General features: G+C 39.2%; 1 protein-coding gene across 1 annotated transcript; it reads right to left on the bottom strand.

Annotated features, from left to right (window-relative positions):
• Nucleotides 1-68785: 68785 nt before the first annotated feature.
• Nucleotides 68786-69225, bottom strand: LOC139353414 (uncharacterized). Its single transcript, XM_070997596.1, has 2 exons — nucleotides 69000-69225; nucleotides 68786-68901 (listed from the first exon to the last, which is right to left on the bottom strand). Exons 1-2 carry the CDS (start codon nucleotides 69223-69225, stop codon nucleotides 68786-68788), a joined length of 342 nt encoding a protein of 113 aa, XP_070853697.1.
• Nucleotides 69226-144179: the final 74954 nt, after the last annotated feature.

The raw sequence follows: 144179 nt of genomic DNA, 5'->3' as shown, positions 1-144179 counted from the left end.
CCGGAGAGCGCCAGTTTTCTTTCCTGGAGACCTGTATCGCTCTGGCCTCCGGCGGGAAGTCATCAGCCCGGGCTATCATCGCCTCCAGGCCCGGCCCAACAGTGGCTGAAATTTAGGAAAATTTAAATACACGTGTCGTTTGCAGACGATTTGGTCCTTTTTGCGGAAACTCGAATGGGGCTTCAACTACTGTTTGACAAGGCAGTTAGCTAGCTGGCTACTGTTGGACTCACCCTTAATGCTAATGTTATACAAGTGTTTCACTATCGGTATTAAGGGTCAGCCGAAACAGAAGTGTACTGTGTTCGATCCAGATACCTTCCGCGTAGGCTTGAACGGGTGTCCGGCATTGAAGCGAACTAACGAGTGGAAGTACTTAGGCATAATTTTCAATGCTAACGGGAGAGTGAAATGCAACCCAGCCGAGGACATTGGTAAAAAGCTACGAAGGTTGTTACAAGCTCCCCTTAAGCCACAACAAAAGATATCGCTTCGAACCGTCCCTATCCCACAACTCTATCACAAGCTAACCCTTGGGAGTGTGGCGATAGGTGTGTTACGAAAATCTGACACATTAATACGATTTTATGTGAGTAAATGGCTAGATTTAGTTGCAAGTCTAAACATACGGCACCGCCCTAGTAATAGTAAGCAAAACCCCCAAGTATCAACGTCTGAAACATCTGCAATCACACCATTAAAACAGTCGAACAGTGGAATCTTGTTGGCGCTACGTGGGTATAGCCCCGTAGTTTGTCCTTCCAAGTGGAGAGCTCAAGAACTGCAAACTATCATTAATAGGGCGCAGATCGAGGGGAAGGAGACCATTCTCCAATGTTTATCCGCTTATCTCCAGGGAATTGTTTGGAATAGAAGAGAAAGCAGAAGGCAGCAGTACGCTGTCGTCCAGCGAAACTGGGGTAAATATAAAGGATGGTGCATTAAGTCATTGCTTGACGAAACTGATGAGTCGGTAATGCCAAACTGAGCATACATGGAACCCTATTGGAGAGAGATAATGACTCAGCCTAGCCCAAGCTCTTTCGAAAATATTAAACTCCAGTTCAATAAGAAAAATGTTGGGTTTTTAAAAGTTTTTCTGCTAACTTGATGCAACTAAGATAAAGTTAATTTACATTTGTATGTCGCCTTTTATTTTAATATAAAAATAACTTTATGTTCATTTATTTATGTTTCGTTTTGATTTAATTTAATTTCTATTATATTATTTTACACAGTCAATAATATCAAAGCAGGTACATATTTTTAAATTCTTTAAATTTGCGTTTGGCTAATAGTTAATGTGTTTTGTCTGTCTTTATTATACCCGTTACGCGTAGAGTCAAAGGGTATACTAGATTCGCTGCTTGATAACCCAGTCAGAACGCCAGAAGACACCACAACAGAACGATGAGCGCTCACTTCTTCCCACTTCCCTAGCGACATTCGGGAAATGACCGATCGCCTGACCTAGCAAAGGCGCGAAAGGAGAGCCCTACCCGACCGAAGAATGGGCACGCCAACAGGCAGAAGCGCTGCAGGATGAAGAAGAGCAACAGTATTAAGAGGAACTCCCCCTAATAGACGCGCTGAGGACCACTGCGTTCCAGCTCCGGGGGGTTCTAGCGAATCGTCCGGTAAACCAGGATAGGATCCTCGCGCTGGTAGATCGCCAGGAGCAAAATGAGAAATGAGAAATAGAAAATGAGGAAAGAGGCGGACTGGTATGCCACCGTGTACCAGGGCCTGTTCCGGAACCCAGTTTTCCAGGCCTTTCCCATCGCCAGGCGAAGGAGCATCCGCCCAGGTCTGGCCTTATTCCCGACCGAGGAGCGGAGACAACAGACGGCCGACAGAGAGGCGGAGGAGCCGCTCTTCCCGGGAGAGGTCGCAGTTCGGCGACTTTTGATCCTCGGAGATAAAGTACCTGCCCGATTCTACGTTTTGTCTTTTCCTGGTTGACAAAACCTATAACAGTACAAAATTTGAATCGAAAGACAAAATATGACTGAAATCAACAACCAAATCAAGCACTGTGACTTTAAAATAAATAAAGATTTGTTGATTGAGATAGGAATCTTTAAGAAAATTTTAAAGGTTTCCAAAGAGTCGCGACGGGAATTCGGTAATATCTATTATGATACTATAGAAGAGTTGGACATCCTGAAATGGCTCTTGGTGGATTTGGAGAGCGATAACAACATCGGCTCCCATCTCTTTGATATTGAAAACGTGGAAAATCGATTCACCGAGCTGATGATGGAGATAACAAAGTTTCAACACCAAATTGATCTTCTAGAGGGGAAATCACAAATAATTCACTGCTACTGGAAGTTAAGGAGATAATTTTTCGAGTAAGGGACTCAATTTCAGACTTAGAATGTCTTAAATTTAATGGTGAGGCAGATCAATGTGAGTTGGTCAGCGGTATGTCCCGCGAGGACGATCCTAGCTTATTATTTAATCTTAAAAATTGATATGACGCAATATCATTTAATATTAATAATACGGAAACTCTATTGGTAAATCTAAAAAAATGTAAAATATATTATGAAAATTATTTGAATGCGATTAATGAATAATTTTCTGAAATAAATAATTTTGAAAATATGCAAATAAGAATTATGTATTATTTTTGGGATATTATCACAAATCAAAATAATAATGTATTTCTCTCTGTTGGCTTATTGATTTTTCCAAATTTAATTAAAAGAATAAAATTAACTCAAAACCCAGTTTTGGAAATTTTTCAACATTGATTAGAAGGAAAGAGACGGAAATATATTGTGCATTACAGATAAATTGAAAGTCAGTTCTATGACGTTGTACACCAGTTTTGAATTTAGGAGAAAATGTGTCTGAATGGGATGGAGTTGGCAGCCATCTTGTTAAACCGTCGGGAATCTGTGAAATCAATATATTAGAAAATCAAACTGCAAATATTAAACGGTTCTCCTGAAAATGCAGACGGGATATTAAATTTTAGGTAAATCTTGTCTTTAGGAGTCTGATATCTTTGATTATATTTTGCTAGCTACATGTTATGAGTTAGAGTCTGGGATTTGGGGTGCTCAATAATCCCATTAAATTAAAAGTATGCTGTGCCTGCTTTAAATTTAACACGCAGGCGAGAAAATGTATATTTTATTTAAGGTATCTTTACCATGTCTGCACTTACATAAAAAACATGACTTGGTAAAAAGGCTAGGACTAACAATTTAAATACAGAAATAGTAGCAAATATTATACATGATATATTATTATATATATAAAAAAAAGACCAACAAAGAACCAGGAGCCGAACCACAAAGCGATTCCGATCAAAATAATATGAGGTAAAAATTAGAAAAAGTAAGGAAAAATTATGAAATTGAAATTACCCATCGGAACATGCGGCAGTACTTGCCAGGGCGAATGTTCGACATTAATGCTAGAGAACTTGATCAATATAAATTAAAATAAATAACTTTTGGACAGAGGTTGTGCCAACTTGCACGGTATCGCCTTCAAAGGGGCTTAGTTTTAGCTAATTTCTGAATTAAACCCAGTTTTCGAGAAATTTAAGTATTTTCAATTATGACTTTTCCCACGCGGTCACACTGTCCAGACCACCAAGAAAACGAACTCGGCCCAGAAATATATCGCCAAGTGCCAGATTACGACCTACAACACTTTATTGAGCCAATCGACAACGCTTGTATTTTGCGGGAAGTCACAAGTTCAGTTTAACGCAGGAATAAATCAAGGATGGCACGCCAAATTTCTATGATAATATGTGTTGGCATATTTTTTGATTTTATTTATTTATTATATTAACAATAACAATTTCTTCTTCAATCACCAATTTTTATCTGGGGAATTCCTAGGAGGAGCCGGAACGTCGCCGCCAGCAGGAGCGCTTTAATTATTTCAGAATTTCAAATACAAGTTGAAAGAAAACGTGACGACTTTTCCATAAAGCTTCCATAATTAATGTCAACATAATACAAAAGCCGTTATATTTCATTTTCGGTACACATATACGGTTGTAATATGAAATGGAAGATTATCTTGAAATTTCTATAATTAATTTTAGTTTTCTAAGAATCGGAAAGCTCTGTACATGCAATGCTCCCACGGGAACAACCTGCAAGGGTATAGGAACTTCGACTTGCAGAAGTTAGTTTAGTATGGAAAAAGTTACAATAAACGGTTCTCAAAAACCAAAGGCCGCAGAACATTGTCCAATTTTTTGAAGTCTGTAGTAATGAAAAATAAACACATTAGTTTATAAAAAATTTCATAAATTTTTCCCCAGAATTGTTTTTATATTTTAAATGACACCACTGGTCCGGTCAGCAAGGAAATACTGGTCAGGGATCTGGAAATTATTTATCTGCTGGCCACTCCGGATCCGGTCATCCCTTCGACTTGTGTGACCTGGAAGACTTGGAAGAAACGATGCAACGTGCCGTGAATGTAACCCCTTCAATTGAGAACATGACACGGGAAAGATCCGATTCCGACTGCGCAGATGAAATCAGGTCAAAAGGAGTGGCCATTCACCAATGAAAATACTTTCGCCTTGCCTATCGAAAAATTCCTAAAATACCAAATAATGGAACTGTAAAGTGAAACCAGATTTTCATTAATCGGTATTTAGTGTACAGTAGTCCGATTTCCATTACTCGATAGTTTTGGTATTTTTAACATGATACTGAAGCGGTTATTCCACGGCATTGTTCGGCACATTCATTAGAGCGTTCGAGAGAGACAAATATATATGACATTTACTGGGACTTACTTGGTTAAGAGGGCACGGTCACTTTAGCTTTTGAATATTAACTTCAAACGATATAGCTTGAACAACTTTTTTTAAATGTTCGAAGCTATTAAAATAACTTATAAATGGGTATACAATTGTGGGCAATTAATAGTGAATTTGGCCGTAAAATCAGACACTTTAAATACGACTTCAAAGTATTTTGGTACTGAAAAAAATCTGGTAAATGATATTAACTTTATCGAGCTTCTTTCTGAATGCTAGCATATGGTTTTGTCTTTATTTATTAGTTGCAGCGTTATTTCTTGGTCGCAACGGACTAGTTAAGGCTCTAAAATATTACTTCTTTGTTTTTATTTATTTTAAGCACTAAATTGGCCGCATGGAGCTGAAAAAATCAAGCAAAAAGTGCTAAATAAGTTTTTTTACTGGATCCCATTTTTACTGAAACTAATGCTAGAGCTGCTTACAAAAATACATATCCATGAAACGAGCCCAAGTCGATGGCAAATTCTGTTAGTGATGGACCCCTGGATCACGAAAATGCCACTAACATTATTTTCAATGCCACTTTTTTTTTTAAAGTTAAAACTGTTACATTTCTGGCCTTCCGAATTTCTTCTTTCACTTCGAGCCTTATCCACCCAATTAAGCCAGTTTTTGATGCATTTTAAGTCAATAGATCAGGTAGTCCCGCCGGCAAAATATAGTCCGTTAACGATACTCGCAATACGTGCAGGGGAAAGGGATAGCAATATCGATGAAACACGTCAACGGACTGAAGGCCGAACGATTAGGAAACCTACGGGACCTACCTTATGTAATTGTACCATGATCAGAGCTAAACTTTGCCATACATCCATATGATTGGATAATTCTAATTTGAAGTTTACAACCCAGCGAATAAAACAAGCCGAATGTGTCGAAAATTCATGGAAAATTGATTTTATAGTGGACTAAATACCTAAATCATATATTTAAAAGGTAAATAATTATAAAAAGAGTAATCTATTGAAATCAGATTTTTATAAATTCTTTAAAAGTTATAAAATAATAATTACCTTATCTCTTTCTCTATCGTCCAAAAAACGGAACTTTTAAAGTACACTATATATTAAATTTTCCGTTAACGCTTTTTCAATGGATTTTTTTCGAGTTTTTACAGTATGTACAGCCGCCGACTTACGTCAGCCAATATTCACATAATTCGTCTTTGTCTAGCTCCTGCGCTGTCATTACCCTTACCCAATTACATTTATGTGTAGTTTAGCTCTGATCTATTGACTTTAAGATCGAACAAAAACACCTTTTAACGATGTAAAAAAAATTGAAACGGCCGCACATACAAAAGTTCTGATATCATAATTTGTGACGAAAAATAATTTTACATTCGGAAAAATAAAAACCCTTTCTAAAAATTACCCATTCGGACCGCTATAGAAAAATATTTTAGATTTTACACACACAGACATTTTCTATTGTAGCGTGTATTTTTGAATACCTTTTAAGCGTGGATCTTAACAATAACGTGTTATATACAAAAATGTAAGGAATCTCAAGAGCTGTAAAGATAAAAGTTTTAAAGACAACGTCGTTAGAGACGTTTTTTAGTAAATTAAAAAAAAATTTTAAATTTTTAATTTTTCTTTTTATAATTTTGAAAATATTTTATTTAGACAAATTTCGTTTAAGCGGCGTTTATAAAATTTTGAAATACCTTTACAACGTGGTACAGCCCAAGCCTGTTGCTTTAGTAGTACAGAAGATAGGGCCTTCCAAAATTTCGCTATTTATAGCTAACTAATGTTTCTTATATCGAGCTGTTTGGGACAAACTGACAAAACAATGTTAATTTTTCATTTTCACTAGTCCCCCAAAATCTAGTTTTGGGCATAACTTTTGAACGGATTGTCAGATTTTATCATATGTCCCCTCCATCGACGCGTATTTTCAATAAAAAAAAACAAGGAAGAACGCTTTAGTCCAGTACCTCGACTATCAGGTACCCGTTACTCAGCTAAAGGGACCAACAGGAAATGGAGATATGCAAGCAGCCAAGCGAGATCGAAATGCGCCACCTACCCGCGATTTCAATATATGGTTATGTGGGCGGTAGACAGATTTAAGCGTTATGGGCGTTTGAGTTGGCATGACAAACGTTTTTTATTAATCAATCGATAAGTATTGACGAGACCAATACATTTCAGTTAAGATTTTTAACCTAGCATGGAAATTGTGGGCGCCACAGGTGTGGGCGGCTTGTGGGCGTGGCATATTCGCGTAACAAAATTGCCCTGCGCACAAAGCTACGGAATCTAAATCTGAAATACCAATTCTCTATCTTTGAAAGTTTTCGAGATATCTGCGTTCATATTTAAGATTTTTTGAAGTTTGTGGGCGTTAAAGTGGGCGTGGCACCCTGCTGAAACAAACTTGCGCTGCGCAGGAAGCTCAGGAATCTACATACCACTTTCTAGCTTTTGTAGTTTCTGAGATCTCAGAGTATACCCGGACGGGCAGACAGACGGACATGGCTAGATCGACTAGGCTAGTGATCTTGATCAAGAATATATGTACTTTATGGGGTCGGAAACGCTTCCTTCTACCTGTTACTCTACGAGTAACGGGTATAAAAACTGGTTAAAAAATCAAATATCGCTGCTGCCTAAATTTACAACAGACATGTTGAAAAGAGTAATTCCCTCAAAAGGAAGCAAACAAGTATTGATTTAATATTTAGTCGACAACTCATCGGTAGGAACTGCATAGTTTTTTAAAAACTGAAACATTTTACTTCTCTATTGATATGCCTCACAATATTTGTAATGTCAATGAAACTCTTTTCCTTATTAACAAAATTAAAAAGAAAGAAAATGTTTAATTTTTTGAAGGGAAAATTATTATAAACTTACAACCACTTTTCAATCAACCTTATAATCTGACAAATTGAAATTTTTAAAGTAGTGAAATTGTAACTGATAATTATTATTAGCTTTAACCTTAGCGATATAAAAAACAACGCAATAATATTAAAAAACACACAAAACACTATCGCTATTTTTCCGTTCGTGTATAAAATAAAAACATGGATTTTAACACCGGTGCAGGTAAGTATTAACTGTATCATTAAATTTTTATTTATATTATAAAACTAACTTTTTCATAAAGAACTAACAAAGTGTAATTTGCATGGAAACTAAAAAAATTACATGCTCTCTAAAAACTATTCGGCATGAATTTAAATTTTTTTTGCAGATTTCTAAAATTTTGTGGCAAATAGTTTTTTGAGTGTATACATTTTACACAATAATAACTTTTATTTTCTAGGAAATTCTTATCCGTCTCAGTTCGACGCAATTTCACCCCATAGCAAGTGTATATTTCTATAAAAATATATTTCCAGTCTTAATAATTATTGACAAATTTTCAGATTACCTCTTTGAAAGGATTTTGAAGGAACTGGAAATGCGTCGACTCAGGGAAGAGCAAACATTAAAACAATTGGAGAAAAGTAGGCGCAGGGAGGAAGGAACACAAAAGCTGTTAAAAACGCTTACGGAGTACGTCTTTATGCTCTGTGGCGAAGAAAGGCAACTAAAGTCCCTACCTGTTCTGGAGCCTTCAAGCTTCAAATTCTGCCCTTCGAAACCCTTCCCGATTTTCAGGATTTCGAACAAAAACTTTTAAATGATTATGAAATGCGGAGAGAACTGGTAATTTACTAATATTGTATGTCGTTTACGGTTACCTGATAAATAATATGTTTGCCTTTTTCTATAAATAAAAACTAAAAATGGTTGGAGGACACGATGTTCCCACTTTTACAAGGCTGGATATTAAAGCCGTTATTTCGGACAAGCTAGCTGTGAACATAACGTGCCGGAATCTCTGTATAAACCTAGCATCCAAATATTCTCCACATATGTGATTATTAAAGGTAATGCCCGCAAGTTAATTTTTATTTTTACTGAATAAAAACCCATTTTTTCTGTTTCTTTTGGACATGAAAATAAAGATATGGTACCTACTTCCAGGGTTAAAATAATCATTGAAGGTGCACAAATTCCGGCGGCAATTATCTTCCTATATACTAAAGTTAAAGTCGAACTGTTTGTGCCTTTAAGCCAGTGCTTCAGGTGTTTAATGTTTGGTCATTTTCCCCCACACTGCAAGCAAACTCATGGAATTTGTCGCGAATGTTTCTTCTTACATCCAAGAGAGGAAAAATGTATTGTTCTAAAGTGTGCAAATTGCAAACAGCCTCATTCTGCTACAGAGCTTGAATTCCCGGCAAGAAAAAGAGCTTTTGCCATACAAAAATGCATGACAGTTGAGAATCTATCTAGAGTAGAAGTTAAAGCTAAATTACCAGCTTTATTTGAGAAGCAATCCCCAAACTCTTTTCAAATTTTTAATTCTTCTGATTTCCCTCTGCTACAGACTCAGAAAAAGTCAGCTATACCAGTGATGCAAACAATACGAAAGCAGCTGCAGAAAGCATTCACAATTTCATCCCCTACAATCATTTATTTTAGTACTGGTAGAAAAAACATCGTAAATGTCACTATTTCGCCAACGTTTCAACTATTTTCCCCAGCGGTTTAGATCCTAACATGAAAATCGTACAAACGAACATGTTAAACAGTTGACTAATTTTTGAATAATCTCATAGTAAATCCAACGGTTTTTAATTTCGATCAAATATGTTAAAATAGAACAAAATAATTAAATGAAATATATAAATATAAATATATTTAGTTCCAGTAAATGGAATATTTGATTTGAATGCTTTTTATAGTTAAAATAAGTATAGTCTGCCTTAAAACTCAGCATACTTTTATTTGGATTAAATAATTCTCATATTTAAAACAGACTGGGATGAACTTTAATATAAATACAAATTGTATTTAAATTGAATATAGTCCCCGTTAAAAGATCTGTACTTAATGTTTGATTTAAACATAACCTGGTTTAAATACTATTATGGTGCATATTCAATTTAAACCGATCTGTATATTTAAAACAAGCGTGATTTATATTTAAAAAAGCCCCAAATTAGTATGCAATGTGTTTTTATTGGCAATAAACTTAAACATATCATCCAAACAATTGTTCAATGTGCTTGTGTTTAGCTGTATAAATTTCATAAAGCGTACCTAATTTAAAAAAATTAAGAAAATGTATTTCTTACGTAGATTGTATAATACATTTTCGGCACAAAAGTTGATATCAAAACTTTTTTTTTCTGTAGGTGCGATCGTCACTATATTTTAACCTCGTTAAGAGGTGTTTTTGTTTGATATGTTTTATAGCTGCAATAGCAACGATCTGCAAGAGTGTACAAACTTCGTCTTCCCGAAGTTAGCTGCCCTTCATATTTAAGGTAATTTTGTAACATATTTCTTCCCTTTTTTTGAGAAAAATGAATTTCCACTTGCACGAAATGCAAAATGTGCCAACGCCAATTGAGGAGAGTAAGTCTGGTAGGCTGGGTGGACGGATCCAACGCCTGGAGGTCAGCAAAATGGCGGACTGATATAGTGGAGTTGAAAGCCGTGAACTCTGCCGTTCTCGACTCTACGGCGCAAATGTTGGCTCTCTGGAGGAAAATGGCACCAGTTGAGCCGATTCTAAAGGCCGACTTCCTCATCCGGTCGCTAGTGGGCCCAAACATAAATATGGACTCGCCAATTTCCATAACTTAAATTTAGTCCTACGTCCATTTTTATGATTAAAAACTTTGTGACGTTTACTTTGTAATAAACAGTAGCCAATACTAGAAATAATTATATTACATTATAACTATTAACCAAAGCTAATAATTTTAAATGTGTTTATATCTTTGCAGAGTCACAAAAAAGGGAAGGGTATGGCTTATTGGACTATGTAAAAGACATCCGGTTGGCCTTCGTGAGGCAAAATAATAAAATTTATAAAGGAAAAAGCGCCCTAAGGAAGGCCAACCCGGAACCAGGAGCCGAGCCAGAGGGCGATTCTGATTGAAAATAAATAAATAAAAATTTTAAATTTAAATCCAGTTTTAGTATTCCTGGGGAAAACTTCCAGATATTAGATTTTTGAATGTTTCTCATACGCAGCCGGTCCAGGATGTGGACACCTCCGTGGGACCGGATGAGTTCATGATGGAGCTGAAGAAGAAAAACTTCGACGAGATGACGCTCAAGGAGTTCCAGAAGGCGGTAGTCCTGGAGACCAAGCCCTGATTAGCTGCAGATGGCACCGCAGTAAATGTGACTCTGGAGGTAGATGACCAGGCGCTAGCCGTTCTCGACGGCGGGAGGGTTTACATAAAGTGGTTTTCCTACCGCTGCCCCTCTCAGGTGCGCACCTATGCGTGCCACCGATGCCTTGGGTTTGAACATAAGGTCAGCGAGTGTCGGTACGCCCGAGAGAAGCAGGTCTGCCGCCAGTGTGGGCAGTACGACCACGTCGCGTCGCAGTGCAGAAATGCGGTGGACTGCCGTATATCTTTTCATAATTATAATTTAGTTATAGTTTTAAATAAAAATCAGGGATTTAAGTACAAAAAACCATAATCGGATGCCATTTCAGTTATAAGCCCTCCAATGTAGAACATGCCTCGCGAATGGTCCGATTGCGACTGCGCAGATGGAAGCAGGTTGAATAGAGTGGCTTTTCACCAATGAAAAACATTGGCGTTACCTGTCGCAAAATCTCTAAAATACCGAATTGTGGGATTCGGTATATTTGGTTTTTAAAAAAGAGTAAGACCGATTTCAATTCTTTGGTATTTATTATATTTGGTATTAAGTATGTAATAGACCGTTTTTTGGGTTAAATTTTTTTTATCGGAAATGTTTTTACATGTATAAGTACTACTACTAAGCAATTATTTATATTATTAAAAATTATATCCGTTGTTAAACATCTGTTTTTCCGGTAGTTCGATTGACTTTATTTATTTTGTATTTATATATCTGAAACATCTTCCCAATATTTTTCGGAGGAGGTTTTATTTAAAAAAAAAACACCAAGCAAAAGATATAAGAATTTTTTGGAAAGTTTCAGCCCGATAGCTTTAAAACTGAGAGACTAGATTGCGTAGAAACGGACGTCAGACGGACATGACTAGATCGTCTCTTCTAGTCATGCTGATCAAGAATATATATACTTTATGGGGTCGGAAACGTCTCCTTCACTGCGTTGCAAACTTCTCACTGAAATCAATATACCCTCTGCAAAGGTATAAAAAATGTGGCATCGAAAAAAATGTTAGTGCCATTTTTGTGATCCAGGGGCAACACTAACAGAAATTGCCATCAATCGCTTGGGCTCGTTGCATGGATATGTATTTTTGTAAACAGCATTAGTTGAATTAAGAATGGGATCCAGTAAAAAAACTTATTTAACGCTTTTTGCTTGAATTTTTCAGCTCCATGCGGCCAATTTAATGCTGGAAATTAACAAAAACAAAAAAGTTATATTTTAGAACCTTAATTAGTCCGTTGCGACTTATAAATAAACATGATAGCATTTAGAAAAAAACTCAAATGGCACATCAAGAAATGACTGCCGGAGATTATAAAATTAAAATCAATTACGAAAAACCATGTTTGGGTCGCGGGAAGGAGACTTATAGTTCTTTGCATTACCCCTCTCCATTCAGGCCTGCAGTGCATTCACATAAGCGAAAAAAAGAGACGGAAGATCGTTCATCCAGTGTTGAAAATCACTAAAATACAGTAAAAGGACCGACAATTTGTGCACGTAACAGTGCCGTGTCCGTGTGCCTAATGCGATTTTTTTCGAATCTTCGAAGCGTATTCCAATTTTAAAGGGGCCATCTTAATATTTTAATTTAACTTTTATCAATTCTCCATTTAAAAGCTTAGTAACGAGTACATGAAAGTAGATAGTCTTGTTTTTTAAATTGCTTTGAAAGGCCATTGTGCAAATTGGAACCGCCCTCTATTTGCATTATATCTGGCCTAACATGTACATCTTATTCATTTAAAATTTCGATTAAATCTTTCGCACAACTACTAATAGGTTTGTGGCATTTAAAACATTTCTTTAACTTATAATTTAAGTCTCCCTGATCTATCACTATGCCTCCCAAATCTTCCTGATTAACAGGGCTTACTTCTACTTCTACTTCTTTCTGATCAGCTTATATTTCCTCTTGATCCGTAAAGTAAATTCAAAAAATATTTGAAAGAAGATGTTTCAAATAAATAAATACACAATAACTAAAATCAATCGAAGTACTACAGCCTGAGAAACTGATGTTGAACAAAGGATATAATTTTTAATAAAATATATAATTACTTAGCAGTAGTACTTGTACATGTAAAAACATTTTCGCCAAATAAGAAATGTAACCCAAAAACCGGTCTATTACATACTAAATATCAAATATAATAAGTACCAAAGAATGGAAATCGGTCTTACTCTTTTTTAAAAACCAAATATACCGAATCCCACTATTCGGTATTTTAGGGATTTTGCGATAGGTAACGCGAGGGTCTTTCATTGGTGAATAGCCACTCTAATCAACCTGCTTCCATCTGCGCAGTCGCAATCGGACCATTCGCGAGGCATGTTCTTCATTGGAGGGGCTAAAGCCAAAAATGCGACGACGGAACTGAAATCGCTTCCGATCATTGTTTTTTGTACCTAAATCGCTGATTTTTATTTAAAACTAAAACTAAAATACAATTGTGTAAGAAAAGACTTTAGGGAATATCCAAAAGTTATTTATTTGAACTTTTGTTTATAAAGACTGATTAATATGTAGCATTCAACCTTGCAAGCAGTGCTGCATGTCCCGATGAGCAGTTCTTAAAACGACAATTCCGGCAGTTCACCGCATTCTGACTGTCTCGTGCACCGTGTCTGGTCTATCCGCACTGTCGGCAGATATTTTTGTACCTGCAGTCCTTAATCTTAGGGTCGAAACTAAGGCCCTCTCATCAGTTTTCCTGTGGCACTTTATATGTAATATTTATGCCAAATTGCCATCCGGTACCACTTCCTTCAGCCGATACACCATAATTCCCTCCAGCACATTTCCGAACACTAGTAGACATATGCCACAATAAGAGGCAGGATTACATCAGTTGTTCATGTCGAACAAGGAAGAGTGCAATATCGCTGGTAGATGTATCCGAACTGGTTAAAGAACGCTCTATCTGTTCCTAGTATACCCGGTAGACTAAGCTCACACCAGTTAGTTCATTCGAGAATAAAAAGTGAAATACGAAGCAAGTATGCGAGTCTGAGGGTGGCGGTAACCATTTTTTTTCCTCCGCGGCTTCCCGAATGGGAAAACACAACCCAATAATCGTTTAGCTGATATTTCAGTAGGTTTTAATTATTAGGTGGTGGTTTGCGCGGACGAAATTTAACTTTTGGACTTTTGGCTACTTCTTATTCTGGCCCCCCTTCAAGTTGTGGGACAGAACAAGTTCCTCCGAAAGCCCGTATGGAATGAAACAGCTCAGCCTTCCATTGTTAAGAAGCGTTACCATCAGCTTGTCTAAAAATATAAGAAAATATTAAAAAAGATGGAGAAGTAAAGCTAAGAACGAAAGCCTCGACTACGAAATAAATAAAATTAAAAAACAGGAACATAGTTCTCCGAATTTCCGTCCACTAGTTTAGTGTCGATCCCTTGGAGATCCTCAGCTGTGCATAGAGGGAATGAGCGCTCCATGGTCTCGACAATTTTTGTATCCACTTTGGCCGACTGCCTAACGTAGGCGGTTACGGAGCTCACTGCCTCTGTAAGGGCATTGAGGCCTTGGTGGATACCTTTCACTTCCGCCAGAAGCTCCTCTATGTTTTTTTCCATCTCTAAATAACATGTAAAGAAAAATACAAAACATTACTATTATTATCCAAACTGAAAAAAAAAAACTTACCGTCCAGCCGGGCGCTCTGGGAATCCTCTAAAAAAAATTTAAATGGTTACTAACTAGAAAAATTAAGAAAAATATTATACATACCGCTCGTGGTAAGGCAAAAACGTTTTGGGGCACTCATTTTTAAAACTTTCAAAAAATAATATATAAAGAAAAAATAAAAAAATAAAATAAAAAATAATAAAACAAATAAGAAATAAATAAAAATAAAACAAACAATAAAATAATAAAAATAAAATATAATTAAAATAAAAAGTAAATAACGTTTTTTTTCGGTTTTCGAACCGGGTAGGTGAATCTTCAAAAGATATAAAGAGCGCCGTCGCTGTTACATGCCCGATTCGCTTTATAAAACGCCTACGGACTAAACACCTCCCATTTTAAAAGATATAAAAGCATAAGACCTAATAAAAATGCAACATGGGAATTAATACTATACTGTTTTTGGGAGGAATTCCTACGGCTTTCCTACTTAACTCTGAAACTGGAAACTTTTCTAAAATTGAATCCTCTTCAAAAATTCCTTCACATATACCCACATCAAATGAACTACTAGGCTCATCATAAAATCTAAAAAGCTCTACAAATTGTATACCTAAAATAAATATTTCTCCTTCCTCTTCTATAAAGGATTCCACTTTAATTGGAACTATTTCCTGTACAAAACAAAGATTATCGGGTCTATTCCCGCTCAGTATGCAATTTTTCATTTCTAACATATTTTGTTCTATTTTAATCTGCTGTTCTTTTTTTATTTGTAGGGCATCTTCGCTAATTTTTCTATATATTTGGGCCAGAATTTGTGTGGGTTTTCGGACAAAACGCTTAAGAGTTTGCAAATAATTTTCAAATGCGTTGGAAAAACCACTTATCGGATATCCGACTACTGTGATCGTTTCGCATATATGTAGCAAACCGTGAACATTGTACGAAATACTGTTTTCGCCAAAAACAGATGGAAAATTTTCAACGAAAACATTCAACACTTCTTGGCTAATGTCGTTGTTTTTCAGAGAAAAGAAATGTATGTGAACAATGTAATAACAAAAATCCATAATATTACCCTTTCCTGACTGTATCTTTAAGAGTTACAATCCCAGTATACAATAAAAACTGTCTGTACTCTGTGGCTTTCCAGTTTGGGAGCTCTAACAATGTTCTCGGTTTGCGTGCAAACTCTTTTGGAATATACTTACTCATTGATGTTAACGTTTTCGAAATAGTTTCCTTTTCAATTTTTGTCAATTTTTGTAAATTTTTCTACGACTTTGTTATTATAAAGTCTTTGTAAAAACTTTCGCATGACACCCAGTTCTACCAGATGCATGCAATCAAGGGGAACTTGTGTTACCATTAAAACTCCAAGCTTTTCAAAAGCGGACTGAACATTGAAATATTTTGAAGTGTGATGGCTGGGATACTTTCTAGCACGAAAATTTTCGTCTGAAATGGGATCCTCACACTTTGTACTGTACGTTAAAACATAACTAGCACTTTGTATATCCATGGCCGGATGTATGACCAGGCGTGCCTGTCACGTAAGCTCTTGCAGGTGCATCAAAAATAATTGCTCTAAACCCTACAAAAACTTTTTTATTTAATATAGTGACCCCGTTTTTTAATGTGTCGGACAACTCTTTAGTAAACTTATCTAAAAACTCATCAGAATCAAGGGGTTTATTATACCCCATAAAACTCCTATTGGCAAAACAAAGAAATTTTTAATAATATTTAATCTAATTAAAATGGGTCACAATTGTGTACGGGACTATTAAATAACGGGAGTCGGTCAATATTTACATCAATGCTTAAGAAATCCGGAATATCTTTTAAGACAGTTATTTTATTTAGTTGCTTTGTTAAGCCGATAAGCAAATAAGAGCTCCCATTTACTTGCATTATATAGGGCTTATTAGAGCACTAAAATTTATAAAATGGCTTTATTTTTAAACTATACTTATTAAGAATTGTAATCAAATCAATTGCACAATTTCTTGTTGGCTTATGCTTTAAATACCATCATGGTCACTACCAACATCTGCCATTTCCCTATCTAACATTTCCTGCGAATGTAAATGATTTACCTCTTCAACTAAAATATTATCAAGCCTGTATTCGAATCACCTACTTCCATTGCAATTCCTACTTCTACTCTTTCTACACTATTCTCATTTCTTGTAACTCCTGTAGAAATTCTCATCTGCTGTTTTAATTTTTCCTGCATTATTTTAGCTAACCTACGCATTTGCCTATCTCCAACCATTTTACCCTTGCAGAGAGTAAAATGATTTCAGTCAGAAGTTTTCAACGCAGTGAAGGAGACGATTCCGACCCCATAAAGTATATACATTCTTGCCATGCTTTTCCGCATTGGTTCTCGATAAAAAAAACTTTCAAACTCTCTAACTTAGACAAGGAAGAACCCTATAGTCAAGTACCTCGACTATCAGTTACCCGTTACTCGGCTAATGGGACCAAAGGGAAATGGAGATATGCAAGCAGCAAAGCGAGATTAAAATGCGCCACCTACCCGTGATCTCAATATATGGTTATGTGGGCGGTAGAAAGATTTACGCGTAATGCGCGTTAGAGTGGGCGTGGAAATCTTTTTTTTTAAACAATCGATAGGTACTGAGGAGACTAATACATTTCAGTTAACATTTTTTATCTAGCACGAAAATTGTGGGCGCCACTGGTTTGGGCGGTTTGTGGGCGTTAGGGTGGGCGTGGCATATTCGCGTAACAAACGTGCGCTGCGTACAAGGCTACAAAATTTAAATCTGAGATCCCAATTCTCTATCTTTGATAATTTCCGAGATATCCGCGTTCATATCTACGATTTTTTTTTAGTTTGTGGTCGTTAAAGTGGGCGTGGCACATTGCTGAAACAAACTTGCGCTGCACAGGAATCTCAGGAATCTGCATGTTTAATCCCAGTATCCCGCACTACCTTACTGAACAGAGGATTTTGAAATGCGGAAGTCACAGCGTATTTCTTACAAAAACTTTTAAAATTGTATTCTTGTATGTTCGGAACAAGAAGTATGATTACAAGAAATTTGCTCAAATTTGTCCTTTTTCAATACTTTGTGGACGAACTCTTTCAAGACGTCTAATATGGTCCCCACAAGAATAAAATTGCGAAACCCTTAAGAAAATAATTTGTCTAATCAGAGGCCTGGTAGGAAATTATAAAATTAAATTGGTTCAGTTTTTAAACTTAAAATATTTTAAATTATAAAGCAAACAAAAACCCCTCCTAACGAAGTAAAGCAAAAGCGACGATTGCACCCTATTTTTGATAAAGAGTGATCAATATATAGCATTCAACCTTGCAAGCACTGCTGAGTGTCCCGATGAGTAGTTCTTAAAACCACAATTCCGGCAGTTCACCTGATTCAGTTTTCCTGTGGCACTCTCTATGTAATATTTATTCAAAATTGCCATCTAGTAGCACATCCTTCAGCCAACTGGCAAAAGACATTTGCCACGACAAGAGGCAGGCCCCTTAAGGTATCCTTCCAAGAGGCACCGAGAGTACATCGATGTCAGGTGCTAAGGGATGGCACGCCATTCTTCCTTGACAGTCCCGCCCGTGATACCATCCATACCCGGAGATCGCCGGCTTCTCAGCCTCGCGACATGGTATGTCAGCTTGAGCAGTCGACTCCGCAACAGGGAAGAAGTTGCGGAAGATGCGCCACAGATTTGGGCGGTATGTGGACGTTAGAGTGGGCGTGGCAAACATTTTTTGGATCAATCGATAGGTATTGACGAGACTAATACATTTCAGTTAAGAATTTTTTTCTAGCATAAAAACTGTAGGCACCACAGTATTGGGCGGCTTGTGGGCGTTAAAGTGGGAGTGGCACCCTGCTGAAATAAACTTGCGCTGCGCAAGAAGCTCAGGAATCTTCATACCAAATCCCAATAGCCTAGCTCTTATAGTTTTCGAGATCTCAGCGTTAATCCGGACGGACAAGGCTAGATCGCCTTGGCTAGTGATCCTAATCAAGAGTATATATACTTTATGGGGTCGGAAACGCTTCCTTCTACCTTTTACGTACTTTACGACGAATCTAGTTTACCCTTTTACTCTACGAGTAACGGGTATAAAAATAAGAAATCGACCCATTTACATTTGATATTTATTTATTTCTTTACACATATTTATTGGCCATCAGCCTGATCATCGTCAACCTTATCTCTCCCACGACGAACTTGCCTATATTCTGTGAATGGGAAGAATAAATTATTAATAGTTTATATTAATTAATACATATAAACAACTTACGCATTTGACCAGCAGCACCTTCGACATTTTGTTCTCCTTTCATGCGAAATAAAAAGTTCCGCGAATCGGGAGTGATGCCACACTTTCAGCTTGCCTTTATCGAAGTATCGATATAGGGTATCGATATAAGGTTAATGTGTTCCATGTTACAATTTTGGAACAAATTAAGTGCCTACAACGCACTATGTTTTTTTCTCAAAAACTGACGGCTTTTCGTTTGCCGTACCGCATTAGTTAATTAGTAAAATGAGGTTCTTTTCCAAGGAGGTACCGTGCATGTGGGTAAATCGTCTGTGAAAGTCAAATTAATTGAAAATAGAGATAGCGTCGAAACATAATTTTTTTCCCACATGGTTAGTGTCTTGGGTGCGTTGAACAGGGTGGAACTGCGAAAAATATCGTAACATATGAGATGCCCACAACGCAGTATGCCTTTTTTTTCAAAAACTGACGGCTTTTCGTTTGCCGTACCACATTAGTTAATTAGTAAAATGAATTTCCTTTCCAACGAGGTACCGTGCATGTTGTTACAACGTCTGTGAAAGTCAAATTAATTAAAAATAAAGATAGCGTCGAAACATAATTTCTTTCCCATATGGTTAGTGTCTTGGGAGCTTAGAGAAGGGAGGAACTGGGTGGAACAAATGAGATGCTCGCAACGCACTATTCGTTTTTCTCAAAAACTGACGGCTTTTCGTTTGCCGTACCACATTAGTTAATTAGTACCGTGAGTGTTGGTACAACGTCTGTGAATGTAGAAAATGTAGAAAAGTTGTTTCTTTGGTGTTTTTTAACATATAACCTCCTAAGCTTGGACATAACATTTTTTAATTAGTTCTGAATTTCGAATTTAATCCAACCTTGGAATTTTCCCGAATTTTTCTTTGAATTTATATACATATTTATTTTTAAAGTGGTAGCCATGCGTCATTCTAAGCTCGTCATAAATCTTCTTTGAGAAGATTTCTGCTTATTTTTGGGGTTGGAGAACATTAATGCACCTTTATTGTCCATATATATGCGAAACGTTCCCACAATTCACTTTTCCAACTCCGATTTAGTGAACGTAAGTACAAAATTGATCACTTGGCTTTCTTTTTTCGTGGGCTGCGTCGGATTCGTTGGAATCCGCCGAATACTCCAGTTCGCTTGACAGTCGCTTACTCGGAACTAGAACTTTTCCTGTTAATTGAGTTTTTAGCCCGAATCTACATATGAGTAGAGTGTTGCTGGCTGAACTTTTTTCAAGATTCTAGTAAGGTTTTAGCTGAACATTTGGAGAAGGAATCGACCCTATTCTACAGGGCCAAAAAAGCTTCTGAGCTAATGGGATCGGATGATGATTTGGAGCCACCTCACCTGTATTCTGCTTCAGTATGCAGAAATGCCAAGTAGGAGGTAGGGAAAAAGCAATACAGGAAGGCAGATCTGCTGGACGCCATCTCTGACCTAAAGGGAAGCCAAATAGATCAAAATGTTATACGCGAGGTAGGGAAGGACCCAGTTAAAATTCTTACCACATCAGGTTCGCGCTTATAGCAAATTAAGAAAACAGAGTTCCCTGTGTATCGCCGCCTCTGGTGGTAGGTATATGGAATATGTTCACATAGATGGACAAAAGTCTCAACATATATTCCTTCACATTGGTGTTCTCCACTCTCCGTTTGGTCTGCTGGTGGTATAATCTATGCTCACGGAGAAACAAGACATGGTTACCATTACAACATGGCTATTAAGATGGCTACAAACAAGAGCTCAGAATCCAAAAGAAGTGGTATTTTGAAAAGTTCATACTTCTACGAGCAACATATTTATATTAATTTCGATTTACTGCAGGTGTGCGATTCTTCAAGGGCTTTGCTGTCGGCCTGTTGTTTAGCATTTGCGAGCTTAAGCACCGTTGAAGCGTATGCAGATGCTTGTAAGTCAACCAATGTGCCAAGAAAAATTGGGCTGATTTTTTTGAGAACGAAAAAAAACTTGTAAAATGTTTTTATTTACTTGGAATTGGACAGCTCATATTGGCAACTAGTCCCGAAGATGCGCGGACTATGGGGCTTCGTGCTTGAAAGAAACGGTAAAATTAATAGAAAGTCGAGCAAAGGAAGATAGTCAGCTAAATGCTTTTGTCGACGCAGCTGAAGATTTACAAACAACAACGGTCGACGACCCGGTAAACCCGGTAAATATTAGTTCAGAAATTACTATTTAATCTTAACCCATTTAATCTTAACTTTATACAAACATGTTCTTTATATATCTCGGAAGATCCGACTGAAAGCACTTTCGATGCTGAGTATTTGCAGAGCACAACAAGCTACCTCGCACAATGGGCTTCGTGCATAAAAAGAGAAGTGGATGAAATTGTGGAAAAGGAGGAAGGCGACGATCTTAATCCTCGTGAGTGCGACCAGTATTCGAAACGGCTCCTAAAACAGATCAGGACGATTCCACTGAGGTCTAGTATAGCTAGGAACAGATTTGGATATGACAGGATCCCAGCTAGTAACGCACCAGTCGAAATCGGGTTTAACTCAATTAAAATCAAAGTGGAAAGATCCAAATGCCGCATAGACACAGCTGTGGATAAGCTGATTACATATTTCAACGGAAGTACTAAGTTTATTGATTGCTCTGCAATAAACAAGGAAAATTTTGAGCATTGAAGCTCTTGGGTGTTCCGAAAGTAATGAGGAAAATCAAATAGAGAACCACAATCAAACAGAGAACCACTTTTGGATATCAGCAATGTATCCGATTTAGCTGTGGCTGGTACTTCAGATACTTGCTTTCTTTGGAATGGATGGAATAAAGATCCAGGTCTGCAAAGACTGTTTCGACTGGTCACATAATTCACCCAGATTCACATAATTCACCATTGAATGAGGTAGAAAACTGAAGAGGATTGGGGCAACCAACTACAAAAAACGCAACCTTTACCTTAATAAGGAGAACTGCGATTTTAATGATAATTTTCGACTATATTGAAAAATGGCAACGATTCCAACTTAGGCCTAGTCAATGTAGAAGGCTCAACATTTTCTTTTCACAACACTTGTGCCTTTGAAAGTCTGTTTCAGGTACTTTTGGCTGGAGTTTCAGACTCAAGTCTTTCAAAGCATGTCTTAATGTCTTAATGAGTCGGGATCTGAAATTGACGCTATAAACCTACATATAAACAAGGAAGAACGCTGTAGTTGAGTACCTCGACTATGAGATACCCGTTACTCAGCTAAAGGAACCAAAGATAAATGGAGATATGCAAGCAGCAAAGCGAGATTGAAATGCGCCACCTACCCGCGATCTGATACAAAGTTATTTGGACGGTAGAGTGGGCGTGGCAAACTTTTGTTGGGTCAATCGGTAGATATTGACGAGACTAATACACTTCTGTTAAAATTTTGTATCTAGCTTGAAAATTGTGGGCGCCACAGGTTTGGGCGTTATGGGCGTTAAAGTGGGCGTGGCACCCTGCTCTAACAAACTTGCGCTGCGCAGGAAGCGCAGGAATCTACATGCCAAGTCCCATGTCAGCGTTCATACGGACAGACGGCCATGGCTAGATCGACTCGGCTGGTGATCCTGATCAAGAATATATTACCTTTATGGGGTCGGAAACGCTTTCTTCTGCCTCTTACATACTTTCCGACGAATCTAGTAAAGCCTTTTACTCTAAGCAAGGGGTATCAAAATGTTGAAGACCAGGGACGCGAGCTTTACCTTTGCAGTTGACATGGCGATGTGCATTGCCGGAAGAGAGCAGGAGTAGACCGAAAAAAGGGCACAGAAGCGGAAGTATTGGGTGAGCCCGTATCTCAAGGAAATATCCTTTAAAGGCCGCCACGCTTCTGACGTAAGTAATATTGTTTAAAAATAAAGTAATAGTTTTGCACCTATGAGTATTTTCTTCTATATTAAAGTTTCAGAACTTGGTTAACACCCCCCACCCATGTTCTTCGAAAACTTCCATATGACGGAGAGCAGCGTCAACGCGCTCTTTGGAATGGTGGAGCAGTATCTTGTCCCGAAACGGAACACCCGGCCCGATACCGCACCGCCAAAAGCGAAGTTGATCATCGTTTTGAAGTAAATAGAATATATTATTATTAATAGAAGTACATACATATAAACATTAGAAATAATATTTTAATAAAACTTACAATTCACAACCGTCTTCTCGCGGACTCGAACCTGTGATACCATGTGTCGAAGGCGGACGCTCTAGCAGCTGGACCACCGAGCGAATTTTTCGATAGCGGAAAATCGGGACACTAGACCGACATATTGTTGCAATAAACAAACATCAACCATGTGGCGAAAAATTATCGATTTCGATAGACTTTAACGCGTCTATCGCAGCTTTTTCATGAACGGCGTTCGATATCTGAGAACATTTTTCGAAATTTGGAACCAAGTTGTTCTTCGGTAGAGATTGTTACCAACACCGTTCGATTTTCGTGAACTAAAAACTAACTACTGACTAAAAATGGAGAACGGATTGTTCGCATTTCATGAAAAATGTTCTTGATTTTCTTCGTTCTTTTTTTTTGTATGTATAGGCGATCAGAGGTGAACGTTTTTCCATAAGTGTCCAATCCGCAAAGTCTAGCGCGAGCGGTCAGCCTGTTCTACTTTTTGGGCCACCGGAAAAGAAGGAAATATAATCAAGAAATTAACTGCGGATTAGGGTGAGTTGTAGCAGAGATCAGAGCTGCTGGAAAAACTGGGTCGAGAAGCAGAAGAAAATCTCAGCTCAGGGCCTTGCTAACAGCGTTGCCTTGGGCGATGGAATAAATCATAATTCTAAATCAAAAGCTTTTGCTTGGGGACCGCTCTTCGGTTGAGCGAGAGCGAAAGGGCAGTTACTTGATCGCGCTGTGAGACGTCGGTCCGTCGCGGGACCGCGGCGGAGTTTTGTCATAGAGCCGTGAATTGGCCGTAAAAATGCCGGAAAATTAAGCTAAGATTTAAAAGGGGAAAGAAAGGGAAATCGGAAAATTTAACCCCCCATCAGTTTTTGTGACCCCTCCCGGTTAAACACGGTGATGAGAAATTTTGTGACCGGTTACATTCGGGCATAACCTTCAGGACGGATGAGAAAAGTGTTAAAGACATACGAAAGGGAGATAATTATGCAAGACGAGTTAGTTTAAGTGAAATTTTTGATTGATGGCGAAGCAGTTTAAAGTCATGCAAGGAGGCAGAGTCGTCTTCCAGTTTTTTTAGGAAGTGCATTTCGGTCGTGGATTTTTAAATGGTTTTGAGTTTTGGTTCGCATTTTTTTTTAATTATATATATTTTTCGCACATAACCGCAATCGTCTCGGCGAAAGCGCTTTCATCGATGGATGTTCCTGCAAGCGGCGAATTTGCATTTAAAAGATGAGAAGAAAACTCAAGGCGGCTTAAAAAAAAAAAAAAAGTCACACCAAATGGCTTTAATTTCATTTCGAAATCGTGCAATAGGAAATCCGGATTGATATACAATTGATTGATACGTTGCAATTGGGTTTTTGGAATTCTTTGTCTCAAACAGAAATACTACATTTTGAGAAATGTGTTGTTTAGCATAAATAAGTATTCCGTTCTCCCCAATACCATTCAAACGATTGCTATTTATTCTTCTTATAATGTCGATAAAGTGTACTGTTCTAGTGGAAGAGTCCAGGTTTCAACATAACATAAAAAGTTGGCATAAAAAATAATGTTGTCGTTGGCAACATTGTGGTAATATAGAGAGATATCCTCATTTTCATTGATCAAGCCTTTTCCCCTCCTAAACTTGCCATTTCTACTTGGACATTTGTTGCTCCAAATCTAGTTGGAGGGACAAAGTCTCCTAAAAGGAAAAGACCCAATACGCTAGTTGCTCTGCTGCAACCTAAATAAAACGAAGCTCGCTTAACGCCTCTTTTAAGATGCACTGCCTCAGCAGGAACAATTGGAAATTGTTTTCGATCAATAGAAGAATGCCCAGAATTTCCGCATTGGAATACTCGGGCTGTTTTATAAATTGGAGTCCAGTCTGCGTGATCCTCGAACTTTTGACCTAGCTATAGTCCAGTAACTAAAAATGAGCCGTTAACCATACAGTTGTCAATTCGCTTTAATTGACCAGTTGACCCATTTACAAGTCCATAATTTGTGTCAATATTGACGGTAACCATATATTTTGCAGTTGTCTTCAGGTGTAAAATATATGGTAGACCCTGAGTTTCAGAGGTCTTCATGTTTTGGGCATGCCTAAGAGTTGTTTCTCGACTTCTTTATGACATATTAGCTGATTTAACTGAATCTACTGCAGTTGACACAAATTCTTCAGTTCTGATTTGGGCAAGCTTTAGGGAGTTGTAATGGTCGGTGGAAATGTGAAATTACCTACGGCTCCACTCCTAGAGGTTGTGCCAACATGCATGGTGTCCGCGTCAAGGAGGTGCTACTGTGAATGTTAGTGGTTAACAGACGAGAGCAGTTAAGTCTCTCATCTCGCTCTCGGACTGTTAACAGTCTCCACCCCCGCTCTCCTAAAATTAGAGTTAAGTAGAAGCTGTTAGTTCTAATTTACCAGTGAAAGAAAGCCCACGCAGTGGCCAATAAAGTGAAATATTCTTTGAAAGCCTAAAAAGTGACTTCTCAATTCGATACGGGAACAAAACCGACAGCCAGAACCCAGGAAAGCCGCCACCCTCCACTTCATGGTCCTTCGAGCCGGATATGAACCAGCGACCTATAGATACGTGTGTTTGTGGGAACTTGGAAATATATGTGTGTAAATTGTCCTTTTTATATTTGGAAATTATAAATAATGTGGACTGTATTGTAAATGTCGCTTTCGAAATGTTTGTAGGGTGTACCGAGAAAGAAGGTACGTGGGTTACCGTGCTTACGTTGCCTTACGTTGCGCTACGTGACTTTTTCCCTTATGTACATATGTTGAGATGGCCGGGCATATGGTGTAAATTGTAATTTAAATTTGTAATTTGTAATAATTTCGGAAATTGGAAATATTGTGGACTGTATTCTAGTATATCGCTGTAGAAATGTTCGCAGGGTGCAACGCGAATGGAAGTATGTGTATATGAATACGAATATGTATGGAAATGGCAAATACGAAAAAGAAGCCGGAATATGGCGATCGTATGCACAATGGAAATGGCCGATCAGACAGATATATGAGAAAATTGGGTTCTTGGGAAATATCTGGCTGGTCGGCAATGGAAATATGGAATATTCGTACTTATTTTGGATTTTTTGAAGAACTCGGAAAACTCCGCTGGTAGAATTCGACATTTTATTGATTTAAAAAAAATATTAAAAATTCTTAGTTGCTATTGTAGAGTTGCCATACTGCCGAAAACAATCCCCGTTACTATGAAAGAGAAACGGGAAGTTCAAAGATGGCACGCCAAATTTCGATGGTAAAATATGCAAGTCTATTTTTTGATTTTATTTATTTATTATATTAGCAATACAAATTTATTTTTCAATCACTAATTTTTATCTGGGGGATTCCCAGGAGGAGCCGCAACGTCGGCGCCAGCAGGAGCGCTACGCCGATGGAGAGGAGCCGGTAAGTCGGGGCCGACGTCGTCCTGGTGACCAGGAGCGGGGTGGCGATGGCGAGGATTAAAAAAATATATATAAAAAATTTCTTTGATAGAAGTTTTGAGAAAGTCGGGAGTCCCAACTTGCAGACCGTCCCAACTTACCGACCTCTCCCCTAAAGATTCAAAAAATTACATGAATATTTTCTTGTTGTTTTCAGAAATAAAGTTTAAAACGTGACCAAGGCCAAGACCAAGGAAGCCGCTTTAGAGCTAGGACTAATAGGGAATTTTTACGTCTTTTGCGTAAATATTGTTGTGTTGCCAATAGTGGCTATTTTAAGCAAAAAGTTGCTCCAAAAATATGGCAGAAACAAATTTTCTTTAATTACAAAAGAGTTTTAGAAAAGTTGACTTTAAAAAAAAAAGACTTTAGTTTGAAAATAAATCAGAGAAATAATAAAAAAAAATAATTTTTCCTGAAGTTAATATCCCAAATTCCAATGGCGATAAAGGCGGAGTCCAATTAAATATAGATCTTAATATTACTTTAAGTCATTCTTCGATTCCCATGCCGTTTGACGAAAGTCATATCAAAGCTACATTAAAATGTCTTCGAAAAACTTGTCGGCTTCGCAACAAAAGTTTAAATGTTGATGTGAATTTAGATCCAAGTCAAATTAGCTTACCACAGCCGGTTAAAATTTTAATAGCTGAAATGCAAATTCAGAATTTTATGGAAATAGTGTTGAAATGCAGCAAAAAGGTTTTAAATAAAAAGCGTGCTATACGTGATAAGAGAACATTTTTTCTCTGTTAATAATGCGTGTTCAATTAATTTTAAAAGTTTGCGATTGAATAAGGAATCGATTTGTGCTTATGCATGTTGTCAAGATCCCGCTTGCAACTTTTACAAGTTTCAGGGATCTCTTAATGGAAATGTAAAAATGTTTTTGAATTGAATCGGATATAGGCATTCCATAAACTTTAAAAAATCTACTCAGTGCAGGGCCGTTAACAGTTTTCTTTTCAAAATAGAAATTATAGGCAGCATTGCATTTGAATTTAGAAATAAATTGATAAATTTGGCCAACACAAACAGGGCGCTAATTGGTAATGATCAAATGATCAATAAGCATTGGTCCTATTACCGGAATTTTATATCAGAGGAAAACACAAGAAAGGATTTTAATAAAGATCCCTTTAAGGACGCCTTTGATATGAAATGTAGGAATTTTTCGCACTTCATTCATTTTCTATTTGTGGAACAGAGAACATATAAGTCTTTTGGTGAACAATATCAAGAAGGATACATTGCATTTAGATGCAACGGGATGTGTTGTGCAGCGAATGAAATATGTGGAGAAAAGAATTCTCCTGTACTCATTGGTTGCACATATTCCAGAATATATTATGGTATATCCAATGGCGCATGCCATTTTGTCAAATCACTTTACATATGACATTGTTCGCTTTTTAAGCGAGCAAAATAGGTATTGTGGCATACTATACTATGTGCTTTCTCTTCTTTAATGGCGAAAGTGACATATTTCCTAGTATATGCGGTCAATTTTGCATAAGTCACTATGCCTGTGCTGATATCGCCAGAACCGTTGCATTGGCTAGTATTGAGTTAAGAGATTTAGTCAGAAATGCTCTTGGTTTAGCATATAATATTATTACAATTAAGGAGTTAGAGGAGTGGTTTTGCAATGTAATACTCATTATTTTATCTCCATTTGTAAATAATACTGTTATCGATGCTTTTTCTAATTTATCAGGTGATAGCTTTCATTCGTTCGATTTATTTATTATTATGTATTCATTTATTAGATTTAATATAAAAATAATTGATATAAATACAGTAAGCATTAATTGGATTTAATTTCAGATTCGATGCCAGTTGTGCCGTGGAGGTAACCCCTTCAATTGAGAACATACCACGGGAGAGATCCGATTCCGATTGCGCAGATGGAAGCAGGTCGAATGGAGTGGCCATTCACCAATGAAAATACCTTCGCCTTGCATATGTAAAAAACTTTTAAAATACCGAATTGTGGGATTATAGAGTAAAGCCAGATCTTCTTTTTTCGGTATTTCTGATTTCCATTATTCGATAATTTTGGTATTTTTCAGACAAATAAATTACTGGGATTTGCTTGGTTAAGAAGGAGTGGTCACACTAGGATTTTAACGTTAACTTTAAACGTTATAACTCAAAAAGCTTCATTTAGCTCTTAAAATTAACTTATAAATGGGTATACAATTTTGGGCAATTAATAGTGAATTTGCCCGTAAAATCAGAAACTTTTAATACAACTGCATAATATTTTGTTGCTGAATGATTTTAATTTTATAATTTCCGGCAGTCATTTCTTCATATGCGTAATGGGCGTTTGGGTCGTGGCACCCATGCCGAGTACCAACTTTTTAGCTTTAATAGTTTCCGAGAACACAGCGTTCATACGGTCGGGTAAGGGTATAGGAACTTCGACTTGCAGAAGTTAGTTTAGTATGGAAAAAATGACAATAAACAGCTCTCAAAAACCAAAGGCCACATAATATTGTCCACTTTTTTAAGTCTGTAGTAACGAAAAATAAACACAGTATTTTATAAAAAATGTAATAAATTTTCCCCATGAATTCAGCTTTTTTAAGCTTATTTCTTGTGGATCCAGCTATTTTTGCTCAAACAAAAATGACACCACTGGTCCTGTCAGCAAGGAAATACTGGTCACTCCGGATCTGAAAATTATTTATCTGCTGGCCACTCCGGATCCGTTCTTCGCGGAGGGGCAGTTCACTCTGGGCGCTCATCCCTTCGCCTTGTGTGACCTGGAAGGCTTGGAAGAAACGATGCAACTTGTGGATGTAGCCTGTACCATGGATTTGCCCATACCGGAAATAGCCAGCGAGGAAATTCAGAAATTGCCCACCGGAACATGCGACAGTACTTGCAAAAGCGAATTCAACAGAAATTAAAATAAATTACTTTTTCACATAACGTAGATTATTAGTTTATTAGATTTAAAATAAAAATCAGTGATTTAAATACAAAAAGCAATAGTTAAATTTCATTTTAGTTTCGCTGCCGTTGCTGTGGGCGTGCGCAGATGGAAGCAGGTCGAAAGTAGTGGCCAATCACCAATGGAAATACCTTCGCCTTGCCCATCGAAGAATTCTTAAAATACCGAATAGTGGGATCATAGGCTAAAGGTAGATTTTCATTTCAAATAGCGGAATCTTGGAAAATATCGATAAAAACCATACATTTTTTGGTTTTTTGCTGTTTTTTTCCGAAAATATAACGAAAATCAATAAATGTTTCAGACAAAAATGTTCCTTTTCCCATTTAGCGAAATATACAAGTAAAAAAATAAAATCAGGTACACACATACATGCCGAAGAAGGTAAAGCGGGGGTGGCAAAAATTTTTTAAACAAAAATCGCGGCGATTTTTTTTGCTTGCGATATTAGAAATGCTTGCTATATGATTTTTGTTTATACATTTTATTTCCGTTTTATAATTTGAATTTTACTTTGTTTTCTTACCTTTACTTTTTAACTACGACAACTGCAATGCTCTTGCCAACACTTACATTTTGCTTATACTTTTCATTTAGACTTCGTTATTTTAATTTCGTGTTCTTAAAAATGTTAATGCCATTCTCGTGTTTTGGTTGTACCATCACTAAAACAACGATACGCCGATATAACGACAAGCATTCGTGCGATATATCGGACAAAATGACGCAAGTGTGCTTCAACGGTTTATTATTTTCAAACCTTGTGAAAATGTAATCTTATTTAGCGATTTTAACGAAAACTCATAAATTAATTAAGTTAATATATTCGAAGATATTTACGAAAAACAGTTTTTACCGTTATTTTCCATGATACCCTTATTTGCGCCAACTTTGACTATTTTTCCCGTAATCATAACCCCAAATAACGTGGATATTGAAAGTTTGAACGATATCGGGCGTTAGAGCTAAACGGAAGTTCACCCAAATATACATTCATATATCGCGTAAAAGTCACTTCTGGACGATAAGAAGACGTAGTACACATTTTACAAAACCAAAAAGGGTCGGGATCGCATAGAAGTAACTTCTGAGACACTGAGACAAAAGAAAACAGGGAAGAAAGCTATAGTCGAGTACCTCGACTATCAGATATCCGTTACTCAGCTAATGGGACCAAAGGGAAATGGGGATATGCAAGCAGCAAAGCGAGATTGAAATGCGCCACCTACCGGCGGCAGACAGATTTAAGCGTTATGGGCGTTAGAGTGGGCGTGGGAAAAGTTTTGGATCAATCGATCAAGACCAACACATTTCAGTTAAAAAATTTTTTTCCCGATTATTCCTATGGGAGCTATAAGATATAGTTGTCCGATCTGGCTGGTCCCGACTTATATACTACCTGCAAAAGATATTCGACTTTTGGGAAAGTTTCAGCCCGATAGCTTTTAAACTGAGAGACTAGACAGACGTCTAGTGTCCGTCCGGACATGGCTAGATCGACTCGTCTTCAACCACCCCCAACCTGGCTGCAAGCAAGATAAACCTACATGCAAAAACTGATCTGAAAGCACTCACAACAACGACAACAACGAATGTAATCAGCAACCAAAATGCATCAACTGCAAGGGCAACCACACATCCATGCACAGTGGTCGGGCTTGTATGGAGCCGCGGCCATAAATACTTCTAGATGTGCCATCGCTATGAAACTTTCAATATATAGTAAAAAAAATTACCAGATCGTACAACTATATCCTGTAGCTTCCTTGGGAACGATTTCCTCAGTAATTGCGCTTAAATTCATAAATTCAGGCTGATATTTTTACTGTAAGTTATGAAAAGAGCTAAAACTTCTTCAATTCTTGGTTCGGAAATTTATTTATTCCCTTGCAAATCAGATATCCGTAAAAGAGATGCAGCAGACTCATCTCTAATCTCAACCTCTGCTATGCGTCGGCGTTTCGTCCTATTCGAAATGTCTGCAAAATCCATTTTTGGCCGTCCACGACTAATATTAGTTGCTTTTGGTGGCAAGCAGTATTTTATAATTAGCTGCTGAAAAATAAAAGAGTTTATGTTGAATTTTGCAATGGCAAATGTGCAGACGCAGGTTGTCGCAGCTGAAGTAAACATTTTTATAAACTAAACATTTTATTAAATAATATAATGTGTACTTTATTGGGGGGCAACGGAGGGAAAACACTTAAAACTTTACCTAAACTTTGTAATGGACAACAAATACAAACTATTTTTATTTATTTATTTATTTATATTCTGGTTTTGGGACAATTGCAAATTGCCACCAACCACTTAATTTAGCTATAGCTACTGGGCCTTAAGCTAGGAGGATGTTATTTACATATTTTCTGAAAAAGTGTATTTATATATGGTTATTTACAAAATTTATATATTGTTATATAAGCGTATGGCCTTGATGAAAACATTGGCGCTGGCGATATTGGTGGATTTTGGGGATAGGGCATCAGGTGACTTTATGGAGAGGGTGTTGCTTCTTGAAGTTTCATGAACTGGACACTCTAGGAAAAAGTGCCGCACGTTGTTTCGCGTACTGCAGTGCTCGCACTGGGGTGGGGGTTGTTTATTGAGAACATGCTCATGGGTGTATCTTGTGTGTCCAAAACGTAGTCTTAAGAATTTTGTGAGATCTCTGCGGTTGATGTTGTCTTCGGATGGGATGGTGTAATCTTTAATTGATAATTTTTTTTCGTTGAAATATTTGTAGTGGTTAGATGAGTTTTGCCAGATCGATTCCATTTGTTTTTTGAAGGTATTTTTAATGAATAACTGTGTGTCTGTAAAGTTATAGTTGCATTCCATAACCTGTGGGAATTTGTGAGCTTCTTTTGCTGCTAGGTCTGCTGTGTCGTTACCAGGAATATTGTTATGGCCTGGAATCCACAGTAATATAATCTTTGGTTGGTGGCGGTTGAGGATGTCTCGAATACGAACGGTATAGAAAGATTGGTTATTGGTGTTGGTAACTGAAGTTACAGCAGATAGGGAGTCAGAGCAGATAACCACTTTTTTCTTTTGCTTGTCAGCGTATTTACATGCAGCATAGATGGCTGCCACCTCTGCTGTATAAATTGAGCTGAGTGTCGGAAGAATGGCTGTTTTAATTACTGTTGTTTCTGTCGTGACGCTATAGGATACTCCTTGGGCTGATTTGGAACCGTCCGTGTAGATAAATCCGTAGTTATGAAAGTTTTCCTTGAGAGATATAAATTTTTGTTGGTATACTGTTGGCGGAGTGATTGCCTTTGTTGTATAATGCAGAGAAAGGTTAACCGTGTCTTTTGAGAAAAACCATGGTGGTGTCTTTTGCTTGTATGGTTTTATAGGTGGCGTAAATGTGCCATTATCTTTGGAGAATTGGAATGCTTTACGTAAGACTGATTGGAGTCTGGGTCTTCGTATAGACTTCTTTATTTTTTGAAGGATGGTTTGGATTGGGGTGTTTGCTGAGAACAGTAATGACTTGCACATCTTTGCTATGCTCATTTCAAACCTTAGCTCTATTGGCATCAATTGGGCTTCGAAAAGGAGATTGTTGATGGGGGTGGTGCGAAATGCTCCAAACGCCAGCCTTAAGGCTGAGTGGTAATTGGCTTTAAGTTTTTTTAAGTATGTTGCAGGGCAGTTTCCGTAGAAGGGGAGGCAGTAGTCGATTTTGGCCATTATTAGGGCATTTGTGAGGCTTATAAGAGTCCTTGTATCGCAGTTGTATTTCTGGCTTGCCAACCATTTTATGATGTTGAGACGCTTGGAGATTTGGACTGTCAGTGAGTCAATATGTTTCTTCCATCTGTATCTCTTGGTTATGGTTAAACCAAGAACCTTTATGTGGTCGCTTGAGCTTAGAGGGTAAGCGGTCGAGTTGATTTTGAAATTGCAGTTGGTTTTTCTACATATGTGTAAGTGCTTGCACTTGGAGATGGAAAGCTTCGCGCCAGAATAACTACACCAATTTAGGATGTCAGTGAAAAGTGCATTTATGTTTGCGTTCATGGTCCTTTTCCTGACCTGTCTAACTATATTGAAGTCGTCGGCGTAGGAAAAGAAGTTGAACTCCTTGTGGATAGCAATCGTGCGGCACAATTTATTGTACGCGATAAGGAAGAGTATCACTGATAGGGGTGATCCTTGTGGTATGCCATTGTGAAAAGGTTTGTTTTCTGAATATACGTTTCTTATTTTTATGTTTATTCTTCTGTTGCTGAGAAAGTTAATGACATATCTTAGAATTCTAGAACCTATTCGCCATCTGATCAGTTCATCTACTATCGTATGGATTCCAATTTTGTCGTATGCTTTTTCGAAGTCCAAGCTTATTATTGACAAATGTCTTCTTGTCGATAGGGCAGCGTTAGTCTGATGATCTAGCAGTGCTAGACACTCAGATATCGACATACCTTTTCGAAAGCCAAGTTGACGGCTATCGAGGAGCTTGCAATTGGTAGCAAACCACCACAGCCTGTTCGCAACGATTTTATCCATGACCTTTGCCATGCATGGGTTTAAGGATATGGGGCGGTATGAGCTTACTGCTGTCTTTACGGAATTCGGTTTGTGGATGGGTATGACTGTGCTGTTTTTAAATTGTTGAGGTATGTGGCTGTTAAGGATATTGTTGAATAGCTCTATGAGTCTTTGAGTTACAGGGTTTGATAGGTTCTTTAACATTGGGTATGATATTCTATCGCGGCCAGGAGTTTTACCTTTGAGGGAATTTAACGCACTGGAGAACTCTATAAAAGAGATATTATCGTCTATCATCAGTGCTTCTGCGCACGGTGCTAAGAGAGTAGTTGACGATTCTATTTGGGATTTTTTCTGTTGAAAAACTGAGCTAAAATTCTCGTCGGCTGCTTGTTCTGACCAGTAGTTTGCAAAGGTTTGAGCGATTTCCGATTTGCCAGTTATGTTTCGGGATGAATCATTTGGAGAGGAAATGCAGTGAATGTCATGTTTTAGCTTCCTGCCACAGAAAGTATTAATGTTTGACCACATTCTAGCAGTCGTAGAGTTTGGGCTAATTTCCGATGTAAAAGTTTGTAGTGCTATCTTTTTTGATTCTTTTAACTGTCGTCTAAAGAGGGCCTTGGTTTTCTTGAAGTGTATTATATTCTCAGTGGTAATACAGCGCTTTAGCTGATTCCAAGCTCTGTTTTTGTTGGATTTGAGTTCTTCAAGGTTTTTACTCCACCAAGGTACTGTTTTCTTTCTGTTAAAGCTGGGGTTTGATTGTGGAATAGAGATGTTCGCACTTTGTCTTATAATTTTAATTATTTTTGCTGCTTCTTGATTTACTTCGTTGCTACTTGTTCTTAGATTGTGGTACTTCTCCGTAAGGACGGAAAAAAGTGACCAGTCAGCTGCGTCTAGTTTAAATCTTGGTTGTCCATAACCTTCTCTTTCCATTACATCCTCAAACAGAGATATGTGTATGGGAAAATGGTCGCTTCCAAAGAGGTCTTCGTCTGTTTTCCACTTTGAGTGGGTGACAAGATTTGGTGTACTAATTGTAAGATCAACGTGCGTCAGCGAATTATGAGTTGAAAAGTGGGTAGGAGATCCGTCGTTTAGAGTGAGTAGGTTTGAATCAATGATGTATTTGAATATAATATTTCCTTTTCTATTGTTTGTAGGCGACCCCCAGCTTTGATGCCAACTATTGAAGTCCCCCGTTATTATTGTGTTCTCGTAAGGGTTTCCAAACATGTTAACCAAGTTATTAATCTGAAAACTTCTATCTGGTGGGATATAGGTTGTTATTAGCCGTATTTTCATTTTGGAATGTAGGACTATGCCTACTGCATCGAAATCGTGATTCATTGTAAGGCGGTCGTATTGCATAGAGTTGTGGACTAGCATAGCTACTCCACCGTGTGAGTTGTTGGCTGTGTTTTTTTCTATAATTGTGAAGTTTGGGGGTATAGGGATGTTGTGAAGGGAGTGGATGTGGGTTTCTTGAAGGCAGATTACTTTAGGCATATAGGATTTTAGAATAAGTTGTAAATTTATATAATTGTTCATGTAGCCGTTGCAGTTCCATTGTATTATAAGCAGGGTCATATCTAGGGTGCAGAGTAAATTTTTTAACTAAAGATCTACTGGTGTTTTAGATTCTTAGTGTTAATAGTGGGTTTTTCGGTCTTGTCTTTGGCCTTAAGGGGTTTAGATACTATTGATTTATCTTTAATTTGGCTTCTCAGCTTACGGTCTGATTCTGGAACGTCTTTTTTGGTGATCTTTTGAATGTAGGCATCAATTCGGTCGACCTCCATGTCTTCGTCGCCGCTTTCACATTCGGTTACGGGACGGCGGTGTGTCGCTGTTCTGGATGTAGAAGGTTCCAATTCGTCGCTTAAGATGTCATCGTAGTTCCGTATAGGTCGTTGTTGGTGTTGGATTTTATGGTTTACTGAGTTTTCTTTGTTTTGGTCTTGAGTACTGGTTGTTTTTTGATTAGCAGCAATCTTTGCGTATGATGTTGGTTTGTGGATATGCCTGGAATGGTATATTTTTATGGCTTCCTTAAAATCGACTTTCTCGGTGACTTTAATTGCTGTTATTTCTTTTTGTTTAATAAAGGCTGGGCACGATTTGTCTGTTGGGCTGTGGTTGTGTTCGTCGTTTACGTCATTTCTACAATTGATGCAGAATTTGTTGTTGGAGCATTCCTCTTTGTCGGTAGTATGGTCAACAGATGAGCAATTGGAGCATAATTTTGGGCTTTTGCATGCTTTTGTTATGTGTCCCAGTCTGTGACAGTTGCGGCATTTAAGGGGCAAGGGGATGTAGGGTCGCACCTTAACACTCTCGTAGCCAATTTTCAAAGTAGGTGGTAGGCTTGTTGTTGCGAAGGTGAATTTAATAAGGCCGGTTTCAGTTGGTTTGTTATCAATAAACTTCAGGATTTTTTCTACTTTTGTAACTTTTTGAAATGAGAGCTCTCTTAGAATTTCGTCTTCCTGGATGCCTCGCAAGTCGTTTGAATAAACTATTCCTTGGGTGGAGTTAAGACTGCTGTGTTCGGATACTGTTACCGGAAAATCATGAAATGCTTTTAGATTTAATAATCTCTGTGCTTGATATAATCCCTTCGTTTTAATTAGCAGTGTTCCAGCTCGAGTTTTTTGGCAAGATATTACTTCGCTTCCACAGGTGAAATCTATCACTTTCTTTATAACAAACGGTGACACTTTTTCAAAACTGTTTTCATCGGATCTGGTTATAACAATAAATTTTGGTTCATAAAAAGGTATCTCGTTGCACTGTGTGCGGTCATTTAAGTCCGGCGGTCGAAGCATTGCAGCTGCTTCGGGCTGGCTGCGGCCCTCCGTGGTCTGATGTTGATGTAACGGTTTCTGTGCAGAAATTGTTTTTGGTTTTTTTTTGGATTTTGTTTTGATTTTGTTTTTTGAAAAAGAGCTTGGGTATTGCGATCACTTGCTCTGCGATGACAAAAGTACGTCTAATCTCCTCGGAGTCAAAACGTCGACTGAATACAAACTAAAAAAGACGCACTTCTTTAAAAATAGATATAGTCAAGACACAGCACAAAATATTTATATATTTACCTGTATAAATAAAGTATATACCACTATGAACAATATTCATTTGAGTTCTATTGATTTTACGGGTGTTTTATAATTAATTTGCCTTTTTTAAATTTGGGCTGTTGCACTTGACTGCTGGCAAATTGCAAATACGTAAACACGTGCTCGCTCTTTTCGTTCTATTTTTAGAGAGTCCCGTTAGAATTGCCAAACAAACGGTATTGTGTCGTTAAGTTTCGTTGGAATAGCTCAAAATCAATTTTTTGATTTATGGCCTATGGCAGCGACCACTGTGCCATGGACAGAAAATGTCCAATCTTTCTCAAAGCACAGGAACTAATAGCCATCAGAATGACCCAAAAAGTAGACCACAAAACTGCCCGCTCCATATACTTCACACGTCACAATCCTATCCAAGAAACTTCATACTCCCAAACCCTAAAAAATCCATCACCAACAGAAAACCCCACCAGAGCAATTGAAACACAAATACATAATAAAAACGAAATCCATAAGAAACCAACCGCATTAGACGATTTTCTCAAAGAAGTGGACAAGAAATATGCAGAGATATCTAAGATAGTACGAACCGCCACAGCCTACGACATATTCGATGAAGAAATGCGCTTACTTACCAATGACGACTTTCAAGAACCCTCGACATCAACAAACGACCGTGCACTCAGAAGCCAAACCAAAGAAAAATCCATCCAATCCAACCATCTAAAAACCTCAAAGAAAAAGAACAAAGACCAAGACTTTCGTTATAAAACAAACACAAAAGTTTCAATAAAATATGTTCTTAAAAATATTACAATGGAATATAAGGGGATATTTGAACCACTACAACCAACTACTAATACTCATCAAGATATAATCTCCACAAATTATCTCACTCCAAGAAACACACACACAATATTTTCACTACCTACCGACACCGATAAACTATATACTAACAAACATTGGATATAACAGATTTGGAGGAGTAGCCCTGCTAATCCACAAGTCAATCCACTCAAAGTAACATCAATGAAGATGTAGAAGCAATAGCAGCAGAATTAAAACCAAAAGAAAACCTTAAAATATACTCCATATATATTTCACCCAACAAATCCTTTTCACGCAATAATCTGAATAACGTAAAGAACATTAAAAACGAAACTGTCATAATAACAGGAGATTTCAACAGCTGGCACCAAAACTGGGGATCCACACACTCGAATTCAAGAGGAAAAACAATAGCTAAGTACATTGAACAGTCACAACTTACCCTACTAAATGATAAGTCACCAAAACACTTTACTACACACAACACCTTCACACACATTGACCTCAGCTTTTGTTCTCCCTCACTCACACCACTCAAAAAACTGAAATCTAATAGATGACCTTTTCGGAAGTGACCACTTAAAAATCATCATCACCCTTTTTCCAACCGAAACCACCATCAACAAAAAGACACCAATTTTACAAATAAAAGAAGTATACGGGGACAACTTTGCAATCCACACACATAACAACAACAACCTTTACCCTCCCTCAACCAACATAAATAAAGAAACGGCACTAATAAAAAAAAACAGGGGAGAACGCTATAGTCGAGTACCTCGACTATCAGATACCCGTTACTCAGCTAAATGGAGACATGCAAGCAGCAAAGCGAGATTAAAATGCGCCACCTACCGGCGGTATACAGATTTAAGCGTTATGGGCGTTAGAGTGGGCGTGGCAAATTTTTTTTTGAATCAATCGATAGGTATTGACGAGACCAATACATTTCAGTTAAAATTTTTTATCTGGCATGAAAATTGTGGGCGTCACAGGGTTTTGCGGTTTGTGGGCGTTAAAGTGGGCGTGGCAAACTTTTTTTTGGGTCAATCGATAGGTATTGATGAGAACATTACATTTCAGTTAAAATTTTCCATCTAGCATCAAAACTGAAGGAGCCACAGTTTTGGGCGGTTTGTGGGCGTTAGAGTGGGCGTGGCAGTCTACTGAAACAAACTTGCGCTGCGTAGGAAGCTCAGGAATCTGCACGCCAAATCTCAATAGCCTAGCTCCCATAGTTTCCGAGATCTCAGCGTTCATCCGGACAGACGGACAGACGGACAGACGGACATGGCTAGATCGACTCGGCTAGTGATCCTGATCAAGAATATATATACTTTATGGGGTCGGAAACGCTTCCTTCTGCCTGTTACATACTTTCCGACGAATCTAGTATACCCTTTTACTCTACGAGTAACGGGTATAATTATAAGGAGCGCACACCACGCAATACCACAAACACTACCCAACCGACACTCACGCACAGTTCCCTGGTGGAACAAAACCCTAGCAGAGCTACACATAAAGAAAAAACAAACATGGAAAGCATTGAAAAGAAACACAACCCAAGAAACGATCATTGCTTACAGAAAAGCAAACGCGTTCCTGAAAAGGGAAATTAAAATTAGGAAAAGGGAATCCACAACCACTTACACATCAACCATTCAATCAAATACACCAACAACAAAAATATGGAACAGCATTCGCTGATTTTGCGGTCTTAGCCCAGCAAAACAAATACACTGCATAACAACCAACAATAACGTGACTACCAACGACAAAAGCCAAATCGCTAACCTGCTCGCACAACACTGGTCCCATCTCTCAAAAGACGCAAACTTCAGCCAAGAACTCACCTCCCATAAATACAACACAATAACCTTCAATTACATCCCAACCACAACCGCTATAAAAATTGACAAGCCCATAACCAAAATCGAATTTACCATTGCTCTCCAATCACTTAACGGTACAACACCAGGAATCAATAGAATATCATGCCCCATGATAAAAAACAGTTCACGATCAATAAAAAATAGAATACTTTCTCAACACATCTTCAACCACTACATACCTCATTCACACAAAACCGCCTGATCATACCAATTCTAAAACCTCAAAAGGATGAAACCAACATCTCATCATACCAACCCATCTCACTTAACTGCTGCCTGAATAACACTATGGACAAAATAATAGCGAACAGACTATGGTGGTTCCTTAACAACGACAAACTTCTACACCCACACCAATTTGGTTTCAAGAAAGGTAAATCGACTTCAGATAATCTGCTCTATGCAGATCACATCATCACGAAGTCGCTCAATACTAGGAAACATACCTCACTCATCTCTCTTGACTTCGCAAGAGCTTTCGATCGAGTAGGTACTCACTCAATAATTGACCAACTGATAAAATGGAAATGCGGCCACAAAATAATAAATTACATTATAAACTTCACCAAAAGCAGAAAGATAACAGTCCGAATAGGGACACACTACTCAAACATACACCCTTTGGAAAACGGAATCCCGCAAGGATCCCCCATATCAGTGGTATTCTTTCTAATAGCATTCAATAAACAAGCCAACATCCTGACAAGATATAAACAGATCAAATTCAGCGCATATGCCGACGATTTCCTTTTGCTGGTAAATCTAAAAAATAAGAAAAACATTACCATCAACCTAAACCACCTCTTTAGGAAAATAGATGACTGGGGAAGTTACTCAGGCGCATCCCTGTCACAAACTAAATGTGAACATCTAAGTTAACAACAGCAATATTTCCGCATACTTTTCTCCGAAAATATTGCAATATTGTCAAGCACAAAGTTGCAGCCCAAGTTCAATAACATAAAGTTCAATAACATAAAGTTCAATAACATAAACACGAGCATCCGGTCAGCCGCAACTAAGTACGGAATACGAATTCTGCAGACCCTGCAGATTCTGCAACCAAGCAATTTTGTCAACGCTACCAACGCCGCTGCCAGCGCCGCTGCCGCCGAAGCCAACGTCGCTGCCCCAACCCACAGCTTTAAATAGGGATCGCTATGTAGAGTAGAGTAGTTCCGATTTGTATCTCGAATAAATAAGACATCTTAATCCAATTTTTGAAGTTTTAATTATTTGGAAATTAACTTCTACACATATGTAGAAAACACGGATGCAAATGCGTAATTACAACACAGAATTCTAGCATAAAAAACGTAGCATCACTTAAAATACTCGGACTAACCATAAACAAGAAATACAACTGCAACTCACACATTGACACTCTCATACCATCACTCTCCAACAAACTTAACATCATAAAATGCTTGGCCAGCCCCAAATTTAACTGCAACACAAACACTCTACTAAACATCACAAAAGCCATACTTATATCTAAAATTGACTATGCACTTCATACATATGGGTACGCCCCAAAAAACATACTAAACAAATTAAAAACCACACTAAACGCAGCTCTTAGAGCAGTCCTAGGTGCGTTTCGCACAACACCAACATATAATTTACTTTACGAATCCAGCCTTCCAACCATCGAGCAACGGCGAGACCACCTTACAACCAAACTCTTTAAAAACCTCATTTGCTCTAAAGATACACCAATACACAAATTTATCAAACCAATAACCAGAAGAAAAAAATGGACCTCAACACTAGAACGAGCTATAGGAAATTGTCAACTTCTTAGCATACCCTTCCAACCAACAAAACTATACAAAACAAAACCGCCATGGCAACTACAAAAAAATTTAATCAACACCTCGCTACACAACTACAAAAAAACAACACCTCACCTGAAACATTCCAAAAACTTTTCAATGAAACAAAAGAAAACTACAAAAACCATACATTTATATACACGGACGGATCCCAACAAAATTCAAACACAGCCTTTGCTATAACCACCGAAACAGAAACACTGCACTACGGAAACCTGCCACCTTATTCATCAATCCTAACAGCAGAGATAATTGGAATCCTCGAAGCCATTAAAATTGCAATAAGTAGGAGAGGAAAATTTGTAATCTGCTCTGACTCCTTAGGAGCGATCGAAGCAATCCGCAATCCACAAAACCTCAACAAATACCCAGCACACATCAGATCACAAATACAATCAAAACAACCTAAAATAAAACTTTTATGGACCCCAGGACACTCCAACATCAAAGGAAACGAACTCGCAGACAAAACGGCCAAAGAAGCAACGAAAATGCCACTTATATATACGAAAAACGAAAATATAAAAGACATAAACAAACTTCTAAAAAATCACCTAACGCAAGAAAAAGAAACCCTAATAAACAAATGCAACACATGGTACAAAAACATTAACACAAACAACACCCACATATCAACACTCTCTAACATAATTCAAGAAGAAATTACCAGAGTTGACCAAATCAAATTTATAAGACTCCGCCTTGGACATTCAATCATAACACACAAACACCTTCTCGATCCAAACACCTCTCGCAACTGCCCTCTCTGCCAATCAACTCCAGTTAAGATGGAACACATTTTAGATTCATGCCCAGCAATAGCCCAGGACAAGCAACTACTTTTTAAAAATCTCAAAGCCACCGACTACCTCATGCACCCAACAGCAGAAAATATAACTACTATCATAAATTTTCTAAAAAAAACAAACTTTTACAAATTAATCTAAAACCAAAATTTAAAATATTCTTAAATTAAGTTCACTTACTAAAAATTAGGTAGTCGAAGGCCCCGCAGCTAGTACTACAACCCCCTATGTTAGTTTTAGTTTTGTAAACTTTTCTAACATCTTTAATAAATAAATAAATAAATAAATATTACTGTTTAGAAAATATATTCACTGGGCTATATCAGCTTATGATAAAAAAAAAATATACAATAAAACTTAAGCTGTAGTTTTGAATTTTCAAGAAAAGTATACAATAACCATAATCAACTATTTGTTTTAAAGGTATGAAAATATTCACTGTTCTTGGGGAGACCGATGTTGATCAAGGAGCAGCTTGTCCCAACGGAGCAGGCTGGGTAGCCACCAGGACAGGGAAGCCGAAGAGATAGCGCAGATCCTGATGACTCACTGGCTGCTTGCAGAGGGCGCAGTCTGTCCTGTGAACCAGGTGCTGGCGGATGCAGCAGTCACCGAAAAGATGGCCGCACTTCAGGGACACAATGCGATGGGGGCCTTCGGAATCCCAGGGCGAGAGGCAAATCGAACAGCTGTTCTCCTCGTGGATCCTGCTCAGCTCATCTTTCACCCCTTGCATTTCCTGGTGCAAATCATCCCGCTGATTGGCCATAACACCGATCTCCAAGTTGAGGTGCGTCTCCTTGGCTTCGTTATCTTGCATTTCCTGTTGCAACGTCTGCAACAGGGCATTCCTCTCGTTGGCCAATTCCTCCGAAATGCGCCTGGTGTCCGTCAGCTGTATGTTTCACTGCCGCAGGGCAGCTTTAATCTCGTCCCGCCGCTTGACCATCGCCTGGGTTCTTCTTTGCTCGTGGCGAAGTTCAGCGATCAAATCAGCACGTTTCATCTTGGCGATTCTCCTATTTCGCGGGATCGCCTCCTCTTCCTCTCCTAAAAAATCCTCCATTGTTTTCTAGTTTTTTCTATGAGTAGCTATGAATACTTATTGTTTCAAACAAGTAGAGATGTCAAATGTAAGATTAATTAAATTAAATTATTGATATTGTTTTTAATATTTTTGAGTTAGTCACATTAAATTCTTGTACAGTCACCAGACGACGATAATTTAGAAGACCCTTTTGGGACAATAACACCAATACGATATTTTTAAAAATATTCGTCAATTTTAAAAAGGGAAGGAATTCAGTAAATTTAAGAAGTTCAATTTTGTGGACGTACATATACATTTTAACATTGTTATTATATTTTCAAATTGTTTTTTTCTAAACCAAAAAGCCCAGCTTGGCATCTCTATGAGCCACCTGGCTGACTGTTATTCCTGGCAAAAATGTGCAGCTTCCACCACGTCGTATACGTAATGTGCGTTGTAAAATTAGCAAAAGCTCTCACAAGCCCAAAACGGAAGGAGTTAAGACGGAAAAGAGGATGGGAAAAATAAGCGGAAGCAGGGGCAGAGGGCATTTCATAAAAACTGCTAACTTCCTAAACTGATTGTCCCCTCGCCTGATGGAGAGAAAGCTTCAAGTTGAATAGAAAATTGCAGCTGCAAAAGTTCTCTTCCGTCGTTTGTTGTCACTGTATTGGACCAACCTCGAACCTCTTTAGTCCGGTCCTGATGCGAATATTCCGCCCACACTTCCTGCGTCTCCTTTCTGGAGCCGCCAGAAAGAATGTACCATACTTTCCAATGACACTCACGCACGTTCCGTACTGCGTCGTTAGGGTCTCGATGACGGCCATACGCCTCTTCTTCTTAAGTGAGTCCAAACATTTTAATATCTGGACTTCACCTGGGCTAGCAGCGCACTATAAACAGGGCAGCCGTTCGAGAGCATATAATATTCCGATTGAAAGCCCTTGTGTCGACAGTTTCCGCAGTCTACGACGTTCTTGCACTTTACCGCAATGTGGTTGTCCTGTCCGCACTGGCGGCAGACCAACTTGTCCTCCTCATATTTGCATCTAAGGCACGCATAAGTGCGAACCTGCGTACGGCATCGGTAGGAGAACCATTCGACCTCCAGCGTCACGTTTATCATGGCACCATTAGCAGATCACCAAGGCTAAACTCCAATCCTGATCATCATGGCGGTAATAATCTCCTCGTATCGGTTCATAGTAGTCTGAACACATCCCGCCGCGTAAGCGCTCGATATTTGATTTACCACCACCTTCATGTGGGTCGATCGGAAGTCTTCGAGCTCCGCAGCGATGGCATCATTTCCACTCTTCACCTTTTCCATGATGGAGACCGTCGGTTTGGCGGCCACCTGGTGCACCATCCTTCGTTTTAGCAATTTTCGACGATGAGGGACGGCTCTCTGGTGGTACGTCCCAATTGTCATCTAAGATTTTTGACGCAATCTTAGCCCAATAATTGTCATCAAGGGCCATCATCTTAGCCCTCAAATTATCTCGTTGCATACGCAGAAATCGACTTTAAAAACGGAGCAAAAATTAAACAGGTATGAAAGCGAAAACGATTTGAATCCGACTGTGCACGCAGCTCGCCGGAGTGCCACCGACGATGCTGAGCCGCTGGACTGAGGCTTGCTTCAGGCCAGTACAAGAAGCTTACTTTGACGACAAAGAAGCAAAACTGGCGGGACTTCGTGGGCGGCACAGGAATGATCCATGAGGGCACGCCTACCGGATATGCCGAGGCCGGAAAAAGACAGCCGATCTCGGATGTCTTCGATCAAACGGCGCGTTCCCCGTAACCTGGCACGACTGCGCACATGTGCTCCTCTGCAACTTCTTCCCTGATGCGGAGTCGAGTGTCCAAGATGACATACCGATTCTCGAGGTGGCAACCTGTGTCGCGAGGCTGAGAAGACTGCGATTTCCGGGTATGGATGGCATCACGGGCGGGATTGTCATGGAGGTATGGCGTGCCATCCCACAGCACCTGACGAAGCTGTACTCTCGGTGCATCTCGGAAGGATACTTTCCGGCCGAGTGGAAGCACCCGAGAGTGATACCGCTGGTAAAGGGGCCAGATAAAGACAGGAGCAATCCTGCCTTTTATCGTGGCCTATGCCTTTTGCTAGTATTCGGAAAGGCGCTAGAAGGAATCATGGTGAATCGGCTGAAGGATGGGCTACTGGATGGCTGCAGATGGCAATTTGGATTCAGGCCTGGACGCTGCGTGGAGGATTCGTGGATGCACGCCAAAAACACCGTCGCCAACAGTCGTGAGAGGAGAGTCCTTGGAATCTTTGTCGACTTGCAGAACATGGTTTAGTACAGAAAAAAAGGCAATAAACAGCTCTCAAAAACCAAAGGCCACATAACATTGTCCACTTTTTTAAGTCTGTAGTAACGAAAAATAAACACAGTATTTTATAAAAAATATAATACATTTTCCCCCTGAATTCAGCTTATTTCTTGTTGATCCAGCTATTTTTACACAAACAAAAATGACGCCACTGGTCCTGTCAGCAAGGAAATACTGGTCACTCCGGATCTGGAAACTATAGGAACTTTGACTTGCAGAAGTTAGTTTAGTATGGAAAAAGTTACAATAAACAGTTCTCAAAAACCAAAGGCCGTAGAACATTGTGCAATTTTTTCAGTCTGTAGTAATGAAAAATAAACACATTAGTTTATAAAAAATTTCATAAATTTTTCCCCTGAATTGTTTTTTTTTCAAAATGACACCACTGGTCCGCTCAGCAAAGATATACTGGTCGGGGAGCTGGAAATTATTTATCTGCTGGCCACTCCGGATCCGGTCATCCCTCCGACTTGTGTGACCTGGAAAACTTGGAAGAAACGATGCAACGTGCCGTGAATGTAACCCCTTCGATTGAGAACATGCCACGGGAAAGATCCGATTCCGACTGCGCAGATGGAAGCAGGTCGAATGGAGTGGCCATTTACCAATGAAAATACCTTCCCCTTGCATATGTTAAAAACTTTTAAAATACCAAATTGTGGGATTATAGAGTGAAGCCAAATCTTCTTTTTTCGGTATTTCCAAATTCCATTATTCGATAATTTTGGTATTTTTCAGACAAATAAATTACAGGGATTTGCTTGGTTAAGAAGGAGTGGTCACGTTAGGATTTGAACGTTAACTTTAAACGTTATAACTCAAAAAGCTTCAACTAGCTCTTAAAATTAACTTATAAGTGGGTATAAAATTGTGGGTAATTAATAGTGAATTTTGCCGTAAAATCAGAAACTTTTACCACGACTTAATAATATTTTGGTGCTGAATGATTTTAATTTTATAATCTCCGGCAGTCATTTCTTCATGTGCGTAATGGGCGTTTGTGTCGTGGCACCCATGCCATATACCAACTTTTTAGCTTTAATAGTTTCCGAGAACACAGCGTTCATAAGGTCGGGTAAGGTTATAGGAACTTCGACTTGCAGAACATGGTTTAGTATAGAAAAAATTACAATAAACAGCTCTCAAAAACCAAAGGCCACATAACATTGTCCACTTTTTTAAGTCTGAAGTAACGAAAAATAAACACAGTATTTTATAAAAAATGTAATAAATTTTCCTCCTGAATTCAGCTTTTTTCAGCTTATTTCTTGTTGATCCAGCAATTTTTGCACAAGCAAAAATGACGCCACTGGTCCTGTCAGCAAAGAAATACTGGTCACTCCGGATCTGGAAATTATAGGAACTTTGACTTGCAGAAGTTAGTTTAGTATGGAAAAAGTTACAATAAACATTTTAAACATTGTTACATTTTTGGCTTTCCGAATTTCTTCTTTCACTTCGAGTCTTATCCACCCAATTAAGCCAGCTTTTCATGCATTTTAAGTCAATAGATCAGGTAGTCCCGCCGGCAAAATATAGTCCGTTAACGATACTCGCAATACGTGCAGGGGAAAGGGATAGCAATATCGATGAAACACGTCAACGGACTGAAGGCCGAACGATTAGGAAATTTACGGGACCTACCTTATGTAATTGTACCATGATCAGAGCTAAACTTTGCCATACATCCATATGATTGGATAATTCTTATTTGAAGTTTACAAACCAGCGAATAAAACAAGCCGAATATGGCGAAAATTCATGGAAAATTGATTTTATAGTGGACTAAATACCTACATCATATATTTAAAAGGTAAATAATTATAAAAAGAGTAATCTATTGAAATCAGATTTTTATAAATTCTTTAAAAGTTTTAAAATAATAACAAAATAAATGCTCTTTACCTTGTCTCTCTCTTATCGGCCAAAAAACGGAACTTTTAGAGTACACTATATATTAAATTTTCCGTTAGGGCTTGTTTTATTCGATGTAATGTAAACTTCAAGCTAGAACACATTAGGATTTTCTAACGGACTCACATATTTCGTCTTTGTCGAGCTCCTGCGCTGTCATTACCCTTACCCAATTACATTTATGTGTAGTTTAGCTCTGATCTATTGACTTTAAGATCGAACAAAAACACCTTTTAACGATGTAAAAAAAATTGAAACGGCCGCACATACAAAAGTTCTGATATCATAATTTGTGACGAAAAATAATTTTACGTTCGGAAAAATAAAAACCCTTTCTAAAAATTACCCATTCGGACCGCTATAGAAAAATATTTTAGATTTTACACACACAGACATTTTCTATTGTAGCGTGTATTTTTGAATACCTTTTAAGCGTGGATCTTAACAATAACGTGTTATATACAAAAATGTAAGGAATCTCAAGAGCTGTAAAGATAAAAGTTTTAAAGACAACGTCGTTAGAGACGTTTTTTAGTAAATTAAAAAAAAATTTTTTTTTAAATGTTTCTTGTTATAATTTTGAAAATATTTTATTTAGACAAATTTCGTTTGAGCGGCGTTTATAAAATTTCGAAATACCTTTACAACGTGGTATAGCCCAAGTCTGTTGCTTTAGTAGTACAGAAGATAGGGCCTTCCAAAATTTCGCTATTTATAGCTGTTTTCCCGCTAAACTAGCAAGTTTTTCCAAAAGTGACAAACTGACAAAACAATGTTAATTTTTCATTTTCACTAGTCCCCCAAAATCTAGTTTTGGGCATAACTTTTGAACGGATTGTCGGATTTTATCATGTGTCCCCTCCATCGACGCGTATTTTCAATAAAAAAAACAAGGAAGAACGCTATAGTCCAAAACCTCGACTATCAGATACCCGTTACTCAGCTAATGGGACCAACAGGAAATGGAGATATGCAAGCAGCCAAGCGAGATCGAAATGCGCCACCTACCCGCGATCTCAATATATGGTTATGTGGGCGGAAGACAGATTTAAGCGTTATGGGCGTTTGAGTTGGCATGACAAACGTTTTTTTTTAATCAATCGATAAGTATTGACGAGACCAATACATTTCAGTAAAGATTTTTAACCTAGTATGTAAATTGTGGGCGCCACAGGTGTGGGCGGCTTGTGGGCGTGGCATATTCGCGTAACAAACTTGCCCTGCGTAAAAAGCTACGGAATCTAAATCTGAAATCCCAATTCTCTATCTTTGAAAGTTTTCGAGATATCTGCGTTCATATTTAAGATTTTTTTAAGTTTGTGGGCGTTAAAGTGGGCGTGGCACCCTGCTGAAACAAACTTGCGCTGCGCAGGAAGCTCAGGAATCTACATACCACTTTCTAGCTTTTGTAGTTTCTGAGATCTCAGAGTATACCCGGACGGGCAGACAGACGGACAGACGGACATGGCTAGATCGACTAGGCTAGTGATCTTGATCAAGAATATATGTACTTTATGGGGTCGGAAACGCATCCTTCTACCTGTTACTCTACGAGTAACGGGTATAAAAACTGGTTAAAAAATCAAATAATGATGCTGCTCAAATTTACAACAGACATGTTGAAAAGAGTTATTCCCTCAAAAGGAAGCAAACAAGTATTGATATAATATTTAGTCGACAACTCATCGGTAGGAACTGCATAGTTTTTTAAAAACTGAAAAATTTTACTTCTCTATTGATATGCCTCACAATATTTTTAATGTCAATGAAACGGTTTTCCTTATTAACAAAATTAAAAAGAAAGAAAATGTTTAATTTTTTGAAGGGAAAATTATTATAAACTTACAACCACTTTTCAATCAACCTTATAATCTAACAAATTGAAATTTTTAAAGTAGTGAGATTGTAACTGATAAAAGTATTAGCTTTAACCTTAGCGATATAAAAAACAAAGCAATAATTTAAAAAAACACACAAAACACTTTCCCTATTTTTCCGTGCGTGTGTAAAATAAAAACATTGATTTTAACACCGGTGCAGGTAAGTATTAACTGTATCATTAAATTTTTATTTATATTATAAAACTAACTTTTTCATAAAGAACTAAAAAAGTGTAATTTGCATGGAAACTAAAAATTTCTAAAATTTTGTGGCAAATAGTTTTTTGAGTGTATACATTTTACACAATAATAACTTTTATTTTCTAGGAAATTCTTATCCGTCTCAGTTCGACGCAATTTCACCCCATAGCAAGTGTATATTTCTATAAAAATATATTTCCAGTCTTAATAATTATTGACAAATTTTCAGATTACCTCTTTGAAAGGATTTTGAAGGAACTGGAAATGCGTCGACTCAGGGAAGAGCAAACATTAAAACAATTGGAGAAAAGTAGGCGCAGGGAGGAAGGAACACAAAAGCTGTTAAAAACGCTTACGGAGTACGTCTTTATGCTCTGTGGCGAAGAAAGGCCACTAAAGTCCCTACCTGTTCTGGAGCCTTCAACATTCAAATTCTGCCCTTCGAAACCCTTCCCTTGATTATGAAATGCGGAGAGAACTGGTAATTTACTTATATTGTATGTCGTTTACGGTTACCTGATAAATAATATGTTTGCCTTTTTCTATAAATAAAAACTAAAAATGGTTGGAGGACACGATGTTCCCACTTTTACAAGGCTGGATATTAAAGCCGTTATTTCGGACAAGCTAGCTGTGAACATAACGTGCCGGGGATCTCTGTGTAAACCCAGCATCCAAATATTCTTCACATATGTGATTAATAGAGGTAATGCCAAGTTAATTTTTTTTTTACTGAATAAAAACCCATTTTTTTCTGTTTCTTTTAGACGTGGCTTTTAGTAAATTTCCAATATCAACAGAGCTGGACATAAACAAAGTTATTTAACATGCCAGGGACCGTATCTACAAGCGGCAAAAGCCCAGATAAAAAAATAAAGGCAAAATAAGTTAAATAAGTCAAATGAATATTTTTTATTTTTAGATTTTTCAATTGCGAAAGGATCTTCTAGGCATCATCTACAAGCGTTAAGCTGTAAAGTCACTTCTGGGATACTTTCAGAAAGGACTTTGGCGATATCGCATTCCACTTCGGCGACACTTCTCGACAGAAGTAACGCAGAAGTGACTTCGAGAAGTGTCGCCGAAGTGGCTCATTTCTTCCCGACGGGAGTCACTTCCGCGATCCGAGTGCGATATCGCGGACGATCGTTTTCATCTTCTAGAAGTCACTTATTAGTGCCTTCCGTGATAGAAAATACGGGCGTTAGAGTGGGCGTGAAAAACTTTTTTAGGTCAATCGATAGGTATTGACGATACTAAATTTCAGCTAAATTTCTTTTTCTAGCATTAAAACTGTGGGCGCCACAGTTTAGCACGGATTGTGGGCGTTAGAGTGACACTTTGCTAAAATAAACTTGCGTTGCGTAATAGTCTATAGAATCTGCATGTCTCATCCCAATTTTTAGCTTTTGTAGTTTCCGAGATCACAGCGTTCATACGGACAGACGGACAGGGCTAGATCGGCTCGGCTGGTGATCCTGATCAAAAATTTAAGGACTTTATGGGGTCGGAAACGCTTCCTTCTACCTGTTACATACTTTCCGACGAATCTAGTATAACCGTTTACTCAACGAATAACGGGTAAATTTATTAAATTCTTGGTAATCAATTTTTAGTTTTGGACACACCTTTTGATTGTTGTACCCTCGTTATGACCGAACCATCACCTCTGATTTTCAATTCTGCGGCTATATATAGTTGTCAATTTTAAAGGCCGACTTCCCAATCCGGTCGCTAGACTATTTAAAGGAGGTGGACTGTGAGTCTTAAGGTCCAGTCCATGGCAAACAGGTATGCCCTTCATATTTAAGATAATTTTCTAACATATTTCTTCCCTTTTTTAAAGAAAAATGAATTTCAATCTGCACAAAATGAAAATGTGCCAACGCCATCCGAGGAGAGTAGGTTTGCAGGGCTGGATGGACGGATCCAACGCCTGGAGGAAGTAGTCCGCGCGATGGGGAGTGAGGTCAACAAAATGCGGACTGATATGGCGGAGTTGAAAGCCGTGAACTCTGCCATTCTCGACTCACAGGCACAAGTGTTGGCTCTCTGGAGGAAAATGGCACCAGTCGAGCCAATTTTAAAGACCGACTTCCCAATCCGGTCGCTAGACCATTTAAAGGAGGACGATAAGATATACGGAAAAATGGAAAAATATGTACGTTTTCAAAATCGAAGCGTTCACGGACATACTTTCACAGCAATAAAAACTTACATTAAAATTCGGAAATAATACAAAATTATATTTCTTATATCAAAAGTTTACAACGCAATGTAGGAGAAGATAATTTTATGGGGCTGGAATCTTCTCCTACATTGCGTTGTAAATTTTGATTTAAAAAATATAATTTTGTATTATTTCCGAATCTTAATGTGAGTTGTTAATCATATTTTCTAGTATGTTGTGACGTTTCGCACCCGATCGTCAAAGTTGAGCAGAAGTCTACTCTGGGGGTCTTTCACACACTTTGTAATAAAAACTCGGAAATATGTTGAACTTCACCAGTTGTATTCATTTGTATACTTTCAATCTTTGACTTATTGCTAAACTTGATTTACAAATTAGAAAATATAAAAGCTCGGTTATAAACGCGACCAGCTTCTCCTTATGTCTTCTTCGTAGTGTAGTGCTGCTAACATTTGCAGCAGAAATCTAACATTCGCTGTTAAAACTGCTGTTGTCCACTGCTTCTCAGAGTCGCCAGAAAACAGCTGTCCAGCTTCTCCTAATTGACAGAAACACCCGTTCATAGTAATTTTTATATTTTTATTTCACGTACCGCTCTTTAAATCCATTTTGGGGAATAATTTTATAAAAAACTTGGACCAAATAATAAGCCCTGAAGTAATCATTCAATTGAATTACAGTGGGTCTAGACATAAATATGGACTTGCAAATTTCCATAATTTGAATTCAGTCTTGCAAGGTACGTCCATTTTTATGATTAAAAACTTTGTGACGTTTACTTTGTAATAAACAGGAGCCAATATTAGAAATAATATATTACATTATAAATATTAACCAAAGCTAATAATTTTAAATGTGCTTATATCTTTGCAGAGTCACAAATAAGGGAAGGGTATGCCTTATTGAACTATGTAAAAGACATCCGGTTGACCTTCGTGGGGCAAAAGAATAAAATTTATAAAGAAAAAAGCGCCCTAAGGAAGGCCAACCCGGAACCAGGAGTAGAGCCCGAGAGCGATTCTGATTGAAAATAAATAAATAAAAATTTTAAATTTAAATCCAGTTTTAGTATTCCTGGGGAAAACTTCCAGATATTAGATTTTTGAATGTTTCTCATACGCAGCCGGTCCAGGATGTGGACACCTCCGTGGGACCGGATGAGTTCATGGTGGAGCTGAAGAAGAAAAACTTCGACGAGATGACGCTCAAGGAGTTCCAGAAGGCGGTAGTCCTGGAGACCAAGCCCTGATTAGCTGCAGATGGCACCGCAGTAAATGTGACTCTGGAGGTAGATGACCAGGCGCTAGCCGTTCTCGACGGGGGGAGAGTCTACATAAAGTGGTTCTCCTACCGCTGCCGCTCTCAGGTGCGCATCTACGCGGGCCACCGATGCCTTGGGTTTGAACATAAGGTCAGCGAGTGTCGGTACGCCCGAGAGAAGCAGGTCTGCCGCCAGTGTGGGCAGTACGACCGCGTCGCGTCGCATTGCAGAAATGCGGTGGACTGCCGTCTTTCTTTTCATAATTATAATTTAGTTATAGTTTTAAATAAAAATCAGGGATTTAAGTAAAAAAAATCATGATCGGATGCCATTTTAGTTCCGCCGGCGCATTTTTGATTATAAGCCCTCCAATGTAGAACATGCCTCGCGAATGGTCCGATTGCGACTGCGCAGATGGAAGCAGGTTGAACAGAGTGGCTTTTCAGCAATGAAAAACATTGGCGTTACCTGTCGCAAAATCCCTAAAATACCGAATTGTGGGATTCGGTATATTTCGTATTTAGAAATGAGTAAAACTGATTTCCATTACTTGGTATTTCTTATATTTGGTATTTAGCATGTAATAGACCGTTTTTTGGGTTACATTTTTTTTTGGCGGAAATGTGTTTACATGTATAAGTACTACTACTAAGTAATTATTTATATTATTAAAAATTATATTTGTTGTTTAACATCTGTTTCTCCGGTAGTTCGATTGACTTTATTTATTTTGTATTTATATATCTGAAACATCTTTTCAATATTTTTCGGAGGAGATGTAAGTAAACCCTGTTAATCAGGAAGATTTGGGAGGCATAGTTTTAGATCAGGGCGACTTAAATTATAAATTAAAGAAATGTTTTATAAAGCATAAGCCCATTCGTAGTTGTGCGAAAGATTTCATCAAAATTTTAAATGAAGAAAATGTAAATGTAAATTTAGGGCGGATTTAATTTACACAAGTAAAACACAAATGCCATACAAATATATTATATTATATAAATCAAGCTAATTAATATACTTGAATAAATTTGAACGAAAGGGAATACGGTTCCAATTCCGTAACCTGTTGAGTATCCGTTTGTTATTAAATATGGGCCTCGTGCTCATCCTGGCAACAGGAACGACCATAAAGAAGCCGTCGAGAGATATCGGAAGAGTTTTCTTTTCTGTTTTATAGCCGTACTACCATGGAAGTTTTTCGCAGAGAGATATGGTAGATGGGCTAGAAGAGCATGACATATACTGTTGTGTCGATATTTTCTCCTCGGACCTTGAAAATTTATGGTGGGGACACGCAAACTTCTCAACAGGCCGTACCAATATCCGCAGCTGGTCTCCAAGGTGAAGAGTCTCTAGTCGATAGAATAATGTAGGTAAGGGAAGTCGGCAAATTAGATCCGTAACTTCGGGATAAGGATTGGCTCTGAAGATTGAGATAGTCGGGCTTGATTGGGAAACAATAACATGGTTTATGTGCTCGTTCTGGGTAAATAGAGTGTCTGGCATTTATGTTGGTCACTTGTTCCCCGGATAGTTTAGTTACGTAGCCAATTGTGGAACTTTCTTGCTAAAATTTTTAAGAATACTAATTGGGTTAAACCAATTAGTTCTTATTAATTATAACGATTATCAATGAACAATCAATTCAGAACTGGCACGGACTTGGGGAATCCGACTGTCTAATTAAAACAAAGCATTGTGATGGCCCTAGCGGGTGTTGACACAATGTGATTTCTGCCCAGTGCTCTGAATGTCAAAGTGAAGAAATTGAAGTAAGCGCGGGTCAACGGCGGGAGTAACTATGACTCTCTTAAGGGGAACTGGAATTTAGATATGCAGAAGGGGAATATTATTCTGTAATTCATAAGTCATATCCTCGGATGTGCAGAAGGGGAATATTATTCTGTAATTCATAAGTCATATCTAGATTCAAGTCGACTCAAAACCTCCTCGTGGTGTTCCCCGATAATGTTATACAGCGTGCTTTACTGTATAACAGCCAATTTGAGCGGCGAATATATTTCCCATAGGGCTGGTTACCCTATGGGAAATTAACATATTGGAACTACAGAAATAAATGAAAACAGGCCTCGGATACTAGTGGAAAATTCGTTGACGACCCGACCCCCTGTGGATCTCTTCCCAGGGGATGCCCAATATGAACCAAGCGCATCGGCTACTCCGGTTGGAGGGGTATCATGCACAATATGTGGCCGGTCCTTTACAAGCAAAAGAGGACTCGGTGTTCACATGAGATCTCAACACCCAGACGAACTTGATGATATTCGTCGACGTGTTGATATCAAGGCAAGATGGTGTGAGGAAGAGAAGATGATGATGGCGAGAAAGGAGGTTGAGCTCACGGCAAATGGTATCAAACACATAAATAAGCAACTAGCGGTATTTTTCACGAACCGTAGCGTCGAAGCCATTAAAAAGCTGAGACAGAGGGACGATTATAAGGAGAAAATCGAGCAGATAAGGGGGCAATCTGCTCTCGTCCCAGAAGTTGCTAATCTAACCATACGGCGCCGCCCTAGTAATAGTGAGCAAAACCCCCAAGTACCAACGTCTGAAACATCTCCAATCACACCATTAGAACAGTCGAACAGTGGAATCTTGTTGGCGCTACGCGGGTATAGCCCCGTAGTTTGTCCTTCCAGATGGAGAGCCCAAGAACTGCAAACTATCATTGATAGGGCGCAGATCGAGGGGAAGGAAACCACTCTCCAGTGTTTATCCGCTTATCTTCAGGGAATTTTTCCGACACAGGGTGCAAGACGCACGCTGACGAGGCCGGCACGGCGGCCTCGGAATAGAAGAGAAAGCAGAAGGCAGCAGTACGCTGTCATCCAGCGAAACTGGGATAAGCATAAAGGAAGGTGCATTAAGTCAATACTTGAGGAAACTGATGAGTCGGTAATGCCAAACCGAGAATTTATGGAACCCTATTGGAGGGAGATAATGACTCAGCCCAGCCCAAGCTCTTGCGAAGATATAGTGACAACTCCAGTTCACTCGCTTGAGAGGGTTTGGTCCGCTATTACAAAGCGCGAACTTAGGGCATCAGCAGTCGCATTATCTAGCTCTCCGGGGCCTGACGGAATAACTCCAAAATCTGCTAAGGAGGTGCCGTCAGGCATTATGCTTCGCATAATGAACCTAATTCTATGGTGCGGTAGATTACCTCGCTTTATCCGACTGGCCAGAACCATCTTCATTCCGAAGACGGGGACGGCAATGCGACCGCAAGACTTTCGTCCAATATCGGTGCCATCAGTATTGGTAAGACAGCTAAATGCAATATTGGCAACCCGGTTGACCTCATCAGTTGATTGGGACCCGCGTCAGCGGGGCTTCTTACCTACAGACGGATGCGCCGATAATGCGACGATAGTCGACTTAGTCTTGAGGAGTAGCCATAAAAGCTATAGATCTTGCTACATAGCCAATCTGGATGTAAGCAAGGCATTTGACTCTTTGTCACATGCATCTATATATAACACCCTAAAAGCTTATGGCGCACCAAAGGACTTCGTCGACTACGTACAAAGTTCGTACGAGGTTGGTGGTACTAGTCTCTGCGGAGAAGGTTGGAGTTCAGAGGAATTCGTCCCTGCGAGAGGAGTGAAGCAGGGTGACCCTTTGTCTCCTATTCTATTTAATCTGGTCATTGACCGTTTACTTAGAGCCTTCCCCAACGAAATTGGTACCAAGGTTGGAACTGCCATGACAAACGCGGCCGCGTTTGCAGACGATTTGGTCCTTTTTGCGGAAACTCGAATGGGGCTTCAACAACTGCTTGACAAGACAGTTAGCTATCTGGCTACTGTTGGACTCACCCTTAATGCTGACAAGTGTTTCACTATCGGTATTAAGGGTCAGCCGAAACAGAAGTGTACTGTGTTAGATCCGCATACCTTCCGAGTAGGCTTGAACGGGTGTCCGGCATTGAAGCGAACTAACGAGTGGAAGTATTTAGGCATCATTTTCAATGCAAACGGGAGGGTCAAGTGCAACCCAGCCGAGGACATTGGTCCAAAGCTACAAAGGTTGTCACAAGCCCCTCTTAAGCCTCAACAGAAGATATTCGCCCTTCGAACCGTCCTTATCCCACAACTCTATCACAAGCTAACCCTTGGGAGTGTGACGATAGGTGTGTTACGAAAATCCGACAAATTGATACGATTCTATGTGCGTAAATGGCTAGATTTACCACCGGATGTGCCAATAGCATTCGTTCACGCCGCCCCAAAGTGTGGGGGACTCGGGACTCCATCATTAAGATGGATGGCTCCGATGCTTCGTCTAAGACGATTGAGCAATATAAAATGGCCTCACTTCGAGCAATCCGAAGTGGCCAGCTCTTTCATCGAAGACGAAATGCAAAGGGCCCGAGTTAGGTTGCTAGCGGAACAAAATGAAATGCTAACACGTCCGGCAATAGAAGAGTATTGGGCAAATAGATTGTTCGTGTCTGTTGATGGCAACGGTCTCCGTGAAGCGGGCCATTATGGTCCACAACACGGATGGGTTAGTCAACCCACGCGTTTGCTAACAGGGAAGGAATATAGAGACGGAATTAAACTGCGGATAAATGCCCTACCCACGAAGTCTCGTACTACGAGGGGAAGGCACGAATTGGATCGACAGTGTCGTGCAGGATGTGATGCTCCCGAAACATCAAAACCACATCATGTAAAAATGCTATCGCTCGCATGGGAGGCGGGTAGCTAGACACAACTGCGTAGTAAATCGAATCAAACGGGAACTTGAGGAGAGAGGCTGCGTGGTCATTGTTGAGCCAAGTCTGCAGGGCGAATCCGGCCTCAATAAACCCGACCTGGTGGTACTCCGACCAAATCACATTGATGTGATCGACATTCAGGTGACAAATGACGGACACTCTTTGGACGATGCGCACCAGCGCAAAATCCAAAGATACGATACCCCGGACATAAGACGCGAATTGCGGCGCAAATTCGTAGCGACAGGTGATATTGAGTTTCATTCTGCCACTATTAACTGGCGGGGGATCTGGAGTGGTCAATCCGTAAAACGGTTGATTGCGAAGGGCCTTCTTAATAAATATGATAGCCATATCATAAGTATACAGGTAATAAGAGGAAGTCTTGGCTGTTTTAGACAGTTCATGTATTATAGTGGATACTCAAGAGGCTGGACGTAGCTTATGCCTTGGTTCAAATATAAATGCCGGCTGCCTTGGCAAAACATCAATAAGGCATAAACATCGCACAACAACAACATATAAGGATGGTTTTAGTACGTATGCGTTGTGGAACCCTCAAAGTGAAGAAGGTTCAGATAGAGCAAATTCGTGCCTTAAAGAAAGGAATACGGTGGTGCAAAAATATTTGCGGAAAATCAGCGACGAACGCGGAAATCGGCGTTTTCCTTTTGGGAAAATTCCACACGTGCTCGCGCCGCGTGTGCTTAGGAGAGCGCTTTCGAGAGAGCGCTTTCGTGAGAGAGCTTTCGCGAGAGTGCAGGTGCTCCCTCTCCCGCGCGTGATTTCTCTCGCGCATCAGCTGTGCGTGTACCGCCTAAGCTTTCTTATCGGGTAAGTGAGCTTGCTCGAGGAAAAGTTTAGAGGGTAGGTGGGCGATGGCTCCATCTCCGATGGAGACGGAGGGTGGATGCTCGGGCAGTGAATCTGCCAGCAGTCGAGGTAGCGTCAGTGTCGGACGAAAAGGCCGTCCGAAGGGGAAGCGTGGACGAGGTGCTGCCGCACGGGATGCCTCGCAGGCAAAAATTGTTGCCGTGGATGGAGTTGGAGGCGGGCCAGAGCCCCTTGTAGAGGAGACGCTCTCCTCTCTGGAGATGCCGCCGCCGCCCGCTCCCGCTGCTCGCGCTGCTTCTGCCGACGCCGACGTCGCTGCTAGTGCTGCCGTCGCTGCTAGCGCTGCCGTCGCTGCTAGCGCTGACGCCGCTACTGCTGCCGCTGCTGGAGACGCTGCAAAACATGACCACGCCATGGAGGTGGTGAGGGGTGGCCCCGGACGGATTTCCGCGGAAGTCGCGAAAATTCGGACCGAGGTCATACTCGATACCAGCGTCATCGTGAGGAGCTCCACCAGGGAGCTCCTGCTCGTCGTGGCCAAATATGAGGCCCTTATCTCGGCGCTCACGCTGCGCAACGCGGTCCTGGAGGACAGACATCGGCAGTCTAAGAAGGCACCACCGCCGCCGCCGCCGCCGACTACCCAAGCTGCTGCCCCGCGGATGCCCTCTGCATATGCTTCGGCATATCCAAGCCTCCCGATGCCATCCGCCGTCCCGGTCCCGATGCCGCGAAAACCGCGCGAGACCTGGTCGGCCATCGTCCACAGTTCCGACCCGAAAATTTCGGGTAAGGAGCTGGCGGACAAAGTCAGGAAGGAGATTGCTCCCTCGCTAGGAGTGCGTTTGCACGAGGTGAGAGGGCTGGCGCGTGGCGGTGCCATCATCCGCACCCCATCGTCCGGCGAGATACAGAAGGTGGTCGCGAACAAAAAGTTTGTAGAAGCTGGCCTAGAGGTCAAACAAAGCCCAGCGCAAACGCCAAAAATAGTGGTCAGCAACGTTGACACTGCAACGCCGCCGGATGAGTTCATGAGCGAGTTGTACAAAAACAACTTCGCTGACAAGATGACTCTGGAATTGTACAAAAAGCAGGTGCGACTGGAGAAGTCGTGGTCGCAGGCGGACGGCGCCACAGTTAATGTGACGCTGGAAGTCAGCACCACGGCCCTCGACGTGCTCGACGGCGGAAAGGCCTATATTGGCTGGTTCGCCTACAATTGCCGGGCGTTGGTGCGCACATACGCGTGCCACAGATGTGTTGGTTTTGACCACAAGATAAAAGACTGCCGATACAAGGAGAATGTCTGCCGGCAGTGCGGACAGACTGGCCACAGTGCGCGAGCGTGCCAGAACCCGGTGGACTGCCGGAATTTCCGCTTTAAGGGCTACCAGTCGGGGCACCACATGCTGTCCCCTGGATGTCCGGTATACGCGGCGGTGCTTGCAAGGGTGAACTTTAGACATTAATGTTTAGGTTCATCCAAGCTAACTGTGGTCGAGGACGAGCTGCTACCATAGAGCTCGGAGTCCGGTTGCTTGAAAGCAAGAGTCTGTTCGCACTGGTGCAGGAGCCTTACGTGAGCGTCGAGAGGATAAATGTGTTGCCGGATGGAGTGAGGAGTTTCGTTGATCAACGAGGGAAGGCAGCCATTTATGTGAACCACCAGGATGTCATCTGCATGCCAGTGGAGCCGCTCACCAACAACTACGGTGTGTGTGTGTACATAAAGGGGAGTTTTGGCTCAATTTTCCATTGCGCCGCATACTGCCAGTTCGATAGCGATGAGGATTATAGCCTCCAGTCGTATCTAGCGTACTTGGATGCTGTCCTGCTGCTGGCCAGCAGTACTCCAGCAATCCTTGGACTCGATGCGAACGCAGCATCCCCCATGTGGTTTAGCAAACTCCCTCCCCACGGGGAGGGACTAGCTAACTACTCTCGGGGTGAGCTGCTGTCCGAGTGGATACTGACGAAGGGAGCGGTGGTCTTGAACCAACCCAGTCGGAGCTACACGTTTGACAACAACAGATCGCACAGCGATATCGACGTGACACTCGCCAACTTCGCAGGAGATATGCTAGCCACATATGAATGGAGAGTGGACGAGTGGGAGTTGAGTGACCACAACATTATTTCCGTTGTGGCCAACCCAACGACTGACACAGCCGTTGAGAGCCTAGCTCCGGTACCGTCCTGGAACTTCTCCAATGCACGTTGGCGTCTGTTCGAACAGGAATTGGTGAATAGGGCAGCCGAAATTCCGGAAGACTTCCAAGTATCGCCGCTGGACCAACAAGTCTCCACACTTCGCAGGATGGTGCACGATGTGTGCGACCTTGCGTTGGGTAGGAGAACGCCCGGACCGCCGAGAACGAGGGTAGGTTGGTGGACCGCTGACCTCTGCGCAAAGCGCCGCCAAGTCAGGAGACTCAGGCGCAGTCTTCAGGATGCCAGACGCCATCACGATGATGACGTGGCCGAGCAGATTGTGGTCGAGCTGAGGCATGCCACAGCCGACTACAAGAAGCTCATCGTGAAGACCAAGGAGGACAGTTGGAGACGCATCGTGGGAGAGAACTCGCACGATCCCTGGGGGCGCGTCTACAAGATGTGCCGAGGTCGCAAGAGACGGACGGAGATTGGGAGCCTCCGCGTGAATGACGAGCTGGTCACCAATTGGGGTGACTGTGCGCGTGTGCTCCTCCGCGGAGGAAATCCCACCGCCCCTGAATGTCTCAGAAGTTGATGCTTGTGTCGCCAGGTTGAAGAGCAAACGCTCGCCTGGCATGGACGGTATCAACGGGACGATTTGCAAGGCTGTGTGGCGCGCTATACCTCAGCATCTGACGGCGCTGTATTCAAGCTGCATCCGGTCGGGGTATTTCCCTGCAGAGTGGAAATGCCCGCGTGTCGTGGCTCTGCTCAAGGGGCCCGACAAGGATAAGTGCGAACCGTCGTCATACCGTGGGATTTGCCTGCTGCCGGTTTTCGGCAAGGTGCTCGAGGCCATTATGGTGGATCGTGTGAGGGAAGTTCTTCCGGAAGGCTGCAGATGGCAATTCGGATTTCGCCAAGGACGCTGTGTGGAGGATGCTTGGAGACACGTGAAGAGCAGCGTTGAAGCCAGCTCGGCGAGATACGTGCTCGGAATCTTCGTGGATTTCAAAGGAGCCTTCGACAATGTGGAGTGGAGTGCTGCACTGCGCCGATTAGCCGAACTGGGATGCCGAGAGATGGGCTTGTGGCAGAGCTTTTTCTCAGATAGAAGAGCAGTGATCCGAAGCAGTTACGAGGAAGTCAATCTCCCCGTAACTAGAGGCTGTCCGCAGGAGTCAATCAGCGGCCCATTTATATGGGACCTGCTGATGGATGTACTGCTCCGGCGCCTTGAGTCGTACTGCACCCTGAGTGCGTACGCGGATGACCTGCTTCTTCTCGTCGAGGGAGAATCCCGGAACGTTCTGGAGACAAAAGGAGCGCAGCTGATGTCCATCGTAGAAGCGTGGGGGATGGAAGTCGGCGTTGCCGTTTCCACCAGCAAGACGGTTATTATGCTGCTCAAAGAGGACCCTCGCCATCGTTTGGCTCGTACCTCTTCGCGTGCGCTTAGTCGCGCCCCTGCGGTAAAATTTGCGGGAGCAAATTTGCCGTATGTCAGCAGCTGCCGGTATCTGGGCATCACGGTCGAAGAAGGCTTGAAGTTTTTCGAGCACTTCACAGTGCTAAAGCGGCGCATGACTGGAGTCGTTGGAGCATTGGCGCGTGTGCTTCGAGCAGACTGGGGATTCAGTCCTCGAGCCAGGCGGATCATTTATGCCGGACTCATGGTGCCTTGTGCGCTATTTGGTGCCCCGATATGGTATGTCAGTACGACGCAGCAAGTTGTGGCCAATAGGCGACTCCTTGCTTGCCAGAGGCTTATCCTTATGGGAAGCCTTCCGGTATGCCGAACAGTGTCCACTGCGGCACTGCAGGTTCTTGCTGGCGCTCCCCCGCTTGATTTGGTTGCCATGCAAGTGGCAGCTAAATACAAGCTTAAGCGTGGATACCCGTTGGAGGAGTACGATCTGTGTCATGGCGAGGACTTCACAAGTCTTAGCCGGGGGCAGATGATGGTGCGTATGGAGCAGTGATGACGTAGAGTCAACCGGCCGGGTGACCTACAAATTCATCCCGGACGTCGAACTTGTCTATCGCGATCCAAATTTTGGATTCACGATGCGCACCGGATTTCTGCTCACAGGACATGGATCTATGAACGCATTTCTGTGTAGGATCGGTACGATGCCTACTGCCGCATGCTTATGCGGCGCCCCTTGTAAGGACTGGCAGCATGACTGCCCGAACTACGCGGATTTGCGTGACCTCGATGGACTTGGTGTGCAGCAAGATGGCGGAAACTGGATCGGATTCGATGGAATTCTGGTGGATCAGGAGAGGACCCGACGGCTTACGACGTTCGCCGAGGAGGCATTCAACCGGAGAAGGGACTTGTAGTCTCCACCACTTGCCGTGTGGTAGCGGCGAAGAATACTGCCACAGCCTGTCATAGCTTGTCGTAGGAGGCGACTAATATGGCAAATGGTTGCCCCATCCGAGCTTGTCGGAGCTGAAGGGGTGAGGCCCACCGAGCCAGTAATTTCGGTACCACGGGTTGAGCAGCTCCAAGGCTGCTCATTGAGGTTGGCCCCCTTGTGGGAGTATCGTGGTGGCTGTGGTTGACACCTATATCGCGGGTAGAGTCCTCGGGCTCGACGTGGATGTTGCGTAATACAACTCGGGTGCTGTGACCCGCAGAACGGTAGAGATTTTAGATAGATCTCGCCCCTACGCAAGGGGGAGTGCTTGCCCGACAAGTAAGTACTCGAATTGCTACTGGGGTGGTTGCTATGTACATAGCTATAGCTGCTAGTCCAGGGCGTTGGTCTGGCGCTGAACCTAGACCCGTGCATTATATACTCACTTGTGGGTATATTAGAATGCCGTGGTTGTAATCCCTTCATTGTGGAACACGCCACGTAAAATAAGTTCGGAGGGATCCGAGACACACCCCCCCCCCCTGTCCCTATCTACTCGGCAGTGTAAGGAGAGATTCAAGTATCGTACCTGATTATTTTGCTCTGTTCGAAAATTCGTTTTTTCGCGTTTCCTCAAAAGTTACATTGGCGGAAGTGGTGTCAGAGTCCGTGGTTCGGCTGCGCGGTCGAGGAGTGTTGCTCGCGTGATCATACATACGCCGGAGGCGGCGGAATACGCGTTTTCCTTTTGTGAACAATTGAAAGCATTTTTGGTAATTTATTTTGTTTGAAAAAAATTTGAATCGAGCTGAAAAGGCTACTTGGCCTTAACAAAAACTAGGTTAGTGTATTTTTGAGTCCTATTTTTAACACCACCAAAGAGATGTCGGAGGAGGTTGATTCGATGAGCGAGGGCGAGATGCGCGCCAATGGGAAGCGCAGCCAAGCTAAGGAGCGAGAAAACCCGAAAGCTAAGTTGATTGCGCTCGACGCGGAATCGTGGGCCAATATTGTTGACACGGACAAGGACTGGGACGTGCCAGAAGAGGGTCGCCCCTCATCATCTGCATCGTCCGCGAAGGGGGCTAAGGCGAAGAATGTTGCACCCGGAGAAAAGAAGCGCTCCAAAGGACGTTCTAGGGCGTCATCGAAGGAGGCATCGCGCGCTAAAGAGGTGCAGACTATCAAGACCGCCGCTGCCGCAGCCGCTTCCCCCGCCGCTGACGCTGCCGCTGCTGCTGCCGCAGCCGCTGCCGCTGCCGTCGCCCCTGCAGCTGGCGCTGCCGGTGCCGCTGTCGCTGCTGCCGCTAAGGAAGGGACCTTCGTGGCACCTGCCAGACTGAAAAGATCCTTCTCGGACAGAGAGTGGGGGGGGAAACGGTGCCGTTGCTGCCGAGATGGGCGACATCCGTGCGGATATCATGAGGATGTCCCACGTATCAAGCCCTACCGTGGGCATCAAGACGCAATTATTGGCAAACCGCTACGAGGAGATCGTCGGAGCCCTGCTTATCCGGATTGGAGTTCTTGAGGATCGCCTGAAGTGGCAGACACCGGTCGCCTCGGCCGCCTCATATGCAGCCACCGCTACTAGAGGCGCGCACCTAGTCGCCTCACCTGCTGCCCCTGTTGCCCCCCTTGCCACCGTAGCCGCACCGCGAAAGATCCGGGAGACATGGTCGGCGGTCGTCGCGTGCGACGACCCGGCCTTGTCAGGGAAGCAGATCGCGGAGAAGATCCGCAAGGAGGTAGCGCCCGCTCTGGGCGTACGAGTGCACGAGGTGCGTGAGCTGAAGCGGGGCGGCGCGATCATTCGCACGCCTTCGCAGGCGGAGATGACGAAAGTCGTTGCCTCCGCTAAGTTCGCCGAGGTGGGCCTAAAGGTGTCGAGGAACACCGCTGCAAAGCCACGTGTGACGGTCCAGGATGTGGACACCTCCGTGGGACCGGATGAGTTCATGATGGAGCTGAAGAAGAAAAACTTCGACGAGATGACGCTCAAGGAGTTCCAGAAGGCGGTAGTCCTGGAGACCAAGCCCTGATTAGCTGCAGATGGCACCGCAGTAAATGTGACTCTGGAGGTAGATGACCAGGCGCTAGCCGTTCTCGACGGCGGGAGAGTCTACATAAAGTGGTTCTCCTACCGCTGCCGCTCTCAGGTGCGCATCTACGCGGGCCACCGATGCCTTGGGTTTGAACATAAGGTCAGCGAGTGTCGGTACGCCCGAGAGAAGCAGGTCTGCCGCCAGTGTGGGCAGTACGACCGCGTCGCGTCGCATTGCAGAAATGCGGTGGACTGCCGTCTTTCTTTTCATAATTATAATTTAGTTATAGTTTTAAATAAAAATCAGGGATTTAAGTAAAAAAAATCATGATCGGATGCCATTTTAGTTCCGCCGGCGCATTTTTGATTATAAGCCCTCCAATGTAGAACATGCCTCGCGAATGGTCCGATTGCGACTGCGCAGATGGAAGCAGGTTGAACAGAGTGGCTTTTCAGCAATGAAAAACATTGGCGTTACCTGTCGCAAAATCCCTAAAATACCGAATTGTGGGATTCGGTATATTTCGTATTTAGAAATGAGTAAAACTGATTTCCATTACTTGGTATTTCTTATATTTGGTATTTAGCATGTAATAGACCGTTTTTTGGGAAATGTGTTGGAAATGTGTTTACATGTATAAGTACTACTACTAAGTAATTATTTATATTATTAAAAATTATATTTCTTGTTTAACATCTGTTTCTCCGGTAGTTCGATTGACTTTATTTATTTTGTACTTATATATCTGAAACATCTTTCCAATATTTTTCGGAGGAGGTTATATTTAAAAAAAAACACCAAGCAAAAGATATAAGACTTTTGGGAAAGTTTCAGCCCGATAGCTTTAAAACTGAGAGACTAGATTGCGTATAAACGGACGTCAGACGGACATGACTAGATCGACTCTTCTAGTCATGCTGATCAAGAATATATATACTTTATGGGGTCGGAAACGTCTCCTTCACTGCGTTGCAAACTTCTCACTGAAATCAATATACCCTCTGCAAAGGTATAAAAAATGTGGCATCGAAAAAATTGTTAGTGGCATTTTTGTGATCCAGGGGCAACACTAACAGAAATTGCCATCAATCGCTTGGGCTCGTTGCATGGATATGTATTTTTGTAAGCAGCCCTAGCATTAGTTGCAGTAAGAATGGGATCCAGTAAAAAAACTTATTTAACGCTTTTTGCTTGATTTTTTCAGCTCCATGCGGCGAATTTAATGCTGGAAATCAACAAAAACAAAAAAGTTATATTTTAGAACCTTAATTAGTCCGTTGCGACTTATAAATAAACATGATAGCATTTAGAAAAAAAACTCAAATGGCACATCAAGAAATGACTGCCGGAGATTATAAAATTAAAATCAATTACGAAAAACCATGGTTGGGTCGCGGGAGGGAGACTTCTCGTTATTTGCATTACCCCTCTCCATTCAGGCCTGCAGTGCATTCACATAAGCGAAAAAAAGAGACGGAAGATCGTTCATCCAGTGTTGAAAATCACTAAAATACAGTAAAAGGACCGACAATTTGTGCACGGAACAGTGCCGTGTCCGTGTGTCTAATGCGATTTTTTTCGAATCTTCGAAGCGTATTCCAATTTTAAAGGGGCCATCTTAATATTTTAGTTTAACTTTTATCAATTATCAATTTAAAAGCTTAGTAACGAGTACATAAAAGTAGATCGTCTTGCTTTTTAAATTGCTTTGAAAGGCCATTGTTCAAATTGGATCCGCCCTCTATTAGCATTATATCTGGCCTAACATTTACATTTTATTCATTTAAAATTTCGATTAAATTTTTCGCACAACTACTAATAGGTTTGTTCCATTTAAAACATTTCCTTAACTTATAATTTAACTTATAATCTAACACTATGCCTCCCAAGTCTTCCCGATTAACAGGGCTTACTTCCACATTATCCTAACCTCCTCCGAAATTTTCCCAAACTCCGTCTAAATTTGCGCAAACTTCTAAATTATCCTGACCTCCACCTAAGTTTTCGTGATCTTCTAAAACATCTAAATTTTCGTGACCCACTTTAAAGTTTTTCTGATCAGCTTATATTTCCTCTTGATCCGTAAAGTAAATTCAAAAAATATTTGAAAGAAGATGTTTCAAATAAATAAATACACAATAACTAAAATCAATCGAAGTACTACAGCCTGAGAAACTGATGTTGAACAAAGGATATAATTTTTAATAAAATATATAATTACTTAGCAGTAGTACTTGTACATGTAAAAACATTTCCGCCAAATAAGAAATGTAACCCAAAAACCGGTCTATTACATACTAAATACCAAATATAATAAATACCAAAGAATGGAAATCGGTCTTACTCTTTTTTAAAAACCAAATATACCGAATCCTACTGTTCGGTATTTTAGGGATTTTGCGATAGGTAACGCGAGGGTCTTTCATTGGTGAATAGCCACTCTAATCAACCTGCTTCCATCTGCGCAGTCGGAATCGGACCATTCGCGCGGCATGTTCTACTTTGGAGGGGTTAAAACCAAAAATGCCCCGGCGGAACTGAAATGGAATCCGATTATTGTTTTTGTGCTTAACTTACTGCTTTTTATTTAAAACTAAAACTAAAATACAATTGTGTAAGAAAAGACTTTAGGGAATATCCAAAAGTTATTTATTTGAGCTTTTTTTGATAAAGAATGATTAATATGTAGCATTCAACCTTGCAAGCAGTGCTGCATGTCCCGATGAGCAGTTCTTAAAACGACAATTCCGGCAGTTCACCGCATTCTGACTGTCTCGCGCACCGTGTCTGGTCTATCCGCACTGTCGGCAGATATTTTTGTACCTGCAGTCCTTAATCTTAGGGTCAAAACTAAGGCCCTCTCATCAGTTTTCCTGTGGCACTTTATATGTAATATTTATGCCAAATTGCCACCCGGTACCACTTCCTTCAGCCGATTCACCATAATTCCCTCCAGCACATTTCCGAACACTAGTAGACATATGCCACGATAAGAGGCAGGATTACATCATTTGGTTATGTCGAACAAGGAAGAGTGCAATATCGCTGGTAGATGTATCCGAACTGGTTAAAGAACGCTCTATCTGTTCCTAGTATACCCGGTAGACTAAGCTCACACCAGTTAGTTCATTCGAGAATAAAAAGTGAAATACGAAGCAAGTATGCGAGTCTGAGGGTGGCGGTAACCATTTTTTTTTCCTCCGCGGTTTCCCGAATGGGAAAACACAACCCAATAATCGTTTAGCTGATATTTCAGTAGGTTTTAATTATTAGGTGGTTGTTTGCGCGGACGAAATTTGACTTTTGGATTTTTGGCTACTTCTTATTCTGGCCCCCCTTCAAGTTGTGGGACAGAACAAGTTCCTCCGAAAGCCCGTTCGGAATGGAACAGCTCAGCCTTCCATTGTTAAGAAGCGTTACCATCAGCTTGTCTAAAAATATAAGAAAATATTAAAAAAGATGGAGAAGTAAAGCTAAGAACGAAAGCCTCGACTACGAAATAAATATAATTAAAAAACAAGAACATAACTTACATAGTTCTCCGAATTTCCGTCCACTAGTTTAGTGTCGATCCCTTGGAGATCCTCAGCTGTGCATAGAGGGAAGGAGCGCTCCATGGTCTCGACTATCTTGGTATCCACCTTGCTTGACTGCCTTTTGTAGGCGGTTAGGGAGCCCATTGCCTCTGTAAGGGCATTGAGGCCTTCCTTGATACCTTTTACATCCGCCAGCAGCTCCTCTATGTTTTTTTCCATCTCTAAATAACATGTAAAGAAAAATACAAAATATTACTATTACTATCCAAATTTAAAAAAAAAACATACTGTCCAACCGGGCGCTCTGGGAATCCTCTAAAAATTTAAATGGTTACTAACTAGAAAAATTAAGAAAAATATTATACATACCGCTCGTGGTAAGGCAAAAACGTTTCGGGGCACTCATTTTTAAAACTTTAAAAAAAATAATATATAAAGAAATAATAAAGAAATAAAATGAAAAATTATAAAACAAATAAGAAATAAAAAAAAATAAAACAAACAATAAAATAAAATATAATTAAAAGAGGAAGTAAATAAATAAATAGTAAGTAAATTAATAATAAAATAAATAAACAAATAAGAAATAAGAAATAAATAAAAATAAAACAAACAATAAAATAATAAAAATAATATATAAATAAAATAAAAAGTAAATAACGTTTATGAATCTTCAAAAGATATAAAGAGCGCCGTCGCTGTTACATGCCCGATTCGCTTTATAAAACGCCTACGGACTAAACACCTCCCATTTTAAAAGATAAAAAAGCATAAGACCTAAGAAAAATGCAACATGGGAATTAATACTACTATACTATTTTAGGGAGGAATTCCTACGGCTTTCCTACTTAACTCTGAAACTGGAAACTTTTCTAAAATTGAATCCTCTTCAAAAATTCCTTCACATATACCCACATCAAATGAACTACTAGGCTCATCATAAAATCTAAAAAGCTCTACAAATTGTATACCTAAAATAAATATTTCTCCTTCCTCTTCTATAAAGGATTCCACTTTAATTGGAACTATTTCCTGTACAAAACAAAGATTATCGGGTCTATTCCCGCTCAGTATGCAATTTTTCATTTTTAATATTTTTTTCTAATTTAATCTGCGGCTCTTATTTTATTTGTAGGGCATCCTCGCTTATTTTTCTAAATATTTGGGCCAGAAATTGTGTGGGCTTTCGGACAAAACGCTAAAGAGTTTGCAAATAATTTTCAAATGCGTAGGACGAACCACTGATCGGATATCCGACTACTGTGATCGTTTCGCATATATGTAGCAAACCGTGAACATTGTACGAAATACTGTTTTCGCCAAAAACAGATGGAAAATTTTCAACGAAAACATTCAACACTTCTTGGCTAATGTCGTTGTTTTTCAGAGAAAAGCAATGTATGTGCACAATGTAATAACAAAAATGCATAATATTACCCTTTCCTGACTGTATCTTTAAGAGTTACAATCCCAGTATTCAATAAAAACTGTCTATACTCTGTGGCTTTCCAGTTTGGGAGCTCTAACAATGTTCTCGACTTGCGTGCAAACTCTTTTGGAATATACTTACTCATTGATGTTAACGTTTTCGAAATAGTTTCCTTTTCATTTTTTGTCAATTTTTATACGACTTTGTTATTATAAAGTCTTAGTAAAAACTTTCGCATGACACCCAGCTCTATTAGATGCATGCAATTAAAGGGAACTTGTGTTACCATTAAAACTCCAAGCTTTTCAAAAGCGAACTGAACATTGAAATATTTTGAAGTGTGATGGCTGGGATATTTTCTAGCACGAAAATCTTCGTCTGAAATGGGATCCTCACACTTTGTACTGCACGTTAAAACATAACTAATTTGTCTTGCTACCTGCAAGCACTTTGTATATCCATGGCCGGATGTATGACCAGGCGTACCTGTCACGTAAGCTCTTGCAGGTGCATCAAAAATAATTGCTCTAAGCCCTACATAAACTTTTTTGTTTAATATTGTGACCCCGTTTTTTAATGTGTCGGACAACTCTTTAGTAAACTTATCTAAAAACTCATCAGAATCAAGGGGTTTGTTATACCCCATAAAACTCCTATTGGCAAAACAAAGAAATTTTTAATTTTATTTAATCTAATTAAAATGGGCCACAATTGTGCACGGGACTATTAAATAACGGGAGTCGGTCAATATTTACATCAATGCTTAAGAAATCCGGAATATCTTTTAAGACAGCTATTTTATTTAGTTGCTTTGTTAAGCCGATAAGCAAATAAGAGCTCCCAGCACAATTTCTTGTTGGCTTATGCTTTAAATACCATCATGGTCACTACATCTGCCATTTCCCTATCTAACATTTCCTGCGAATGTAAATGATTTACCTCTTCAACTATAACATTATGAAGCCCTGTATTCGAACCACCTACTTCCATTGCAATTCCTACTTCTACTCTTTCTACACTATTCTCATTTCTTGTAACTCCTGTAGAAATTCTCATCTGCTGTTTTAATTTTTCCTGCTCTATTTTAGCTAACCTACGCATTTGCCTATCTCCAACCATTTTATGCTTGTTATACCCTTGCAGAGAGTAAAATGATTTCAGTCAGAAGTTTTCAACGCAGTGAAGGAGACGATTCCGACCCCATAAAGTATATATATTCTTTCCATGTTTTTCCGCATTGGTTCTCGATAAAAAACTTTCAAACTCTTTAAGTCAGACAAGGAAGAACGCTATAGTCAAGTACCTCGACTATCAGTTACCGGTTACTCAGCTAATAGGACCAAAGGGAAATGGAGATATGCAAGCAGCAAAGCGAGATTGAAATGCGCCACCTACCCGTGATCTCAATATATGGTTATGTGGGCGGTAGAAAGATTTACGCGTTAGAGTGGGCTTGGAAATCTTTTTTTTAAACAATCGATAGGTACTGAGGAGACTAATACATTTCAGTTAACATTTTTTATCTAGCACGAAAATTGTGGGCGCCACTGGTTTGGGCGGTTTGTGGGCGTTAGGGTGGGCGTGGCATATTCGCGTAACAAACGTGCGCTGCGTACAAGGCTACGGAATTTAAATCTGAGATCCTATTTCTGTATCTTTGATAATTTCCGAGATATCCGCGTTCATATCTACGATTTTTTTAAGTTTGTGGTCGTTAAAGTGGGCGTGGCACATTGCTGAAACAAACTTGCGCTGCACAGAAATCTCAGGAATCTGCATGTTTAATCCCAGTATCCCGCACTACCTTACTGAACAGAGGATTTTCAAATGCGGAAGTCACAGCGTATTTCTTACAAAAACTTATAAAATTGTATTCTTGTATGTTCGGAACAAGAAGTATGATTACAAGAAATTTGCTCAAATTTGTCCTTTTTCAATACTTTTGTGGGCGAACTCTTTCAAGACGTCTGATATGGTCCCCACAAGAATAAAATTGCGAAACCCTTAAGAAAATAATTTGTCTAATCAGAGGCCTGGTAGGAAATTATAATATAAAATTGGTTCAGTTTTTAAACTTAAAATATTTTAATTTATAAAGCAAACAAAAACCCCTCCTAACGAAGTAAAGCAAAAGCGACGATTGCACCCTATTTTTGATAAAGAGTGATCAATATATAGCATTCAACCTTGCAAGCACTGCTGAGTGTCCCGATGAGTAGTTCTTAAAACCACAATTCCGGCAGTTCACCTGATTCAGTTTTCCTGTGGCACTCTCTATGTAATATTTATTCAAAATTGCCATCTAGTAGCACATCCTTCAGCCAACTGGCAAAAGACATTTGCCATGACAAGAGGCAGGCCCCTTAAGGTATCCTTCCAAGAGGCACCGAGAGTACATCGATGTCAGGTGCTGAGGGATGGCACGCCATTCTTCTTTGACAGTCCCGCCCGTGATACCATCCATACCCGGAGATCGCTGGCTTCTCAGCCTCGCGACATAGGTCGCCACCTCGAAGGTCTCGAGAATCGGTGGGGCACCAGTTGGTATGTCAGCTTGAGCAGTCGACTCCGCAACAGGGAAGAAGTTGCGGAGGAGCACATTTGCGCAGTCGTGTCAGGTTACGAAGAGCGCGCCGTTCGACCGAAGACATCCGAGATCGGCTGTCTTTTTCCCGCCTCGGCATATCCGGTAGACGTAGAAGTCCCGCCAGTTTTGCATCTTTATCGTCAGAATAAGCGTCTTGTGCTGGCCTGAAGCAAGCCTTAGTCAAGCGGCAAGTAGCTTAGCATCGTCGGTGCCACTCCAGCGAGCTGCCTGCAGCCTCAGTCTCCGGACCTCTTGGCGTTTGGTAGTCAGTGCAGGACTCCACTTTATTACGAAACCCCTCCCTGCAGGTACCCCGCACCCCATCACTCTGTCGCATATTTCATGCACGATTGAGCGAAGGGTAGACAACAGGTCTTCCAACGGCGATTCTTTCAGTTCCTCGAGACTTTCTACTGCACTGCTTAGCTCTACACCGAAACTTCGCCAACTTGCATTGGAGAGTTTCCATTGCGGTAGAGTGATCAATATATAGCATTCAACCTTGCAAGCACTGCTGAGTGTCCCGATGAGTAGTTCTTAAAACCACAATTCCGGCAGTTCACCTGATTCAGTTTTCCTGTGGCACTCTCTATGTAATATTTATTCAAAATTGCCATCTAGTAGCACATCCTTCAGCCAACTGGCAAAAGACATTTGCCATGACAAGAGGCAGGCCCCTTAAGGTATCCTTCCAAGAGGCACCGAGAGTACATCGATGTCAGGTGCTGAGGGATGGCACGCCATTCTTCTTTGACAGTCCCGCCCGTGATACCATCCATACCCGGAGATCGCTGGCTTCTCAGCCTCGCGACATAGGTCGCCACCTCGAAGGTCTCGAGAATCGGTGGGGCACCAGTTGGTATGTCAGCTTGAGCAGTCGACTCCGCAACAGGGAAGAAGTTGCGGAGGAGCACATTTGCGCAGTCGTGTCAGGTTACGAAGAGCGCGCCGTTCGACCGAAGACATCCGAGATCGGCTGTCTTTTTCCCGCCTCGGCATATCCGGTAGACGTAGAAGTCCCGCCAGTTTTGCATCTTTATCGTCAGAATAAGCGTCTTGTGCTGGCCTGAAGCAAGCCTTAGTCAAGCGGCAAGTAGCTTAGCATCGTCGGTGCCACTCCAGCGAGCTGCCTGCAGCCTCAGTCTCCGGACCTCTTGGCGTTTGGTAGTCAGTGCAGGACTCCACTTTATTACGAAACCCCTCCCTGCAGGTACCCCGCACCCCATCACTCTGTCGCATATTTCATGCACGATTGAGCGAAGGGTAGACAACAGGTCTTCCAACGGCGATTCTTTCAGTTCCTCGAGACTTTCTACTGCACTGCTTAGCTCTACACCGAAACTTCGCCAACTTGCATTGGAGAGTTTCCATTGCGGTACCGGTGCTAAGCTCTTAACGGTCCTCAACAGTAATAATATTGTGGTCGCTTAGGTCCCAGAAAACGATATATTAAAACGATTAGACCTAGACCTATTTCTTAACAAAATGTTGAGTAGCAAAAAAAAACAGTCCAATATAAACAAGGAGTACCTCGACTATCAGAAACCAGTAACTCATCCAAAGGGACCAAAGGGAAATGGAGATATGCAAGCAGCAAAGCGGGATTGAAATGTGGCACCTACCCGCTATCTCCATATATGGTTAAAAGGGCGGTAGACAGATTTAAGCGTTATGGGTGTTAGAGTGGGCGTGGCAACCTTCTTTTATGTCAATCGATAGGTATTACCGAGACTAATAAATTTCAGTTAAAATTTTTTTCTAGCATGAAAATTGTGGGCGCCACAGGTTTGGGCGGTATGTGGACGTTAGAGTGGAGTCGATAGGTATTGACAAGACTAATACATTTCAGTTAAGAATTTTTTTCTAGCATAAAAACAGTAGGCATTACAGTTTTGGGCGGCTTGTGGGCGTTAAAGTGGGAGTGGCACCCTGCTGAAATAAACTTGCACTGCGCAAGAAGCTTAGGAATCTGCATGTCAAATCCCAATAGCCTAGCTCTTATAGTTTCCGAGATCTCAGAGCTAATCCGGACGGACATGGCTAGATCGACTCAGCTAATGATCCTGATCAAGAATATATACATATACACTATGGGGTCCGAAACGCTTCCTTCTACCTGTTACATACTTTCCGAAGAATCTAGTATACCCTTTTAATCTACGAGTAACGGGTAACGGAAAATTACCGCGACCCCCTTTTATCTCGTGTTTTTCCCCACTAATTTTGTTTATGTAAAATGTGTTCTGTGATTTTTCTATCGCCCCTAAGTGTCTCAGAATTTACTTCTATGCGATCCCGACCCTTTTTGTTTTTGTAAAATGTGTTCTATCACGCAGAAGTTACTAAGAAGTGACTTCTGGAGGACAGGCGATAGAAATCTCCCTTTTGCTTGTAGGGAATTTCGACACATATTCTCCTTGGCAATTTTGCTCAAAGATGCCGAGTCAATCTTGCCATGTCCGTCTGCCCCGCTGTCAGTCTGCTCGTATGAACGCTGAGATCTCAGAAACTAAAACAGCTAGAAAGTTTTAAAAGCTTTAAACATTTAAAAAAGCTTGTTCAAGCTATTTGAGTTATAACGTTTGAAGTTAACGTTCAAATGCTAGTGTGACCACGCCTTCTTAACCAAGCAAATCCCAGTAATATATTTGTCATATATATTTATATGTTGAAAAATACCAAAACTATCGAATAATGGAAATCGGACTACTGTATACTAAATACCGAAACAAGAAAATCTGGCTTCCCTCTATAATCCCACAATTCGGTATTTTAGGAGTTTTTACATATGGGTATTTTCATTGGTGAATGGCCACTCCATTCGACCTGCTTCCATCTGCGCAATCGGAATCTCGGATCTCAACCGTGGCTTGTTCTCAATTGAAGGGGTTACCTCCATGGCACGACAACCGGCATCGAATCTGAAATGAAATCCAATTAATGCTTATTGTACTTAGATCAGTGATTTTTATATTAAATCTAATAAATGAATATTTAATAATAAATAAATCGAACGAATGAAAGCTATCACCTGATAAATTAGATAAAGCATCGATAACAGTATTATTTACAAATGGAGATAAAATAATGAGTATTACATTGCAAAACCACTCCTCTAACTCCTTAATTGTAATAATATTATATGCTAAGCCAAGAGTATTTCTGACTAAATCTCCTAACTCAATACTAGCCAATGCAACGGTTCTGTCGATATCAGCACAGGCATAGTGACTTATGCAAAATTGACCGCATATACTAGGAAATATGTCACTTTCGCCATTAAAGAAGCGAAAGCACATAGTATAGTATGCCACAATGTATAAATCGTTAAGTTCATTCAAAATGTCTTGAATAATAGCAATACTAACGTCGGTTATTATGCGTTTGCATATTGGCAGCTTTAACTTATAAACTTTACAATACCTATTTTGCTCGCTTAAAAAGCGAACAATGTCATATGTAAAGTGATTCGACAAAATGGCATGCGCCATTGGATATACCATAATATATTCTGGAATATGTGCAACCAATGAGTACAGGAGAATTCTTTTCTCCACATATTTCATTCGCTGCACATCACATCCCGTTGCATCTAAATGCAATGTATCCTTCTTGATATTGTTCACCAAAAGACTTATATGTTCTCTGTTCCACAAATACACTTCCAGTTTCGTTGATAGAAACTGAAAGAAGTGCGAAAATTCCTACATTTGATATCAAAGGCGTCCTTAAAGGGATCTTTATCAAAATCCTCTTTCGTGTTTTCCCCTGATATAAAATTCCGGTAATAGGAAAATGCTTATTGATCATTTGATCATTACCAATTAGCGCCCTGTTTGTGCTGGCCAAATATATCAATTTATTTCTAATTTCAAGTGCAGTGCTGCCTTTAATTTATATTTTGGAAAGAAATCAATTAACGGCCCTGCACTGAGTAGATTTTTTAAAGTTTATGGAATGCCTATGTCCGATTCTATTCAAAAACATTTTTACATTTCCATTAAGAGATCCCTGAATCTTGTAAAAGTTGCAAGCGGGATCTTGACAGTATGCATAAGCACAAATCCATTCCTTATTCAATCGCAAACTTTTACAATTAATTAAGCACGCATTATTAACAGAGAAAAAATGTTCTCTTATCACGTGCTATATGCTTTTTTTTTGCAAACTTTGTGCTGCATTTCAACAATATTTCCATAAAATTCTGAATTTGCATTTCAGCTATTAAAATTTTAACCGGCTGTGGTAAGCGAATCTGACTTGGATCTAAATTCAAATCAACATTTAAACTTTTGTTGCGAAGCCGACAAGTTTTTCGAAGACATTTTAATGTAGCTTTGATATGACATTCGTCAAACGGCATGGGAATCGAAGAAATACTAAAAGTAATATTAAGATCTATATTTAATTGGACTCCGTCTTTATCGCCATTGGAATTTGAGATATTAACTTCAAACAAACCTTGGAATTTTCCCGAATTTTTCTTTGAATTTATATACATATTTATTTTTAAAGTGGTAGCCATGCGACATTCTAAGCTCGTCATAAATCTTCTTTGAGAAGATTTCTGCTTTTTGTTTTTGGGGTTGGAGAACATTAATGCACCTTTATTGTCCATATTAAAGCGAGACGTTACCACAATTCACTTTTCCAACTCCTATTTAGTGAACGTAAGTACAAAATTGATCACTTGACTTTCTTTTTTCGTGGGCTGCGTCGGGTTCGTTGGAATCCGCCGAATACTCCAGTTCGCTTGACAGTCGCTTACTCGGAACAAGAACTTTTCCTGTTAACTGAGTTTTAAGCCCGAATCTACATATGAGTAGAGTGTTGCTGGCTGAACTTTTTTTCAAGATTCTAGTAAGGTTTTATCTGAACATTTGGAGAAGGAATCGACCCTATTCTACAGGACCAAAAAAGCTTCTGAGCTAATGGGATCGGATGATTATTTGGAGCCACCTCACCTGTATTCTGCTTCAGTGTGCAGAAATGCCAAGTAGGAGGTAGGGAAAAAGCAACACAGGAAGGCATATCCGCTGGACGCCATCTCTGACCTAAAAAGAAGCCAAATAGATAAAAATGTCATTCGCGAGGTAGGGAAGGACCCAGTTAAAATCCTTATTTGGTCACCACATCAGGTTCGCGTTTATAACAAATTAAGAAAACAGTGTTCCCTGTGTATCGACGCCTCTGGTGGCAGGTATATGGAATATGTTCACATAGATGGACAAAAGTCTCAACATTTATTCCTTCACATTGCTGTTCTCCACTCTATCATCTATGCTTAAGGAGAAACAAGACATGGTTACCATTACAACATGGCTATTAAGATGGCTACAAACAAGAGCTCAGAATCCAAAAGAAGTGGTATTTTAGAAAAGTTCATACTTCTACGAGCAACATATTTATATTAATTTCGATTTACTGCAGGTGTGCGATTCTTCAAGGGCTTTGCTGTCGGCCTGTTGTTTAGCATTTGCGAGCTTAAGCACCGTTGAAGCGTATGCAGATGCTTGTAAGTCAACCAATGTGCCAAGAAAAATTGGGCTGATTTTTTTGAGAACGAAAAAAAACTTGTAAAATGTTTTTATTTACTTGGAATTGGACAGCTCATATTGGCAACTAGTCCCGAAGATGCGCGGACTATGGGGGTTCGTGCTTGAAAGAAACGGTAAAATTAATAGAAAGTCGAGCAAAGGAAGATAGTCAGCTAAATGCTTTTGTCGACGCAGCTAAAGATATACAAACAACAACGGTCGACGACCCTGGTAAACTATATTAGTTCAGAAATTACTATACCCATTTAATCTTAACTTTATACAAACATGTTCTTTATATATCTCGGAAGATCCGACTGAAAACACTTTCGGTGCTGAGTATCTGCAGAGCGCAACAAGCTACATCGCACAATGCGCTTCGTGCATAAAAAGGGAAGTAATGACATTGTATAAAAGGAGGAAGGCGACGAACTTAATCCTCGTGAGTGCGACCAGTATTCAAAACGGCTCCTAAAACAGATCAGGACGATTCCACTGAGGTCTAGTATAGCTAGGAACAGATTTGGATATGACAGGATCCCAGCTAGTAACGCACCAGTCGAAATCGGGTTTAACTCAATTAAAATCAAAGTGGAAAGATCCAAATGCCGCATAGACACAGCTGTGGATAAGCTGATAACATATTTCAACGGAAGTACTAAGTTTATTGATTGCTCTGCAATAAACAAGGAAAATTTTGAGCATTGAAGCTCTTGGGTGTTCCGAAAGTAATGAGGAAAATCAAATAGAGAACCACAATCAAACTAGAGAACCACTTTTGGATATCAGCAATGTATCCGATTTAGCTGTGGCTGGTACTTCAGATACTTGCTTTCTTTGGAATGGATGGAATAAAGATCCAGGTCTGCAAAGACTGTTTCGACTGGTCACATAATTCACCCAGAGTGGCATTGAATGAGGTAGAAAACTGAAGAGGATTGGGGCAACCAACTACAAAAAACGCAACCTTTACCTTAATAAGGAGAACTGCGATTTTAATGATAATTTTCGCCTATATTGAAAAATGGTAACGATTCCAACTTAGGCCTAGTCAATGTAGAAGGCTCAACATTTTCTTCTCACAACACTTGTGCCTTTGAAAGTCTGTTTCAGGTACTTTTGGCTGGAGTTTCAGACTCAAGTCTTTTAAAGCATGTCTTAATGTCTTAATGAGTCGGGATCTGAAATTTACGCTATAAACCTACATATAAACAAGGACCGCCCGAATTTTGGCATCAGAGTCGGTCTTTTCCGTTTTGGCAGCCTATAGGCTGCCCAGAAAAAAATCCGTTCGAAACGTTTAAAAATCAAGACCAAACGTTGTCAAAAAGTGCGTTAGCCCGTTTGTTGACAGTTCATGAACGTTCGTTCGTAAAATGTGACCGAAACTTTAGGGTTGGGTTCCGAACGAATGGTGTCAGTTCTAGAACATTTCGGGGTTAACTTGAGAACATGAAAATATAAAAAGAACGAGGTTTGTGTACATGCTAGACTTTCTGAACGCCTGGTAGAGATTTATTTAATTTCCCACTTATGTTTTGTTAGTGCTAGAATTCAATGTATTTTGGTTATTTTGCTGAAGACAAAAAATTTATTATTAATAGAAGTACATACATACATATAAACATTGGAAATAATATTTTAATAAAACTTACAATTCACATTCACATTCGTCTTCTCGCGGACTCGAACCTGTGATACAATGTGTCGAAGGCGGACGCTCTAGCAGCTGGACCACCGAGCGAATTTTTGGAGTGCGGAAAACCGGGACACTAGACCGACATATTGTTGCAATAAACAAACATCAACCATGTGGCGAAAAATTATCGATTTGGATAGACTTTAACGCGTCTATCGCAGATTTTTCATGAACGGCGTTCGAGAAGAAATTTGGAACCAAGTTGTTCGTCGGTAGAAATCATTACCAACACCGTTCGATTTTCGTGAGCCAACGTTCGAAATGTGAGAACTAAAAATGGAGAACGGATTGTTCGCATTTCATGAAAAATGTTCTTGATTTTTTTCGTTCTTTTTTTCTGGGTGTAGGCGATCAGAGGTGAACCTTTTTTTCATAAGTGTCCAATCCGCAAAGTCTAGCGCGAGCGGTCAGCCTGTTCTACTTTTTGGGCCACCGGAAAAGAAGGAAATATAATCAGGAAATTAACTGCGGATTAGGGTGAGTTGTAGCAGAGATCGGAAAGTCCGCGCCCGCCGTTTTTTCGAGCGAAATCTGTGGAAGTCATCCCCGATTATAATCGGAGTCTGTCGAGCTGCTGGAAAAACTGGGTCGAGAAGCAGAAGAAAATCTCAGCTCAGGGCCCTGCTAACAGCGTTGCCTTGGGCGATGGAATAAATCATAATTCTAAATCAAAAGCTTTTGCTTGGGGACCGCTCTTCGGTTGAGCGAGAGCGAAGGGGCAGTTACTTGATCGCGCTGTGAGACGTCGGTCCGTCGCGGAACCGCGGCGGAGTTTTGTCATAGAGCCGTGAATTGGCCGTAAAAATTGCGGAAAATTAAGCTAAGATTTAAAAGGGGAAAGAAAGGGAAATCGGAAAATGTAACCCTCCATCAGTTTTTGTGACCCCTCCCGGTTAAACACGGTGATGAGAAATTTTGTGACCGGTTACATTCGGGCATAACCTTCAGGACGGATGAGAAAAGTGTTAAAGACATACGAAAGGGAGATTATTATGCAATATGAGTTAGTTTAAGTGAAGTTTTTGATTGATGGCGAAGCAGTTTAAAGTCATGCAAGGAGGCAGAGTCGTCTTCAGTTTTTTTAGGAAGTGCATTTCGGTCGTGAAATTTTAAATGGTTTTGAGTTTTGGTTCGCATTTTTTTTGTATTATATAAATTTTTCCGCAAACGTCTCGGCGAAAGCGCTTTCATCGATGGATGTTCGTGCAAGCGGCGAGTGCCTCAATTTTTGCATTTAAAAGATGAGAAGAAAACTCAAGGCGGTTAAAAACAAAAAAAAAGTCACACTGCACCCAAATGGCCTGCAATCAGGCAGATCGAGATGTCAAGTTCTCTCACTGTGACTTTTTAATGAAAGCTTTATTTTAATCATTTATTTCGTATCCTTTGCATCATTAATTTAAAAAAAAAAACATTTAAATTGAATTTCCGCCACAACAAAGAAGCAGCTATTGCCAAGTTTTTTGATGATGTTTATTGTAATTTAAAGTTTTCATGATTGCATTTAAAACTATGTCTATCTCACTTAATCGTACCCATATTAAAATTATAAATTCCTGCATGTTTAGGCCTAAGATATGTGCTCACCTTTATTTAGTTTCTTAGCTGGTAATAAAACCTTTATAATGAACTGAATTAGCAGTCTGTTGCCGCAGCTGGGATGATTCCGCGATAAGGTATCTTGCATTTGAAGGGGTCGTATTAATGAAATTACCTAAAATGAAATTACCTACCGCTCCACTCCTAGAGGTTGTGCCAACATGCACGGTGTCCGCGCCAAGAAGGTGCTACTGTGAATGTTAGTGGTTAAAAGACGAGAGCAGTTACGTCCAGATGGTCTCTCATCTCGCTCTAGGACTGTTAACAGTCTCCACCCCCGCTCTCCTAAAATTAGAGTTAAGTAGAAGCTGTTAGTTCTAATTTACCAGTGAAAGAAAGCCCACGCAGTGGCCAATAAAGTGAAATATTCTTTGAAAGCCTAAAAAGTGACTTCTCAATTCGATACGGGAACAAAACCGACAGCCAGAACCCAGGAAAGCCGCCACCCTCCACTTCATGGTCCTTCGAGCCGGATATGAACCAGCGACCTATAGATACGTGTGTTTGTGGGAACTTGGAAATATATGTGTGTAAATTGTCCTTTTTATATTTGGAAATTATAAATAATGTGGACTGTATTGTAAATGTCGCTTTCGAAATGTTTGTAGGGTGTACCGAGAAAGAAGGTACGTGGGTTACCGTGCTTACGTTGCCTTACGTTGCGCTACGTGATTTTTTCCCTTATGTACATATGTTGAGATGGCCGGGCATATGGTGTAAATTGTAATTTAAATTTGTAATTTGTAATAATTTCGGAAATTGGAAATATTGTGGACTGTATTCGAGTATATCGCTGTAGAAATGTTCGCAGGGTGCAACGCGAATGGAAGTATGTGTATATGAATACGAATATGTATGGAAATGGCAAATACGAAAAAGAAGCCGGAATATGGCGATCGTATGCACAATGGAAATGGCCGATCAGACAGATATATGAGAAAATTGGGTTCTTGGGAAATATCTGGCTGGTCGGCAATGGAAATATGGAATATTCGTACTTATTTTGGATTTTTTGAAGAACTCGGAAAACTCCGCTGGTAGAATTCGACATTTTATTGATTTAAAAAAAATATTAAAAATTCTTAGTTGCTATTGTGGAGTTGCCATACTGCCGAAAACAATCCCCGTTACTATGAAAGAGAAACGGGAAGTTCAAAGATGGCACGCCAAATTTCGATGGTAAAATATGCAAGTCTATTTTTTGATTTTATTTATTTATTATATTAGCAATACAAATTTATTTTTCAATCACTAATTTTTATCTGGGGGATTCCCAGGAGGAGCCGCAACGTCGGCGCCAGCAGGAGCGCTACGCCGATGGAGAGGAGCCGGTAAGTCGGGGCCGACGTCGTCCTGGTGACCAGGAGCGGGGTGGCGATGGCGAGGATTAAAAAAATATATATAAAAAATTTCTTTGATAGAAGTTTTGAGAAAGTCGGGAGTCCCAACTTGCAGACCGTCCCAACTTACCGACCTCTCCCCTAAAGATTCAAAAAATTACATGAATATTTTCTTGTTGTTTTCAGAAATAAAGTTTAAAACGTGACCAAGGCCAAGACCAAGACCAAGGAAGCCGCTTTAGAGCTAGGACTAATAGGGAATTTTTACGTCTTTTGCGTAAATATTGTTGTGTTGCCAATAGTGGCTATTTTAAGCAAAAAGTTGCTCCAAAAATATGGCAGAAACAAATTTTCTTTAATTACAAAAGAGTTTTAGAAAAGTTGACTTTAAAAAAAAAAGACTTTAGTTTGAAAATAAATCAGAGAAATCACAAAATAATTTTTCCTGAAGTTAATATCCCAAATTCCAATGGCGATAAAGACGGAGTCCAATTAAATATAGATCTTAATATTACTTTAAGTCATTCTTCGATTCCCATGCCGTTTGACGAAAGTCATATCAAAGCTACATTAAAATGTCTTCGAAAAACTTGTCGGCTTCGCAACAAAAGTTTAAAAAGTTGAAGTTAAAGTTGATGTGAAATTAGATCCAAGTCAGATTCGCTTACCACAGCCGGTTAAAATTTTAATAGCTGAAATGCAAGTTCAGAATTTTATGGAAATAGTGTTGAAATGCAGCAAAAAGTTTTCAAATAAAAAGCATATAGCACGTGATAAGAGAACATTTTTTCTCTGTTAATAATGCGTGTTCAATTAATTTTAAAAGTTTGCGATTGAATAAGGAATAGATTTGTGCTAATGCATGTTGTCAAGATCCCGCTTGCTACTTTTACAAGTTTCAGGGATCTCTTAATGGAAATGTGAAAATGTTTTTGAATAGAATCCGATATAGGCATTCCATAAACTTTAAAAAATCTACTCAGTGCAGGGCCGTTAACAGTTTTCTTTTCAAAATAGAAATTAAAGGCAGCACTGCATTTGAATTTAGAAATAAATTGATAAATTTGGCCAACACAAACAGGGCGCTAATTGGTAATGATCAAATGATCAATAAGCATTGGTCCTATTACCGGAATTTTATATCAGAGGCAAACACAAGAAAGGATTTTAATAAAGATCCCTTTAAGGACGCCTTTGATATGAAATGTAGGAATTTTTCGCACTTCATTCATTTTCTATCAACGAAACTGGAAGTGTATTTGTGGAACAGAGAACATATAAGTCTTTTGGTGAACAATATCAAGAAGGATACATTGCATTTAGATGCAACGGGATGTGATGTGCAGCGAATGAAATATGTGGAGAAAAGAATTCTCCTGTACTCATTGGTTGCACATATTCCAGAATATATTATGGTATATCCAATGGCGCATGCCATTTTGTCGAATCACTTTACATATGACATTGTTCGCTTTTTAAGCGAGCAAAATAGGTATTGTAAAGTTTATAAGTTAAAGCTGCCAATATGCAAACGCATAATAACCGACGTTAGTATTGCTATTATTCAAGACATTTTGAATGAACTTAACGATTTATACATTGTGGCATACTATACTATGTGCTTTCGCTTCTTTAATGGCGAAAGTGACATATTTCCTAGTATATGCGGTCAATTTTGCATAAGTCACTATGCCTGTGCTGATATCGACAGAACCGTTGCATTGGCTAGTATTGAGTTAGGAGATTTAGTCAGAAATACTCTTGGCTTAGCATATAATATTATTACAATTAAGGAGTTAGAGGAGTGGTTTTGCAATGTAATACTCATTATTTTATCTCCATTTGTAAATAATACTGTTATCGATGCTTTATCTAATTTATCAGGTGATAGCTTTCATTCGTTCGATTTATTTATTATTAAATATTCATTTATTAGATTTAATATAAAAACAAGGAAGAACTCTATAGTCGAGTACCTCGACTATCAGATACCCGTTACTCAAAGGGAAATGGAGATATGCAAGCAGCAAAGCGAAATTAAAATGCGCCACCTACCGGCGGTAGACAGATTTAAGCGTTATGGGCGTTAGAGTGGGCGTGGCAGAATTATTTTTGGATCAATCGATAGGTATTGACGACACCAATACATTTCAGTAAAAATTTTTATCTTGCATGCAAATTGTGGGCGTCACAGGTTTTCGCGGTTTGTGGGCGTTTAAGTGGGCGTGGCAAACTTTTTTCTAGGTCAATCGATAGGTTTTGATGAGAACAATACATTTCAGTTCAAATTTTCTATCTAGCATCAAAACTGTAGGAGTTACAGTTTTGGGCGGTTTGTGGGCGTTAGAGTGGGCGTGGCAGTCTACTGAAACAAACTTGCGCTGCGTAAGAAGCTCAGGAATCTGTACGCCAAATCTCAATAGCCTAGCTCTCATAGTTTCCGAGATCTCAGCGTTCATCCGGACGGACAGACAGACGGACAGACGGACATGGCTAGATCGACTCGGCTAGTGATCCTGATCAAGAATATATATACTTTATGGGGTCGGAAACGCTTCCTTCTGCCTGTTACATACTTTCCGACGAATCTAGTATACCCTTTTACTCTACGAGTAACGGGTATAATAATTGATATAAATACAGTAAGCATTAATTGGATTTAATTTCAGATTCGATACCAGTTGTGCCGTGGAGGTAACCCCTTCAATTGAGAACATGCCACGGGAGAGATTCGCTTCCGATTGCGCAGATGGAAGCAGGTCGAATGGAGTGGCCATTCACCAATGAAAATACCTTCGCCTTGCATATGTAAAAAACTTTTAAAATACCGAATTGTGGGATTACAGAGTAAAGCCAGATCTTCTTTTTTCGGTATTTCCGATTTCCATTATTCGATAATTTTGGTATTTTTCAGACAAATAAATTACTGGGATTTGCTTGGTTAAGAAGGAGTGGTCACACTAGGATTTTAACGTTAACTTTAAACGTTATAACTCAAAAAGCTTCATCTAGCTCTTAAAATTAACTTATAAATGGGTATACAATTTTGGGCAATTAAAACTGAATTTGCCCGTAAAATCAGAAACTTTTAATACAACTGCATAATATTTTGTTGCTGAATGATTTTAATTTTATAATCTCCGGCAGTCATTTCTTCATGTGCGTAATGGGCGTTTGGGTCGTGGCACCCATGCCGAGTACCAACTTTTTAGCTTTAATAGTTTCCGAGAACACAGCGTTCATACGGTCGGGTAAGGGTATAGGAACTTCGACTTGCAGAAGTTAGTTTAGTATGGAAAAAATGACAATAAACAGCTCTCAAAAACCAAAGGCCACATAATATTGTCCACTTTTTTAAGTCTGTAGTAACGAAAAATAAACACAGTATTTTATAAAAAATGTAATAAATTTTCCCCATGAATTCAGCTTTTTTAAGCTTATTTCTTGTGGATCCAGCTATTTTTGCTCAAACAAAAATGACACCACTGGTCCTGTCAGCAAGGAAATACTGGTCACTCCGGATCTGAAAATTATTTATCTGCTGGCCACTCCGGATCCGTTCTTCGCGGAGGGGCAGTTCACTCTGGGCGCTCATCCCTTCGCCTTGTGTGACCTGGAAGGCTTGGAAGAAACGATGCAACTTGTGGATGTAGCCTGTACCATGGATTTGCCCATACCGGAAATAGCCAGCGAGGAAATTCAGAAATTGCCCACCGGAACATGCGACAGTACTTGCAAAAGCGAATTCAACAGAAATTAAAATAAATTACTTTTTCACATAACGTAGATTATTAGTTTATTAGATTTAAAATAAAAACAAGGAAGAACGCTATAGTCGAGTACCTCGACTATCAGATACCCGTTACTCAGCTAAATGGAGATATGCAAGCAGCAAAGCGAGATTAAAATGCGCCACCTACCGGCGGTATACAGATTTAAGCGTTATGGGCGTTAGAGTGGGCGTGGCAAATTTTTTTTTTGTGGGAGTTAGAGTGGGCGTGGCAAATTTCTTTTTGGATCAATCGATAGGTATTGACGAGACCAATACATTTCAGTTAAAATTTTTTATCTAGCATGAAAATTGTGGGCGTCACAGGTTTTCGCGGTTTGTGGGCGTTAAAGTGGGCGTGGCAAACTTTTTTTTGGATCAATCGATAGGTATTGATGAGAACAATACATTTCAGCTAAAATTTTTATTCTAGTATCAAAACTGTAGGAGCCACAGTTTTGGGCGGTTTGTGGGCGTTAGAGTGGGCGTGGCACTGTGCACGCCAAATCTCAATAGCCTAGCTCCCATAGTTTCCGAGATCTCAGCGTTCATCCGGACGGACAGACAGACGGACAGACGGACAGACGGACAGACGGACATGGCTAGATCGACTCGGCTAGTGATGCTGATCAAGAATATATATACTTTATGGGGTCGGAAACGCTTCCTTCTGCCTGTTACATACTTTCCGACGAATATAGTATACCCTTTTACTCTACGAGTAACGGGTATAATCAGTGATTTAAATACAAAAAGCAATAGTTAAATTTCATTTTAGTTTCGCTGCCGTTGCTGTGGGCGTGCGCAGATGGAAGCAGTTCGAAAGTAGTGGCCATTCACCAATGGAAATACCTTCGCCTTGCCCATCGAAGAATTCTTAAAATACCGATAGATTTTCATTTCAAATAGCGGAATCTTGGAAAATATCGATAAAAACCATAAATTTTTTGGTTTTTTGCTGTTTTTTTCCGAAAATATAACGAAAATCAATAAATGTTTCAGACAAAAATGTTCCTTTTCCCATTTAGCGAAATATACAAGTAAAAAAATAAAATCAGGTACACACATACATGCCGAAGAAGGTAAAGCGCGGGTGGCAAAAATTTTTTAAACAAAAATCGCGGCGATTTTTTTTCTTGCGATATTAGAAATGCTTGCTATATGATTTTTGTTTATACATTTTATTTCCGTTTTATAATTTGAATTTTACTTTGTTTTCTTACCTTTACTTTTTAACTACGACAACTGCAATGCTCTTGCCAACACTTACATTTTGCTTATACTTTTCATTTAGACTTCGTTATTTTAATTTCGTGTTCTTAAAAATGTTAATGCCATTCTCGTGTTTTGGTTGTACCATCACTAAAACAACGATACGCCGATATAACGACAAGCATTCGTGCGATATATCGGACAAAATGACGCAAGTGTGCTTCAACGGTTTATTATTTTCAAACCTTGTGAAAATGTAATCTTATTTAGAGATTTTAACGAAAACTCATAAATTAATTAAGTTAATATATTCGAAGATATTTACGAAAAACAGTTTTTACCGTTATTTTCCATGATCCCGTTATTTGCGCCAACTTTGACTATTTTTCCCGTAATCATAACCCCAAATAACGTGGATATTGAAAGTTTGAACGATATCGGGCGTTAGAGCTAAACGGAAGTTCACCCAAATATACATTCATATATCGCGTAAAAGTCACTTCTGATAAGAAGACGTAGTACACATTTTACAAAACCAAAAAGGGTCGGGATCGCATAGAAGTAACTTCTGAGACACTGAGACAAAAGAAAACAGGGAAGAAAGCTATAGTCGAGTACCTCGACTATCAGATACCCGTTACTCAGCTAATGGGACCAAAGGGAAATGGGGATATGCAAGCAGCAAAGCGAGATTGAAATGCGCCACCTACCGGCGGCAGACAGATTTAAGCGTTATGGGCGTTAGAGTGGGCGTGGGAAAAGTTTTGGATCAATCGATCAAGACCAACACATTTCAGTTAAAATTTTTATTCTAGCAGCAAAACTGTAGGATCCACAGTTTTGGGCGGTTTGTGGGCGTGGCACTCTGCTGAAACAAACTTGCGCTGCGCAGGAATCTCAAGAATCTGCATGCCTAATCCCAGTATTGTAGCTTGTATAGTTTCCGAGATCTCAGCGTTCATACGGACAGACGGACGGACGGACAGACGGACATGGCTAGATCGACTCGGCTAGTGATCCTGATCAAGAATATATATGGGCATTTCCATATTGTCGCTCGGGACGTTTGCATACTTTTAAAGTTAAAAAAAAATGGGGAAAAAAACGATTTTAATTTTGATAATTGGCTTCACTTTTCACTCTTCCCAAGCTCTATTTTGTGCAATAATCTTGATTTTTCCGACTTTTAGTTTTCAAGATATCTTTAAAAAGCTGTCGTATTATCAAAAATAGAAGTGGGTTTTGCGGGAGTTCATTCAACCCCGGATTTTAGCCAAGTCTGATGAAATATTTTCATGCGATTTTTTTAAATTGTGGTTCAATAATGAAGCTGTAAAATAGTTTTGGTTTTGCTCAAAAATGTTAAGCCGTTTTTTTTAATGTAGTTTCTAAGATATTCGCTCGGGACATGTCGCTCGGGACATTTTTTCCGATTACAATCTCTATGTTGTTTCTGGTGTTATATTTGACAAATATCATAAAAAGCGTACTAAGTATTTTCATTTTATTAACAGAGGTATTTTTATAAACAAACTATTTATTTCAACAAAATTTTTATTTAGAAAAATATATACATGTGAGTAAAAGTCATTGTAATAATATAGTTAAATTATGGTAATTAAATCAATTTTTTTTCATCCGAACTAGCTGTTCTAGCAGCCTTTAATTCGTGGGCATTACAATAAAAATAGTGAAGTTTAGATATCCCATGAATATTCTTAATTTTGTTCCATTTTTCTTTTAAGTTGTACTCTATGGACTGCTCTTCAATGTTGTCGGATGATAAAAAATAAATATTGACATTATCTATGTTATTTCTAGCATATTCATAAAATGAAAATGCATCTGGTATAACGACTTTTCTGGACCTCGTTATTTGCCACACCTTCTTTTTTATTACTGCGCCAACTCCATCAACGGCTCCCTTTCCATGGGAACTTGCAAAAAAATTCCATTTAATTGAGGCGCATTTCAAATGATTTACAAAATCAAACAGGCTTGACATTATCCACTTATTTTTAAACTGAGAACAGCAACCGTCAGAAAAAATATAAACTTTAGAAAAACATCCGTGCAATTTCTCAATCTCAGTTAGGAGATTCATCAAAAAAATGAAAACGTCTATTTTATTATGTGTAAGCTTGTCGCTTATAACAGCAAAAGACTTTGTTGATCCTGCCAACCAAGCCACACACGTAAAAATTGTTGCTTGGCGGTAGGTAAAATGAGCACTTTGGATCTCATTTTGATTTGCTAGTCTATAGTTTTCCGCAAAATCAATCTGAATGGCCAATTCAGTCGGTTTTAGGTTTGCTTTAATCTTTTGGAAGTACTCCTGTTGAACTCTTTTGGCAAAAAAATGAGTTTTAAAAGAAGGTAATCTAGTTTCCAAAACAGATATTAGGCCGGAAAAGGTTGCATTAACAGTGCACAAATTGATTTGCTTATCATATTTTAACCAATGCTGCCAGTTTACTTCGTCTTCCATATGTTTCCAATATGCTAGAGGAATAACCTGATATTTTATATCTGTAATGCACTTCTTGCAAATGTTTGTCATGCAATTTTCATTATAAATATTGCAGCAAACAGATTTAAGAAAACTTTCAAAATTCGTGGGAAATGAAGGTATAATGGTTCCGAAGCTTTGTAACAAATACCCGAAGTTGGCATGGTATACCCAAACGCACATATTGTGGGGCATTTTGTCTATCAATTGTACATGACGAGGTCGCAATCCAAAAAATGTGGATTTTCCTATTAATTCCATGTTGGTATTCTCATTTTTGTAAAGCTCGTACGCTTCAGACACTGTCATTAACAGAAAGCGTTTAGCTACTAGTTGCCCTTCAGAAAACATTGTATCCTTCTTTCCCGAGGACTGCACACTGATGTCATTCATCGTATAAAACTCTTTCACGGCCTGAGCTACCTTTTCATTAACTGCTTTAAGGCCTTTCTTTTTATTTTCTTCTCTTTCTATGGACCCGACATATTTCTTATGTAATGCTTTTATCAACATATGTTTTCTTTCCAAATCTGCAGGCAAAGCATTCTCTAATTTTTTTAATGCTTTTCCAAAAGTTTGCTTGCATGAGTAAGGCAAGATTTCATTTTTTTCAGCACGTTTTAATTCTTTTACTTTTTTTCTAAGTTCTCTTTTTCTTGTTCGCTCATATTTCTTTCTTTCTTCGATTATTTGAACATCTCTTTCAGCCATTTTTTTTTCTCTTGCCTAGCATTCCGATTTCTTTCATTATTTTTAAGTTTAAATGTTTTAAAATTGAATTTATCCTCTTTTAATTTGTCTCTCCAACATTTGCAGGCATTCCTATTCTTTTCGCCATCCATCTATATTTATATAAAACAAAAAGCAAAAGAATTAAACGCATAAAAAAAAATATTTTTTTTGCGAAAACTTACGGTGTTGCTCGGAACCAACTTTGTTGATTTTTAACATTTACATTTCTTGTTATTTTTAAATGGTGATTTCCAGGGTTTGTTTGTCGGTATACTACCTGTTTAAGTTTAAGTTTTGATCTTCTTGCAGTGAGAGATTTTGACGTACTGATAAGAAGTTACGTTTTCCAATGTCGCTCGGGACATTGGAGAATACGGTAATGGGACTACAAAAATTACAGCTATTCCGCATAGCAAAATTCTCAGTAAATTTTGTTCCCTTTTATTACTTTCCAACAAAGAGTTGAGAGAGGTAAAGTCATATTATTTTCTCGCTCTTTATGATCTAGCATCAAAACCAAATGACCCATTGAAATGGGCAAAAACCAAAAATCCATTGCGCGACTTTGCAATTATACAAGTCGGATCATGGTAAACAAATCGGTGTGTTTCTTATAAATTAACTAGGTATGATTATTTCTCTTTCAAATTATATTTATGTTAGATTTTTCCGATCACTTCTAATTTTTCGGTCGTGGTAGACTTTTTGGTGGAAGTGCCCATATGTGTATTTAGAAATGGAAAGCTTCGCGCAAGAATAACTACTCCAATTTAAAATGTCAGTAAAAGTGAATTTATGTTTGCGGTGATGGTCCTCTTGCTGATCTGTCTTACTATAGTGAAGTCATCGGCGTAGGAAAAGAAGTTGAATTCCTTGTGAATAGCAATCGTGCGGCACAATTTATTGTATGCAATAAGGAAGAGTATCACTGATAGGGGCGATCCTTGTGGTATACCATTGTGAAAAGGCTTGCTTTCTGAATATACGTTTTTTGTGTTTATTCTTCTGTTGCTGAGACAGTTGATAACATATCTTAGAATTCCAGAACCTATTCGCCATCTGATCAGTTCATCTACTATCGTATGTATTCCAATTTTGTTGACAAATGTCTTCTTGTCGATAGGGCAGCGTTAGTCTGATGATCTAGCAGTGCTAGGCACTCAGATATCGACATACCTTATCGAAAGCCAAGTTGACGGCTATCGATGAGCTTGCAATTCGTAGCAAACTACCACAGCCTGTTCGCAACAATTTTATCCATGACCTTTGCCAAGCAAGGGTTTAAGGATATGGGGCGGTAAGAACTTACTGCTGTCTTTACGGCATTCGGTTTGTGAATGGGTATGACTGTGCTGCTTTTAAATTGTTCATGTATGTGGTCGCCAAGGACATTGTTGAACAGGTTTATGAGTCTTTGATAGGTTCTTAAACATTGGGTATGATTTTCTATCGCGGCCAGGAGTTTTACCTTTGAGGGAATTTAAAGTTGATGTTATCGCCTATCATCAATGCATCTGCGCACGGCACTAAGAGAGTAGTTGACGGTTCTATTTGGGATTTTTTCTGTTGAAAAACTGTGCTAAAATTCTCGTCGGCTGCTTATTCTGAGCAGTAGTTTGCAAAGGTTTGAGCGATTTCCGATTTGCCAGTTATGTTTCGGGATGAATCATTTGGAGAGGAAATGCAGTGAATGAGAACTAAAACGCAGTCTGTCTTTATGAATACATCCAACAGTGACTGTGACATTATCATACTGGTTGAGACTTGGCTAAATTCTGTAAGGGCGCGTGTACCAGTAATGTATCTGGGTTTCGGATAGCCTAGACCAGCACCTTTGAATGCTTAGCAGCAATGTTTTGCGGATGCTTAGCAACATGTCTCTTAGGAACATCTGGGAGAAACAAGGCAACGTGCTGCGCTCCTAGTAGGTCCGGAAAAACTGTGGCTGTGTGGTTTGCTGGGAGAGAATGATCGAGAACAAGGAGAGAAAAGATTTTCGCGCCTCTCTGTGGCTGAACGGCGGAGTGGAGGAATCGCGGTTTAGTGGCGTCTTGCGGGGGTATAAAGGGCGGCCCGCTGGCGTCAGCCGCTCATAGCAAGTGAGACTCCAAGTGTAATTTCAACTTAGATATTTAAAACTTAATCGCATGAGGAGGGTTTCAAGCCCTTGCAACAGCAGTGGCTCAAAGGCAACAAGCGACTGCGACGCGGAAGAGCGATCTCAGAGCACCGCGACGTGTATTTCCAAAGAGGGTAGCACTACCACGGCGGCGGGCCTGGATTGCGGCAACTACACCCAAGAGTTGGCGCAAGCAAACCACGGCGCTTCTAAGCGCCAATCTACCAAAGAGAATTGCACATGCGCATTTTTTTTGTTTGAGGCCAAGCGACTTTTGGATCAGCCGGCAGCGGCAAGGCCGTATCGAGGTTTTCCCTCAAACGCGGCGTTCCACAGAGCAGCACACTGTGTTTTCCTTAATGTGATCGCAAAACTCCGAAATCCACCAATCACTATTCCCGACCACTTAAAGAATGTCAACCTAAATAGTTAAATTCACTTTATTTTTATTATCATTATTTTTACCAAAGTCCAACAACTTCAAGAAACACAAACAGTTGGTCACGTAGACGAACAAAACAAACATAACATTAAGTAACAACAAAGATTATGCGCGAGGCTTGTTAGGAGGGCGATATTTTCTAATATATTCACAGAAGCGGCAGCTTCTTTGGAAGCGCTTTGGAATGTGGAAGGGGCCCTGGGAAGAGGTCTTCCCCAGGAAGTAACGGCCACAGGTGGGGTGGGCATTGACCACAACAACATCAGTGGTCATGTTTGAATGCATATGAGATGTCAGTTCGTAGTTTCGTTATCTCCAGTTGTAGTTGTGTCTTACAGTGCATGTCTATGTGTATCTGTGGGGCAAATTTTGTCGCAGCACGCTAATTTTAAGATAGGTTAACAACATTAAGGCATTTTCGGTGCAACACCCCTATACCATCCCCTCAAGCCGACGAGCGCAGCCGAAACATAAGAGCGTGCGTTGCATCGAAAGTTTTTCCAACGTTGCTCATTACAATTCTAACTTTAGTTCGAATGAATTCTTCGATCCTAAATTATTTCAAGTTTTTCGTAAAGATAGAGACTTCGGCAGAATGCAGTGCGGGAGAAGAGGTGGTGTCATTGTGGCTGTTAGCCGCAAATTTTGTTGCACTTTCCGGGAAGATATCGATTGTGGCTTCCTATGTGCCACCTGGCAGTGATTCTGGGCTTTACCAGGCTCACTTAGACAACCTCTCTAATATCCGTGCCAGCTTGGAGGACTCTGATGGCATATGTGTGGCAAGAGACTTCAACCTCAGTTCTGTTTTATGGACGTGGGCCCCAAACATCTGCTATGGTGCCCGGAAATGGCATCATTCACATTAAATAATTGTCATTAATGACTGTTTTGGCATGGGCCTCACCCAAATTAATAATATTTTCAATGATTTCATTAATTCTATTGTTTAATTCTAACGTAACTCTGGCTGAATTTACGATTTAAAATTATGTTGTACATCACAAACCATTGTGCTTGAACATCGAATTTCACAACTTTCTGCCTTTTATTGATGTTAATCCTAGATATATATTTGATCCCTCTAGTTTGAATTCCCTTAGGGATTGCCTGCTATTCTTAAATTGGGGTGCCTTGCTATCGAACCCTTGCATTGAACCTAATTAAAAAAACTTTCTTCCAACGACTAGAAATACTCTTGACAGCATAGTCCGTTCTAAGCTACGGGGTTCCTAAAGGCTTCCTTGGTATACTAAAGGACTGCAAAAATACAAAAACCTTGGGAACAAATACTTCAAAAAATATTCTAAAAAACATAACCCAGCCGATGGTGAAAGATATAGGCAGCTCAAACGTGAGTTTTAGTTTCTTAATGAATTTCTATATAACCAATACATTTGTGAAGTTGAGCATAGTTTGAAGGCCAACCCTAAGGCGTTTTGGCGCTTTGTTAACTCAAAAAAATCACATTCGTCTATACCTTCAACAATGTCGTATGGTAATGTTGTTGCTTCCACCGAGGCCGATATCGCAATTTGTTTGCTGCCTGTTTTTCCTCAAACATTGAACCTTCCGATGATTGGTATGACCAGGAAACTTTAAATTCAATTTCAGACATTTGCAACATTGGAAGCCTATACATATCGTATGATGACATTGCTGAAGAAATTAGATATTTTGATGATTCCCCAAGACTAGACTTTGATGGAATTTCTTCATTCTTCTTTAAGAATAGTATTGCCAGTCTGTACTTACCCCTGCAAATTATGTTCTCTTCTTCTTTGTGTCAAGGTAGATTCCCAATTAAATGGAAAATTTCCAGAGTTATGCCGGTCCATAAAGGAGGAAGTAAATTAGATATTTCTAATTATAGGCCAATTGCTAAAATCAGCAACTTAGCTAAATTGTTCGAGAGAATAATTTTCATAAAATGATCTTTCTTTATAAGGGTTATATCGAACCTAATCAACATGGCTTCACGCCCGGTCGATCTACAACGACCAACTTGACTATTTTTACGAATCACTGTATACATGCATTTGAAGACCATTCACAGATGTACACGATTTACACAGATTTGGCCAAAGCTTTTGACACGGTTTGTCACTCTGCCCTAAAGGCTAAACTTTCCAAACTTGGCTTTCACTCCTCTTTTCTTAACTGGATATCGTATTTGTTGAAGTAGGTAGTGCATTGTCCCATCCTTATAAAGCGACATCTGGACTTCCTCAGGGTAGCTCTCTTGGCCCTTTACTTTTCATTATTTTTATAAATGACATTGCTGCCTGTATCTATTTTTCTAACTTCCTTCTTAGTGCAGATGATTTAAAGATTTATAGGATTGTCAGTACGGTAAATTATTCGATATTGCTTCAATCTGACCTAGATAGTATCAGTAGTTGGTGTTCCAAGAATAATTTAATAATAAATTTAAACCTTAACAAATGCCACATCGTTCGTTATGCGAAACGTCCTGTAACCATTCCATTCACTTATCACATCAATAACCACCCTCTTGAATGAAATAGTTGATCTGGGGGTATTAGTTGATGACAAATTTCTGTTTGAAAAACACCTGAATTTTATATTAACAAAGGCATATGCAATGTTCGGTTTTATTAAGCGAAACACTTTATTATTCAAAGATCCGTATTCCAGATTGTCTGTATACTCTGCCTTTGTCCGTTCTGTGGTTGAATATGCTTCCTTTATTAGGAATCCCTGGCAAGTGTCCAGATCAATAGAATTGAGAGGTTGCAGAAAAAGTTTTTGAAATTTGCATTGTAATCCTTGCATTTTACTGAACCGGCTCCGCCCTATGATAGTCAGTGTTCTCTGCCTCACACTTGTTCCTTGAAGGATCGCCGTGCAACTGCTGGCCTTCCCTTTCTAAATGATATGCTAGTAGGAAATATTGATTGTCCTTGCCTGTTGGGATGCATACATTTTAATGTTCCTGCCAGAAATCTCCGTACCGTAGTTCCATTCCTGGACCGTGCTGTCAGGACTAATTATGCTCGCAATGAGCCACTACTAAGCATTCTAGCATTAGATTCAGCTGGGGGCCAAGAAACATATGCTAAGGCAAACCCTTAGGGAATATTATTTAATTAATTTTCAATAATAGAATTAAGGTAATCATATGTAGTCAGATAAGGTTTTATCCATAAGCGAGAAGTAAATAAATAAATAAATAAACGCGGCCGATTTGGTCCTTTTTGCGGAAACTCGAATGGGGCTTCAACTACTGTTTGACAAGGCAGTTAGCTATCTGGCTACTGATGGACTCACCCTTAATGACAAGTGTTTCACTATCGGTATTAAGGGTCAGCCGAAGTGTACTGTGTTGGATCCACATACGTTCCGCGTAGGCTTGAAAGGGTGTCCGGCATTGAAGCTAACTAACGAGTGGAAGTACTTAGGCATCATTTTCAATGCTAACGGGAGAGTGAAGTGCAACCCAGCCGAGGACATTGGTCCAAAGCTACGAAGGTTGACACAGGCTCCCCTAAAACCTCAACAGAAGATATTTGCCCTTCGAGCCGTCCCTATCCCACAACTCTATCACAAGCTATCCCTTGGGAGTGTGACGATAGGTGTGTTACGAAAATCTGACAAATTAATACGATTTTATGTGAGTAAATGGCTACTTACCACCTTATGTGCCGATAGATTTCGTTCATCAAACCACATCATGCAAAAATACTATCGCTCGCATGGGAGGCAGGTAGCTAGACACAACTGCGTAGTAAATCGAATCAAGCGGGGACTTGAGGAACGAGGCTGCGTGGTTATTGTTGAGCCAAGTCTACAGGGCGAATCCGGCCTTAATAAACCCGACCTGGTGGTACTCCGACCAAATCACATTGATGTGATTGACGTGCAGGTGACAACAGACGGACACTCTTTGGACAATGCGCACCAGCGCAAAACCCAAAGATTCGATACCCCGGACATAAGACGTGAATTGCGGCGCAAATTCGTTGCTACAGGTGATATAGAGTTTCACTCTGCCACTATTAACTGGAGGGGATCTGGAGTGGTCAATCGGTCAAACGGTTGATTTCGAAGGGCCTCCTAAATAAATATGATGGCCCTATCATAAGTACAGGTAATGAGAGGGAGTCTTGGCTGCTTTAGACAGTTCATGTACTATAGTGGATACTCAAGAGGCTGGACGTAGCTTAAGACCTTGGTTCAGAATACTAAATGCCGGCTGCCTTGGCACAGTATGCGGTCCTTTGCAAGCCAAAGAGGACTCGGTGTACACATGAGATCTCGACACCCAGACGAACTTGATGATATTCGGCGATGTGTTGATCTCAAGGCTAGGTGGTGTGGGTAAGAGAAGATGATGATGGCGAGAAAGGAGGTTGAGCTCACGTCAAATGGAGTAAAACACATGAACAAGCAACTAGCGGTATTTTTCACCAGCCGTAGCCTCGAAGCAATCAAAAAGCTGAGACAGAGGGGCAATTATAAGGAGAAAATCGAGCAGATAAGGGGGCAATCTGCTCTTGTCCCAGAAGTTGCAAGTCTAACCATACGGCGCCACCATAGTTATAGTGAGCAAAACCCCCAAGTATCAACGTCTGAAACATCTCCAATCACACTATCAGAACAGTCGAACAGTGGAATCTTGTTGGGGCTTCGCGATTATAGCCCCGAAGTTTGTCCTTCCAAATGGAGAGCCCAAAAACTGCAAACTATCATTGATAGGGCGCAGATCGAGGGAATCGAGGGATCCAATGTTTATCCGCTTATCTCAAGGGAATTTTTCCGACACAGGGTTCAAGACGCACGCTGCCGAGGCCGGCACGGCGGTCTCGGAATGGGAGAGAAGGCAGCAGTACGCTGTCGTAAACTTGAGGAAAACTGATGAGTCGGTAATGCTAAACCGAGAATACATGGAACCCTATTGTCCGCGCCAAGGAGGCGCTACTGTGAACATTAGTGGTTAACAGACGAGAGCAGTTACGTCCAGATGGTCTCTCATCTCGCTCTCGGACTGTTAACAGTCTCCACCCCCGCTCTCCTAACATAAGAGTTAAGTTCAAGCTGTTAGTTCTAAGTTACCACTCCAAGAAAGCCCACGCTGCGGCTAATAAAGTGAATTTCAAGTGAAAAGAAGTCCAAGTCAGTTTTCTGTGTCCTGAAGCATATTTCATCCAGGAATTTCCCCACCACAAGCTTGAAGAATCCAGGAAAGCCGCCACCCTACATTTGATGGTCCTTCGAGCCGGAAGGGAAATGAAGGGAGACAATGACTCAGCCTAGCCCAAGCTTTTGCGAAAATAAAGTTCAATAAGAAAAATTTGGGATATTTAAAAGTTTTTCTGTTTACTTGTTGCAAATAAAATAAAGTAAATTTACATTTGTATATCACCTTTTATTTTAATATAAAAATAACTTTATGTTCACTTATTTATGTTTCTTTTTGATTTAGTTTAATTTGTATTTTATTTTTTTACACAGTCAATAATATCAAAGCAGGTACTTATTTTTAAATTCTTTAAATTTGCGTTTGGCAAATAGTTATATGTGTTTTGTCTGTCTTTATTCTTATTTTCCTTTCCTTTTTTAAAATTATGGATTTCAGACGAAGAAAATCTTTAAGTTTCATTTAAATTACAGCAAATTTTTCCATTTTAAATCTTAAATTAAATTTTATATAATTTACTAAACTAATACAAAGGGTTAGCCATAAATTTCTCGCCAGCAATACCATAATTTAAAGACCTGTTCGCTGCTTGATAACCTAGTCAGAACGCCAGAAGACACCACAACAGAACGATGAGCGCTCACTTCTTTCCACTTCCCTAGCGACATTCGGGAAATGACCGATCGCCTGACCGAGCAAAGGCGTGAAAGGAGAGCCCCACCCGACCGAAGAATGGGCACGCCAACAGGTAGAAGCGCTGCAGGATGATGTAGAGCAACAGTATTAAGAGGAACTCCCCCTAATAGACGCGCTGAGGACCACTGCGTTCCAGCTCCGGGGGGTTCTAGCGAATCGTCCGGTAAACTAGGATAGGATCCTCGCGCTGGTAGATCGCCAGGAGCAAAACATGCTTAATTATGAAGAATGGTTGGCGACCCATTAGAAAATGAGGAAAGAGGCGGACTGGTATGCCACCGTGTACCAGGGCCTGTCCGGAACCCAATTTTCCCGTCGCCAGGCGGAGGAGCATCCGCCCAGGAAAGCAGAACAAAATTTGAATCGAAAGTCTTGTTATATCTGAAATAAACAGCCGAATCAACCACTGCGACGTTTAAATAAATGAAGATTTGTTGATTCCCGGACGGGAATCCGGTAGTATCTATTACGATACTACAGAAGAGCTGGACATCCTGAAATGGCTCTTGGTGGATTTGGAGAGCGATAGCAACATCGGCTCGCATCTCTTTGATATTGAAAACGTGGAAAATCGATTCACTGAGCTGATGATGGAGATAACAAAGTTTCAACACCAAATTGATCTTCTCGATGCGGAAATCGAAAAAAATCCGCTGTCACCACTGCTACTGGAAGTATAGGAGATAATTTTTCGAATAAGGGACTCAATTTCAGACTTAGAATGTCTTAAATTTAATGGTGAGGCAGATCAATGTGAGTTGGTCAGCGGTATGTCCCGCGAGGACGATCCTAGCTTATTATTTAATCTTAAAATTGGGAAACTCTACTGGTAAATCTAGAAAAATGTAAAATATATTATGAAAATTATTTGAATGCGATTAATGAATAATTTTCTGAAATAAATAATTTTGAAAATATGCAAAAAAGAATTATGTATTATTTTTGGGATACCATCACAAAACAAAATAATAATATATTGCTCTTTTTTGGCTTAATGATTTTTCCAAATTTAATAAAGAATAAAATTTAACTCAAAAACCAGCTTTGGAAATTTTTAAACATTGATTTGAAGGATATATATTATTTCAGATTTACAGAAACCTTGAAAGTCAGATCTATTACGTTGTAAACCAGTATTAAATTTAGGAGAAAATATGTTTGAATGGGATGGAGTTGGCAGCCATCTTGTTAAAAATTGGTATTCATCGGCGGGAATCTGTGAAATCAATAAAAAGAAAATCAAACTGCAAATGTTAAACGGTTCTCCTGGGAATGCGGATGGGAAATTGAATTGTAGGTAAATATTGTCCTTAAGAGTCTGATATCTTTGAGTATATTTTGCTAGCTACAGGTTATGAGTTAGTGTCCGGGATTTGGTCAATAATCCCATAAAATGATAAAAGTTTAATAACCTACCATCAGTAAAAGATCAGATAAAAGTGGTGGGTGTGGCTAGGGGTCGAAGCATGCAATAAAATTCTAAACCTGTTTACATGATGGATTATTAGATAGAGAAGGATGGAAATATCTTAAATATGAATTACAGGTACCCGTGTTAGCTGCGGAGGAGGGGCGGGGTTAGCAAACCATCATTATTAAATATAAGCAACATATATTTCACCGACGGGGAATTAGAGGGACTTAAAAGATCAATTTTAATGCATATACTTTGAGAGAAAACTTATACTGTTATTGATAAATTAAATAGGCACGTGACAACTCATTACTCATTTAGTTAGAAACCATCAAAGAATTAATTTTATCAAGCATTTTGATGGAAAATCGATAATATATATATTTTTTATTATCTAAATAGAAGAATAGTAGGGAATAATTTATACTATTTATTTATTTTGTATAAATTTCTTTTATATTTTGTCATTTACCTGATAAATAAATAAAGTACTAATTATTTTCTAAAATATTCCAATAAATAGAAAATGAAAGCTTTCATATATCTTTATATAAATATATATTTTCTGCTTCATGGGGTCGAAAACGCTTCCTTCTACCTATTACATACTTTCCGACGAATCTAGTATACCCTGCTACTCTACGAGTAACGGCTGTAAAAATATAAAAATATACTCTTTTACTCAACGAGTCTCTTTGCTTGGATGAATATGCTCCCAGAATGATGTAAATTATGGCTGCTCTTATACCCGTTACTTGTAAAGCAAAAGGGTATTCTATATTCGTCAAAAAGTATGTAACAGGTAAGAAGAAGCGTTTCGGACCCCATAAAGTATATATATTCTTGATCAGGATCACTAGCCGAGTCGATCTAGCCATGTCCGTCTGTCTGTCCGGATGAACGCTGAGATCTCGGAAACTATAAGAGCTAGGCTATTGAGACTTGGCGTGCAGATTCCTGAGCTTCTTACGTAGCGCATCATCAGAATGCTACGGCCATTCTAACGCCCACAAGCCGCCGAAAACTGTGGCTCCTACAGTTTTGATGCTAGAATAAAAATTGTAACTGAAATGTATAGTTCTCATCAATACCTATCGATTGACCCAAAAAAAATTTGCCACGCCCACTCTTACGCCCATAACGCTTAAGTCTGTCAACCGCCGGTAGGTGGCGCATTTTAATCTCGCTTTGCTCCTTGAATATCTCCATTTCCCTTTGGTCCCTTGAGCTGAGTAACGGGTATCTGATAGTCGAGGTACTCGACTATAGCGTTCTCCCTTGGTTTTTATCCGATTATTCCTCTGAGAGCTACAAGATATAGTTGTCCGATCCGGCTGGTTCCGACTTATATACTGCCTGCAAAAGAAAGAAGACTTTTGGGAAAGTTTCAGCCCGATAGCTTTAAAACTGAGAGAATAGTTTGCGTAGAAACGGACGGACAGATGGACATGGCTAGATCGACTCGTCTAGTTATGCTGATCAAGAATATATATACTTTATGGGGTCGGAAGAGTCTCTTTCACTGCGTTGCAAACTTCTGACTGAAATCAGTATACCCTCTGCAAGGGTATAACAAGCGTAAAATGGTTGGAGATAGGCAAATGCGTAGGTTAGCTAAAATAGAGCAGGAAAAATTTAAAACAGCAGATGAAAATTTCTACAGGAGTTACAAGAAATGAGAATAGTGTAGAAAGAGTAGAAGAAGTAGGAATTGCAATGGAAGTAGGTGATTCGAATACACAGCTTGATAATATTGTAGTTGAAGAGGTAAATCATTTACATTCACAGGAAATGTTAGATAGGGAAATGGCAGATGTTGGTAGTGACCATGATGGTATTTAAAGCATAAGCCAACAAGAAATTGTGCAATTGATTTGATTACAATTCTTAATAAGTATAGTTTAAAAATAAAGCCATTTTATAAATTTTAGTGCTCTAATAAGCCCTATATAATGCAAGTAAATGGGAGCTCTTATTTGCTTATCGGCTTAACAAAGCAACTAAATAAAATAACTGTCTTAAAAGATATTCCGGATTTCTTAAGCATTGATGTAAATATTGACCGACACCCGTTATTTAATAGTCCCGTACACAATTGTGACCCATTTCAATTAGATTAAATAATATTAAAAATTTCTTTCTTTTGACAATAGGAGTTTTATGGGGTATAACAAGATAAGTTTACTAAAGAGTTGTCCGACACATTAAAAAACGGGGTCACTATATTAAATAAAAAAGTTTTTGTAGGGTTTAGAGCAATTATTTTTGATGCACCTGCAAGAGCTAACGTGACAGGCACGCCTGGTCATACATCCGGCCATGGATATACAAAGTGCTAGTTCTGTTTTAACGTGCAGTACAAAGTGTGACGATCCCATTTCAGACGAAAATTTTCGTGCTAGAAAGTATCCCAGCCATTACACTTCAAAATATTTCAATGTTCAGTCCGCTTTTGAAAAGCTTGGAGTTTTAATGGTAACACAAGTTCCCCTTGATTACATGCACCTGGTAGAGCTGGGTGTCATGCGAAAGTTTTTACAAAGACTTTTAATAACAAAGTCGTAGAAAAATTGACAAAAATTGAAAATGAAACTATTTCGAAAACGTTAACATCAATGAGTAAGTATATTCCAAAAGAGTTTGCACGCAAACCGAGAACATTGTTAGAGCTCCCAAACTGGAAAGCCACAGAGTACAGACAGTTTTTATTGTATACTGGGATTGTAACTCTTAAAGATACAGTCAGGAAAAAGTAATATTATAGATTTTTGTTATTACATTGTGCACATACACATACGCCAAGAAGTGTTGAATGTTTTCGTTGAAAATTTTCCATCTGTTTTTGGCGAAAACAGTATTTCGTACAATGTTCACGGTTTGCTACATATATGCGAAACGATCACAGTAGTCGGAGATCCGATTAGTGGTTCGTCCAACGCATTTGAAAATTATTTGCAAACTCTTAAGCGTTTTGTCCGAAAGCCCATTCAAATTCTGGCCCAAATATATAGAAAAAATAGAACAAAATATATTAAAAATGAAAAATTGCATACTGAGCGGGAATAGACACGATAACTTTTGTTTTGTACAGGAAATAGTTCCAATTAAAGTGGAATCCTTTATAGAAGAGGAAGGAGAAATATTTATTTTAGGTAGAAAATTTTCCCATGTGGCATTTTTCTTAGGTTTTATGTTTTTTTCTTTTAAAATGGGAGGTGTTTAGTCCGTAGGCGTTTTATAAAGCGAATCGGGCATGTAACAGCGACGGGGCTCTTTATATCTTTTGAAGATTCACCTACCCGGTTCGAAAACCGAAAAAAAACGTTTTTTACTTTTTATTTTAATTATATTTTATTTTTATTATTTTATTGTTTGTTTTATTTCTATTTATTTCTTATTTGATTTATTATTTCTTATTTTATTTCTTTATTATTTCTATATATATTATTTTTTGAAAGTTTTAAAAATGAGTGCCCCGAAACGTTTTTGCCTTACCACGAGCGGTATGTATAATATTTTTCTTAATTTTTCTAGTTAGTAACCATTTAAATTTTTTTTAGAGGATTCCCAGAGCGCCCGGCTGGACGGTAAGTTTTTTTTTTTAATTTGGATAATAGTAATATTTTGTATTTTTCTTTACATGTTACTTAGGGATGGAAAAGAACATGGAGGAGCTTCTGGCGGAAGTGAAAGGTATCAAGGAAGGCCTCAATGCCCTTACAGAGGCAATGGGCTCCCTAACCGCCTACAAAAGGCAGTCAAGCAAGGTGGATACCAAGATGGTCGAGACCATGGAGCGCTCCTTCCCTCTATGCACAGCCGAGGACCTCCAAGAGATCGACACTAAACTAGTGGACGGAAATTCGGAGAACTATGTAAGTTATGTTCTTGTTTTTTAATTATATTTATTTAGTAGTCGAGGCTTTCGTTCTTAGCTTTACTTCTCCATCTTTTTTAATATTTTCTTATATTTTTAGACAAGCTGATGGTAACGCTTCTTAAAAATGAAGCTGAGCTGTTCCATTCCGAACGTGCTTTCAGAGGAACTTGTTCTGTCCCACAACTTGAAGGAGGGGCAGAATAAAAAGTAAACGATTATTGGGTTGTGTTTTCCATTCGGGAAGCCGCGGAGGAAAAAAAATGGTTACCGCCACCCTCAGACTCGCAGGTCCGACAAGTGTGCCAAGTAGATGGTGTTGCAGCGAAATGCGTAAGCCGGGTTTCTTATTGGATTGTGTGTTTTGATTTTTTTTGCTTCTAATTTAACACAAAGAAAATGCTAGTATTGGGTCTTGCACTGTGGATGGATGCTGTACGTATATGTGTATGTGTAAGTGTCAGGATTGTTTTTTTTTGTGCTTTAATTTTGTTAAATTGTGCGGAATGTGCCAATAGTGTTGTGGGCTTTTGAAATTCAGAACTCAAATATCTGAACTACATCTACGCATATGCATATTTTTTTTCTCAACCAAAAGAGCAGAAAATTTAGTGAAACGGGGGTGTGTGCTGACTTTGTATATATAAATATATGTCGATAAATTTTGTGTAACTTGTGCGGAATGTGCCACTTGTGTATTATTTTACTAGTGTTCGGAAATGTGCTGGAGGGAATTATGGTGAATCGGCTGAAGGAAGTGGTACCGGATGGCAATTTGGCATAAATATTACATAGAAAGTGCCACAGGAAAACTGATGAGAGGGCCTTAGTTTCGACCCTAAGATTAAGGACTGCAGGTACAAAAATATCTGCCGACAGTGCGGATAGACCAGACACGGTGCACGAGACAGTCAGAACGCGGTGAACTGCTCATCGGGACATGCAGCACTGCTTGCAAGGTTGAATGCTACATATTAATCATTCTTTATCAAAAAAAGTTCAAATAAATAACTTTTGGATATTCCCTAAAGTCTTTGCTTACAAAATTGAATTTTAGTTTTAGTTTTAAATAAAAAATCAGCAAGTCAAGTGCAAAAAACCATGATCGGATGCCATTTCAGTTTAATTTTTTTTTAATTTAATTAATCGGAGGCCATTTCAGTTCCGCCGGCGCATTTTTGGTTATAAGCCCTCCAATGTAGAACATACCTCGCGAAAGGTCCGATTTCAACTGCGCAGATGGAAGCAGATTCAATAGAGTGGCTATTTACCAATGAAAAACCTTCACGTTACCTGTCGCAAAATCCCTAAAATACCGAACAGTGGGATTCGGTATATTTGGTGTTTAAAAAAGAGTAAGACCGATTTCCATTATTTGGTATTTATTATATTTGGTATTTAGTATGTAATAGACGTTTTTTTTGGTTACATTTTTTTTTGCGGAAAAGGTTTTTACATGTATAAGTACTACTTCTAAGTAATTATTTATTTTATTAAAAATTATATCCCTTGTTTAACATCTGTTTCTCCGGCTGTAGTACTTCGATTGATTTTATTTATTGTGTATTTATTTATGTGAAACATCTTCTGTCAAATATTTTTTGAATTTACTTTACGGATCAAGAGGAAATATAAGCTGATCAGAAAAACTTGAACGTAGGTCACGAAAATTTAGATGGCTTAGAAGATCACAAAAACTTAGATAGAGGTCAGGAAAATAAGTAGGAGGTTAGGATAATTTAGAATTTCAGAAAATTTAGATGGCGGTTGAGGGCGGTTCCAATTTGCCTTAATGGCTTATCAAAGCAATTAGAAAAACAAGAGAGAACGAGTGTCTCGGTTATCAGATACCCGTTACTAAGCTTTTAAATTGAAAATTGATAAAAGTTAATTTAAAATGTTAAAATGACCGCTTTAAAATTCGCTTTGAAGATTCGCAAAAAATCGTATAAGGCACACGGGTTTTGCCATATGAAAGTTAGTCGTCATAGACTAGTGGGAAAACAGCAAGATTTCCAGCAATGTTACGTGCACAAATTTTCGGTCCTTTTACTGCCCTCTAGTGCTTTTCAACACTGGGTAAACGTTCTTCCGTCTCCTTTTTTCGCTTATGTGAATGCACTGCTGATCAGAATTGAGAGAGGGGAGGGACACTACAATTCATTTCAGTAATTGAAAATTTACATTAACCTAATTAGATTGTTTTTCTAGCATCAAAACTGGGGGCGCCGCAGCCTTGTGCGGTTTGTGGGCGTGGCACATTTCTGAAATAAACGGTCAGACGGGCATGGCTAGATCGACTCTGCTAGTGATGCTGATCAAAATATAAGTGTATACTTTATAGGGTCGGAAACCCTTTCGTCTACCTGTTACATACTTTCCGACGAATCTAGTATACCCTAAAAATAAAAATGTTTCTGATAAAAAAAATCATATATTTGAGACAACTATTATCATTGCGCCAAATTTACTATACACAAAGTTACCAGCAGAAAGAACGCCAACACGGCTTTTTTACGCAACATACATACGTGGTATGGAAAACCCAAATAATGTGCCTTTTAAATATTGGGTTTGTTAAGGAAGCGGTAATAAATGTTAAAAATGAAAACGATGTTAAGGCTTAATATTTAAAATACACAAAAAAGAAAATGTTTCTGATTAACTTTCGAATGTGTAACTTGTAGATAGTGTATTTATTTTGTCGAATGTAAAATCATTGTTCGTCCCACAAGTTGATATCAGAACTTTTGTACGTTGACATTTCTATACCCGTTACTCGTAGAGTAAAAGGGCCACGCCCACTCTAACGCCCACAAACCGCCCAAAACTGTGGCTCCTACAGTTTTGATGCTAGATTAGAGCAATTATTTTTGATGCACCTGCAAGAGCTAACGTGACAGGCACGCCTGGTCATACATCCGGCCATGGATATACAAAGTGCTAGTTCTGTTTTAACGTGCAGTACAAAGTGTGACGATCCCATTTCAGACGAAAATTTTCGTGCTAGAAAGTATCCCAGCCATTACACTTCAAAATATTTCAATGTTCAGTCCGCTTTTGAAAAGCTTGGAGTTTTAATGGTAACACAAGTTCCCCTTGATTACATGCACCTGGTAGAGCTGGGTGTCATGCGAAAGTTTTTACAAAGACTTTTAATAACAAAGTCGTAGAAAAATTGACAAAAATTGAAAATGAAACTATTTCGAAAACGTTAACATCAATGAGTAAGTATATTCCAAAAGAGTTTGCACGCAAACCGAGAACATTGTTAGAGCTCCCAAACTGGAAAGCCACAGAGTACAGACAGTTTTTATTGTATACTGGGATTGTAACTCTTAAAGATACAGTCAGGAAAAAGTAATATTATAGATTTTTGTTATTACATTGTGCACATACACATACGCCAAGAAGTGTTGAATGTTTTCGTTGAAAATTTTCCATCTGTTTTTGGCGAAAACAGTATTTCGTACAATGTTCACGGTTTGCTACATATATGCGAAACGATCACAGTAGTCGGAGATCCGATTAGTGGTTCGTCCAACGCATTTGAAAATTATTTGCAAACTCTTAAGCGTTTTGTCCGAAAGCCCATTCAAATTCTGGCCCAAATATATAGAAAAAATAGAACAAAATATATTAAAAATGAAAAATTGCATACTGAGCGGGAATAGACACGATAACTTTTGTTTTGTACAGGAAATAGTTCCAATTAAAGTGGAATCCTTTATAGAAGAGGAAGGAGAAATATTTATTTTAGGTAGAAAATTTTCCCATGTGGCATTTTTCTTAGGTTTTATGTTTTTTTCTTTTAAAATGGGAGGTGTTTAGTCCGTAGGCGTTTTATAAAGCGAATCGGGCATGTAACAGCGACGGGGCTCTTTATATCTTTTGAAGATTCACCTACCCGGTTCGAAAACCGAAAAAAAACGTTTTTTACTTTTTATTTTAATTATATTTTATTTTTATTATTTTATTGTTTGTTTTATTTCTATTTATTTCTTATTTGATTTATTATTTCTTATTTTATTTCTTTATTATTTCTATATATATTATTTTTTGAAAGTTTTAAAAATGAGTGCCCCGAAACGTTTTTGCCTTACCACGAGCGGTATGTATAATATTTTTCTTAATTTTTCTAGTTAGTAACCATTTAAATTTTTTTTAGAGGATTCCCAGAGCGCCCGGCTGGACGGTAAGTTTTTTTTTTTAATTTGGATAATAGTAATATTTTGTATTTTTCTTTACATGTTACTTAGGGATGGAAAAGAACATGGAGGAGCTTCTGGCGGAAGTGAAAGGTATCAAGGAAGGCCTCAATGCCCTTACAGAGGCAATGGGCTCCCTAACCGCCTACAAAAGGCAGTCAAGCAAGGTGGATACCAAGATGGTCGAGACCATGGAGCGCTCCTTCCCTCTATGCACAGCCGAGGACCTCCAAGAGATCGACACTAAACTAGTGGACGGAAATTCGGAGAACTATGTAAGTTATGTTCTTGTTTTTTAATTATATTTATTTAGTAGTCGAGGCTTTCGTTCTTAGCTTTACTTCTCCATCTTTTTTAATATTTTCTTATATTTTTAGACAAGCTGATGGTAACGCTTCTTAAAAATGAAGCTGAGCTGTTCCATTCCGAACGTGCTTTCAGAGGAACTTGTTCTGTCCCACAACTTGAAGGAGGGGCAGAATAAAAAGTAAACGATTATTGGGTTGTGTTTTCCATTCGGGAAGCCGCGGAGGAAAAAAAATGGTTACCGCCACCCTCAGACTCGCAGGTCCGACAAGTGTGCCAAGTAGATGGTGTTGCAGCGAAATGCGTAAGCCGGGTTTCTTATTGGATTGTGTGTTTTAATTTTTTTTGCTTCTAATTTAACACAAAGAAAATGCTAGTATTGGGTCTTGCACTGTGGATGGATGCTGTACGTATATGTGTATGTGTAAGTGTCAGGATTGTTTTTTTTTGTGCTTTAATTTTGTTAAATTGTGCGGAATGTGCCAATAGTGTTGTGGGCTTTTGAAATTCAGAACTCAAATATCTGAACTACATCTACGCATATGCATATTTTTTTTCTCAACCAAAAGAGCAGAAAATTTAGTGAAACGGGGGTGTGTGCTGACTTTGTATATATAAATATATGTCGATAAATTTTGTGTAACTTGTGCGGAATGTGCCACTTGTGTATTATTTTACTAGTGTTCGGAAATGTGCTGGAGGGAATTATGGTGAATCGGCTGAAGGAAGTGGTACCGGATGGCAATTTGGCATAAATATTACATAGAAAGTGCCACAGGAAAACTGATGAGAGGGCCTTAGTTTCGACCCTAAGATTAAGGACTGCAGGTACAAAAATATCTGCCGACAGTGCGGATAGACCAGACACGGTGCACGAGACAGTCAGAACGCGGTGAACTGCTCATCGGGACATGCAGCACTGCTTGCAAGGTTGAATGCTACATATTAATCATTCTTTATCAAAAAAAGTTCAAATAAATAACTTTTGGATATTCCCTAAAGTCTTTGCTTACAAAATTGAATTTTAGTTTTAGTTTTAAATAAAAATCAGCAAGTCAAGTGCAAAAAACCATGATCGGATGCCATTTCAGTTTAATTTTTTTTTAATTTAATTAATCGGAGGCCATTTCAGTTCCGCCGGCGCATTTTTGGTTATAAGCCCTCCAATGTAGAACATACCTCGCGAAAGGTCCGATTTCAACTGCGCAGATGGAAGCAGATTCAATAGAGTGGCTATTTACCAATGAAAAACCTTCACGTTACCTGTCGCAAAATCCCTAAAATACCGAACAGTGGGATTCGGTATATTTGGTGTTTAAAAAAGAGTAAGACCGATTTCCATTATTTGGTATTTATTATATTTGGTATTTAGTATGTAATAGACGTTTTTTTTGGTTACATTTTTTTTTGCGGAAAAGGTTTTTACATGTATAAGTACTACTTCTAAGTAATTATTTATTTTATTAAAAATTATATCCCTTGTTTAACATCTGTTTCTCCGGCTGTAGTACTTCGATTGATTTTATTTATTGTGTATTTATTTATGTGAAACATCTTCTGTCAAATATTTTTTGAATTTACTTTACGGATCAAGAGGAAATATAAGCTGATCAGAAAAACTTGAACGTAGGTCACGAAAATTTAGATGGCTTAGAAGATCACAAAAACTTAGATAGAGGTCAGGAAAATAAGTAGGAGGTTAGGATAATTTAGAATTTCAGAAAATTAAGATGGCGGTTGAGGGCGGTTCCAATTTGCCTTAATGGCTTATCAAAGCAATTAGAAAAACAAGAGAGAACGAGTGTCTCGGTTATCAGATACCCGTTACTAAGCTTTTAAATTGAAAATTGATAAAAGTTAATTTAAAATGTTAAAATGACCGCTTTAAAATTCGCTTTGAAGATTCGCAAAAAATCGTATAAGGCACACGGGTTTTGCCATATGAAAGTTAGTCGTCATAGACTAGTGGGAAAACAGCAAGATTTCCAGCAATGTTACGTGCACAAATTTTCGGTCCTTTTACTGCCCTCTAGTGCTTTTCAACACTGGGTAAACGTTCTTCCGTCTCCTTTTTTCGCTTATGTGAATGCACTGCTGATCAGAATTGAGAGAGGGGAGGGACACTACAATTCATTTCAGTAATTGAAAATTTACATTAACCTAATTAGATTGTTTTTCTAGCATCAAAACTGGGGGCGCCGCAGCCTTGTGCGGTTTGTGGGCGTGGCACATTTCTGAAATAAACGGTCAGACGGGCATGGCTAGATCGACTCGGCTAGTGATGCTGATCAAAATATAAGTGTATACTTTATAGGGTCGGAAACCCTTTCGTCTACCTGTTACATACTTTCCGACGAATCTAGTATACCCTAAAAATAAAAATGTTTCTGATAAAAAAAATCATATATTTGAGACAACTATTATCATTGCGCCAAATTTACTATACACAAAGTTACCAGCAGAAAGAACGCCAACACGGCTTTTTTACGCAACATACATACGTGGTATGGAAAACCCAAATAATGTGCCTTTTAAATATTGGGTTTGTTAAGGAAGCGGTAATAAATGTTAAAAATGAAAACGATGTTAAGGCTTAATATTTAAAATACACAAAAAAGAAAATGTTTCTGATTAACTTTCGAATGTGTAACTTGTAGATAGTGTATTTATTTTGTCGAATGTAAAATCATTGTTCGTCCCACAAGTTGATATCAGAACTTTTGTACGTTGACATTTCTATACCCGTTACTCGTAGAGTAAAAGGGCCACGCCCACTCTAACGCCCACAAACCGCCCAAAACTGTGGCTCCTACAGTTTTGATGCTAGATAAAAAATTTTAACTGAAATGTATTTTTCTCATCAATACCTATCGATTGGTTCAAAAAAAAAGTTTGCCACGCTTTCTTTACCGCCCACAAACCGCGAAAACGTGTGACGCCCACAATTTTCATGCTAGATAAACAAATTTAGCTGAAATGTATTGGTCTCGTCAATACCTATCGATTGGTCCAAAAAAATTTGCCACGCCCACTCTAACGCCCATAACGCTTAAATCTGTATACCGCCGGTAGGTGGCGCATTTTAATCTCGCTTTGCTACTTGCATATTTCTATTTAGCTGAGTAACGGGTATCTGTTAGTCGAGGTACTCGACTATAGCGTTCTTCCTTGTTTTTATTTAAACCTGTCCAACAAACTTTAATCAAACACAAAAGAACAGTCGGTCATGTAAGGCGAACCAAACAAACATTAAAGATTACGTAACAAAAAAAGTTATGCGCGAGGCTTGTTGGGCAGGCGATATTTTCTTGATCTTTTCACAGATGCGGCAGCCTCTTTGGTAGCGCTTTCATCGGAGGATGCGGCGATTTAAACATCAAAACACGAACGGCGAGATATTCGCAAAACTCCCCGCAAGGCAAATTTGAGTGCCCCGACGCAATAACACCCGAGAGCTAAATGCAAAGAAGAGATAAGAACGTAGTCGCCCGCTAGCTTCCCTCCCTTTTACCCTTACCACCACTTGGGCGCACAATCTAGGGCTCAATTAGAATTTTAAAATATTGTTTAATCAAATGTCTTTTTGTATTTTTTTTATTAATTAACGTCCTGTTTATGTTCTAAGATTTATTTCTTTATGTATTTTAATATTTCCATGTTTAATGTTTTATTTTAGTGTTAGGCAATAAACTATGATTAATTGCTAAGAGATTTAGTAGTTGAATGTGGTGTCCTGCTTTTCGCGCAGTGTAGATGCCGGCTAGTCAACGAACATCCCAGGGAGGGGAACAACCACTTCAATCCGGGACCGGATCAACTTCGGTCAAGCGGGGCAGTGGGCGATTCTGCGTTTAAAGTCGGCCAACTGCGGAAGTGGGGGCTCAGTTTTGATGGAAGTCCCAGAAGCATGCCCGTGTCAGAGTTTATATTCCGCCTCGAACATCTCCAAAGGTCGTATCAGGTGCCGTGGAAGGAGGTCCTAAGAGAATTTCACGTGTTAGTTGAAGGACAAGCAAGGGTGTTTAAAGGGCAAATATAGTTGGTCGCAGACGGTTCTGGTGAAAAAAAAAATATATATAAGATTAGAAGTCAAGTTCCAAATATTCCGTGAGGGAAAAGCCTGGAGCAGGAAAATATACTGAAGTAAGGAGAGACGAAGACCAGCCACCAGGAGGAGATCTACCTTTTCAACAAGAAAATTGGCCACTCATCCCCGGGTGGCCCCAGGTTTTTATTCGCCCCTTATATTTGCCACCCAGAATTAGCAAAAGGTTCACGAAAACTACAAGCGGCAAGCAAATTCAAAGAGCCGAATATTAATACAACAAAAATTGAGACTGATGTGATTATGTAACCCGCCCAAATTAATTTATTCCTAATTATATCCATTTAAATTATTTATTTATTTAACCCATTCACTTACACCAATCCAAAACTATTGGAATATTGTTTATTGTTATTTATTTATATATATATATATATATATATATATGTGTTCCCAGTAAAAGTGCGGTACCGTAGGTAGGATTATAAAATGTTAAAATTTAAGAGAAAATTGTGAATTATAACGTGAAAAGAAATGAAGTCGTGTGAGTAGAAATTCGTGTTGGAAGGTGAGATGAGTTAGGCGAAGTAGCATGATCCACCGAACAGGATTGAGAGATGTGTCCAAAGGGTGTTGAAGGATACGCTCATGGTTGGGAGGGACTCCAGGACCACAATAAGAGCTGTGTTGTCCAGTCCAGATGTTCGAGAAAAATCCGTCGTGAAATTGCCGTTGTCCGAGTTTGAATTTCCGTTTTGTTTTTGTTGTGTCTGCTGCGTAGACAACATTGTTGGTTGTTCCCCTCCCTGGGATGTTCGTTGACTAGCCGGCATCTACACTGCGCGAAAAGCAGGACACCACATGAACTCGGGCTGGGGCAGCACCGGAGGAAATTTGGAAAAGGGCCGTGGGAAGAGGTCTTCCCCAGGAAGCAAGGGCCATGGGTAGGGTGGGTAATTGACCGCAGCAACAGTCAAAGTTGTGGCAGTAGCTATAAACAACGAGTGCAACGCTTGTGATAGCGATGAGGATAGAGAAGGGCGACTTCCCTACACGAAGATAATAACAGAGGATAACCCATGCGATTGTAATTTTGACTGTGTACTTCAGTATCACCTAGAATTATTCCGCACGGCACGTTGCATCCCTCAGTTTCAGTGAGTGCACCCCACCTTTTGCAATTTACTGCACTTTGCTTATGGTCTACTAAGTAAGCAACACCCGGTCCATGATCTGAGAACTTGCGGCCTGACTTCGTACTAAAATTGGAATAACCCATTATCATGGTCCATTTTTTCGTATTTCCAATGGCTTTGAGAATGGGAACCAAAAACTGCACTTCTAGATTCTAGACGTGGAACACCTCTATGAGTTTGTGGTTGAATTCCCTAATATTCTACATTAAAATATATCTTTTAAGCGAGGGTCAAAACTTAAGCCATTTTCATGTTTGATTTTTTCGTAATTCCAATGGGATTTCAGTCGTCATCTAGCTTTCTTTGCGTTCAGACGTGCTTAAAATTCTCGCTATGGTACTTCCCCGCTGTCCCGAGTGCAATACCGATGTTACATTGGCCCAGCTTCGTGCTTCGGATGCTGTTCGCTGTTCTTCTGTGTGCCGTCGCGCCTATCACACTTCTTGCGTAGCCCTACCGGACGATGTGCTCAAACTTTTATTAAATCCAAACATACTGTGGCAATGTGATAGCTGTGTGGTTGCAAATGATTCGCATTCTAAAATTGACGAATTTTATGATAAATTGAAAGCCCTGGAGCGCTTATATCGGGGCCTTCATAATAAATTCTTGGAGGCGTTCCTCCTAAAGATGATGCATTGACTCAGAATTTAAATGTAAGTCGCAAACCCCGTCTACCGAGGCCTACCAACGTAGCTGCAGCTCCCCAGTCAAAATATGTGTCCACGAAGCTTAAGGTTGATGCTAGTTAAACTTGAAAAAGAAGATGTTGACGTTACAACCTTAAAGTTTGTAAATTTCAAGCTTGGTATCCCCGATCACATTTACGATTCAGTCTTCAAAAACGATTTCTGGCCGAACTCAGTTAAAGTTAAAAGATTTATTCATAGAGAACGGGCCATTGTGGTAGGGGATGGAATCCTATCTAATTTGCCGGAGCCTGGACAAACTTCAACATCAAGTCATCCATCAAAAAACTCCTAGTGTTCGACGCCACTGGCGTCGATACTTTTGCGGGACATCTTCTGCGCGACATTCGCTGTCCGCCTGGTTCTAATATCGGCGTGCTCCTCACTCCTCCTCACTACATATTCGCCGCTGGAGTTAAACCAACATCGGATGCTGCTATCTTCGGATTCTGATACTAATGAGCTCAGCGCGTTTTTTGGGATAGCGCTCTTTTATATGAGTAGTCGAATACACTCTTCACTGTGCTCTTCACCGCCTCCCTCTATTGATGCAATTTCTTCTGCGCTCTTTGGATGGCCGTCACAGAACAGGCATGCGTCCGTAAGAAAATCATTTAAATATTCCCAATTCGACTGCACTATTATTCCTTGGAACGACGATCTCAACCTGCCTATAAAAATACGTACGGATACGTTGCGCAAGGTACTTAACAGTACTTATGATCATCGATCATCGATTGTGGCTTCCTATGTTCCACCTGGCAGTGATTCTGGGCTTTACCAGGCTCACTTAGACAACATCTCTAACATCCGTGACAGCTTGGAGGACTCTGATGGCATATGTGTTGTAGAAGACTTCAACATCAGCTCTATTTTCTGGACGTGGGACCCACAAGCATCTGCTATGGTGCCCGGAAATGTTCATCATTCACATGAAATAATTGTCACTGATGATTGTTTTAGTAAGGGCCTCACCCAAATTAATTATATTTTCAATGATTTGCATAAGCTTCTTGATTTATTCTTCATTAATTCTATTGTTCATTCTAACGTAACTCTGGCTGAATTTACGATTTCAAATTGTGTTGTACATCACAAACCCTTGTGCTTAAGCATCGAATTTTACAGCTTTCTGCCATTCAATGATTCTAATCCTAGATATATATTCGATCCCTCTAGTTTGAGTTCCCTTAGGGATTGCCTGCTATTCTTAAATTGGGGTGCCTTGCACCCTTGCATTGAACCTAATTATAAAACCTTTCTTTCAACGATTAGAAATACTCTTGACAGCATAGTCCGTTCCAAGGTACGGGGTTCCTACAGGCTTCCTTGGTATACTAAAGGACTGCAAAAATTCAAAAACCTTAGAAACAAATACTACAAAAAATTTTCTAAAACACATAACCCGGCCGATGGTGAAAGATATAGGCAGTACAAACGTGAGTTTGAGTTTCTTAATGAATTTCAATATAACCAATACATTTGTAAAGTTGAGCATAGTTTGAAGGCCAACCCTAAGGCGTTTTGGCGCTTTGTTAACTCAAAAAAATCACATTCTTCTATACCTTCAACAATGTCGTATGGTAATGTTGTTGCTTCCACCGAGGCCGATATCGCAATTTGTTTGCTGCGACATCTGGACTTCCTCAAGGTATCTCCGTTGGTCCTTTACTTTTCATTGTTTTTATAAATGACATTTGTGCCTGTATCCATTTTTCTAGCTTCCTTCTTTATGCGGATGACCTAAAGATTTATAGGACTGTCAGTAACGTAAATGATACGATATTGCTTCAATATGACCTAGATAGTATCGGAAGTTGGTGTTCTAAGAAAAGATTGCCTTTAAAGCTTAGCAAATGCCACATCGTTCGTTATGCGAAACGTTCTGTAACCATTCCATCTACTTATCACACCAATAACCACCCTCTCTCTGTTTTGAATGAAATAGTTGATCTGGGGGTATTTTTTGATGACTAATTTCTGTTTAATGAGCACCTGAATTGTATAATACCAAAGGCTTATGTAATGTTCGGTTTCATTAAACGAAACACTTTATTATTCAAAGATCCGTATTCCAGATTGTCTGTATACTCTGCCTTTGTCCGTTCTAGGGTTGAATATGCTTCCTTTATTTGGAGTCCCTGGGGAAGTGTCCAGATCAATAGAATTGAGAGGTTCCAATAAAAAGTTTTTTGAAATTTGCATTGCAATCCTTGCATTTTACTGAACCGGCTCCGTCCTATGATAGTCAGTGTTCCCTGCCTCACACTTGTTCCTTGAAGGATCGCCGTGCAACTGCTGGCCTTCTCTTTCTGAATGATCTGCTGGTAGGAAATATTGATTGTCCTTGCCTGTTGGGATGCATACATTTTAATGTTTCTGCTAGGAATCTCCGTACCATAGTTCCATTCCTGGACCGTGCTGTCAGGACGAATTATGCCCGCAATGAGCCACTACTAAGGAATCTTAGATTGTTTAATTCTTTGCCTTCTAGCATTAGATTCAGCTGGGGGCCAAGAAAGATATGCTAAGGCAAACCCTTAGGGAATATTTTTAAATTAATTTTCAATAATAGATTTAAGGTAATCATATGTAGTCAGATAAGGTTTTATCCATAAGCGATAAGTAAATAAATAAATAAATAAACGCGGCCGCGTTTGTAGACGATTTGGTCCTTTTTGCGGAAACTCGAATGGGGCTTCAACTACTGCCTGACAAGACAGTTACCTATCTGGCTACTGTTGGACTCACCCTTAATGCTGACAAGTGTTTCGCTATCGGTATTAAGGGTCAGCCGAAACAGAAGTGTACTGTGTTCGATCCAGATACCTTACGCGTAGCCTTGAACGGGTGTCCGGCATTGAAGCTAACTAACGAGTGGAAGTACTTAGGCATCATTTTTAATGCTAACGGGAGAGTGAAATGCAACCCAGCCAAGGACATTGGTCCAAAGCAACAAAGGTTGTCACAAGCTCCCCTAAAACCACAACAGAAGATATGTGCCCTTCGAACCGTCTCTATCCCACAACTCTATCACAAGTGTGATACGATAGGTGTGCTACGAAAATCTGACAAATTAATACGATTTTATGTGAGTAAATGGCTAGATTTACCACCTTATGTGCCGATAGCGTTCGTTCATGCCCCCCAAAATGTGGGGGACTCCGGATTCCATCAATAAGATGGATGGCACCGATGCTTCGCCTAAGACGACTGAGCAACATAAAAAGGGCCTCACTTTGAACAATCCGAAGTATCCAGCTCTTTCATCGAAGATGAAAAGCGCAGGGCCCAAGTTAGACAGCTAGCTGAACAAAATTAATTGCTATCGCGTCTGGCAATAGAAGAGTAATGGGCGAATAGATTGTACATGTCTGTTGGTAATAGCGGTCTCCGTGAAGCGGGCCATTAGGGTCCACAACACGGATGGGTTAGCCAACCCACGCGTTTGCTAACAGGAAAGGAATATATAGACGGAATCAAACTGCGGATAAGTGCCCTACCCACGAAGTCTCGTACTACGAGGGGAAGGCACGAATTGGATCGACAGTGTCGTGCAGGATGTGATGCTCCCAAAACATCAAACCACATCATGCAAAAATGCTATCGCTCGCATGGAAGGCGGGTAGCTAGACACAACTGCGTAGTAAATCGAATCAAGCGGGGACTTGAGGAGCGAGGCTGCGTGGTTATTGTTGAGCCAAGACTGCAGGGTGAATCCGGCCTTAATAAACCCGACCTGGTGGTACTCCGACCAAATCACATTGATGCGATTGACGTGCAGGTGACAACAGACGGACACTCTTTGGACAATGCGTCCCAGAAGTTGCAAGTCTAGCCATACGGCGCCGCCCTAGTAATAGTGAGCAAAGCCCCCAAGTATCAACGTCTAAAACATCTCCAATCACACTATCAGAACAGTCGAACAGTGGAATCTTGTTGGCGCTACGCGGGTATAGCCCCGTAGTTTGTCCTTCCAAATGGAGAGCGCAAAAACTGCAAGCTATCATTGATAGGGCGCAGATCGAGGGGAAGGAAACCACTCTCCAATGTTTATCCGCTTATCTCCAGGAAACTTTTCCGACACAGGGTGCAAGACGCACGCTGCCGAGGCCGGCACGGCGGCCTCGGAATAGGGCAGAGAAAGCAGAAGGCAACATTAGGCTGTCGTCCAGCGAAACTGGGATATACATAAAGGAAGTTAATGAATTGCTTGAGGAAACTGATGAGTCGGTAATGTCAAACCGATAATACATGGAACCCTATTGGGGAGAGATAATGACTCAGCCTAGCCCAAGCCCTTGCGAAAATATAGTGACAACTTCAGTTCACTCGCTTGAGAGGGTAAAGTCCGCTATTACACAGCGCGAACTTAGGGCATCAAGAGTCGCATTATCTAGCTCTCCGGGGCCTGACGGAATAACTCCAAAATCTGAGAGGTACCGCGTCCACCTCATCTCGGGGACTTCCAGCCGTCGCATCGCGGCGTTGAGAGGTACCGCCATTTTGTCGGGCGGCCGAACCTTCGACTGCCCTTGCATAACTCACCGGAGAGCGCCAGTTTTCTTTCCTGGAGACCTGTATCGCTCTGGCCTCCGGCGGGAAGTCATCAGCCCGGGCTATCATCGCCTCCAGGCCCGGCCCAACAGTGGCTGAAATTTAGGAAAATTTAAATACACGTGTCGTTTGCAGACGATTTGGTCCTTTTTGCGGAAACTCGAATGGGGCTTCAACTACTGTTTGACAAGGCAGTTAGCTATCTGGCTACTGTTGGACTCACCCTTAATGCTAATGTTATACAAGTGTTTCACTATCGGTATTAAGGGTCAGCCGAAACAGAAGTGTACTGTGTTCGATCCAGATACCTTCCGCGTAGGCTTGAACGGGTGTCCGGCATTGAAGCGAACTAACGAGTGGGAGTACTTAGGCATAATTTTCAATGCTAACGGGAGAGTGAAATGCAACCCAGCCGAGGACATTGGTAAAAAGCTACGAAGGTTGTTACAAGCTCCCCTAAAGCCACAACAAAAGATATCGCTTCGAACCGTCCCTATCCCACAACTCTATCACAAGCTAACCCTTGGGAGTGTGGCGATAGGTGTGTTACGAAAATCTGACACATTAATACGATTTTATGTGAGTAAATGGCTAGATTTAGTTGCAAGTCTAAACATACGGCACCGCCCTAGTAATAGTAAGCAAAACCCCCAAGTATCAACGTCTGAAACATCTGCAATCACACCATTAAAACAGTCGAACAGTGGAATCTTGTTGGCGCTACGTGGGTATAGCCCCGTAGTTTGTCCTTCCAAGTGGAGAGCTCAAGAACTGCAAACTATCATTAATAGGGCGCAGATCGAGGGGAAGGAGACCATTCTCCAATGTTTATCCGCTTATCTCCAGGGAATTGTTCGGAATAGAAGAGAAAGCAGAAGGCAGCAGTACGCTGTCGTCCAGCGAAACTGGGGTAAATATAAAGGATGGTGCATTAAGTCATTGCTTGACGAAACTGATGAGTCGGTAATGCCAAACTGAGCATACATGGAACCCTATTGGAGAGAGATAATGACTCAGCCTAGCCCATGCTCTTTCGAAAATATTAAACTCCAGTTCAATAAGAAAAATGTTGGGTTTTTAAAAGTTTTTCTGCTAACTTGATGCAACTAAGATAAAGTTAATTTACATTTGTATGTCGCCTTTTATTTTAATATAAAAATAACTTTATGTTCATTTATTTATGTTTCGTTTTGATTTAATTTAATTTCTATTATATTATTTTACACAGTCAATAATATCAAAGCAGGTACATATTTTTAAATTCTTTAAATTTGCGTTTGGCTAATAGTTAATGTGTTTTGTCTGTCTTTATTATACCCGTTACGGGTATATCCGGTAAACCAGGATAGGATCCTCGCGCTGGTAGATCGCCAGGAGCAAAACATGCTTAATTAAGAAGAATGGAAAGAGGCGGACTGGTATGCCACCGTGTACCAGGGCCTGTTCCGGAACCCAATTTTCCCGGCCTTTTCCGTCGCCAGGCGGAGGAGCATCCGCCCAGGTCTGGCCTTATTCCCGACCGAGGAGCGGAGACAGCAGACGGCCGACAGAGAGGCGGAGGAGCCGCCTTGGAGATAAAGTACCTTCCCGATTCTACGTTTTGTCTTTTCCTGGTTGATAAGATTACAAAACCTATAACAGTACAAAATTTGAATCGAAAGTCTAAAGATGTCTGAAATAAACAGCCAAATCAACCACGGCGACTTTTAAATAAATGAAGATTTGTTGACTGAGATACGAATCTTTAAGGAAGTAGTCGCGACGGAAATTCGGTAGTAACTATTACGATGCTATAGAAGAGCTGGACATCCCGAAATGGCTCTTGGTGGATTTGGAGAGCGATAGCAACATCGGCTCCCATCTCTTTGATATTGAAAACGTGGAAAATCGATTCACCGAGCTGATGATGGAGATAACAAAGTTTCAACACCAAATTGATCTTCTCGATGCGGAAATCGAAAAAAATCCGCTGTCACGACTGCTACTGAAAGTTGAGGAGAAAATTTTTCGAATAAGGGACTCAATTTCAGACTTAGAATGTCTTTAATTTAATGGTGAGGCAGATCAATGTGAGTTGGTCAGCGGTATGTCTCGCTAGGACGATCCTTGCTTATTATTTAATCTTAAAAATTTATATAACGCAATATCATTTAATATTGAAAATATGTAAAATATATATGAAAATTATTTGAATGCGATTAATGAATACTTTTATGAAATAAATAATTTTGAAAATATGCAAATAAGAATTATGTATTATTTTTGGGATATTATCACAAATCAAAATAATAATGTATTTCTCTCTGTTGGCTTAATGATTTTTCCAAATTTAATAAAATTAACTCAAAAAACAGTTTTGGAAATTTTTCAACATTGATTAGAAGGAAAGAGACGGAAATATATTGTGCATTACAGATAAATTGAAAGTCAGTTCTATGACGTTGTACACCAGTTTTGAATTTAGGAGAAAATGTGTCTGAATGGGATGGAGTTGGCAGCCATCTTGTTAAACCGTCGGGAATATGTGAAATCAATATATTAGAAAATCAAACTGCAAATATTAAACGGTTCTCCTGGGAATGCAGACGGGAAATTAAATTGTAGGTAAATCTTGTCTTTAAGAGTCTGATTTCTTTGATTATATTTTGCTAGGTACATGTTATGAGTTAGAGTCTGGGATTTGGAGTGCTCAATAATCCCATTAAATTAAAAGTATGCCGTGCCTGCTTTAAATTTAACACGCAGGCGAGAAAATGTATATTTTATTTAAGGTATCTTTACCATGTCTGCACTTACATAAAAAACATGACTTGGTAAAAAGGCTAGGACTAACAATTTAATTACAGAAATAGTAGCAAATATTATACATGATATATTATTATGTTATAAAAAAGAAGCCGAACCACAAAGCGATTCCGATCAAAATAATATGAGCTAAAAATTAGAAAAAGAAAAGAAAAATTATGAAATTGAAATTACCCATCGGAACATGCGGCAGTACTTGCCAGGGCGAATGTTCGACATTAATGCTAGACAACTTGATCAATAGAAATTAAAATAAATAACTTTTGGACAGAGGTTGTGCCAATTTGCACGGTATCGCCTTCAAAGGGGCTTAGTTTTAGCTAATTTTTGAATTAAACCCAGTTTTCGAGAAATTTAAGTATTTTCAATTATGACTTTTCCCACGCGGTCACACTGTCCAGACCAGCAAGAAAACGAACTCGGCCCAGAAATATATCGCCAAGTGCCAGATTACGACCTACAACACTTTATTGAGCCAATCGACAACGCTTGTATTTTGCGGGAAGTCACAAGTTCAGTTTAACGCAGGAATAAATCAAGGATGGCACGCCAAATTTCTATGATAAAATGTGTTGGCATATTTTTTGATTTTATTTATTTATTATATTAACAATAACAATTTCTTCTTCAATCACCAATTTTTATCTGGGGAATTCCTAGGAGGAGCCGGAACGTCGCCGCCAGCAGGAGCGCTTTAATTATTTCAGAATTTCAAATACAAGTTGAAAAAAACGTGACGACTTTTCCATATAGCTGCCATAATTAATGTCAAAATAATACAAAAGCCGTTATATTTCATTTTCGGTACACATATACGGTTGTAATATGAAATGGAACATTATCTTGAAATTTCTATAATTAATTTTTAGTTTTCTAAGAATCGGAAAGCTCTGTACATGCAATGCTCCCACGGGAACAACCTGCAAGGGTATAGGAACTTCGACTTGCAGAAACCAAAGGCCGCAGAACATTGTCCAATTTTTTAAGTCTGTAGTAATGAAAAATAAACACATTAGTTTATAAAAAATTTCATAAATTTTTCCCCTGAATTGTTTTTTTTTTTAAATGACACCACTGGTCCGGTCAGCAAGGAAATACTGGTCAGGGATCTGGAAATTATTTATCTGCTGGCCACTCCGGTTCCGGTCATCCCTTCGCCTTGTGTGACCTGGAAGACTTGGAAGAAACGATGCAACGTGCCGTCAATGTAACCCCTTCAACTGAGAACATGCCACGGGAAAGATCCGATTCCGACTGCGCAGATGGAAGCAGGTCGAATGGAGTCACCATTTACAAATGAAAATACCTTCCCCTTGCATATGTAAAAAACTTTTAAAATACCAAATTGTGGGATTATAGAGTGAAGCCAAATCTTCTTTTTTCGGTATTTCCAAATTCCAATATTCGATAATTTTGGTATTTTTCAGACAAATAAATTACTGGGATTTGCTTGGTTAAGAAGGAGTGGTCACGTTAGGATTTGAACGTTAACTTTAAACGTTATAACTCAAAAAGCTTCAACTAGCTCTTAAAATTAACTTATAAATGGGTATAAAATTGTGAGCAATTAATAGTGAATTTGGCCGTAAAATCAGAAACTTTTACTACGACTTAATAATATATTGGTGCTGAATGATTTTAATTTTATAATCTCCGGCAGTCATTTCTTCATGTGCTATTCGAGCTTCTTTCTGAATGCTAGCATATGGTTTTGTCTTTATTTATAAGTTGCAGCGTTATTTTTGGTCGCAACGGACTTATTAAGGCTCTAAAACATTACTTTTTTGTTTTTATTAATTTCAAGCAATAAGTTGGCCGCATGGAGCTGAAAAAATCAAGCAAAAAGTGCTAAATAAGTTTTTTTACTGGATCCCATTTTTACTGAAACTAATGCTAGAGCTGCTTACAAAAATACATATCATGAAACGAGCCCAAGTCGATGGCAAATTCTGTTAGTGATGGACCCCTGGATCACGAAAATGCCACTAACATTATTTTCAATGCCACTTTTTTTTTTAAGTTAAAACTGTTACATTTCTGGCCTTCCGAATTTCTTCTTTCACTTCGAGCCTTATCCACCCAATTAAGCCAGTTTTTGATGCATTTTAAGTCAATAGATCAGGTAGTCCCGCCGGCAAAATATAGTCCGTTAACGAAACTCGCAATACGTGCAGGGGAAAGGGATAGCAATATCGATGAAACACGTCAACGGACTGAAGGCCGAACGATTAGGAAACCTACGGGACCTACCTTATGTAATTGTACCATGATCAGAGCTAAACTTTGCCATACATCCATATGATTGGATAATTCTTATTTGAAGTTTACAACCCAGCGAATAAAACAAGCCGAATATGGCGAAAATTTATGGAAAATTGATTTTATAGTGGACTAAATACCTACATCATATATTTAAAAGGTAAATAATTATAAAAAATGTAAACAAGTGAAATCAGTTTTTATAAATTCTTTAAAAGTTATAAAATAATAACAAAATATATGATCTTTACCTTATCTCTTTCTCTATCGGCCAAAAAACGGAACTTTTAAAGTACACTATATATTAAATTTTCCGTTAACGCTTTTTCAACGGACTTTTTTCGAGTTTTTACAGTATGTACAGCCGACTTACGTCAGCCAATATCAGTGGCGGATCTAGGGGGGGGCGAAAGGGGCAAGCGCCCCGGGCGCCAAATCTAAGAGGCGCTAAATCGAGTCCGACTAGCAATATAAGGAATGTGCCGAAAAGAAACTGCACACTTTCTTTCTACTATAACTTTCATGTTTTTTATTCGATTTCAATTTTTCTTTTTGTTTTTTTTAAAGCAAAACTTAAACGTTCAATTTTTATAAACAGAATTTAAAAAAAATTGACATCTTATTTTTAGCGAATTTTTTGTTTAACTCCTCTCATCAGGTTCTGCACACCCTCCTTGGTGACCTTGCCGGCTGCACGCACCCAGTTTTTTTCATGTCTATGTTGTTTTGGGAGAGACTACCATTTTTTAATAAATTTCGCTTAACGATGGCCCAATATCTCTCAATGGGACGCAGCTCTGGGCAATTTGGTGGGTTCTCCTCTTTTGAAACAAACTTGATGTTTTCCGCCTCAAGGAGCGCCAATGTTGACCGGGCATAGTGCGCTGACGCTAAGTCTGGCCAAAATATTGTCGACACGTTGAGCTTTCGATAGAATGGTATTAAACGTTTTTTAATGCACTCTCTTTGATAAACGTCAGCGTTAATTGTGCCTTTTGTAAAAAATGGGCTGGTTTTTAAGCCACAGGTGCAAATTGCCTGCCATATCAGGACTTTCTCCCCAAATTTGTCCACTTCTATTTTGGTGACCGAGTCGTCAACTGTTTCACCTTTGGCTTTTGTGTAAAATTGGGGGCCTGGTAAAGTTTTGGAGTCCAATTTTACATATGTTTCATCGTCCATTACAACGCATTCCACTGCATCAGTGAGCAAGCGATCATAAAGTCTGCGCACTCTCGTTTTGCCGACGTTTTGTTGAGCTTGAGAGTGCTGAATGAGCGCTTCGGATTTTTCTTCAACTTCAAAGAATATCTTGATGACGATAAAGAAGTTTTGAATGGAAAACTATTGGAAGTTAACGATAAATGCAAATCATTAGCTGAAATTTATTCTAATGATTCTAATGGTACGGAATTGTTTCACGATATCAAAGATGTCATTTTTCTTCTGAAAAGGGCCAATAAGAAGGGAGAAAGTCTTGATCTCACTCCAAAAGGAATACTATTGTATATTTCATCGTTGGGGTTAGAGGCGTACAAAACACTTGTGACGGCATTGAAAATTTTGTTGACTCTACCATTGTCCGTGGCTTCGTGTGAGCGATCATTCAGTAAACTGAAATTGATAAAATCTTATCTCCGCACAACCATGAACCAAGACAGGCTGTCAAATTTAGCTATACTATCTATCGAAAATGAAGTAGCAGCATCACTCGACTACAATGATATTATTGCTGAATTTGCGGCAATCAAGGCCAGAAAAGTTATATTCTAAAAGTAATATTTTTTTGTCTTGCAAAAACCCAAAAAATAATGTTCTTTCCGTTGTAACTGACAAAAGAATCGATATGAAATACAATTCTTCAAACATATAAGCTTTTAATAATTAATAACCTATTTACACTTTAAATACTCCTAATGTTATTCGTACAGCAAATAGGGAGGGGGCGGAATTTTTCGCTTTGCCCCGGGCGCCAGCAACCCTAGATCCGCCACTGGCCAATATTTACATATTTCGTCTTTGTCGAACTCCTGCGCTGTCATTACTTATCCAATTAAAATTTTGTGTAGTTTAGTTCTGATCTATTGACTTTAAGATCAAACAAAAACACCTCTTAACGATATGAAAAAATAGAAACAATCGCACATACAAAAGTTCTGATATCCTAATTTGTGACGAAAAATAATTTTACATTCGGAAAAATAAAAACACTTTCTAAAAATTACCCATTTGGACCGCTATAGAAAAATATTTAAGATTTTACACACACAGACATTTTCTATTGTAGCGTGTATTTTTGAATACCTTTTCAGCGTGGATCTTAACAATAACGTGTTATATACAAAAATGTAAGGAATCTCAAGAGCTGTAAAGCTAAAAGTTTTAAAGACAACGTCGTAAGAGCCGTTTTTTAGAAAATTAAAAAAAAAAATTTTTTAAAAATGTTTCATTTTATAATTTTGAAAATATTTTATTTAGACAAATTTTGTTTAAGCGGCGTTTATAAAATTTCGAAATACCTTTACAACGTGGTATAGCCCAAGTCTGTTGCTTTAGTAGTACAGAAGATAGGGCCTTCCAAAATTTCGCTATTTATAGCTGTTTTCCCGCTAAACTAGCGGGTTTTTCCAAAAGTGGTAGAACTAATGTTTCTTATATCGAGCTGTTTGGGACAAACTGACAAAACAATGTTAATTTTTCATTTTCACTAGTCCCCCACAATCTAGTTTTGGGCATAACTTTTGAACGGATTGTCGGATTTTATCATATGTCCCCTCTTTCGACGCGTATTTTCAACAAAAAAAAAACAAGAAAGAACGCTATAGTCCAGTACCTCGAATCTCAGATACCCGTTACTCAGCTAAAGGGACCAACAGGAAATGGAGATATGCAAGCAGCAAAGCGAGATTGAAATGCGCCACCTACCCGTCATCTCAATATGTGGTTATGTGGGCGGTAGACAGATTTAAGCGTTATGCGCGTTAGAGTGGGCGGGATCAATCGATAGGTATTGACGAGACCAATACATTTTAGCTAAAATTTTCTATCTATCATGAAAATTGTGGGCGCCACAGGTTTGGTCGGCTTGTGGGCGTTAGAGTGGGCGTGGTAATCTTTTTTTAAATCAATCAGTAGGTACTGATACCCGTTACTCAGCTAAGGAAATGGAGATATGCAAGCAGCCAAGCGAGATTGAAATGCGCCACCTACCCGCGATTTCAATATATGGTTATGTGGGCGGTAGACACATTTAAGCGTTATGGGCGTTTGAGTTGGCATGACAAACGTTTTTTATTAACCAATCGATAAGTATTGACGAGACCAATACATTTCAGTAAAGATTTTTAACCTAGTATGTAAATTGTGGGCGCCACAGGTGTGGGCGGCTTGTGGGCGTGGCATATTCGCGTAACAAACTTGCCCTGCGTAAAAAGCTACGGAATCTAAATCTGAAATCCCAATTCTCTATCTTTGAAAGTTTTCGAGATATCTGCGTTCATATTTAAGATTTTTTTAAGTTTGTGGGCGTTAAAGTGGGCGTGGCACCCTGCTGAAACAAATTTGGGCTGCGCAGGAAGCTCAGGAATCTACATACCACTTTCTAGCTTTTGTAGTTTCTGAGATCTCAGAGTATACCCGGACGGGCAGACAGACGGACATGGCTAGATCGACTAGGCTAGTGATCTTGATCAAGAATATATGTACTTTATGGGGTCGGAAACGCATCCTTCTACCTGTTACTCTACGAGTAACGGGTATAAAAACTGGTTAAAAAATCAAATAATGATGCTGCTTAAATTTACAACAGACATGTTGAAAAGAGTTATTCCCTCAAAAGGAAGCAAACAAGTATTGATATAATATTTAGTCGACAACTCATCGGTAGGAACTGCATAGTTTTTTAAAAACTGAACAATTTTACTTCTCTATTGATATGCCTCACAATATTTTTAATGTCAATGAAACGGTTTTCCTTATTAACAAAATTAAAAAGAAAGAAAATGTTTAATTTTTTGAAGGGAAAATTATTATAAACTTACAACCACTTTTCAATCAACCTTATAATCTAACAAATTGAAATTTTTAAAGTAGTGAGATTGTAACTGATAAAAGTATTAGCTTTAACCTTAGCGATATAAAAAACAAAGCAATAATTTTAAAAAACACACAAAACACTTTCCCTATTTTTCCGTGCGTGTGTAAAATAAAAACATTGATTTTAACACCGGTGCAGGTAAGTATTAACTGTATCATTAAATTTTTATTTATATTATAAAACTAACTTTTTCATAAAGAACTAAAAAAGTGTAATTTGCATGGAAACTAAAAAAATTACATGCTCTCTAAAAACTATTCGGCATGAATTTAAATTTTTTTTGCAGATTTCTAAAATTGTGTGGCAAATAGTTTTTTGAGTGTATACATTTTACACAATAATAACTTTTATTTTCTAGGAAATTCTTATCCGTCTCAGTTCGACGCAATTTCACCCCATAGCAAGTGTATATTTCTAAAAAAATATATTTCCAGTCTTAATAATTATTGACAAATTTTCAGATTACCTCTTTGAAAGGATTTTGAAAGAAACTGGAAATGCGTCGACTCAGGGAAGAGCAAACATTAAAACAATTGGAGAAAAGTAGGCGCAGGGAGGAAGGAACACAAAAGCTGTTAAAAACGCTTACGGAGTACGTCTTTGTGCTCCGTGGCGAAGAAAGGCAACTAAAGTCCCTACCTGTTCTGGAGCCTTCAACCTTCAAATTCTGCCCTTCGAAACCCTGCCCGATTTTCAGGATTTCGAACAAAAACTTTTAAATGATTATGAAATGCGGAGAGAACTGGTAATTTACTTATATTGTATGTCGTTTACGGTTACCTGATAAATAATATGTTTGCCTTTTTCTATAAATAAAAACTAAAAATGGTCGGAGGACACGATGTTCCCACTTTTACAAGGCTGGATATTAAAGCCGTTATTTCGGACAAGCTAGCTGTGAACATAACGTGCCGGGGATCTCTGTGTAAACCCAGCATCCAAATAATTTCCACATATGTGATTAATAGAGGTAATGCCAAGTTAATTTTTTTTTTACTGAATAAAAACCCATTTTTTTCTGTTTCTTTTAGACGTGGCTTTTAGTAAATTTCCAATATCAACAGAGCTGGACATAAACAAAGTTATTTAACATGCCAGGGACCGTATCTACAAGCGGCAAAAGCCCAGATAAAAAAATAAAGGCAAAATAAGTTAAATAAGTCAAATGAATATTTTTTATTTTTAGATTTTTCAATTGCGAAAGGATCTTCTAGGCATCATCTACAAGCGTTAAGCTGTAAAGTCACTTCTGGGATACTTTCAGAAAGGACTTTGGCGATATCGCATTCCACTTCGGCGACACTTCTCGACAGAAGTAACGCAGAAGTGACTTCGAGAAGTGTCGCCGAAGTGGCTCATTTCTTCCCGACGGGAGTCACTTCCGCGATCCGAGTGCGATATCGCGGACGATCGTTTTCATCTTCTAGAAGTCACTTATTAGTGCCTTCCGTGATAGAAAATACGGGCGTTAGAGTGGGCGTGAAAAACTTTTTTAGGTCAATCGATAGGTATTGACGATACTAAATTTCAGCTAAATTTCTTTTTCTAGCATTAAAACTGTGGGCGCCACAGTTTAGCACGGATTGTGGGCGTTAGAGTGACACTTTGCTAAAATAAACTTGCGTTGCGTAATAGTCTATAGAATCTGCATGTCTCATCCCAATTTTAAGCTTTTGTAGTTTCCGAGATCACAGCGTTCATACGGACAGACGGACAGGGCTAGATCGGCTCGGCTGGTGATCCTGATCAAAAATTTAAGGACTTTATGGGGTCGGAAACGCTTTCTTCTACCTGTTACATACTTTCCGACGAATCTAGTATAACCGTTTACTCAACGAATAACGGGTAAATTTATTAAATTCTTGGTAATCAATTTTTAGTTTTGGACATACCTTTTGATTGTTGTACCCTCGTTATGACCGAACCATCACCTCTGATTTTCAATTCTGCGGCTATATATAGTTGTCAATTTTAAAGGCCGACTTCCCAATCCGGTCGCTAGATTATTTAAAGGAGGTGGACTGTGAGTCTTAAGGTCCAGTCCATGGCAAACAGGTATGCCCTTCATATTTAAGATAATTTTCTAACATATTTCTTCCCTTTTTTTAAGAAAAATGAATTTCAATCTGCACGAAATGAAAAATGTGCCAACGCCATCCGAGGAGAGTAGGTTTGCAGGGCTGGATGGACGGATCCAACGCCTGGAGGAAGTAGTCCGCGCGATGGGGAGTGAGGTCAACAAAATGCGGACTGATATGGCGGAGTTGAAAGCCGTGAACTCTGCCATTCTCGACTCACAGGCACAAGTGTTGGCTCTCTGGAGGAAAATGGCACCAGTCGAGCCAATTTTAAAGACCGACTTCCCAATCCGGTCGCTAGACCATTTAAAGGAGTACGATAAGATATACGGAAAAATGGAAAAATATGTAAGTTTTCAAAATCGAAGCGTTCACGGACATACTTTAACAGCAATAACAACTTACATTAAAATTCGGAAATAATACAAAATTATATTTCTTATATCAAAAGTTTACAACGCAATGTAGGAGAAGATAATTTTATGGGGCTGGAATCTTCTCCTACATTGCGTTGTAAATTTTGATTTAAAAAATATAATTTTGTATTATTTCCGAATCTTAATGTGAGTTGTTAATCATATTTTCTAGTATGTTGTGACGTTTCGCACCCGATCGTCAAAGTTGAGCAGAAGTCTACTCTGGGGGTCTTTCACACACTTTGTAATAAAAACTCGGAAATATGTTGAACTTCACCAGTTGTATTCATTTGTATACTTTCAATCTTTGACTTATTGCTAAACTTGATTTACAAATTAGGAAATATAAAAGCTCGGTTATAAACGCGACCAGCTTCTCCTTATGTCTTCTTCGTAGTGTAGTGCTGCTAACATTTGCAGCAGAAATCTAACATTCGCTGTTAAAACTGCTGTTGTCCACTGCTTCTCAGAGTCGCCAGAAAACAGCTGTCCAGCTTCTCCTAATTGACAGAAACACCCGTTCATAGTAATTTTTATATTTTTATTTCAGGTACCGCTCTTTAAATCCATTTTGGGGAATAATTTTATAAAAAACTTGGACCAAATAATAAGCCCTGAAGTAATCATTCAATTGAATTACAGTGGGTCTAGACATAAATATGGACTTGCAAATTTCCATAATTTGAATTCAGTCTTGCAAGGTACGTCCATTTTTATGATTAAAAACTTTGTGACGTTTACTTTGTAATAAACAGGAGCCAATATTAGAAATAATATATTACATTATAAATATTAACCAAAGCTAATAATTTTAAATGTGCTTATATCTTTGCAGAGTTACAAATAAGGGAAGGGTATGCCTTATTGAACTATGTAAAAGACATCCGGTTGACCTTCGTGGGGCAAAAGAATAAAATTTATAAAGAAAAAAGCGCCCTAAGGAAGGCCAACCCGGAACCAGGAGTAGAGCCCGAGAGCGATTCTGATTGAAAATAAATAAATAAAAATTTTAAATTTAAATCCAGTTTTAGTATTCCTGGGGAAAACTTCCAGATATTTGATTTTTGAATGCTTCTCATACGCAGCCGGTCCAGGATGTGGACACCTCCGTGGGACCGGATGAGTTCATGATGGAGCTGAAGAAGAAAAACTTCGACGAGATGACGCTCAAGGAGTTCCAGAAGGCGGTAGTCCTGGAGACCAAGCCCTGATTAGCTGCAGATGGCACCGCAGTAAATGTGACTCTGGAGGTAGATGACCAGGCGCTAGCCGTTCTCGACGGCGGGAGAGTCTACATAAAGTGGTTCTCCTACCGCTGCCGCTCTCAGGTGCGCATCTACGCGGGCCACCGATGCCTTGGGTTTGAACATAAGGTCAGCGAGTGTCGGTACGCCCGAGAGAAGCAGGTCTGCCGCCAGTGTGGGCAGTACGACCGCGTCGCGTCGCATTGCAGAAATGCGGTGGACTGCCGTCTTTCTTTTCATAATTATAATTTAGTTATAGTTTTAAATAAAAATCAGGGATTTAAGTACAAAAAATCATGATCGGATGCCATTTTAGTTCCGCCGGCGCATTTTTGATTATAAGCCCTACAATGTAGAACATGCCTCGCGAATGGTCCGATTGCGACTGCGCAGATGGAAGCAGGTTGAACAGAGTGGCTTTTCAGCAATGAAAAACATTGGCGTTACCTGTCGCAAAATCCCTAAAATACCGAATTGTGGGATTCGGTATATTTCGTATTTAGAAATGAGTAAAACTGATTTCCATTACTTGGTATTTCTTATATTTGGTATTTAGCATGTAATAGACCGTTTTTTGGGTTACATTTTTTTTTGGCGGAAATGTGTTTACATGTATAACTACTACTACTAAGTAATTATTTATATTATTAAAAATTATATTTGTTGTTTAACATCTGTTTCTCCGGTAGTTCGATTGACTTTATTTATTTTGTATTTATATATCTGAAACATCTTTCCAATATTTTTCGGAGGAGGTTATATTTAAAAAAAAAACACCAAGCAAAAGATATAAGACTTTTGGGAAAGTTTCAGCCCGATAGCTTTAAAACTGAGAGACTAGATTGCGTATAAACGGACGTCAGACGGACATGACTAGATCGTCTCTTCTAGTCATGCTGATCAAGAATATATATACTTTATGGGGTCGGAAACGTCTCCTTCACTGCGTTGCAAACTTCTCACTGAAATCAATATACCCTCTGCAAAGGTATACAAAAATGTGGCATCGAAAAAAATGTTAGTGGCATTTTTGTGATCCAGGGGCAACACTAACAGAAATTGCCATCAATCGCTTGGGCTCGTTGCATGGATATGTATTTTTGTAAACAGCCCTAGCATTAGTTGCAATAAGAATGGGATCCAGTAAAAAAACTTATTTAACGCTTTTTGCTTGATTTTTTCAGCTCCATGCGCCCAATTTAATGCTGCAAATTAACAAAAACAAAAAAGTTATATTTTAGAACCTTAATTAGTCCGTTGCGACTTATAAATAAACATGATAGCATTTAGAAAAAAAACTCAAATGGCACATCAAGAAATGACTGCCGGAGATTATAAAATTAAAATCAATTACGAAAAACCATGGTTGGGTCGCGGGAGGGAGACTTCTAGTTCTTTGCATTACCCCTCTCCATTCAGGCCTGCAGTGCATTCACATAAGCGAAAAAAAGAGACGGAAGATCGTTCATCCAGTGTTAAAAATCACTAAAATACAGTAAAAGGACCGACAATTTGTGCACGGAACAGTGCCGTGTCCGTGTGCCTAATGCGATCTGGGCCATCTTAATATTTTAATTTAACTTTTATCAATTATCAATTTAAAAGCTTAGTAACGAGTACATAAAAGTAGATCGTCTTGCTTTTTAAATTGCTTTGAAAGGCCATTGTTCAAATTGGATCCGCCCTCTATTAGCATTATATCTGGCCTAACATTTACATTTTATTCATTTAAAATTTCGATTAAATTTTTCGCACAACTACTAATAGGTTTGTTCCATTTAAAACATTTCCTTAACTTATAATTTAACTTATAATCTAACACTATGCCTCCCAAGTCTTCCTGATTAACAGGGCTTACTTCCACATTATCCTAACCTCCTCCGAAATTTTCCCAAACTCCGTCTAAATTTGCGCAAACTTCTAAATTATCCTGACCTCCACCTAAGTTTTCGTGATCTTCTAAAACATCTAAATTTTCGTGACCCACTTTAAAGTTTTTCTGATCAGCTTATATTTCCTCTTGATCCGTAAAGTAAATTCAAAAAATATTTGAAAGAAGATGTTTCAAATAAATAAATACACAATAACTAAAATCAATCGAAGTACTACAGCCTGAGAAACTGATGTTGAACAAAGGATATAATTTTTAATAAAATGTATAATTACTTAGCAGTAGTACTTGTACATGTAAAAACATTTCCGCCAAATAAGAAATGTAACCCAAAAACCGGTCTATTACATACTAAATACCAAATATAATAAATACCAAAGAATGGAAATCGGTCTTACTCTTTTTTAAAAACCAAATATACCGGTATTTTAGGGATTTTGCGATAGGTAACGCGAGGGTCTTTCATTGGTGAATAGCCACTCTAATCAACCTGCTTCCATCTGCGCAGTCGCAATCGGACCATTCGCGAGGCATGTTCTTCATTGGAGGGGCTAAAGCCAAAAATGCGACGACGGAACTGAAATCGCTTCCGATCATTGTTTTTTGTACCTAAATCGCTGATTATTATTTAAAACTAAAACTAAAATACAATTGTGTAAGAAAAGACTTTAGGGAATATCCAAAAGTTATTTATTTGAACTTTTGTTTATAAAGACTGATTAATATGTAGCATTCAACCTTGCAAGCAGTGCTGCATGTCCCGAAGAGCAGTTCTTAAAACAACAATTCCGGCAGTTCACCGCATTCTGACTGTCTCGTGCACCGTGTCTGGTCTATCCGCACTGTCGGCAGATATTTTTGTACCTGCAAAAATTGCCATCCGGTACCACTTCCTTCAGCCGATTCACCATAATTCCCTCCAGCACATTTCCGAACACTAGTAAAAGACATATGCCACGATAAGAGGCAGGATTACATCAGTTGTTCATGTCGAACAAGGCAGAGTGCAATATCGCTTGTAGATGTATCCGAGCTGGTTAAAGAACGATCTATCTGTTCCTAGTATACCCGGTAGACTAATCTCACACCATGTTCGTTCATTCGAGAATAAAAAGTGAAATACGAAGCAAGTATGCGAGTCTGAGGGTGGCGGTAACCATTTTTTTTTCCTCCGCGGCTTCCCGAATGGGAAAACACAACGTTTAGCTGATATTTCCATAGGTTTTATTTATTTGGTGGTTGTTTGCGCGGACGAAATTTGGGTAGACTTTCAGCTTCTTCTTGTTCTGGCCCCCCTTCAAGTTGTGGGACAGAACAAGTTCCTCTGAAAGCACGTTCAGAATGGAACGGCTCAGCCTTCCATTTTTAAGAAGCGTTACCATCAGCTTGTCTAAAAATATAAGAAAATATTCAAAAAAAATGGAGAAGTAAAGCTAAGAACGAAAGCTTCGACTACGAAATAAATAAAATTAAAAAACAGGAACATAGTTCTCCGAATTTCCGTCCACTAGTTTAGTGTCGATCCCTTGGAGGTCCTCAGCTGTGCATAGAGGGAAGGAGCGCTCCATGGTCTCGACAATTTTTGTATCCACTTTGGCCGACTGCCTAACGTAGGCGGTTACGGAGCTCACTGCCTCTGTAAGGGCATTGAGGCCTTCCTTGATACCTTTTACTTCCGCCAGAAGCTCCTCTATGTTTTTTTTCCATCTCTAAATAACGTGTAAAGAAAAATACAAAATATTACTATTATTATCCAAATTTAAAAAAAAACTTACTCTCCAGCCGGGCGCACTGGGAATCCTCTAAAAAATTTAAATGGTTACTAACTAGAAAAATTAAGAAAAATATTATACATACCGCTCGTGGTAAGGCAAAAACGTTTCGGGGCACTCATTTTTAAAACTTTAAAAAAAATAATATATAAAGAAATAATAAAGAAATAAAATAAAAAATAATAAAACAAATAAGAAATAAATAAAAATAAAACAAACAATAAAATAATAAAAATAAAATATAATTAAAATAAAAAGTAAATAACGTTTTTTTCGGTTTTCGAACCGGGTAGGTGAATCTTCAAAAGATATAAAGAGCGCCGTCGCTGTTACATGCCCGATTCGCTTTATAAAACGCCTACGGACTAAACACCTCCCATTTTAAAAGATAAAAAAGCACAAGACCTAAGAAAATTGCAACATGGGAATTAATACTATACTATTTTTGGGAGGAATTCCTACGGCTTTCCTACTTAACTCTGAAACTGGAAACTTTTCTAAAATTGAATCCTCTTCAAAAATTCCTTCACATATACCCACATCAAATGAACTACTAGGCTCATCATAAAATCTAAAAAGCTCTACAAATTGTATACCTAAAATAAATATTTCTCCTTCCTCTTCTATAAAGGATTCCACTTTAATTGGAACTATTTCCTGTACAAAACAAAGATTATCGGGTCTATTCCCGCTCAGTATGCAATTTTTCATTTTTAATATTTTTTTCTAATTTAATCTGCGGCTCTTATTTTATTTGTAGGGCATCCTCGCTTATTTTTCTAAATATTTGGGCCAGAAATTGTGTGGGCTTTCGGACAAAACGCTAAAGAGTTTGCAAATAATTTTCAAATGCGTAGGACGAACCACTGATCGGATATCCGACTACTGTGATCGTTTCGCATATATGTAGCAAACCGTGAACATTGTACGAAATACTGTTTTCGCCAAAAACAGATGGAAAATTTTCAACGAAAACATTCAACACTTCTTGGCGTATGTCGTTGTTTTTCAGAGAAAAGCAATGTATGTGCACAATGTAATAACAAAAATCCATAATATTACCCTTTCCTGACTGTATCTTTAAGAGCTACAATCCCAGTATACAATAAAAACTGTCTATACTCTGTGGCTTTCCAGTTTGGGAGCTCTAACAATGTTCTCGGTTTGCGTGCAAACTCTTTTGGAATATACTTACTCATTGATGTTAACGTTTTCGAAATAGTTTCCTTTTCAATTTTTGTCAATTTTTATACGACTTTGTTATTATAAAGTCTTTGTAAAAACTTTCGCATGACACTCAGTTCTACCAGATGCATGCAATCAAGGGGAACTTGTGTTACCATTAAAACTCCAAGCTATTCAAAAGCGGGCTGAACATTGAAATATTTTGAAGTGTGATGGCTGGGATACTTTCTAGCACGAAAATTTTCGTCTGAAATGGGATCCTCACACTTTGTACTGCACGTTAAAACAGAACTAGCACTTTGTATATCCATGGCCGGATGTATGACCAGGCGTGCCTGTCACGTTAGCTCTTGCAGGTGCATCAAAAATAATTGCTCTAAACCTTACAAAAACTTTTTTAATTAATATAGTGACCCCGTTTTTTAATGTGTCGGACAACTCTTTAGTAAACTTATCTAAAAACTCATCAGAATCAAGGGGCTTGTTATACCCCATAAAACTCCTATTGGCAAAACAAAGAAATTTCTAATTTTATTTAATCTAATTAAAATGGGCCACAATTGTGCACGGGACTATTAAATAACGGGAGTCGGTCAATATTTACATCAATGCTTAAGAAATCCGGACTTGTTAACAGAAAAAGTAGCAAAAGGAAAGTCGCGTTTTTGCAGAGCTCCCGAAACAGTCGCTCAAAAAGTCTATAAAATCTAGAAACATTAACAATTTCTATCGGACTATAAGCCGCCTGTGGTCTATGATCATTTAGCGTTAATCTCCATACTTTTGTTTAAAAACACTTAAAACACATTTCTTTTGGTCGAAAGTGTAAAGATAAAAGAAAGGAAACATTCACACACATATACTGCAGTGCACAAAGACTGAAAACTACCGAAAACACACTCAAATCAATAACTTATACAATTACACAAATCACTCAAACTCAAAATTGATCAAAACAACAACAGTATGAGTGCATCAAAGCGACTAAGGAGTGAAAAGTCGAGTACCGAAATCAAGGTAGCTCGCACGTCGGACACACAATTGCTGCAACAAATTGATGCAAAATTCACGAGTCAACGGAAGGAAATCAACATGGAACTGTTGCAGCTGATCGACGATAAATTTGCGGAGCAAAGGGAGTCACTGGGTAGAGAGTATCGAGAGAGCGAGGCCCGCTTTCTCAACACTCTACAGGCTAAATTCGATGCAATGAACACCGAAATACACAACCTTACGAAACGAGTGCGAGAGCTGGAAACCGAGGCAAAAGAGGTGAATACACTGAAACAACAAGTGTGTGAACTGGATGCTCAACTGGCAGCAAAGTGCAATGCACAGGAGGTCGCGGATGTTGCATGCAACCTGCGCTGGCATGGTGTACCGCACGTCGAGGGCGAAAATTTAAACACCCTTTTCAATCGACTTTGTTTCTCACTACACCTGACCCCTCCTCTGCGAGTTAGGTCTATTTTTCGAGTCCGACCGCGCCAAAGAAACTCACTTGTTGACCCAATAATAATAATAAAAATGGATCACGTGCGCGAAAAAGCTGTGCTGCTGCGGGCGATTGGAGTGCACCGACAAACAACCAAATCGCAGCTGAGCTTACAGCTGATCGGTTTTGACTCGCCGGCATTTATATACTTAAACGAACTATTAACGAAAACAAATTACGAAATTTTTAAGCATGCCATGCGCCTCAAAAAACAAAAGCGCGTAGCGGCCGTCTTTACTCGCCGTGGAGACGTATTTGTTAAGCCTATAGACGGAGCAGAGGCTTACTACGTGCAAAGCTCCAATGAGCTTTCTGATCTGAGTAGTGATGTGGGCGAAATCAACTCAAGCAGAGATGCCGCTTTAGAGAATAATTCATTTCGTAATTAAAATATTTTTTATCTCTATATTAGGATTTCCAATTAGTTTAATATCTTTATCTCTTGTTATTCATATGTTTAGGATCAGTCGCATTGTTAATTTAGTAGTCTGCCTAATTTTTTGTCTGGTGTGCAGTCCGTGTTTTTTTATTTTGAAATTTAAAACTATTCACAATGGAAGAAAACCTTAATAATTCAACAGCAAATAGTCGTGCCCTTCTGTGCATCCTGGCAAAGCAGAGACCTGGTCTCAAGATTTGTCATATAAATGCCCAAAGCCTGCCAAAGAAAATTGAAGAGTTTAGGTACATGTTTGTAAATTCGGAAATTGATGTTATATGCGTGTCTGAAACATGGTTTGTCCAGAGTCTATGTGATGTGCTAATATCGTGTGATGGATATAATGTGTACCGTTCTGATCGTGTTAGTCATGGGGGAGGAGTTGCTATATATGTAAACAAAAAATTAAAAGCCAAAATTATTTGCCAACACACAATAAACAGTGCAATAGAATATATTTTTCTTGAAATACAAAACCCGATTATTGAGAAAAATCTGTTAATTGGCTGCATTTATCGTCCGCATTGCAACACAAACTATGATGATTTAATCAATATCCTGACAGACATTACAGTAAACTTCACTGGTGTAATCCTTGCAGGCGATCTTAATAGTGATATTCTGAGGGAATCTCACCTTACCAGCAACATCGCTAGGTCTGAAACCAGTGAATCTTTCATTTCCAACCCACTTCAGCAGAACACGTAACACATTATTAGATTTGTTTTTTGTGAGTGATGTTAATAAAATATGTTTGTATGATCAGCTAATCGTTCCGTCCTTTTCAAAACATGACCTTATATACCTGATCTATAACTTTGACCTAAACTACACGGATTATACAATATTTTATCGTGATTTTAATAATATTAATTACATACTGTTGAACGAAGCATTTGACCTGTGTGTATGGAACAATATTTACAGTCTTCCAACAGTCGATCGTCAACTTAAACTTCTACAACATAATATTAGCCACTTATACGATAGTTTTGTCCCAGTTAAAAGTAAAACAATTCGACCGTCCGAAAAACCATGGTTTACTAATAATATAAAATTGGCAATTATAAAACGAAATGAAGCATACCAGAAGTGGAAAAGATACAAAACACCGCAACACCACAGCATGTTTGTATCTCTGAGAAAAACGGTTACCAAACTAATCGACTCTGCAAAATCAAACTTTTTTAGCCAAAAATTTAAAAACTTAACCTCTTCGAGTCAAACATGGAAACAGATTAAAACTCTAGGGATAGGTAAACAAAAGACATCACAGGAACTAGATGTTGACATAGATGAACTCAACCTTAAATTAGCAGAATGCCAAATTCCAGAGGTCACAACCAACACGTACCTGAATTCAGTACCTGAAAACATCTGTGATACTAGGTTTAGATTTATGTGTGTTGACCAATGTGATGTTTTAGATAATATTCTTAAAATTAAGTCTAACGCAATTGGACCTGACGATATTCATCCTAAATTTATAAAAATTCTACTTCCTAAACTTATCCCATACCTTACGCACACATTTAACACGGCTCTTACCACGTCTACGTTCCCTGATTGCTGGAAAACCGCCAAAATTATCCCAATACCAAAATCAAACAAAGAATATCGGCCGATATCTGTTCTTCCGTACCTCTCGAAGGTGTTTGAAAATATTGTCGCATCACAAATAAATAATTTTATATCTGTCAATAGCCTCTTAAATGACCATCAATCTGGATTTAGAAAAAATCGTAGCTGCACTTCAGCCATCTTAAAAATAACCGAAGATATACGTCAACAGACGGACAACTCGTATGTCACCTTCTTACTATTGCTGGACTACAGCAAAGCGTTCGACACAGTAAATCATGATATCCTGTGCTCAAAACTCAAAAATTTGTATTTCTTCTCCAATACTGCCGTCAAACTTTTGTGTTCGTATCTTAAAAATCGTCGTCAATATGTTGTATCGTCAAATATTTGTTCTTCGTTTGCCTATCCGAAGCGTGGTGTACCCCAGGGTTCGGTTCTTGGACCACTATTATTCACACTTTATATAAATGATCTTCCTTCTGTGCTGTCGAAATGTAATGTCCATTTATATGCTGATGATGTTCAGATGTATGTTAGTCGTCCCTTAAACAGAATTAGTGAGTGTTTAGATATTTGTAGAATGGAGCTTGGAAGAGTAAATGAATGGGCAAAAAACAACGGTCTAGCCATCAATCCATTGAAATCAAAGTGCTTAATCATTTTTAAGAAGAAATTATGCAATATTGAACTGTTCCCCTTGATGATTAACAAAACACCAATTGAGTACGTGGAAACCGCCAATAATTTGGGTATCACATTTAATAGAACCTTGAACTGGAATGACCACGTAAACAAAGCTGTAGGCAAAACATACGGACTAATAAGATCCTTGTCACTAGTTAAATGTTCTTACCTGTTAGTGTGCGTCTTCTAATTGCCAAGTCTTGTATAATACCCACACTCTTTTATGGTCTAGAGATCTATGCAAATTGTGATGTAGCAAGTCAACATAAGCTGAAAAAAGAATACAACAGTATTGCGCGTTTTATATTTAATTTGCATAGATCTGACCATGTAACTCAATTTTCTTACAAGATATTTGATATAAGCTTGGCAGATTATATGAAAAGTAGAACAATAATCTTTTTACACAAAGTTATATACACCAGGGAGCCATCGTACTTATTTGAAAAATTACAATTCTCCAGATCTACAAGAACAAAGAATATTATCTGCATCCGACACAGGTTTCTGCTTTCAAATAGACAATTTTTTATAAATGCGATTAGAACGTGGAACGAGCTTCCCAACTACATAAAAGAAACTAGGAGCGCAACACTATTTAAGACAAAACTTCTCTCACACCTAAAAAATAGCAGTTCTAGTCTACTATAAGGTATATTATCCTATTTTAACATTGCGACTTATCCCCAAAACCTTTTCCTTAGTTTTTTAATTTCGATTTAACTTCATTTCTATTTATCTAAATGTTCAACAATAAATGTAACAATGCATGTCATTAGATTTAAGAACCAATTTTGTCCAAATTTAAATATGTTTACCAGTTGTGACTAGCGCTGTAATTTATAAGTTTTAAAACTTGTAGCGTTAGGAAGCCTAAAACAATAAATAATAATAAATAATATTGGGGTAAAAGAAGAAGATGAAAACCTATATACAAATTCTTTATAAATTGTGTAAGCATACTTAAAAGTGTAAGACGAGACTGTTGACTTAGACAGACATCATGCATTCACTAAAAATAAATAATTTTCTGAACAAATTTTACGGAATTATGTTCAATGCACACTATATACGTCTTCAGTTCATACAATCAGATCTCTTTAAATTTGATGGAGTTAATATGAAAACATCTATTCATGGAAATCATATGGATATCTGCGTGTGGAGCAATGATGCAGCCACCCAGGGAGTTGATACTTGTGTATACCATTGAATTTCGGATTACAAAAAGAAAGCTCTCAATATTATGAATATATACTATAGTCTAGAAAAAAGAATCAAAAAGATTAAATAATATAATAAAACATGTTCACAATACCAAAACAAATTAATAAATGAATTATTATACTACAAAATAAACTTCTGACTTTTTGAATGAGATATGTCGGCTACTTGCGAGTTGTTGCGCGGTAGTGATTTCAATCCCTATTGTGGGACGTATTAGAGCTGGCAGTCAGCCGTGAGGTCGTTGGCGTGAGGCCCATGATCTTATCAATGAGCGTGCGCCTTCAGGCTTGTGCATGTGTCCCTTTTATTGCGGTCAGGTAATGGACAGGTGCGCATGTTCGGGTAGCTCGTGCTTGAATCCCTCTTATGACATATTTATAACCCATTTGTGGAAAGGGGAGAATCTTAGACAATTTACCAGTTAAACGTTCTGGGCGGAAAAAAAAATGTGTGTTTGAAAATGTTTCACATCTGAGAATCACTAAGTTGTGAGTTAATATGCTAATTATTCCAGAAGCCACGTTTCCATACTACTCATTTACTTTATGAGGGAAAACTAATACTGTAAATTAAATAGGCACGTCAAAACCCATTGCTCAATTAGTTAGAGACCATCAAACAATTAGTATTATCAAGCATTTTAATGGATTGAATCAATATATATATTTTTTATTATCTATATATAAGAAAAGTAGGCAATAATTAGTACTATTTAATAGCGTTGTGATTTTGTATTACTAATTGTTTAGGCCCACTGTCCGCCGAATCTGGACCCCGGCACCGCTCCCTCGCTCTCCCGCCATAGAGTATGAATCTATATAGAGGCGCCAATTGCTCTGCCGCTCTCTTTTGGTACTTTGCCAATGATGCCACCT

This window comes from Drosophila suzukii, chromosome X (genome assembly GCF_043229965.1).
Source record: "Drosophila suzukii chromosome X, CBGP_Dsuzu_IsoJpt1.0, whole genome shotgun sequence".
In the NCBI taxonomy this organism is placed as follows: Eukaryota; Metazoa; Arthropoda; class Insecta; order Diptera; family Drosophilidae; genus Drosophila; species Drosophila suzukii.
This window is presented reverse-complemented; position numbering and strand designations above follow the sequence as displayed.

Excerpts from the sequence above, each read along its gene's own strand:
- LOC139353414 (XM_070997596.1), bottom strand. The coding sequence starts at position 69,225 with ATGGAAAAAAACATAGAGGAGCTGCTGGCGGATGTAAAAGGTATCAAG. Across the intron at positions 68,902-68,999 it reads AAATTCGGAGAACTATGTAA|ACAAGCTGATGGTAACGCTT; the intron begins GTTATGTTCTTG and ends TTATATTTTTAG.